At 40.8% G+C, this 144,179-nt stretch overlaps 1 protein-coding gene across 2 annotated transcripts; it reads left to right on the top strand.

Moving 5' to 3' along the window:
- Positions 1–34,052: 34,052 nt before the first annotated feature.
- Positions 34,053–120,615, top strand: XDH (xanthine dehydrogenase). Of its 2 annotated transcripts, none has more exons than XM_036748100.1 (36): positions 34,053–34,070; positions 45,090–45,147; positions 46,960–47,056; positions 48,148–48,256; positions 51,940–52,066; positions 54,238–54,299; positions 62,385–62,453; positions 63,319–63,405; positions 65,082–65,223; positions 66,898–66,990; positions 68,593–68,744; positions 70,296–70,389; positions 72,580–72,689; positions 78,513–78,697; positions 78,821–78,992; positions 81,620–81,703; positions 82,453–82,622; positions 83,889–84,012; positions 86,260–86,379; positions 86,775–86,871; positions 95,256–95,380; positions 97,676–97,809; positions 97,937–98,024; positions 99,591–99,677; positions 100,864–101,055; positions 101,197–101,342; positions 101,703–101,784; positions 103,186–103,281; positions 104,615–104,743; positions 105,649–105,723; positions 106,772–106,824; positions 109,079–109,193; positions 110,831–110,896; positions 113,256–113,444; positions 114,949–115,125; positions 116,980–120,615. In XM_036748100.1, the coding sequence occupies exons 3-36, from the start codon at positions 47,019–47,021 to the stop codon at positions 117,028–117,030; spliced, it is 3,840 nt and encodes a 1,279-aa protein (XP_036603995.1). In that variant the 5' UTR covers positions 34,053–34,070; positions 45,090–45,147; positions 46,960–47,018; the 3' UTR covers positions 117,031–120,615. The 2 variants fall into 2 exon arrangements, with proteins under 2 accessions (XP_036603995.1, XP_036603994.1); XM_036748099.1 differs by lacking the exon at positions 34,053–34,070 and adding an exon at positions 34,225–34,439.
- Positions 120,616–144,179: the final 23,564 nt, after the last annotated feature.

Below are 144,179 nucleotides of genomic sequence, written 5' to 3'. Positions count from 1 at the left end.
CATGTTACATCAGCGCATGTGAAGCCACAGGAGAGAGAAGAGATAGGGGCAGATCACATTCTTTCTACAACTATTCCCTTATAATTCCCTACTTCTTATGCTTCAAAATATTAATGGCATTGGAAAATCTCTAAGCAATGTTATTTTTGTTTTCCTTGCCTAAGGGATGGGAGTAAAGTGAAGAACTGAGAGAAATAAGAAGCAGGAACCAACGTCTGATGAATATTTTCTTTGTAAACCAGTTTGAAACGGTGGAGTAAATACTAGACTTGGAATCAGACAACATTGATTGCTTGTTGCTGTTGTTCAGTTGTCTTCATTCGCATCCAGCTCTTTGTGACCCCATTTGAGGTTTTCTTGGCAAAGAGACTGGAGCAGTTTGCCATTTCCTTCTCCAGCTCATTTCACACATGAGAAAACTGAGGTAAACAGGATTAAGTGACTTGCCCAGGGTCACCCAGCTAGTAAGTGTCTGAAGGCAGATTTGAACATGGGAAGGTGAGTCTTCTTGACTCCATGTCTGGAGCCTTATCCGCTGTACTACCCAGTGGCCCCTAGGTTGTTTTTACCAGGGAGAATTACAGAAAGCTCAAAACCTCTGAGAGCCCAAGTTTATTCATCTGTAAAATAAGGAAGTTGCACTAGATGACCTCTCACTTCTGAAGTGATGATTCAGTGACCCCATGATTTCCTCCTGTGGTGAGGCAAATGTTCCAGTAAGCAAAGAGGTTATGTTACATTTGTATTTCTCCCAGGGCCAACTGATAATCACATGGGTATTAAATGAAGGTTGGCCTTCATGCTCCAGGGAAAAGCAAAAGGGATGAAGGCATACTTCTCTAATGTATGTTTTGTTGTGGAGAAAATAAAGGGAAGAAATTATTTAAAAGGGAAAAATAATCCTAGGATTCAGAAGGGAATGTAAGTCTGTGTCAGAAGGTTAATAGGTAGAAAACTGCATCAAAGAGAAGAAAAAGAAGGACCACTGAATCACTGGGTTATGGGTTGGGACTGAGGCCCTTCTCATCAAGGGTAAAGTTTGCTGCTCTAAGAAGGATATGGCTTTCTCTGTGTTATAGACTGATAATGATGGCACCAGCTCGCCATGAAGATAGAACATTTAAGGCTGGCCACCAGAAGAAACAGAAAGTCGGAGGAGTTGGTAACTCACTGCTAAAGGGGTGGTGAGCTGACCATTTGTTGACCCGATGTGGATAACTGAGAAGTGTGCTCTCTTCCCTTGGTTATCTATCTTTGTCCTGACAGAGAAACTTCTAAGACTCATCTTATTTTATGATGAATACCTAGTTCTGGTGAGTCTTCTGTGGAAAAAATGTTCTTAACTAGAAGGTAGAAGGCATTAAGGATTATGAAACTAGAATTAGAATTTAGGAATTATAGTGTGTTGGGCAGAAAACTAGGTGACACAGTGGATAGATTTCTAGGCCCAGAGTCAGGAAGACTCAAGTCCAAATCCAGCTTCAGACGCTATTAGCTGTGTGACCCTGGGCAAGTTACTTAAACCCTGTTTGCCTCAGTTTCCTCATCTGTAAAATGAGATGGAGAAGAAAATGGCAAACCACTCCAGTATCTTTGCCAAGAAAACCCCAAATGGGGTCATAAAGATTCAGCTACGACTGAAAATGTCTAAACAATAGCATTATCTAGAAAGAAGGATTGTAATACTCTAATGGATTAGAAATGGTAGAGAATGGAAGAGAACAGATAATGAAACTTCTAGGTCCTAGATTCTAGGATGACTGATGTTACAAACCTCAGTAACTAGGAAAGTGGAGGTATTATTCACGATTCATGGGGTCACCAGGCATGGCATAATATATATATATATATAGGACATAGACATTGGGAGAACATATTCCTAAGGCTTCAGAGAAAGGTGGGTAGGTATGATACAGTAGTTTAAGATATTATAGGAAAATTTGGTTAGAGAGAGATAGTATGTCATCGGGAATGAAATTCTGACAATACAAACATTGTATGTCAATACACAAATGTGTCAAGTTTGGGCAACCTTCAAGATAAACTGGAGATACTAATGCAAAGAGTCCAATTTGAGCTTATAGGTAGTACTGAGACATGGTGGAATGAGGTAAGGAGTTTGAGGGCAGGAATAACATTGTATATTTAGATAACTAGGTGGTGAATTGGATAGAGTGCTAGGCCTGAAGTCAGGAAGACCTGAGTTCAAAATCTGGCACTAGACATTTACTAGCTGTGTGACCCTGGGGGAGTCACTTAACCTCTGTCTACCTCAGTTTCCCTATCTGTAACATAGGGATAATAATGGCTCTAACCTCCCAGGGCTGTTGTGACAATCATATCAGATAATGTTTGTAAAGCACTTAGCACAGTGCTTGGCACATAGTAGGGCTATATAAATGTTAAATTATTATTAGTGTATTCATGTAAAGGAACCTAGGAGCCAGAAAAAGAAAGCATGGTGAAAAGCATTTGTGTGAAAGTCAATTGTGGGAGAAATAGAAATAATTTTGTCACCAGAATATGCAACAGACCACTTGTACGGAAAGAAGAAATAGATGGATTCAGGGAATAGATTGAAAGCCTTACACATGATTTACTAGTGTAACCTATTTTTTAGGTGGGCTACAGTGGTAATAAAAGGGAATTTCAATTATTCAGATGCCCGCTAGACTTCTGTCTTTGCCAAAAGTGGAGCAGCTTGACTTGCCTTGATGATAATTTCATGCTTCAATAGAAAGAGAACCAAGGGGAAATTTTACTCTGTATCTATTTCTCACTGATTCGGGGAGAAATAATAGCAACCTTGAGTGGAAATGACCATTCCCTCTCAGGGTTTGTGACAGAGTAGGGGATGTCAGGCTTAGTTTGAAATGTACCCTAAATTTTTTGGAAGCATAGATTTCAAAGGATTCACAAAAAGGATAGGTAATATTATATGGACTAAATTCTACCAATGAAGTTAACCCAGGAAGGATGGAAAACTCTGAAGAGTGAAAAATCTGAAGACTAAGAGGGAAAAGATCCCTATAAGATGAAAAAATAGGAGTTGCTTGAAGAGCGATATGGATGCACAGAGAACCCTCCCATGAACTTCGATGTTTCAGAGATATGCACAGAAGATGGAAGCAAGGCAGAGAACAAGTTGAATACAAAAGCAAGGCTTAGTCCTTCAAGAATTGGGATTACTAAAACTCAGAATGAGCTTAGTCTGGTGAGAAAATCCAAGTTATAACAAGATTTTTAAAGCTTTATTGGGGAAAAGAAAATGATGAAATAAGGGATAGAAAAAAAGAGAGAGAGCTGTGTAAAAAAGACAGCATGCCTTCCAGCATGCTCTTCAGATTTTAAAAAGACGGACACACAACTTAGGAGCAAGGGGGAATATAAAAGAACAGCAGAGTCTTGTAAAAACATCAGGACTGCTGAGGCCATGAATGAATTAAGGCTTAGATCAAATATTAGCATTCCACAGGAAAAAGAGAAGGAATAAAATGACTTCTTTTGTTCCATAAAGCAATGATGATGGATGAGAGAAGGCAGAATGACTCAAGCAGAATCATCCTCAGATCATAAAATATAGAACAAAAATGGTTAACAGGAAATGACATTCAAGATAAGTGAGGAGACAGTAAGGGAACACTTAACTGTTCTCAATGAGTTTAAGTCACCAGGCCTGATTAAAAACCGTTTCAGGGTACCAATGAATTTACTAAATGATTGCAGCTGTTGGAAATCTTTGGAAAGTTGTGGAAAATGGGAAGGGTGTCATCTGGCTGCAAATGGCCATGTTTAGTTCCAAATTTCAAAAACAGGAAGAAATTGGATTCTTTCATACCCATCCTGGAAAGCTTGAATTTTGTTCCTGGCGGAATTCTAAAACCCCATTCTCAAAATGATGATTTGTGAGCAATTAGAAAGAGACACAGTGATTGCTGTGAGCACCATGGGGTCATCCAGAGTAGTTACGTCAGCTGAAGTGAATTTCCTTTTTGGGTCAGGATTACTGGACTGGCAGAACAGGGGAATGCTGGAGATGCAGTTTGCTTGAATTTCAGCCAAGCATTTTACAGGATCTTTCATGGCATCCTTTTGGATGATACAGAGAAATGTAGACTATATGATAATAGGGCTGAGTACTGATTGAACTAACTGGCTCAGTGTTAATTAAAAATTGATCAATACTAGCCTCGATAAATGTCAAGAAGAGAGCCATAGAGTGGTCTCCTTGTTCATCATAATAACAAAAGCTAGCGTTTGTATAGGTCCTGTCCTTGTTTTACAGATGAAAAAAACAAATAAAAAATTAATGAATTGCACAGGGTCACACATCTAGTAAATGAAGTCCGAAGCTGGATTATGAACTCATGTCTTCCTAACTCTAGGTCCAGTAATCTATCCGCTGCACCACCTGTTCAACATAGGCTCTAGAGAGGGATGTGATCTTTGAAATCAGGTCTGCCACATTTGCAGACAAGTAAAGTGAGGCTGGGACAGCTAGGTGGTGCAGTGGATAGAGTGCCAGCCTTGGAGTCAAGAAGACCAGCCTCAGACACTTATTGGTTGTGTGACCCTGGGCAAGCCACTTAGCCCTGTTTGCTTCAGTTTCCTCATCTGTAAAATAAGTTAGAGAAGGAAATGGCAAACCACTTCAGTATTTTTGCCAAGAAAACTCCAAATGGGGTCACAAAAAACTGAACATGACTGAAAACAACTGAACAACAACATGAAAAGTGAAGCTGAGGATGGAGAAACCATTTTTCTCCATGCAACTATTTGTTGCAGTAGCAGAATTAAAACCTAGATCATTCTAATTGAGTGATCATTTCACTACAACACACTGCCTTAGTGAAGATCTTTATCAACGATTTAGCTGAAGGTACAAATGTCATGCTGATTCAGTTCTGAGGAAGACACACACCTTAGAGCTTTAGTTAGATGTGTAAGATGTTAGAAGTGAGAGCCAAAGAGATCTCGACAGACTGGAAAATTGGGATGAATTTAATCAGAAGAAATTTGGCAGTGATAAACGCAAAGGCATACATTTGGATTAAAAAATAATTACTATCTGTACAAGTACAAAATAGGTGGCGTGCTGCTAGACAATGGCTTATGTGAAAATTACACCTCACACAGTTAGAGGACTCCAAACTCACTGAGTCCACGGTGAGGCAGCTGTATGGGGTAGCAGATAGAAGGATGGACGGGGAGCCAGGAAAACCTGAGTTCAAATCCTGCCACAAGCACTTAGGATCATAGATTTAAAGCTAGAAGGAACATTACAAGTTATATAATTCTGTCTCTCATTTTACAAAAGAGGACCTGAGACTGAAGTAGGTCAAGTGATTTATCCAAGGTCACATAGTTAATAAGGAAAAAAGGTGGAATTTGAAAACAAAAACAAGTGAACTATAGCATGCTTTAAGGTTTGCAAGGCACCTTTACAAATATTATTTCATTTGATCTTCACAATAACTCTGTGGGGTAGGAGCTATTATTAATCAGATTTTATAGACGAAAAAACAGAGGCTAAGGAACTCACACAGGGTCACGCTGAGACAGAGATTAAGTAACAATAGCTAGGAAGTATCTGAAACAGGCTTCCAATTCATGTCTTCATGATTCTAAGTCTAAATTTCTACTCATTGTAGGACCAAGTTACCTTGAATTTCATATTCATGCACACATATATACATATGTATATATGCAGATAGGTAGAAAGATAGACATATGATTACCCCTATTGATGCACAGTCCTGATATTAATGTTTTCATTTGGGTTTCTGTTCGTTTGAGGGATGGCTGCTGGCTGATATAGCTACCCTCAGTCCAAGGTCTTTTTTAATAATTTTTGGGATAAGCAAATAAGGGTTGCTGGAAGATCTGGGGGAATTTAGCCAAAAGAAGACTTGGCCTGTGCTGTATATGTATGGGGTGGGGCGAAGGGGGAGGCATAGCGGATAGTGTACTGGATTTGGAGTCAGGAGAGACCTGAGTTCAAATCCAGCTTCAGACATTTATTAGCTATTGTCATTTAATCTCTATCTGCAATTAGAACTTCCTCAATTATAAAATAGAGATGAGTAGCACCCACCTCACGTGACTAGTGTAAAGATTAAATGAGATCTTATTTTTAAAGCACTTAAGCCAGTGCCTGACACATAGTAGGTGCTTAGCAAATGCTGCTTCCTTTTCCTTCCTCTTCAACTATTTGAAGGGCCGTCCAGCGGGAGAGAGGTTCAACTTGTTCTGTTTGGTCCCACAGGCAGAACGAGTGGGAAGTTACTGAACTTCCTGACAATTAGAGCTATTCCTATTCTCCATTGTAGCTGTAGCCTTCCGGGCTTTAAGGGTAAGCCTTAGGGACAGTCAGAAAAGTCTGAAGAAGCAGAAACATTTTTCTCTTCTCTGGCTATAGAAACCTCTCTCTGTTTGCGATAAACAGTTCTGTCCCCAGTGAAAGAAGAATCAGACTTACTCAAACCTTTGCGATGCCACAAATATGTGGTGAAAAATTGTTTCTGAGAGTTACTCACAATAGAATTGCTTAAAAAGGGGTTTATTCAGAGAAAGCGTTGGCCAATTCAAGTTCACAGGCCCAACGTATAGAGAACGAATAGGGCACAGCTGAGAGAATCCCCTCCAAAGCACATGATGAATGATGCTAATAGGAAGCTATCTGTTTGGAGCACTTTTAGCTTTTCAAATTATCTCATTAATGATTTTATTTTTAAACTGATGCTTTTTGTTTTTACACCAGTTATTTTTCTGTTTGCCATACCTACCCTTATTCTAGAGGCCTTCCAACAACAAAACATAGTTGAGCAAATTTTGTTATTAATAATGTGCTACATTTAATTTAAGGATAGACTAGAGGGTGGACCTATGAGTTCATTAGTATGGAGAACTCCCAGATGAGGAAAGCCCTTCTATTGATACAGATTGGCACCTTCTCTGGAAGTTAGAGGCTTAGAGACTTGCTTACAGCCCTGATAGGTTAAGAGTCCAGGGTCACAGAGTCGGCATATGTCAGTGGTGTGACCTGAATGAAGGCTCTCCTGGCCCTGGGACTATCTCTCTAACCATTATGTTACATTGCCTCTGTGTAAATTTACTATAGACTTTTTTTTTAAAAAAGCAACTGTACCTAAAAGAAGTTCACAATTTCACATACGATCAATATTTTTGCTTTATACATTGAAATATTAATGTTTATTGATAAAAACTAATATTCCAAAAACAAACCAAGAAATGAAAACAATGGGCATATCAGCCATGCCTGTCAGTATAGACAATATTCTGTCCCAATAGTTCTTCCCTCTCTCCATCAATTGAGAGGAGGGAAGTGTGCTCCATCATCTGTTCTCTGAGAATGACTGGGGACTCAATTTAATGAGTTCAATTGCCTTTGAGCATTATTTTCACATACTTGTTTTAGTTATTGTGTATTTTGGTTTACTGGGTCTTTGCCATGCATCTGTGCGTTCAAGTCTTCTGTTGTTCTTTTGAACTCTTCATATTTATTATTTTTTAAAGAACTGTAATATTCCATTGGGCAGTTGGTGGAGCAGTGGATAGAGTGCTGGGCCTGGGTCAGGAAGACCCGGGTTCAAATTTGACCTCAGATACTTACTAGCTGTGTGACCCTGGGCAAATCACTTAATCCTGTTTGCCTCAGTTTCCTCATCTGTAAAATGAGCTGGAGGAGGAAATGGCAAACAACTCTAGTATCTTCGCCAAGAAAACCTCAAATGGGGTCATGAAGGGTCAGACATGACTGAAAAGAATGAACAACAAAATATTCCATTATATTCTTATACTGCATTTCGTACATTTCTTTGATCATATACAAGTATGTATAGAATGGTTTCACATATACATATATGTGTGTATATATATGTATACATATATGTGTATGTACATATGTATGTATATATTATATATATATGTATTTGTGTCTACTGGTAACCCTCTCTAGGGTAGTGGGGGAAGGAGGAGGGGAAAAAAGGAGAAAATAATTTACATGATAACTTTATTATATATTTAAAAGGAATAGCAAGTTGTACATAATAGATTTGTAGTTTCATGTACAATCACCTTTTTTACTATACTATATTACGGAAATGCTTATTTCATTCCATAAATTAAAAATAAAATAAATAATTTTTTTTTAAAAAGAGACAGGATTTTGTATTTTATCCTGCAGGCAATAGGAAACTACTTGAATTTATTGCGTAGGAAGATTACTTTGACAGCTGAGCAGAGGATGGGCTGGAGTGGGGAGACACTTGAGGTAAGACTCAACATCAGACTCCTACAGTAGTCTAGGTGTGAGGTGATGAAGGTGTGTAATTCCTCTGCATAATGCTTGTACTCACTACCCACCTCTGAGAGGTGTAGTGAAGATCAAATAAGAAACTGTATGTAAAGCCTTCCATAAACCCTGAGATGCTGAAGAATTGTAATCTATTATTATAATGATATTATAATTAATAACTTTAGAAGTTGCAGACAGCAATAAAATAATTAAAAATAAAATAAATAATAATGAAAGGCAGTGTTTTGTAGTGGATGAAAAGCTGGCTTCAAGGCCAGGACGATCTGGGTTCAAGTCCAGCCCATGATACATATTGGCTATGTGACCCTGGGCAAATCGCTTATACTCTCAGTGCCCCAGACTTCTCTCTAAGATAACGTCTTCTCATTCAGTGAGAACAACAATACTAGTATTGCTCCACATAGTAGTAAGCTTCTACAGGAAGCCTCTTTAGGGCCTGAAATGCTCGAAGTGCTCAGAAACGATGCTAGGGGTGTAACAGCAAGCACCCTAGCCTACCCAGGATGGCGTGCCAGCAGAGGTTCTTAGATCTGCTTTTCTAGGAAAGACTGCTCAAAAAGGGGTTAACAATCCTACTTTTAATTGCATTCACTAGTTCAGGGGAAAAGTCAGCACCCTGAACATCAGAGAAAATACAAGCAGAGAAATTAGACCAATGGACAGGGCTCTGACTGCCTGAACCAAAGCAATATAGCTATACATTTTACATACACCACTGGCTTGAGAGAGCCTCAGGGGGTCTGAACATACAGCTACTCAGCCTCTACCAGGGAATCACAAGGTCCTTCTCATAAGCAAACCACCAAAGCAAAATATCAACTCAGAGTATATATACACTTCTCAGAGCCAGAAGGCATCACAACCCCTGTAACTCAGTGCCTAATCAACTTAGTACCAAAAGGTGTGAAAGCCTTCCTACAGGCAAGCTTCCCTTAATGGGTTCCACATGAGGCCTATTAATACTCAGGGAAGATCTTTATATCCCATTAATATTACAGGAGAGCACAATCCCCAACACTCTACTGCTTTTCCAAACTGGAAAGATTTCTGTTGCTGGGATTCAGGGTGTCATGGAGAGATCTTTGGGCTAGGAGTCAAGAAACAAGGCAGTTATGTCCCTGCCTAGAAGTCACTTCATCACTCTGCCTCAATTTTATCACCTGTAAAATGGGGATCATAAATAGCACCTTCCTCCCAGGGTTGTTCTGGGAATCAAATGAGAAAATATTTGTAAAGTCCTTAGCAAATCTTAAAGCACCATAAATGCTAGCTATTATTATCATTAGTATATTATTATTATTAATTCAATTTAACAAGCATTTATTAAGCACCTATTATTTGCCAGGCACTATGCTGAGCTTCAGATAGAAAGACAAAAAAATAAAAAAAAAAACAACTGGCTTTGCCCTCAAGGAGGTAACATCTTATTTAAGGGAAACAGCATGCACACATTAAAAATAAATATAGCATATGTAAAATTATTTTGAAGTGGACTGCTCAGTTCAAATATTAATGGTATTTGCTTTGGAATAGGTCTAATAATAATGATCATACTTCAAGAATAATGCTTCAAGACTGCTTCTGAACTAATACAATATTATTTGACCTTAGCGATATATCATCACCGCCTTCAGTCGATCAATAAGTGCTGAGTAATTACTGCCCACATAGAAACTACTGTGCCAAGTACTATGGATGCAAATATGAAGAATGAAATAATCCAACTCTCAAGGACTTACATTTTAATGAAGGCGACCCCAGGTTCGTGTTTAAGTATACACGGAATGAATAGAAAGAGAATTAATGCAAATAAATGCAAACCAGTAAAATACAAGGTACTTTTGGAGGGCATCTCTAGCACTTGGCGAGGGGCGTTCAGGAAAGGCTTAGATGGGAAGGAAGGCTTGAGCTTGAAGGAAGAGAAGGCCTCTCTGAGGCAGAAGTGAGGGAGCACATAATAGGCATGGGGGACGACCGGTCCAAAGTTGCACAGCCCATAATGTCCTGGCATCAAGGGGACGACAGCCCTGCTGCAAGCATACGTCAGGGACATCTCTGCTATAAACTTAACTTTAACCAAAGGCTTTGGCTATTATTCTCTGTTCTACCCAGAGACTGACAAAGGTTCACACCATCTAGAGCCAAGACAAGAATTAGGATTTACAACAGCCTGGTCATGTTATTTCTCAGTGTTCTGACATGCTTGGAATGGTCCCTTGGGGACCTTGTCTGGTTTGAGAATGAAAAGAGAAACTAACAGGATCCATTCTATCCATTCCCAGCTGCCCCCGCAGGAGGGTGCAGGAGGAACAGGAAGCGAAGCTGTGACTGGACTTCCCAAAGGGGCTCGAGGTGCTGGACTAGAGTGGAGAAACTCCTCTGTGCCCAAAGTGACCTTCTGGGCCCCTGACTATAAAAACCTGTGCTTTCAAAAAGCAAAATAGTTGTGGGAGGGGTGGGGAGGGGAATTACTGGCCACAGGTGATATCAGACTAGGGACGCATCTTGTCCTTGATCCTCATTTTACAAATGAGGAGACTGAGGCAGAGGTTAAGCAACTTACCCAGAATCACACAGCCAATAAATATCTGAGGTCAAATTTGAACTCAGGTCTTCCTGATTCCAGGTCCAACAAGCTATTCTCTGTGCCACCTAGCTGCCCCTGGTCTTTTCCTTAGAAACTCTACCAGGTTACCAAAGGACAAGGCTGTGGGCAAGCTACCTGATCTGAAACTAAAAAGATTTCTTTTTCCTCCTTATACTTTTCTTCCTAGATCTATTATTGAAACACCCCTATTTAGCCACTGGGCAGAAGACACTGGAAAGGAAGACACTGGAGAAGCTGCCTTTTTGGAGCCCTGATGTGACCATTGGGCCATCTGACTCACCCACCTGAGGCTGCGCCCAGATCCTTGTCAGTCCTGTGTATCCTACTTCCATGGTGTTTTCTCAGAATGATAGCGATGATAAGCTAGAGACAATGAATACGGGCAGGTGACCATAGACTCTAGGAACGATAACGATCAAACCTAGAAAATTACAGACTCCCTGTTGTCAAGGATGACTATTATTCTAGTCTGGAAAATAATGACTTATGTCTCGATAGCATGCTGACATTTACAGAACCTCCTCTCAACAGCCCTCCTGTGTGCAAGTAGGTTGGGCATTAATAGTCCATTTTACAGGTGAGGAAATTGAGGCTCGCAGAGGTGGAGACTTGCTCAGGTCTTCTGCTTCTAGGGTCTTCACTTGATCATGGATGGGGAGCCCAAAGGTTCAGAGCCAGTAAAGGGTTCTCTTAAGATGCTGTTGTTGCTTTTTACCATTTGTATCTTTCTCTCCAGTTTTCCCATCTGTGAAATGGGTAATATAACACGTACCTCCAAGGGTTGTTGTGATCAAATGACAAGCAGGTTGTGTATGGACAGGAGGTGAGAGAGCAAGTAAACAGTGGAGGGATGTCTGCGAGAGTGAGCCTAGGTGACAGGGACAGGTGGTTCTTTTGATAGTAATAAGAAAGAAGGGAAGAAAGGAGAGGCTTTTGGAAAAGATAATGAGTTCAGTTTTGGACATATTGAGTATGAGATGCCTACAGGACATCCAATTTAAGATGCCAAAAAGGCAGTTCGTAATATGGAAATGCAGCTTAGAAGAGAGACCAGGACTGGATATGTAGATTTATAATTGTCTACATAGAACTAACTCATAATTCAACCTGTGGGACAGGGTGAGATCATTGAGCAAGATAATAGAGACAGAAAAAAGAAGAGAGCCTTGAAGGACACCCTCAGTTCAACAGGTATGACCTGGATGAAGATCCAGCAAAGGAGACAGAGAAGGGGTGGTCAGACAGGTAGAAGGAGGACCATGAGAGAACAGAGTCATGAAAACCTAGAGAGACGAGAGGATCAAGGAGACACGGGCAATTTACAGCTTCAGATGCCACGAGAAGGATGACTGAGAAAAGGCCATTGGATTTGGGAACTAAGTGATCACTGATAACTGGAAAAAATCATTTCTGTTGAATGATGAGGTCAGAAGCCAGATGGCAGAGAGTTTAGAAGCAAGAGTAAAGAGAGGAGATGGAAGCAAATCAACACGACACATCCATTGGCTGGGTCTGACGATGTATTCCTCATTCCACACCCGAAGTCCACCACCTGCCTTTTGAGAAGAAGGAGGAAGGCTTCACTGTCTGGTCTCTGAAGTCATGTTTGGTTTCTACATTCAAATATTATTTTCCTTGATATTATTGTGATCATCGTAAAAATTGTTCTTTTGGCCTGCATAAATGCCTGCAAGTTTTCCTAAGTTTCCCCAAATTCTTCATATTTGAAACTGCTTGAGATTCATATATAATCAGGTGAGAGGGGGTGTGTAATAACAGAGCGCTTCACTTGGGGTCAGAAAGACCCGAGCTTGAACCATTTAGTAACTATGTGACCCTAGACAAGTCACTTAACCTCTCTGTGCCTCAGTTTCCTCATCTGTAAAAGGAAAGATTTGGACTAGGTGGCCTTTTAAGATTCCTGCCAGCTCTAAATCTATGATCCAATGTATCCCAAATTATTCAGCAACCCCTTAATTGATGGGTACCCCCTTTGTTCTTAATAACCACAAAAAGAGAAGCTTAAAAACTTTTACTTATGTAGGATCTTTTCCTTTGTCTTTGACCTCCTCGGGGTATATACCTAACAGTGGTGGCCCTGGGTCAAAAGATATTTACAGTTTAGTGACTTTTGTACTGTAATTCCTAATTATTTTCCAGGATGGTTAGGCTACTTCTTCTAATAGCACATTAGTGAGCTTGTCTTGAAAGGCTATTAAGAGTGGAGACAAGGCTGGGCTTGGAGTCGGAAAATCTGGGTCAGAATCCAGCTTGCTGTGTGACCATGGGTAAAGACTTAACTTCGCTGAACTTCTGCATACTACCTGACACATAGTCGCCACTGCCTGACACCGTATTTTTGCTTCACTGCATGAAATAAAGAAACCCTCAAATTACCCTTCTCATTCATATACACACAGTAAACCTGACAGAAGGCAGTTCAGGTTTCATTTTTAGGAAAAATACATGAGGATTTTTTTTCAAAGACCACTACCCCCAAAGTGTATTTAATTTGCCTTGTGCACAATATACATATGAGCTGGTATGACAGGCATTTCTCCGTCTTCCTGTCCCAAGCCCTGCCCCTCAGTGTCCTCAGAAATGGTTGAGTTGTAGCCCACAAATTAGTAATGTGCATTTTTCTAGGACACTGCTCTTTACAAATGAATTTACTCCATGTGGTATGAAGTGCCTCCTCAGGCCCTTCTTTGACTTCAGTTCCCTTTGGGGGGAAAAAGTAAAAAATAAAGTAAGAAAAAAAGTTAAGAAAGTATTTTTTAAACTTTATGTACTATACTTTGTAAGTAAAGAGTGATTATACTTACTACGTGCATAATAACCATCTGTTGAATTCAATTACAATACAGGAATGTCATTAAATTAGATTTGCTTGGCCCTGTGAGGGTAGAATCAGAAGAACTATATATATATATATTAGCTGGAGAGGGGCAGATTTAGGCTTGGTAGAGATGACAGATCACAGACTTAGAGTCATCTGATCCAACCCACTCATTGCACAGATGAGAAAACTGAGTCCTAATCATATAGGTAGAAGTGGCAGAGATCCCTTCCAGTGTTTAACATTCTACGATCTTGTGACATTTTGGTCCTAATGTAGGCCAGAACACTTCACAAGTTGCCCTCTCATTACTTAAAAACAACATCAGGGACAAGTCCAGAATACCTAATTCTATTTTCAGGACCATAAATCTATTTGTGCTGAATAGTTTACTAGTTCCTTGACGCAGATGGACTGGATTTGAATAGAGAGATTGGGCAACTGGGCAAGATATTATATAATTCAAATTATAATAACCAAAACTTATATAATGTATTTTAAAACAATTTCCTAAATCTTCTTCTGATCTAGTTTTCTTATAAGTCCTTTTCTGGTTCTAAGGACTATACTTATGCAACAAAATGATCAAATATGTTATTAGGCCTCAGACCTGCCAGGATTTATTTTAAAAAATTAAATATACTTTAATAATAAAATATGCTTAATTTCAAAAAGTCTTCTATTGGTCTGCCTTCCCTCCCTCCTTCCTTCCTTCCTCTCTCTCTCTCTCTCTCTCTCTCTCTCTCTCTCTCTCTCTCTCTCTTTCTCCCCTCTCTCTCTTTTTCTTTCTTTGTTTCTTTGTTTGTTTCTTCTCTGTCATTTTCCAGTTACATCTTCCTAGTCCCTCTATGTTTGACAACATAACAACATAACTTTCTTTGTAACTTTAAAAGCAAGAGAAATGAATGTGTGGGTCATGTAGGAAAATGTATGCCCTGTTCATCACTAATAACCTACTCCTTTTTTGCCAAGGCCAGATTTCAATATCAAGCAGTCCTCTGAAGTTATGATTAGACATCAAATTGATAAGAATTAAAAAAAATCTTTCCTTTACATTATTGTGGTCATTATAGAAATTGTTCTGCCTGTGTTTCCTTCCCCAAAATGAAGATTCTGGTCACCTCCGGGTGCATTTCATCGTAGCCCACATGGATCTGAAGGGGAAGATGTTTGGGAAAGTAGCCTAAGGTAATTAGTACGACCCCACCTAGCTTCCCAGGGAGAAGAGGATTGTGATAATCAGGAAAATAATGAGTGTCCACCGCCATCACCACCTCCAAGAAGGGAATAGCAATGTAGGCAAAAGATATATCACCTGAGCCCTGGGTGGGAAAGGATATAACCCCGAGCCAACAGGAAATTGGCTAGAAAGTCATGTTTACATGGGCAAAGGAGAATGGTTCCTCTACCCTTGGGAGATAATTTTTTTTGTGTGTGTGATGCCTGGGGCACTGGTAATCACCTTATAATGAAGGCATCTGGAGAGGATTTTCTTTTTTTTAAGTTGTAAATGCATTTTGGCAAGTCAAAGATGTCTAGTGTCTTCTGCTTGAGGTTAAGAAGAATTATATTGGGAGAAGCTACAAGGGACTAGACTATAATGGAGAACAGTCTGACCATTACTTGCTAGAGGCTGGGTAAAACTGCACAGAGAGAGATGGAAAGTAGAGAAGAAGTTTAGTAACTGTGCTGAGAGAGTCTAGAGTTTTTCTGAATCTAATCAGAAAAAAAATTGTTAGGGATAAATATGAAGTCATATTCTTGGGTTCAAGAGATTAATTTCATAAGTTTTAAGATTAGGAAGATATGGTTAGAGTATAGCTTCTCTGAAAAATGTTTGGGGATTTTAGTGGACTTCAAGATAAAGATGAATCAAAAGTCAAAGGATGGAGGTTAAATTTCCATTTTGTCTGCTTACCATCTGTATGACCTTGGGCAAGCCACATAAATTCCCTGGGCCTCAGTTTCTTATCTGTAAAATAGATCGGACTTGATGACCTCAGAGGTCTTTTCTAGCTCTAAATATTTGAACCTAAGAACAATCGAGAAAAGCTAATGGGATCTTGGACTGTATCAAGATGGAGTATAGCTTCTATGAATAAAAAGGTGATACACTTAGTTTACTCTGGCCTCATTAGTCTCATCTGTGTGTCAGAAGACATGTTGTGTCCATTTATGGGAACCACATTTTAGAAGGTACATTGATAAGTTGGAAAATGTCCAGATGATGGCAATGAGGGTGGTGAAGGGTGTCCAGTCCATGCCATATGAACGTGGATAGAAAGAAGTAGAGATAGTCAGTGTGTCCTTTGCTAGGAGACAGGTAGAGGGTACAATGGATAGATCACTGAGCCTAGAGTCATAATAGACCTGAGTTCAAATCTAGCCTTAGATACATTCTAGCTGTATGACCCTGGGCAAGTCATTTAACTACTGTCTGACTCAGTTTTCTCAACCGTACAACAGAAATGATAACAGTACCTACTCAGAGTTGTTGTGAATATTAAATGACTTAGCACAATTACTGACTCATAATAGGCACTTAATAATTACTTGTTCCCTTTTTTCCTTCCTCTAGGTAACGCAATGGAGAACTTTAGGCTTGGGAGGACTTTATCGCCATGGCTCTGGGAGTGAGAGAGGGCTGAATCCTTTCAGACCACACCTATCTCGGTTTACTGTGCTTGGCTCAGTGTGGGGGCTTCCATTTGGCCACTTCCTGCTCCCCTGAGTCTTCCTCTCCCTTTGGGAACAGGTAGAGAATTTTTACTTCAGTGACCTACAGGCCACACTCTTCATTTCCCCCTCCCTCTCTGGCTAGAGTTAGGGTTGGAAATTTTTACTGAAGCTGTGACTAGATTCAATAATCAATGAAATTTCTTATGTCCACAGGCAATAGACTCAGATCCATATGGGATACTTTCTTTGGTTTTTTGAGGAGATTACAGATTTATTAATAAAAATGAAAAAAATACCAGTTTTGCTCATCAAGCCTCTGGTCAAAAATCCTTTAACAATTGATCGAGAACTCTGATCTTTTCTCTGAGCAAGGAAGGGGACTTCCTAGCCAATTATGTTCTGGGGCATCAAGCACCGTGGCCACAACTCTACTTACAATTCCTGACTGCAATTAAAGTTTACTTAGGGGAATGCTCATTTCTGGGTTAACCATAGATGCTTTTATATGAAGAGAAAGAGAATCAGTTGGGATATAACAAAGGGACAAATTGTAGCAGGTGCCTGTAAACCAATGAGCAAAGTGGAAGGAGAAGGGGAGGTGGAGAGGCTTCCTCACAGTTCTCAAACAGAGGTGGCTATGCCTCCCAACAGACGTGGTTGGCATTCTTTGTCATCAGGCTGGAGGCTGAGGCAGACTGCCACCACCTTCTACCTTTAGTCGGCAGTCCCAGCCGCCATTGCTTTCTCCTTTGCCCTCATGTCCAGCTGCCAGAGGGGATGATGAATCGGGTGCTACTACTCAAATGTGATGACATTGGTAAAAGCTCTTTGCAAAACTTAAAGCTATATAGCTTTAAGTATGTGCATATACATATATTTCTTTCTCTGTTTCTCTGTATGTATATGTGCATATGTGTATATATACATATATACATACATATGTGTGTGTATTACTTCTCAATGGAGGCCTTTCAGAAAAGGCTGGATGACCACTTGTTCAGACATGCTGTAGAGGTACTTCATTGCTTTCAATTCAAAGATCCCGTGAAAGGACAATGTTGCACGGGAGACTCTGAAAAAGGAGATGCAACTTTGGGAGGTCCTCAGAGGCCAGGGCCATAGTGAAAATGAAAATTTATCTTATGTTTATTTTCTATATACATGATGCCTCTAAAGTCTTATGTAGTTCGAAGCTTAAAATCGAATGAAGACTCTTGGGACACTGTATTTTATACATGCTTTTGATGTACATGTTGTCTCTCCTGAGAGAATATAAGCTCCTTGAGGGCAAGGACTGTTTCCTTTTTATCTTTGAGTCCCCAGAACCCAGCCCAGCAGCCGGCCCAAAGCAGAGCTTCATTAATGTTTGGCTGATGGATTTATTGTTTGAAACTGCACAGGGTAAGGACCACTTACTCAGAGATCTCCTTATTTTCTGCGTACTTTGATACAAATCCTTCTAAAGTCTTTCCCTTCACTTGTTATTAAAACAGCTTGTGATTTTGAACCTTGAGAGCCTGAGATGGAGATTGGAGAATTGGCCTCAGGTTCCTCGATAATTTACTTGGGGACAAAGAGCAGGAGGAGCGAGAGCTCTCCCAAAGTGACTGTTGGTCCTTCTGTCAGGAAGGGGCCTCTGACAAAAGGGTTACATAAAAGGTCCCGCCATTGGCTACAGACCTTGCAGATTGCATCAGCTTCTCTGGGCTACCGTTTCTTCTTGGAAATGATCTGGATAAAATTGCCGTTAGCCCACGGCTTTCAATTTTCACTACTTCCTATATATTTTGTCTTAAGGCATAAAACTCTTTTGAATTTATTTAAAAAACAAAACAAAACCAAACCAGTAACAACCTCATTTTACTTGTATATTGTATTTATATCACCTTCACTGTTAAATATTTCTGAATATACCCTCCCTTCCTCCCTTGTATCCAGAGATCTTTCTCACAGCAAAGATTTAAAAACAAAGAAAATTCAGAAAAACCAACTAATGCATTAATAAAGTCTTATGGCATATGCAATATCCCATGCCTGTACTCCCCACCCCTACCTTTTCCCAGGGCCAAGGATGGTCATTATAATTGCAATGTTGTTTCTTTCCATTGTTTTCCTGATTTTGCTTAACTTTACTCTGAGCCAATTTATAGAAAGCTTCTCATGCTTCTCTGAACTCTTCATTTTTATTGTTTCTTGTGGTTCAGTAATATTACTTTATCGTGCCACAATTTGTTTAGCCATTCTCCAAATCATCTGCTTTGTTTCCAGTTCTTTGCTATCACAAAAAGGGCTGCTAGGAATATTTTAGTGGATTTACTCCCTTAGGTTTCTTGGTCCCTGGACCTTGTGAAACAGGTGAAACCTGCTTCACTTCCTGGATTCATAAAAGTTATGTTCCTTATTCCTATATGCTTCTCTTCCTGTTTTTGGCCATCGCCACCATTATTTGGGTGCTTAATTCTAACACTCAATTTTTCTTTCTCTTCTTACTGCTTCTACCATGTACTCTAGTATAGACTACACTAGAATCTTTTCTAGGTTATATAGTCATCTGGAGAATTCCTCGACCAGGGTCTTGCTTCTATACCTCCAGGTAATGTTGACTTGACCCTGAATTTTTAGGGCCTGTGTTTATAGAACATAAATTCTGGTTGGCTCTTTCAGGCTAGAGAGGCTTTGAGTGTAGGCCTGGTGATGGGCTATATCATCTGAGACCCAGTATTCACTGTCTAATTAGAAGAGGTCCATCTCTAATTTGGCTCTAGCCAAAGCCAAGGTGGTGAATTTTTCAGGTGTAGCAGCTCACAAACACCATTTCCTAAAGTTGCTACAGAAACGAAATCTGCACTGGAGGTAACAGGATGCACACCAAAGAAATGAGGTTTTAGAAGTATTGAAATAATTCCAAAGGGAAAAGATAGGTGCAGAAACAGCAAGGATCGATTTGTATAACATCCAGAAATGTATACACAAGATTCCATGCAGACGAAGCACAATAACTCAGCTAACCTGTAACCAAAGTCCACTAACTGTAGATGTCAACCTGAAGGAACCCCCTCATTTTACAGATGAAGAAAAGGAGGCATGGGCAGGATAAGTGACTTGTTCGAGGTTATGGTTTTAATAAATCAGATTGCAAGCTCTTGGAGGGCAGGGACTGTCTTTTGCCTCTTTTGGCATCCTTAGTGCTTAGCATAGTGCCTGTCACATAATAGGCACTTGATCAATGCTTATTGGCTGACTAAATATCAGAGGAAGGATTCAAACCCAGATCTTCCTGACTCTAATTACAATGTTCTATATGTCGCATCATTCTGGCACTCAGAAAGTTTTCCAGGCCTAATCCATGCTTCACATGATTTTCCCTAGGCCATGGCAGCCGATTCCCTTCTGGCCCCCAAAAGACAGTGCCAATTAATTGCAAAGCACTTTATAAATCTTATCTCATTCGATTCTCAAAATAACCTGAGGTAGGTGTAATTATTATCCCCATTTTATAGTTGAGGAAACTGAGGCAAGCAGAGGTTAAATGATTTGTCCAAGGTCACACAGCTAGTAAATGTCTGAGGCAAGATTTGAACTCAGGTCATCCTGACTCCAAGCCCAAAGCTCAGTGCTCTGCACCACCTAGCTGCTGATGGTCTTTTTTCAGTCCTTATGCTTCTCTCTCTTTTTGCTATATTTAACACTGTTGATCACCCTCTCTTCCTGGATACTCTCTTTTCTGGGTTTTCATGATGTTCCTCTTTCCTGATTTTCTTACCTGTCTGACTGCACTTTCGCAGTCTCCTTTGCTGGCTCATCATCTAGTTCGTGTCCCTGAATTGTGGGTATTCTCAAAGGTTCTGTCCTGGGCCCTCTTCTTTCTTCTTTATACATACTCTTAAATAAGTGCCCATCACAGACAACACCATTCTTTCAAACTCTCAGATTCATAACCTTAGCATTGTCCTTTCTCCTCACTCTCACTCACCCCACATACCTAATTAGTTGCCAAGTCTTGTAATTTCTAACTGTACAACAACACTCACATTTGATCCCTTCTCTCTACATGTACAGCCACCATCTTAGCTTAGGCCCCTATCACCTCTGACCTCTGACCTCTCACCTGGATTATTGCAATGGTTTCCCAGTTGTTCTCCCTGCCTCTCCACTCTAATTTATACATTGCTGCCAAAATGATTTTATTATTTTTTTCATTTTCATTTTTATTATTTATTTATTTGATTTTTATTATTTTATACTATATTTCTTTTAAATTATATTTTATTTATTATCTAATTATTAATAATTATAAATTAATAAATAGATAATAAATAATATAATAATAAATAAAAGTAATAGAATAATTAATAACTAATAAATAAAATTAAATTTTTTATTTTTATTTATTATAGAATTGACCAACATTATCACTCAAAAAACTTTATAACTCAATAAACCATATCACTACTCAACAAACTTCAGTGGCTTCCTATTGCCTCTAAGAGAAAATTATTTTTTAAAACTCTTCACCCCCTTGCCCCAATCTATTTTTCTCTCTTTATTATATGTTACTCCCCTTAACACAAACTATGTTCTGGATAAACTGGCTGTCTCTTTGTTCCTCATATAACACTCTGTCACTTGTCTTCACGTATTTTCACTAGCCAAACCCCATGCTTAGAATGCACTCCCTCCTTAGCCATGCCTTATAGAAACTCTCTCATCCTTCAAGATGTAACTTTTACATTTGTGGTTAACTTTTTTTAATTAAATCTCTTTATATTTATTCTCTATCTACTTAGATATATACTTGTTGTCTCCCTTATTAGAATGTAAAGTCCTCAAGAATAGGAATTATTTCATTTTTTGTACTTGTGTCCCCAGTGTCTAGCACAACAGATAGAATGTGGTAAGTCCTGAATGAATGCTTGTTGTTTGATTGACTGATTGTAAAATCACAAACTAGTAAGTGACAGAGGCAAGATTTGAAACTGAGTCCTCTGATTCTAAATTCAGTGCCCATTCAACATTTTAAGGAGTTGAGTGAGATGCGAAGGAATGTTAAATTAGAGTTAGGTGTAGCGGATACAGCACCAGGCCTGGAGTCAGGAAGACTCATCTTCCTGAGTTCAAATCCAGCCTCAGACACTTACCAGCTGTGCGACCCCGGCCAAGTCACTTAACCCTATTTGCCTCAGTTCCTCATCTGTCAAATGAACTGAAGAAGGAAATGACAAACCAATCACTCCAGTATCTCTGCCAAGAATACCCCAAATGGGGTCACAAAGAGTGGGACACAACTGGACAACAGTAACAACAACCTCAAAGTAAGGAAAGAGGTGTATTTTCTTAATTCTTTTCTCGGGCTAAGCATCCTAGTCGTATTTACAAAACAGTCAGTTTTATGTTTTTGACTTTCCATTTACTTTGTTGCAATGCATGCAGGGATTGTGTACAGTGTTTTCTTAGTTTGGTTTACTTCCCTTTGGATCAGCTCAGAGAAGGCTTCCCATGCTTCTGTGAATCCATCATGTTTGTTGTCTCTAACAGTGTAGTCAAATTCAGATCCTTACATGTATTATAATTGGACCAGCCATTCTGCAATAGATGGGCATTTATGCTGTTTCTGGTTCTTTGGGAACCAGTATTATTATTGTTATTTTGAAATATTGAAGTAAGAAGATAGAATCATGTGCATATAAATAGATAAATCATTTATTAAGCACTTAGAACTATATGCAAGGTGCTGTGCTAAGATCTAGGGATACAAATATGGGTAAAACAGACCCCCACCCCCAAGGAGCTTACGTTCTAATGGGGGAAGACCACACATAAAGGGGAGTGGGAAGGGGGTGGGAGTTGGGTGACAGAAGGTACCTGTAGGGACTACGTGGTAAGTGAGAGGACTCTGGAGAGAAAGTCCAGGTATCAGACTTGACATATGGCTGGGGACCTTATTAAAATGGTGGTTCCAAAGAGACATAGTTATGAATCAGAATAGGAAGATCTTTATAGGTATAGTATATTTCAGTTATTAATATTTAGGCAATAATATTTTAATATTGGTAATTAATAATAACAGCAATAATATTAATAATCACATTAATTAAATTAATTTATTAATATTGTTTTATATATTATATAATACAATATATTTATTAAAATAATAATATTAGTAATAAGTAATAATAATAAATTAGGTACTAATATTTTAAATGTTAATATAGGCAGAATAATATAACGTAATAGGTAGAAGTTTTTCCAAGGTAGTAATGACAGAGGAGACATGTGGAAGGAGTCCGAAGAAAGAATCTGGGTTCAAGTGAGGTAAAGACTAGTGGGGTCCTTCTTAAAATGTCTATATATTGCACATGTATAAATATAGATACACAATGCATAGATGTGTGCCATGTGCATGCATATTTTGTGTATATTCATTTTTATATATCCATATATCCACACACATATATAAATATGCACACATAATATGAATATGTATATATACACAATACATATATTTACACAATACATTAATGATGTATGAATGATTATTTATATTCCCATATAAATAAGGAGTGCAGTTGGAAACTTTGGAAAAGAGAAATTTTAAGATTGGGAAGTGATGGGATACAAAGAGAGCATTGCCTTTTTCTTAACTGTTGCTCCTCTTGCTTCATGCTGTTATGTTCCTAGTTGAGGTACTGATGTGGGCCATGCATAGACAAGAGGCAAATGGTGAATGGTTTAGCTAACCTGGAAGGTGAGTGTCTCCCTTCAAGGCTCCTGCAACCTGTCAGTGGGGCATAAGGGAGCGGCACCTTTCTATCCAAGTGGTGACAGATATGAATGAGTCCAGGAAGATGCCTCTTTTCCTGCTGGGTGTGGAACCTGAATTTCTAGCTATTGCTTCTGTTGGTGTCTTTCAGCCCAAGAACATTAAGCTTGGGCTGCTGCTATAGCAGAGTCATACTGTGTCAACACTGCTGACTAGGCCGTCTTGCTATTTGTAGGTGTTAGTAAACTTGGATCTCTTTTCTCTTTCTGTGAATCATTTGGGGAAAGGACTTCAGAGCTTGGATCAACACCAAGCTTTATCTTTCATGAGAAGGGGAAAGGGGTCTGGTTATGGTGTGCAGATTTCTGAGAAACAAATGAATAATTCATTCGACAAACATTTTTAAGCACCTTCTATGATCTAGGCACTGCTCTATATTCTAGAGATAAAAGAAAAAAATGGAATGTTATCTGCTGTCTAAGAGCTTACACACTATTTGTAAATATATGTAAAAAGTTAAACATAAAATATATTCAAAATGGATACAAAGTATTTTTCATGGGAAGGGCAGTAACAACTTGGAAAATCATGATAGACTTCCTGTAGGAGGCAGAGCTTAAGCTGAGCTTTGCAGAAAGCTGGGGATTCTATAAACCAAAGGTGAGAAGAAAATTTACCCTAGATCTGGGGGATAGTCTGTACAAAGGCCTGGAGGCTGGACCTGGAGATAGAGGAAGGATCAAGAAGGTCAGCATGGAAGGACAGTCGGATGCAGTAAGCCTGGAAAGAGAGGCCAGAGTCAAATTGTGGACTTTAAAAGTCCAACTGAAGAGTTTTCCTTTTATCCCAGAGATGAGAGGGAGCCATTGCAGAAATTTTGAGTAGGGAAGTGACAGAGCCAGACCTCACAGTGAAGGTGGAAGACCTCTTGAATACTCTCTGCTAACGATCACAATCAATCACCAAGGATCCGATTGCACGTTGATACTGACTCCTACTGTTTTGGTGTGTTTGTTTTGTTTTTGAGTCCTTGGTTTTTTAAGGAAATGACAGCGCTTTCAGCCCTTGTGAATATACACTCAGATGTAAAGAAAATTGCTGGGTTAATACTGGGTTTCTGATCATATTGGTTCCTGAACCAGGGGAATGTCCCACCAACCTGGCAAAGTGTCTAATCCTAGAGGGTGCGGTGCTTTCAGTGTTCTGGCTGCTAGCAAAATGTAGTATCATGAAATCCAGGAATTTCCAGTAACCAAGTTATTACCGTAGACACTTCTCATGCTATCTGCTCTGTTATGTAAGACTTTTAATTGCCTTCCTGTTCAAATTATTCTGGCTTCTCTTCACTTGGGAATCCCTATCCAGGATATTGTGCTGTGGAGGGGAGGTAGGATATGGAGGAATAGGGAAAGAACCTGTCCTTCTTGTTCTCAGTCTTCAGAAGATATTTCTAAAATTTCCATTCTAAAACTTTCATTTGTCTTTGCAAATTCTGGAGATCTGGGAGCTTTCCTCATAGAACTTCAGATTCTCCCCAGAATTCTTATGATTTTTGTATTTCATTCACTTCCAGCATTTATAGAGCCAACAGTTTTTTTTTTTTTTTTTCTGGAGGCTTATTTACCTATGCCCATTTGGTAAATCCTGTAACTTTGGGATTACAGCTCTTGGTTCCTTTCTTGGACATTGTAAGGTATTTCTTAACTCATACATCTTCTTATTGCTGTCTTCATACATTCCTCAAACCATCTCAAATCGTTTTCCTAGTCTTCTCACCTGGGTTTCCTTGTCCTGGACATATCAAGCAGGTGAGAAGAGAGAGATCGAAAAGAACTTGGATTGAGTCAGAAGATCTGGGTTCTAGATCTGAGTGTGTTACTAATTAGTAGGGTGATCTTAGGCAAGGTATTTAACTTTTCTGGGTCTGTTCCCTTATTAATAAATTAAGAGGATATGATTAAATGATCCCTAAGGTCCATGATGACTCAATACATTTCCATGACTTCAATAAATATCATATTTAGGACTAGTAAAAATCTCATTCAGCTCAACATCTATATTTTTCCAAGTGACCTCTTTATCTTTGAAGTGGGATGATCTTTAATTTTTCTTAATTTGTCTATTAAAATGTAAGCTCTTTGTGGTCAGGGACTACTTCACTTGTATCTTTATATCCCTGGCACTTAGTACATTGCCCAGAATATAGTAGGTGCTTAATAAATACTTGGTGATTGAGTCACTGGACTCATATTACTCATTACTCACTGGCAGCTATATGGTACAGTAGATAGAGCACTGGTCCTGGAGTCAGGAAGGTGAGGTCAAATACACACTCAGACACTCATTAGCTGCCTCTGGGAGAGTCACTTAACCTCTGTTTCCCTCAGTTTCCTCATCTGTAAAATTGATATACTAATAGCACCTACTCCCTGGAGTGGTTTTAAGGATCAAATAATAATTGTAAAGCACTTAACACAGTGCAAGGCATATAGTAAGCAATATGTAAAGGTTAGCTATTATTATATTTAGTATAAAAGAGGGTGACTATGATTAGGGTTTATTCATTAAATTTTCACTGGAGGGAGAACAACAGAAGAGTCTTCAAAGAGCCTCTGTTTCCTTACCTGTAAAATAAGGATAATTAGACCAGTAATATACCCTGTACAGGTTGTTGTGAGGCTCAAATGAGACACTACGTGCAGACTACTTTGTATATGCTAAAGATATATATATATGTATATATATATATAGATACATATATACATATGAATATATGTATGCATATGTCAGTAACCATAACTACAACTATTTAAAAAATTTTAAAACATTTTATTTAAAGTTTTGAGTTTCAAATTCTACCCCTCCCTATCTCCCTTACCCCCTCCCAAAGATGGTAAGCAATCAGATATAGATTATGCATATGCAATTGTGTAAAACATTTCCATATTAGACATTTTGTAAAAGAAGACTCAAATAAAAGAAAAAAATAGCATGCTTCAGTCTGTATTCAGACAATATTAGTTCATTCTCTGGAGGTGGAGAGTATGCTTTATCATTAGTCCTTTGGGATTGTCTTGGATCATTGTATTGCTGAGAATAGCTAAGTCATTCATAGTTCTTCATCGAGCAATATTGTTGTTTCTGTGTATAATGTTCTCCTGGTTCTGTTCACTTCATTAGGTATCAGTTCATTAAGTCTTTCCAAGATTTTCTGAAATCATTCTGTTTATCATTTCTTACAACACAATAATGTTCCATTATAATCATATACCACAGCTTGTTTAGACATTCCTCAGTTGATGGATATCCCTTTGATTTCCAATTCTTAGTCACCACAAAAAGAGCTGCTATAAATATTTTTGTACAAATAGTTCCCTCTCCCTTTTTTGGATGTCTTCTGGATATAAACTTAGCAGTAGTATTGCTGAATCAAAGGTTTTATAGCTCTTTGGGCATAATTCTAATTTGTTCTCCGAAATGGCTAGATTAGTTCACAACTCCACCAACAGTGCATTAGTGTCCCAGTTTTCCCATATCCCCTGCAACACTTATTATTTTTCTTTTTTGTTATATTAGCCAATCTGATAGGTGTGAGGTGGTACCTCAGAGTTGTTTTAATGTGCATTTATCTATAAATAGTGATTAGTGATTTAGAACGTTTTTATGTGACTTATAGATAGCTTTGATTTTTTTTAAAAGCTGCCTGTTCATATCTTTTGACTGTTTATCAATTAGAAAATAACTTGCATTTTTATAAATTTGACTCAGTTCTCTGTGTATTTGAGAAATGAGGCCTTTACTAGAGATACTTGCTGTAAAGATTGTTTCCCCAGTTTTCTGCTTTCCGTATAGTTTTGGTTGCATTGGTTTTGTTTGTGCAAAACTTTTTAACTTTTATATAATCAAAATTACGTATTTTACATTTTATAATGTTCTCTATATCTTCTTTGGTCGTAAATTCTTCCTTTATTCATAAATCTGACAGATAAACTATTCCATGCTCTCTTAATTTGCTTATGGTATCACCCTTTATGTGTAAATTATGTACCCGTTTTGACCTTCTCTTGGTATATGGTGTGGGATGTTGGTCTATATACTCTATACCTAGTTTCTGCCATACTATTTTCCAGTTTTCCCAGCAGTTTTGTGAAATAATGAGTTTTTGTTCCGAAAGCTTGGATCCTTGGGTTTATCATATGCTAGATTACTATGGTCATTTACCATAATGTAATTTGTATCTAATCTATTCCATTGGTCCACGACTCTATTTCTTAGCCAGTACCAGATTGTCTTGATAATTACTGCTTCATAATAGAGTTTGAGATCTGGTACAGCTAGACCACCTTCTTTCACATTTTTTTACAACTATTAATGCTGAAGGATTCCATGGTCAAACCATGCACATCCCCAAGGTAACTTGCACTGGAGGTTGATCTGGCAGACAAAATGAAAAACATTTCCTCCTCTCCAGGAGCTTACATTCTCAAGCCATCCCTAGGACCAGTGGTGTGAAGCACACTTTCAATTGAGTGTGGAGGAGACAGAGAATGGGATATCATTGTGAAATGAGGGAGTGACGGAGATAGGGTGAAGTGCCTATAAAGGAACAGCATAGAGCAGTGGGGGAGCATATCACATAAAACCATCTGATAGTTTCCTATTTTAGTGAATTATTTTCACTAACTAGTTGCTAAACACTGTTGTTTCTACTGATGGTAAAGGAATATAAATAATGTCAGCACTTTCTCTTGATTCAGCACCCTGGAGAAAAGTCCTAGTTACCCCAGTGTAATTACAGCTCTCACAATATATTTTATTTTAATGTAACTTTCATTATCAATTTACTTTTTAAAAAATAAATAAGCATTAAATTTCTCATCCTCTCACCTCTCCACTTCCACATTGGGGAAAAAGGAGAAAAAAACCCAAAACCCTTGTAATAAATATGCATAGTCAAGCAAAACACATTCACTCATTGGCTTTGTCCAAAAGTGTCTATTTAACTGCATCATGAGTATATCACCTCTCTGTCAGGATGTGAGCATAATGCTGCATCTTCTGTCCTCTGGAATCATGGTTGGTTATTGCATTGATCAGAGATCTTAAGTCTTTCAAAACTGTTTGTCTTTAAAATGCTGTCGTTATCATCTAAAAATATACTTTACCAGAAGGTCCTTATGGGCTGTTTGGAAAACCAGAGCCCAGCCAAGTCATTGGTTGAGATACCTTGGAGTCAATGGACTTCAAGTTTATCTTCTCTTTGCTCATTTTGGCTTTCAGTGCCCTTCAAGGTCTGGACACCAGTGTACTTGAAGTATCCCATCTTTGTCTTGCAGATTTTGATGCTCTGTTCAGTGAAAAAACACACGTAGAAAGGAAGCACACCCGCATCTCTTAATCCTTGTTCACTATGAATTGGAATCACTAAGCGAAGTTGTTCTTGTGGAGAGATTAGCAAGGCAGAGAACACAGGCCTCGGAGAGAATACCAAATATTTACCAGATACTTTATTTATCTATCTTTCCCTGAGATGAAGGGTCAACAAAGTGGATCTAAAGATTTTTAAATGAAGAACACTTTTTTTTTTAAACTTGGATTTCATCCTCTCTACCTATCAGGTTTCTTAGACCAACCCTGTCCCCTGACCAAATACCTGTGAAACATTATACTGTTGACACTGTAGATAAATATACAAGATGTTAGAGGTGGGGAGAGGGTGAGATACTAAGGACCGTGCCAGATGTTGGAAGACAATAGAGGGTTAAAATTCCTTCCATTCAATCCACCAAATCAGTAAGCATTGATTAAGTGTCCACTATGCACCAAGCACTAGATATAGAAAGACAAAAGGAAACAAGTCCTGCCCTCTAGGATCATACATTCTAATAGATGAGATAATATGTATGTGTATGTATATGAATAATAATTTATTCATTTATTCAATAAACATTTATTAAGTGCTATTATAGGCCAAGGACTGCACTAAGCACTGAGGATACAAAAAAGGCAAAAGATAGTCCCTGTCCTCAAGGGGCTTATGATCTAATGGGAGAGCCAACATGCAAACAAATATGTACAAAGAAAGCTATATATAGGATAAATAGGAAATAATTAAAAGAGGAAAAGCATTGGAATTAAGGGGTTAGGGAAGGCCTCCTGTAGAAGGTAGAATTTTAGTTGGGACTTAAAGGAAGTCAGGGTGGTCAGTAGTCAGTGTGGGAGGGAGAGCATGAGGAAAAGCCAGAAACAATGCCTGGAGAGATGGAGTGTCTTGTTCATGGGACAGCCAGGAGGCCAGTGTCACTGGATTGAAGAGTACTAGTCCAGAAGTAAGGTGTAAGAAAACTGGAAAGGTAGGAAGGGGGCTGGATTATAAAGCTTTTTGAATGCCAAACAGAGGTGAGGTTGTATTTGCACCAGGAGGCAAGAGGGAACCACTACAATTCATTAAGTAGGGGGGTGATGTGATCATTTTATGAAATGCATTTTGGGACTCACTTTAGTGGTTGACTGGAGAATGGATTGGAGTTGGAAGAGATGTGCGTGTGCATGTGTGTATGCATATGTAATGTACATACATATATATCTGGAACATATACAAGAAAATACACAGTATCATTTGGAGTGAGGATGGGGTGGTAAGGGAAAACTTCAAGTAGAATTCAACAAATAATTACTAAAAACTCATTATGTAGTTTGTGCTAGGCTCTGTAGGTACAAAGACAAACCAAAAAACCATTCCTGCCTTCCAGGAGCTTACATTCTCATAGGGGAGGCAAGGAGGGTGAGACAATATTTACAAATATTTGCAAGTACTCCTGGTGGGCAGTGCTGGGAGTCAGAGATGAAAGCAGATGGGAATTCTAAGAGGCTGAAAGGGGAAGGGAAATAGCTGATACAGATGAGGGGAGGTGTGAGATGGGATGATGAATTGGGGGAGCATCAAATCAAGTAGGTCTGTTTGGCTAGAATAGAAAGTGTGTGAAGAAGACTGATGTGAAATTAATCTGGACAAAGTAGTTTGGCCAGACTATGAAAGGCTTTAACTGAGGAAAAAAGAAAAAATGATAATAAATATTCCTCTACTCTGTGTTGCAACAATTCAGCTAGCAGCAACTGTTGAGGTGTAAGACCCAACAAGACCAGCAACAAGAGCTGCCAGCACAGGTTCTTTTGATCTGCTTTACTAAGGAAAGCAACATTAAGGGGTTAGCTACTTTAATCCAACATACAAATGTAACTCACTTAGTTCAGGAGGAAAAACCAGCACCCTGAACTTCAGAACAAATACAAATAGAAATTACAAACATACATTATAAACAGACCAAATCATAATTCATAGTTACCAAGAAAGCATCAACATCTGGGTTGACCAGCTGGGAGGCTCCTAGAGGGACTGCCCAGAGTCTCCACACCAACACTCCACGAGTGAGAGCCCCAAGCAAACAACTCTGTTCTCTCTTTTTATACAGTCTTTAGCCATCATCAAACATCATCTGATGTACCAGAACTTAGGTGCATACTATTGGCTCTGGTCTTAGCAACTCCCCTTAGGGCCCTGGGGGCTTCCCACCTCTCTCAAACTAGCAAACTAGTTTGCTAACCAGCCTGGGGCTTCACACCTAATTAGTAAAAGGGTAGGGGCCTGAGGTTTAACACCTCGTTAGAATCAATCAAAGACAATTAATTTAGCATTCTAAAACAGTAAAAAAGTCCCATCTTGGTTACCAATACACTTTGCACATGCACTTACTACTTCCTGCTATGGACTTCACTTAAAAGCATACATGGACCCACAGTGTTGCAACATGCCTTTATTGATTGCAAAGCAGACACATGTGAAGAACTCTTTGGGCCAGCAATGTGTCCAAGGGCGAACTTATCAGAGACGAAAAATGGTCCGCAGTGTAAGAGGGGTGCGGAACCTGCGGCCTTGAGGTTACATGTGGCCTTCTAGGTCCTTGGGTGCAGCCTTTTGACTGAGTCCAAGTTTTATAGAAGAAATCCTTTTATTAAGGGGATTTGTTCTGTGAAGTTTGGATTCAGTCAAAGATTCCTCACGTGAGGACCTAGAGAGCCACATGTAGCCCTGAGGCCGCAGGTTCCTCACCTCTAGGGAACAGTCTACTTTGTACAGGGTGTTCCTACAGTCTGGACACATAGACAATTGACGGCAATGTGGTTATCGCATCAAGTTCACGTGAATCTTGCAAAGTGAATCAATCTTTGCATCACAAATGAAGATGTTATTTATTAATATTCCAATTAAATAAAATGTTGTTGAAAATTTCATTCATTTCATTTCTTGAAAATACGCATTTTTGCCTGTGTGTCCAGACTTTAGGAACACCCTGTAGAACATTCCCTTTCTCTTTTCTTAGCTATCTGCCTGGTATGGCTAACATCCAAGCAACTCCCAGAGTATAGAGGTTCTGGGCTCCAGGCCTGTGTGCAAATATATTCTGAGCTATTCACACGGATGAATTTCACTTCAATCAACATTTATTCAATTCAGTAAGTATTTGTTATATGAGAGTCTTCTATGCATGAGGCAGTGACGATGCAAACACAAAAACAAAACCATGCCTGTTCTCAAGGAGTTTATAGTCTGCCGGTCACACTGTTACACTGCTTTTCTCAATAAAAACTACATAGTTGTTGTCAGGACTATTGCAAGTTCCCAAGTGTGCCAATTTTTGTTTATATGTGAGTGAATATGAATGAGCCCTAATTGGAATTTAATTATCCCCAATAATAGAGGGGGCAACGAGTACCTGGTATCAAAAAAGGTCTTTCTCCTCTATTGCAGCAGTGGTGTGGTCCTTTAATTAGGGACAGGTTAAGTATCGGTAGAGACCTTAGGAAATTTGGATGAGCGTGACAACAGCCCAGAGAGCTACATCAGGTGAAGCGTCTTAGCCTTTGATTTCTCCATCTGTTAAAGGGAAAAAATAATAACAACGCTCTTCCCTCCCTCAAAAAGGGGTGTTGAGAGGATCACCTGAAATAAAACCTCAAAGCTCTATGCACACGAAAGGCCCTGACCTTTTTGTTATATAACGATGATGACGAAGATGATGATGGCAAAACCCCGTCTCTACTCATGTTCTGTTCTCATGCTTCGTCTTGGAGAGGATATGAGCTTAAATTCCTGAAAGCGAGGCCGATGGAATACATATTCGAGCAGGTTGTAAAAAATCGGAAAGGCTTCAAATATAGGCCATGTGATGGATGATCACCCATCTATCAAATGAGGTCAGGCCTAGCTAAGTTCAGAAAGGTTCATTATCAGGAGATTGGCCACCAATGAATTATTGATGAATTATTGGTCACAGCGACTTCGTGAGAACTTGTGGGGGCCCTTGATGGCTAATTTTTCTCTCCTTTCCTCCTTACACGATTCCTATCCATATCTATAATTTATGAGTATATGCATATGATAATAATTATGTTCTATGTAATATTAATAATTAATATGACAATGACAATAATAATACTAAATGGTATCAGTTCATGTATAGTGTCTATTGCCCAGGGGTATGATTCTTTCCTCTTTCCTCAGCTTGACGTTTATAGCTTTTCACAGTCTGGCTCCAGTCTACCTTGTCCGGATTGATTCCACATTAATCCTCTCCACATACCTTCTGTTCCAGTCAAACTGATCTATCTGACGTTCCCCAACAGCCGATGGAGAAGGCGCCAGTCTACACTGGAAGCTCCCTAAACAGATGAAATAATCAGTTTGGACCTAATAACAAAAATAAACAAGTTCAAACAATAGCAATAATGATTATGATAAATTATATAATGTGATTTTATCTGTGTAGGGAGAGCTCAGGAAGGAAACTCACCTGCCAATGCAGACTGGCACCTGCTCTGGGGCTAGTTCTCTATGCCCTGGAGGGTGTTCGTCTATACGTGTATGTATGTATGTTACCTGACTCTCGCCCAAGCAGGACAGAGGAAGGGGAGTCCTGTGCTGCATATGGAAGGGTATGTGATGCCTAACTGGGTGAACTTCTCCTTATAGGTGGTATAGGTAGCGGATATAGTGGATAATAAGCTTGTCTTAGAGTCTGGAAGAAACAGGTTCAAATTCTGCCTCTGCCTTGCTAGGCAAGATGCTCCAATCCTCCATGCCACATGATAAGTTACAGACAGTTGCCAATCTGTATTGGCAAAAAGAACTTCCACATATTTGTGGGTCCAGACGAGGGGAGGAAAAAAGATAGTGTGTCGACATTTGTAGTAGTTGAGGTTTGTTTTTGTTTTGTTTTCGGTTTTTTGCTGTTGTTTTTAAACTACTGTGAAAAAAGTCATCAAAACAATATTTCACATGTATAGGTTAAAAACACTTTTTATACATCTCATTTGATCTTCACATTTCTTTTTATGAGGTTTTTACCGGGAGTATTTTTGTTATCATCCTCATTTTATAGATGAGGCAACAATCCGAGAGCGATTAAGTGATTTACTCAAGGTCATGCGGTTGGTGAGTGGCAGAATTTATCTTTGAACCCAGGTCTGCAGACTCTGAGGCCTCTCTGTTTTCTATTCCCCTCACCATACCTTTCAAGTTTCAGGGGGAAAACTAGTTTAAAAATGCTTAGATTCCTCTGTGTCGTCGTTTTAATTTAACAAGGTCACAAGCATTTAGTAAGTACCTACTTTATGCCTGAGAATAAAAAAAAAACCAAGAAGAGCTCTGTCTGAACTTTGAGTGGAGTTTGTGTTTCTTCAGGCTAGAAGAAGTCACCAATTCCGGGCACTCACACAGCTGAATCAGCTTCATCCGTCGGGAGGCCTCCCTGGCCCCACCTTCAGTCCCGCCCTCCAATAGCAAGAGGTGAGGAAGGATAAAACAGGGTAGGTGTGGGCAGTAAATGAGAAGGTCTGCCCCTTCCCGAGGTTGCTCCGCAATCTCTGGATGTGGTCGGGTCGGAGCTCTTGTGACATACAAGGGTCAGGAATTGGCTGTGTAGGATTGGTGGAGATTATGCAAACAGTGCTCGTGCCAAGGACTTTCTGTGCCTGTTTGTTACTGGCTGATTTAGTTTCATTTTTGATTTAAATTGCATCTGGAGACGAGGTGTTTCTGCTGGTGCACAGTAGAGGCAGCTGTGAGGGGTGACCCGAGATGGGCAGCACAGCAGAGGGACGTCAACCCGTGGCCATGGCACCCGATGAGTTGGTTTTCTTTGTTAATGGCAAAAAGGTAAGGGTTTTCATCAGGAAAGTGGTGTGTGTAGACTGGATTTTTTTTTTCTCTCGTGCTCACAGAACTGGTGCTAAGTTTTTATAAGACGTTTAAGTTTTCTGGGCTAGGTTACAGGGAAAACATTCTGGGGACAAGGGAGACTTGGGGAGGGGAAAATAAGATAAAGACAGGAAGCTGGTTTGGGAGAAAGGGTAACATAGTAACCAAACCTGTCCTATAGACCAGGGTAGTGGAAAAGGCTGTTGAATAGAGACTCAGAGGGCTCTAGTTTGAATTCGGATTCTACCTCTTACTGCTGGTGTGACTTTGGGCGAGTCTCATCACCCCCTGATGCCTTTGTATCTTCACCTGTAAGATGAAAGATTTGAGCCAGATGATCTCTCAGGGTCCTTCTAGTTCTAAATTCTAAAAGTTCCTAAAGGTCCTGGACTTCCATGGTAGGTGGCTTAAGAGTTTCTTATGTGTGTATACATGTGAATGTATATACATGTGTGTATAGATATTTATGGATGTAAAAAATGAAGGTGAAGCAGAGAAGGATCTTAGTTTGGATTTGAGAACGTCCTTGCTTTCAAAAAATCAAAGAAAAGGGGGTAGGCAGCCTCATGACCACTTAGGGTGGAGTCCTAGCCAGCCATTAAAGGACGCTTCTTAGCTTATTGTAGGCCTGCTTGGCTAGGAACTTTTCCCTTTTGGAGAATCACCATCAACCACTAGTTTCTTGCCCAGTGCCCACTTACACAACCAATCAGAGAGTGGGTTACACCCATTTCTCTCCCCCCCCCCCAAGTCTTTTCTTTTTAATAAGAGGGAGAGAGAGGGAGAGGGAGAGATAGAGATAGAGAGAGGAGGAAGGATGGATGGACAAGTTTTCTCTCTGGGTCTTCTCTCCATCTCACTCCCTCTTGTTCCAAGGGGAGGGCTTTATACCAAAATGATTAATCTTACAAGAACTAGTAGCACATAACAACATCATTAGAGCCATCCTAATGGCATTATCAGCCCTACTAAACCTATTCTTTTACATATGAATCATTTATGCATCAACACTCACCATATTCCCTTTCACTAAGGCTTACCTGCCCACAAGTGGCTGCTGCCACCAAGCTCAAAGACTGATTTTTCAGCAGCTTTAGGGACCAAGAGCTTCTCAACTGGCAGGAAAAGTTGGATGGGCTCAAGGTCAGAGCTAGATAGTGACCCAGGAAAACTCAGAAAGATTGGGGCTAAACTGGGAGGTCATACAGTTGAAAGACTATGAACCATTTGCCCTAATCTAATCTGGTCTCTTTCAGGGGTGAGGGGGTGGAAAGAAAAGGATCATAGGATGTAGAACTAGGAAGTACCCTCATTTTACAAAAGTGACTTGCCCGAGGTCACCCAACTAATTAGTGCCAGAGGTGGGAAATGAAGCCAATTCCTCTGACTCCAAATCCTCTGTTCTTTCCATAACTCAACACTGCCTTTCATACAGGAGATATTCCTTATTTTGTTTCACTGAACAGATGGGAACACCTGCCAGAAAATGTCTGTGTTGTTGAAATATCTTCCTGTTTACGTCTGCTTACGTAGATGTAAATACGGGAGTGTTACACACATAAAACCTTTGGGAACAGCCTATGTTTTAGTGTTTATTTGAAAATATTCAAATCTTGGAAGGGATTGCAGATCACTATCTGTGTGACCCTGGACAAGTCACTTAACCTCTGTCTGCCTTAGTTTCCTCACCTGTAGAATAGGAATAATGATAGCACCTACCTCCCAGGGTTGTGAGTATTTTTTTATAGCAATCAAATATTTATTATAGTGCCTACTATGTGCTAGAAATACAAGGCAAAGAATGCGATAATCCTTTTACTTAAGGGCCTTATATCCCCATTAGAAGAGTTACCACATGCATAAGAAGAATATAAAGAATAATCACAAGTTAAATGCCAAGTTTTAGGTGGAAGGAGAAACTTTTGAGGGAAAAGACGATGCTTGTGCTGGATTGAGAAGGAAATGTAGGATTCAAAGAAGGAGGGTGGAATGGAGTGGGGGCATTCCAGGCACAGGAGACTTCTAATTACTTGGCTGCCTTTGCTGTTTCCAAGTAAAGAAATGCACTGTCTTGCTAATATATATGTGCGTGTGTGTGTGTGTGTGTACATATACATATATATGTACATAAATGCTAATATATAATGTAATAATTTATAATAAATACATTATAATTTTATATAGATTATTATAGATATATAGTATAAGTTATATAGATAGATGCTATAGATATATATCAAAAAAAGAAACACACTGTCTTGTTAAAATATGTGTACGTACATGTGTATATGTGTATAACACACATATGTATATTACCCACGTATACATGCTAATATATAATTTAACAACATATAATAAATACATCCTAATATATTATATATAAATATATATCAAGAAAAGAAATACATTGTCTTACATAATACATACATACACATTTTTATTTTATTATTATTTTTAAAATAGTAAAATGTCCATCGCAGCCTTGGTTCTAATCACACCTGCAAAGGTGAATAGTGAGTCCTGTCTCCTAGTTGTGAAGGTGTGCCGCCTGGCTATGGCAAATGAGGATGCTTCTCTCAGGGCACATAGCTCGCCGGTTCATTCTCAAATGAATAAAGATTGCAAGTGAGTCTAGACATCACAGAGGTGGAAGGGACCTCTCAGGTGGTCTAGTCAGACTCATCCTCAATCAGAAACTACCTCTACAACATTCTAGGCAAGTGATCCTCCTTTGTTTGATCAGGCCTCCAGTGAGGGGGAATATTCTGTAGCTTATTTTGATTTGGGGTAGTGCTTAATATTTTATTTAATTTTTTTTTCTTTGCATTGATCCCCAAATCTGTCTTTCTGGCACTTCCACCCCTTAGGTCCTCACCTGTGCTCTGAAATCCAAGTCAAAGAAGTCTAATCCTTGCTCATAGTGACTCTTAGGATAATAGATTTAGAGAAGGAAAATCCACAGAAATTCTCTGTTTTACAGATGGGGAAACTGAGGCTCAGGGAGGTTAAGTAACTTACTCAAGATTACATAAGTTGTAAATTGCAAAGCTGAGATTTGAACCCAAGTCCTCTGACTCCCAATCCAATATTCTTTCCATCCAACTATGATGCTGCTCAGATAGTAGGTGTGCAAAAGATAACAATTTGCTGAGTCTGGTGTTAGGAAGACCTCAGTTCAAATCCAGTGTTAGACACTTACTAGCTGTGTGACACTGAGCAAGTCAATTTAATCTCTGCCTACCTCAGTATCCTCAACTATCAAATGGGGATAATAATAACATCTACTTTCCTGGATTGTTGTGAGGATCAAATGAGATATTTGTAAAGCACTTAACACAGTCCCTGCAACAACTTAATAAAATGCTTGTTCCCTTCCCTTCCCTTCCCATACTGTCTTTTCCAGGATAGATTTTCAAATACTTGAAGACATCTATCATGTCTTCCCTTAAGTCTTCTCTTTTCTGGACTCTAAACATCCAAAGATTTCATTAATCCTTACATAGCACAGACTCCTTTCCTCTTAAATACCCTACTGTTCTCCTCTGAGCACCTTTTAGGTTGTCCTTATTAAAATAAGGCAAACAGAGACGAGGCAAACAGAGACGGACACAATATTCCAGGGGTGGTCTGACCAGGGCAATTCATTTACCATTTCTTTTTTTAACCTAAAATTTTTCAAAATTCTGAATGTAACAAGCACAAATGAACTGAACATTTCTATATGTGAAGTAGAATTACATACGGTTTAAGTATATAATGAGTCAATGCGTAACTTTCAAAGCTGTCCTATTTGTCTTTGTTTCCTTTCAGTCTCCCTTCAGTTCTCTTCTGCACATTTAAAAAAAAAGCTTAATTTTTAAAATTCTGTACTTAATGAACACCAAAGAGAACATTTCTATGTAGCAAGTAGAACAGAAAAGGAGGATATATAAAGCTGTGACTGTGTTGCACAGTTTACCTTTAAAAAGTGTATAATAATTTTAACAAGTTACTTTCAAAGCTGTCCAGCTTATCTGTCAACAGACATGTCTTAAGAGCTGTTTGTACTTTTATTCTTCATCTAAAGCCCTACTCTGACACCTCATGGTGGCCCTGCCCTAGGTTCTCAAGGTGTTTGTTTTTTTTTTTTTTTACACGGAGGCAAAGTCTGGTGAAGCCTATGGACCCTTTTCAGAAGGATGGCTTTCAGCATATAAAACAAAATGCATAGGATTACAAAGAAAGCCAATTATATTGAAATAATAATTATCAGCATATTAAAATAATTCCTGGAACCCAGGTAAAGAAGTCTTGCCAAGGTTCTCTGAGGCATATAATATGTCTGGTTCCCAGAAAACTGGAAATATTTTAAGTACATACTTGGTGATAGGCAATCACTTATCATGTTGCCTAGTTAAGTTCACAGAAGTAGCATCATGGGATTTGCTGCAAGGGAATGAGATTTTTGGCTATAGAGACTTTCAATGACTGCTGAGTCAGAGTAAGGTTGTGATCTGCCTCCATGGAGGGGGTACCCACAGTGAAAAAATCTCCAGGGTCAGATGGTTTTACATGCGAATTCTACCAAACATTTAAAGAACAATTAATTCCTATACTTTGTAGACTATTTGGGAAAATAGGTGAAGAAGGAGTCCTACCAAACTCGTTTTATGACACAAATATGATACTAATACCCAAACCAGGTAGAGTCAAAACAGAGAAAGAAAATTATAGACCAATTTCCCTAATGAATCTTGATGCAAAAATTTTAAATAAAATTTTAGCAAAAAGATTGCAGCAACTTATCATGAGAATAATACACTATGACCAGGTAGGATTTATTCCAGGAATGCAAGGCTAGTTCAATATTAGGAAAACTGTTAGCATAATTGACCATATCAACAACAAAACTAGCAGAAACCATATGATCATCTCAATAGATGCAGAAAAAGCCTTTGACAAAATACAACACCTGTTCCTATTAAAAACACTAGAAAGCATAGGAATAAATGGAGCCTTCCTTAAAATTATAAATAGCATCTACCTAAAAACATCAACAAGCATTATTTGTAATGTGGATAAGCTAGATGCATTCCCACTAAGATCAGGGGTGAAACAAGGATGTCCATTATCATCCCTATTATTCAATTTGGTACAAGAAAGGTTAGCTGTAGCAATAAGAGAAGAAAAAGAAATTGAAGGAATTAGAATAGGCAAGGAAGAAGCTAAATTATCACTTTTTGCAGATGATATGATGATTTACTTAATCGTAGAGAATCAAGTAAAAAACTACATTGAAATAATAAAAAACTTTAGCAAAGTTGCAGGATATAAAATAAACCCACATAAATCCTCAGCATTCCTATACATTACTAACAAAGCCTAACAGCAAGAGATAGAAAGGGAGAGTCCATTCAAAGTTACTGAAGGCACTATAAAATATTTGGGAGTTTATCTGTCAAGACAAACCCAGGGCCTATATGAACATAATTGTGAAACGCTTTTCACGCGAATAAAGTCAGATCTAAATAAATGGAAAAATATCAGTTGCTCATGGTTAGGCCGAGCTAATATAATAAAAATGACAATTTTACCTAAATTAGTCTATCTATTCAGTGCCATACCAATTGAACTACCAAAAAAATTATTTTACAGAGCTGGATAAAATAATAACAAAATTCATCTGAAAGAACAAGAGGTCTAGAATATCTAGGGTATTAATGAAAAGAAATGCTAGAGAAGGTGGCCTAGCCATACCAGATATTAAACTGTACTATAGAACAGCAGTCATCAAAACTACCTGGTACTGGCTAAGAAACAGAGTTGTGGATCTGTGGAATAGGATAGGAACACAAGATGGAATATAGCAATCTACTCTTTGATAAATGCAAAGAGGCCAGCTTCTGGGCTAATAATTCACTATTTCACAAAAACTTTTGGGAAAATTGGAAAATGGTAGGGCAGACACTGGGCATAGACCAATATCTTACACCGTATACCAAAATAAAGTCAAAATGGGTTCATGATTTAGGAATAAAGGCTGATACTATAAGTAATTTGGGAGAGCAAGGAATAGTTTACTTATCAGATTTATGGAAAAGAAAAGAATTCATGACCCAACAAGAGATAGAGAGCGTTACAAAATGCAAAATGGATAATTTTGATTATGTTAAATTGAAATGTTTTTGTACAAAAAAGCCAATTCAATAAAGATTAGGAGGGAAGCAGAAAATTGGGAGAAAATCTTTACAACTAGTATCTCTGATAGAGGCCTCATTTCTAAAATATACAGGGAACTGAGCCAAATATATAGGAATACCAGTCATTCCCCAATTGAGAAATGGTCAAAGGATATGAACAGGCAGTTTTCAGAGGAAGAAATTAAAGCTATCTATACGCATATGAAAAAATGCTTGAAATCACTACTGATTAGAGAAATGCAAATCAAAACAACTCTTAGATACTACATCTGTCTTGTCGGATTGACTAAAATAACAAAACAGGAAAATGATAAATGCTGGAGAGGATGTGGGAAAATTGGAACATTGTTACATTGCTGGTGGAGTTGCAAACTGATCTAGCCATTTTGGAGAGCAATTTGGAACTATGCCCAAAGGGCTATAAAAATGTTCATACCCTTTGACCCAGCAATACCACTTCTAGGGTTGTATCCCAAAGAGATCACACAAGTGGGAAAAGGACCCATATGTACAAAAATATCTATAGTGGCTCTTTTTGTCGTAGCTAAGAATTGGATCAAATCAAATCAAAGGGATGCCCACCAATTGGGGAATGGCTGAACAAGCTGTGGTATATGAAGTTAATGGAATACTATTGTGCTATAAGAAATGGGGATGATACGGACTTCATAACAACCTGGAAAAACCTACATGACATAATGCTGAGTGAGCGGAGCAGAGCCAGGAGAACATTATACACAACCACAGATATATGGATTCTGTGAGGACTACCCTGACAGACTTTGCTCTTCTCAGCAACACAAGGTGCAAAGACAACTCCAAAGGACTCATGATGGAGAATGCTATCTACATCCAGAGAAAGAATTATGAAGTATGAATGCAGATTGAGGCACACTTCATGCTAACTTTTTTTCCCACCTTTTTTTTTCTTTTTCTGTCTTTTGTTTTTGTTTTTGGGTTGTTTTTTTTTGGTCCTGTTTCTTCTTTCTCATGATTCATTTCATTTGTCATAATTCTTCTCCATAACTTGACTAGTGTGTAAATTAATTTAATGCGAAGTTATACGTGGAAGTTATTTGGGATTCCATGCTGTCTTGGGGAGGGAGGGAAGAAAATCTGGAACTCAAAATTATGTAGAACTGAGTGTTGTAAACTAAAAATAAAAAAAACAAAAAAAAATTACAAATCCTACAATTTCAGGATAAATATTCTTCTAAATAGCCAGTATTTCTCCTTAATGGAGTTTTAGATCCCTGGGCAGACGGGTGCGGGGGGACTCATGGAGCTAGGAATCTTTTCTATCGCTTATAGTACAGTGGGGTCAGATTGGCTGAGGCTCCGAAAAAAAGAAGACACAATGACTTGCCCAGGGTCACGTGGCTAGTGTCTGACGCAGGATTTCAACTTGGGTTCATCCTTTATTAATTCAGTATCTGAGTCTTTAGTCTGTGTGCAGCACTATGCTAATTATTGTAGAACCTAGAGAGGTATAAAAGATATGAACAGTGTCCAGTCTAGTTGACTATGATATAGATGCACAGATCTCTGCAGTAAAAATAGTGTGTGATGAATGCTACAGAGTGGTATAGATAACAGAGTTTCCTTCAGAGGAGGGAGAGAATATTTCTAGCTGGATAAATTATTCAAGAAATGTATAAAAGAAGAGGGATACTTTGAATTGGGCTTTGAACAATGAATAGGAATTCATTAGGTGGAGAAGGTGTCTCTTGTGGGGAAACCACATGAATAAAGGCATGGAGGTGGGAAACAATGAATTGTGCTTAGGGAATGGTGGACCAGTTGGTTTGGAGTATGAATTTCATGTAGGCAAGTCATTAATGGGAAATGAGGTTGGAAGAAGTAGACTGGGGATATATTGTAGAGGGCCTTGAATGTCAGACTAAGGAATTTGGATTTTAATAGAGTAAAATGGGGATAGATTAAAGGTTTTTAGCAGGGCATGATGATCAAAAAGGTACTTTAGGAAAATTAGTGTGAAAGTGGTGAGAAGGCTGGATAAGAGTAGGTAGAGACTAGATCACTCTTCAGGAGGGTATTAATGTAGGCCCAGAGTCAGCTGGTAAGGTACTATGCATTGTGCTTCCTGAATTCTAGCCTAGGACAAACCAAATTGTTCCCTCAGACTGAGCTTATTAAACATCTTTACCATGTGTTTTCCACAAAAAACCTAGACTTGAAATTCTTTCCCTAAAATCTAGTAAATTTTGGTGCCTGACTGTAACACCTAATCATCAGTAAAGCTGTAGTTCCTCTGTAGGCCAGAAGCCTGGCTGTCTCCTACAGAGAAAGATTATTAAACTCATATTATGAAGGCATTGTTCTAGCTGACCTCTGAGGTCCCTTTCAGCCCTAAATCCATGGTCTTATAATTGTGGTAGGCTGGCTTCCTTCCAGATATTGCTATCTGACATCCCTGTAATTTATAGGTGTGGCCTAGCAGGGACTTTGACTTTAAGTGAAATAACAGGTCTAGGGCAGAATATCGTAATTTTAAATGCTGCAGAAGCTTCAGCACCATGAGCCAATTTGGCATTAAGAGTTTAAGGCCGAGAATGTTTCCTTATATTTATTTAACATGTTAATTATTTCATAACCTTTAGAGACATCCTCCTAGCTTTAGCTTGGCTTCTTGTGCCCCAACAATCCTTGCAAACTCTTGTGAGGGACACCTCGAGTCTTTCCCTTGCCACCCCCCCCGTATCCAGGCAAATGCCAAGTCTTATCGATGTCAGCTGCACATCTCTCACATCAGTCCTTCTCCCTCTCCTCATGGACCTCTCACCGTAATTCATCCCTTACGATCTCTCACCTAGACTATTGCAATTGAAATGGTCTTTCTACATCCAGCCTCTCACCTCTGTAATCTACCACATAACTGCCCTAGTGGTGTGATCATAAATATTTAACAACAGGCTCTCTGATACACTTTTAAATTTAATCTGGATTATTAACATTTTATTCATCCCTTTCTTAAGTCTAGGCAATCAAGAAAACAATAAATTAAGCCATGAATGGTAGCTGACGTTCTCACACTGAAAATTTAATAATCAGCATGAGCTAGTCTGGTTGGCTCCTTCATACCCCTGACTGCTACCACTTTAATTTTCCTAAAGGCACGGGTCTAACTAGGTCATTGCCTTAACTAAAAACTTTTCAGATGCTTCCCATATTCTATAGTCTTAAAATATAGTTTCAGTTTGACATTTAGGATCCCCCACATTCTGACTCCCACCTACATTTCCAGCCTAAATTCACACTAATGCATTTTACAAACTTGACTTTATGACCAAACTAGATTACTAGCTGCTCTCCCAAATCAGTGTCTTATCTTGTGCCTCCATGAGTCAAAATAAGATGGGCCCCATGGTCTGGAATGCTCTCCTCATTCTGCCCCTCAAAGTCCTTGTCTTCTTTTAAGGTTTTGTTCTGTTTCTACCTCCTCCTTGAAGCCTTCCCTGATTCTCTCTGTCCTCCCTCTCTCACTAGCGTTGCTAGTACACTCACTCACTTTCATTCTCCCCTTAGTTATACATGCATGTTGTGTCCTGCCATTTGGATTTAAGGCATGGTCTTTAAGAAATAAACTAGCCAGAAAACCTTAAGATATCTAGGTAGGTTTCAGCCTTCAAAATTAACATTCCTTTGGATAGATCACCCTCAGGTAAGGTCATGATACTCCATGTGGAGAGAGGAGAGCAGAGAGGAGCTGAGTTGCCCAACTGGAACTGGCCAGTTGGGTCCCCAGTGGGCAGCTCAGACTACTCACAAGGTGTTGCTTGTGCTTCATTCTTGGAGAGGACCGTGCCATCAGCAAGATGATGCCATGACCTGAAAACGAATTGGATTTAAGTAAAGGAGGGCTGTGCAAAGTCACCAACCTCACTTTGTCCTCTGGAGCCATTCTGGGTCCAGTGGCCAGATATAATTCAGGACAACTGGAGATGGCCCACAATGCAGTGGGAGATCTTGGCTTTTTTAAGCTAAGGTCTTTCCAAGTTCTCACTTTGACTGAGGCAATGCCCATTCAGTGATTAGGGTTGCTTAAGAAGTGAGTCAGGGGATGGCCCCTTTAATCAAATAATAATAATAATAGTCAAACTGGGAGGGGAAGACCTTCAGGGTATCTGGCCAAAAGAGAAACAATTACTATTTACATTCGCTCTGAGCCATCATCTTCCTGATGTCATGGTCCTCTTCAAGAACGAAGGACAAAGCACAATCCTGCCAATAGAAAATGGGCTTCTTGGAGGCAAGAGATATTTTATTTTGGCCATTCTATCCTAGTGGCTAGCACAGTTCCTTACATATGGTAGGAGATTAATAAATATTGAATTGCAGACGAATTCAAACAAAACATTCCAAGCTGCCTGAGTGATCACTGTGATGTATTTTTCTTTTCCTCTTATAGGTGGTGGAGAAGAATGCAGATCCAGAGACAACACTCTTGGCCTATCTGAGAAGAAAATGTATCCTTGAAGCTTGAGGAGGAAAAGACTTAGCCTTCAGACTTTTGAGAGGAGGCAAGATGGGGGAGGGGTGACGTCTGAACTGTAGTCCCAGCTGTATTATTGACTAGCCCTGTGACTTGAGCAAGTCATAACCATTCTGTTATTGTTCTGTGGAAAATGGCCAGTATGGGGTGGAGGAGGCTGGGGCCTGAGTGGTGTTAGTTTGGTCTGGAGATCTCTAAAATCCTTCTTAGCTCTAGTTATCCATGATTCTATGGGTGTAAAAGTTTAAATTTTGGGCCTCCAAGCTAATAGATCAGAAAGGGTACTCCCTTTAACCTTTGTCCACTTCAGAAAGAATACATCTCTAGGGAAGAGAAGGGCCTTTTTGTGAACCTTGGTCTAGCCATATGCACATATCCCACCCTATGCTAGTTCAGAATGATGAAAGTGCATTGCTGACTGAAATGGGGGAGGGAGGCAATGGTGGGCCTGTTAGCTGTCTAGATGGGCAGATCCTGGGAGGACATGGAATCCTGTTGCAGCTCTGGGTTACCCCAGGGGACAGCCCAAGTGGGGATATGGAATTATTTGTGTCCTTTGCTCTATTAGAAATGGAAACAGAGAAGGAAAGAATAGCAGTTCCAATGTCTATAAACATGTTGCCACCTGCAATCCTGGGGGCTTCCTCTGCCCATTTTATAGACTTCCTCTGATTGCCACTGATGTGCCCCCCCACCTCACCCCACCACATAGCATGCCCAGAGGAAATTAAGAGTTGTTGTGAAGATCAAATGAAATGCTAATTGTAATGCATTTAGCATAGTACATGACACATTTTTGTTCAGTCATTTTAGTCATGTCTAATTTTTTCATGGCTCTATTTGGGCTTTTCTTCTCAAAGATACTGGAATGGTTTGCCATTTCCTTCTCCAGCTCATTTTACAAATGAGGAAACTGAGGCAAACAAGGTTAAGTGACTTGCCCAGGGTCACACAAATAACTAAGTGTCTGAGGCCAGCTTTGAACTCAGGAAGAGTAATCTTCCTAACTCCAGGCCCAGCACTCTATCCACTCTCTCGCTGCCCCTGGCACATGGTAAAATTCTGTATAAAAGTTTGCTATGAATATTATGTAAATACAAAATATATCTTTTTTTTAACCAGACCTAGGATTACATTAGTGTGGGGATCTCTACACGAAGAACTCCATTCATCCATCCATATCAGTGCCTCCTCTTGGAGAAAGGACATTGGCAACTGGATAAGGAGGTGATTGGGCTAGGCCTTTTGTAGGCTACAACTCAGGGCCTACAGCTATAGCTCAAACAGCCTTCTTATCAGCCTGTGCCTGGTAGATGCATTACCTTGGGTTTTCACTTGAGGTGGGCACAGCTCAAATAGTTCAATGATTACTAAAGCCCCTTCTCGCTCTAAATCTATGATCTCATGAGGATTGTTATTGGGACCATCCAAGCTTCACGTCGAGAGGAGCTATCTTAGAAGCCCCCACATCTGGTAATGGGTTTGGAGAGATTGTATCAGTGTCCCACAGACCTGGCTGGGGACGTTTTCTTTTTTGGTTTCCTTCCTTATGAAGTGGGGTTGGCCCTTTCCCTGCTGCATTCCAGAAATAGTGAGTCATCCCTGGTTAATAATGGGAATACTAATGAGGAGCTTTGGATCTCTCCCTTGCCTATATGAGGAAAGATCAGGCACTTGTATATGGAGTGTCCCAGCCCTGTTACCAGGGTAGATGACTCCTCAAGGGCTATTCTGTTCAAACATGTCCAGGCATTGGACCCCTTTTCCTTAACTCTTGTACTCCCAGTGGGGTTAAGTGGGACCAAGCTTGGCTGTGGAGAAGGTGGCTGTGGGGCCTGCACGGTGATGCTGTCCAAGTTTGATCGGCTCCAGAACAAAATTGTGTATCCTTTGCCTATTGATGTGACAGCCAGGACTCAAGTATCATCTCATCTATGTGTGTGTCAATGACAAAAAAGGACAAGGTTGATGAAGGGTCTCAAGATTGGGATATTGCACATGCATAAGGACTGATTGAAGGAACTTGGGATGTTTTGCCTGGAATTGAGAATATGGTGTGTGTGTGTGGGGGGGGTGGGGGGGGGCGAGTGGGGGCAGATATGAGAGCTATCTTCAAATATTGGAAGGATAGTCATAAGAAAGAGGGATTAAGATTATTCTGGTTGGCCTTGAGGATAGAACTAGGAGCAATGGGCGGAAGTTACAAATAAGCCGATTTGTTGTTGTCTCGTTGTTTCAGTCATGTCTGACTCTTCGTGACCCCATCTGGGGTTTTCTTGGCAAAGACACTGGAGTGGTTTTCCATTTCCTTCTCCAGCTCATTTTACAGATGAGGAAATGGAGGCAAACAGGGTTAAGTGACTTGCCCAGGGTCACACAGCTAGTAAGTGTCTGAGGCACTTAAGAAGTATCCCAAAGTGAAAGGAGTTGTCTCTGGAGACACTGCGTGCCCCCTTACTAAATGGCTGCTGAGGCGCTTTCCAACTCTGTGACTGTGATAGGCTATTTCTGGGTTACTTCTGATCTTTGGAAGAAAGGGAGGATGGAAGGAAGGGAGGGAGGGAGGAAGGAAGAAAAAGGAGGGGGAAGGAAGAAGGCAAAAGCTGGAGGGGCAAGTAAGAGAAATATGGAGAGAGACATGGAGAGATAGAGGAGAGATTGAGAGAGAAAGACGGGGGGGGGGAAGAAGAGAGAAAGGAGAGAGACATTTAGAGAGGGAAAGGAGGAGGAGTAAGAAGAGGAGAGAGAGAGAGAGAGAGAGAGAGAGAATGAATGTGATATAATACCATGAAAAGAAGAGGACCTATGTACTGTGTTCAAAGCCTACCTCAGACTCTTTATTAATCTGTATGATCTTGGGCAAGTCATATAATGTCCCTGGTCTCGGTTTCCTCATCTGTACAATGAGGGAGTTGGAACATGCAGGCTTTGAGGTCCAAGGTCTAGAGCTACCATCCTTTACTTGGATTTCCAGCCACTTTTCTGCCAATGCCTGTCTGGCCCCCATCTGTTCCCTACATCACATTGCTGTGACCACTGTGGAAGGAATAGGAAGCACCAAGACCAGGCTTCATCCCGTACAGGTGAGTTGGGCTGGTTCTGAGGCTGATGAACCAGAGAAGAGAAAGCAGGCTCTTTGGCACCAGCAGGTCTTCAGAGTCACACATTAGACTTATGACTTGACAGATTCTCAGAGTTGGAAGACAACTCCTAGGTCCTTTAGCCCATCCCATGTCTCTGTGAGGACAGTGTTCCTTACTGACATCAGGCCTAAGTGCTTTACAAATATTGGATTTTGTATTTAATTCTGCTTCCTGATGTTTATATTACTGAGTTGTGTTTATAAAATAGAGAAAGTACTCCCTATCCGTTTCTTGTGGGTATTAGGAGGCTGAAGGAAGTCCTGCTTGAGTACAGTTTTCCAAATGGAACAGATTATTGCAAAATCTTGAATGCCCTTCATTTTGGTAGGGGGAAGGGGCTAGAAAGTAAAGAAAAGAAAGGAAATCAATTAATCAATATTTATTAAGTGCCTACTGTGTGCTGGGTACTGTGCAAAGGGCTGGAAATGACACCTTTTCTCTCTTCTGCTCATAATAGTTATGGGAGGTGAGGCTTCTCGTTATAGTGACCTTATTTTCTGAACCAAAAATGGGGACACATGGTCTGGCAAAGGATATTACTTTTGCAAAATTGTGTTCATTCATTCAGTCAACAAACATCTTAAACACTGAGCTAGGCAATGGGGTGAGCTACAAAGTTTAGAGAAGCTATAGGACTTGTTCTAATGGACTATTAGACAAACACAAATAAATGTGGTACACAGTGTGGTGTCATGTTGTGGAAAGCTCAATGCATCTGGAGAGAGAGGATGTGAGCTTAGTCCCTGATTCTGCCACTGACTAATCTGTGTGACCTTGGACAAGTCCCTTAATCTCTCTGGGTCTCAGTTTCCATATTTGTGAAATTGAGAGATTTGGACAAATTAGATGAATTCTAGTGTCATTTCCATCTCCAGATCCTAAGTCAGTCAGAAAGCATTTATTGAGTGTTTACTGTGTGTCAGACACTGTGCAAAGCGCTAGAAATATAAAGAAAGGCCAGAACAGTACCTGCCCTCAAGGAATATACATTCTGATGGAGGATACAGCATGTAGATAGTTAAGTACACTATCTATATGTGTATATATATGTATCCATCTATCTATATGTACATTATCTGTCTCTCTGTCTCTATGAAAGGTAATATGGGGAGGGAAGGTGGTAGCAGCGGAGGAGGGGGGGACCAGGACGGCTTCCTGCAGAAAATGAGATTTGAGCTAACTCTTGAAGGAATCCAGGGGAACTAAAAGGGAGAGATGATGGAACAGGGAAAATGGAAGCAAACAAAAGTTAAGTGAATTTTCCAGTGTCACACAGCTAGTATCTGAAGCCAGATATATCTGTCTCTCTATGTCCGTCTGTCTCTCTGTCTATCATCTAATCAAGCTAGTATGCATCTAGTTATTTACATGTTATTTTCTTGGTTAGAACTCTAGCTCTTTGAGCTCAGGGACCCATTTTGCCTTTTTTATATCCCTGGTATCCCTACTAATTATGTGATCTGATACACAGTAAACAATAAATGCTAGTTGACTGACTATTGGCAGCTAATCTGAGCCTTTCCCTCTAACAGAAAAGTAGAAATGAACACTACTAATGGAGGGGTGTGCAAAGTGTGTGATGGGGTATCTTGTGTGGAAAGGCCTCTCTTTAACCAAAAGAAAACAGCAAGTAAGGTGACAAAAATAAATTCATCTTTGAAGTAAGGAGGTGCCAAACATTGTTCTCACTATTTCTCATTTGGGGAAACTGAGGCACAGAGTAGTTAAGTGACTTTTTCAATAGTCACAGGAAAATGTCAGGCCTACATCTAGGATTTAGATGTTATGATTCCCTCAACCCCCACCCTTTACCCCCAGACTTTCATAACTAATGATACAGGACATTAATGCAACTCATTTTACCTCTAACCCTCCATCTTCCCATTAAAAGTCCTTAAATCCCTTGTTTTGTGGCCAGCATCCTTCCAGGAGGCTTTGTTCCTTGGGTCTGCCTCTGACTCACAGAATACCCGTGAAGATACTGTTTCATTTCTAGGAATACTGGTTTCTTTAGGAGTAAAAACAGGATACTAGTTATTTGCTTAACTTGTAGGAATGATGTAAGGACTAATGAATACTTCTGCTTGCTTTGAAACAATAGATGAAAGGTAGAATGAAAAGCTTTATCCTGATAATCTGCCTAACATCTGTTCTCACACAGGGAAACGGGTCCTTATTCCTAGAAGACTGGCAATCTCAGCTACTTACATGAGCCCAAATAATGTGTTTGGCTAAATTCCTCCTTTACTCACCCTTATCAAGAATGTTGCCTCTGTTGGTTATAGGGGATCAACTGGGATTTCTAAACAATGAGGTTTCAAAAAAGTTGCAACTGTCTGGTTCAGGCCCCATCCCTTTACAACCCTACTCCCCTCCAGTTTCTTCCATCTAGGAGCTTTAAGGGACCACTAAAACCATCTCTTTCTTAGCTATTCCTAATATGAGATCATAGAATCATAGTTTGAGAACTAGAAGGAGAGTGAATTGAATTCAGCCCCTGCATTTTACAAATAAGCAAACTGAGGCAAGAGATGTTGAGCATTGTATCTAAGTTCCCATGGTTATCAGTAGCCAAACGGGGATTCAAACTTAGATCCTAATCCCAGGTTCTCTGACTACAAACCTGGTGGTTTTTCTACCTTGGATTGAAAATATATATATATTGGAGAGCTCCCCCAAGGAAGGAAAAGTTCATAACTTGGATCAAAAGACAGGGTAGTCTAGTTACATCACAACTCTTATGGACAAAAATTCCCATTCCTCACCTTCCTTCTAGACTTTCTAGACTTTTTGGGATCACTGCATTAGAATTTGGGTTAAACAATTTAATACTGTAGCTCTTTAGAACCTACTGGCTGGGTATAGCCTGAGTTTCCTCATCTGTAAGATGAGATGGAGAAGGAAATAGCAAACCGCTCCCGTATCTCTGCCAAGAAAACCCCAGATGAGGTCACAGAGAGTGTGACACTATTGAAAAACAACTGAACAGCTACAAGAACAACTGGGTGTAGTTACCATATTTTTTTGGGAAAAAATAAATTAGGAAATGTGTTCTGACTAAGGGAATTTCTCTTGCAAAGTTTTATTAAAAGTGTATTTTTTCTTGAAATCAGGATTGTCCCAAGTAGTATGTGGTCACTTTATGTAGAGGGACCCTCCTAAAGTTCACTGACACCTTTTCCTCTTGCCTCAATCAGCGATCACTTCCCATTTTGACAAAATCAAACTTGAAAGAGATCTAAGTGGCCAACTAGTCCAACCATGCTTGAAAAAAGTCTCCATTTCATCATACCTGACTAGTGGCCATTCAGCCTTCACATGAAGACCTGCAAAGATGGAATCCAGTTGTCCTGAGACAGTCGATCAAACTTTTGGACTTTACATAGCATTTTGCTCTGAATCTCTCATGCATTTATGACATAGCTTTTGCTTTCATAGTTGTCTGTATTTGTGTCTCATTCTCCTAATGACTCCATCTTATCTAAACTCTGTACCTCCTCCAGTTTTCTGTATGTGGCCTGTACCCAATAAATTCTAATGGCTGAATGAATGACTTTGCTTGAGCCCTGGTCCAAGCCTTGTGATGGGGCAGCTGGTTCAACAATGTATACCTTCTGTTTTAGGAGAGAATAGCCAAAAGTCATGGCTCCCAGTGTGGCTTCTGCACCCCTGGCATTGTCATGAGCATGTATACTCTGCTCCGGAACAACCCTGAGCCCACAGTGGAGGAAATTGAGAACGCTTTCCAAGGTTTGTTGCCGATCCCTACCCTGACCCCCACAGCAGTCCAGGGAGGTACCATAGAGGATTACTTGAAACTGGGGATCCCGAAGGAAATGTCTGTGTTCCTGAAGGAAAAGACTATAGGCTGAAGTTAAGACTTAGGTTGGTCTCTTAAAATGAGGAGTGCTGGGAGAAGTAAAACAGGAGATGCCACCATTTTAAAGAGAGATTTAGGCAAGATGCAGAGCTGTCTTGAAGAATTTGAAAGTCTACCATGATGAAGAGGGGTTAGCCTTGCTCTTGGCCTCACAGGGCAGAATTAGGAGCAGTGCACCCACTGAAGCTGCAAAAGAAGAAAATTGAGGCTTGATGTAGTAGAGTCAGGGGGACCTTAGTAAGAATTAGAGTTATCCCAAAGTGAAATGGACAGCCTTAGGAAGTGGTAGGTTCCCCCCGACTTGGAGATCCTCAGACAAAGCCTGAAGGGCCATTTATTGGTCTCAATGACCTCTGTGGCCCCTTTCGACTCTGAATCCTATGATACTAGGAGAATTTGTCAGAGTTGTCCAAGTAGGCATTTTTGTTCAGGTGTGGATTGGACTAGTTGGCCTCTGAGGTCCCTTCCATTTCTGAGATTCTGCGATCCCAGTAACAGAGAGAATTTCCAAAGTCCATAGGATCAGGATTAAGATTTGGCAGAGGGTAAACCCTTTCCTGTTGGGATGACTTTTCATGCTGCCGAGGATAGGTAGTTAGGAAGCACGGGGGTTAGAGTACTGGACAGTTTGCCAAGCTAAAATCCTAGCTCGGACACTTATTAGCCATGTGACACTGGGCAAGTCACTTAACCTCTGCTTGCCTCAGTTTCCTAATGTATAAAATATGAATAATAGTGGCGCCTATTTCCCAGGGTGGTTGTGAGGATAAAATGAGATTCTATTTGAAAAGCGTTTTAAAGTGTTACATAAATGTTAGCTGTTATTATTATTAATTATCATTATTCCATCTTATCCTTAGATTCACCCCAGTCAATAAAAACTTACTGAACGCATACTATGTGCCAGACATTGTGCTGAGTCCTGGGGATACACAGAAAGGTGAAAGCACGGTGCCTGACCTCAAGAGCTTACGTTCTAAGGGGGGTAGGGACAGCAGGGAAAAGATGATACGGTGTGCGAGGTGCATTGAGTGTTAGAGGAAGGTCATCCCCTAGGGCAGGCTCTGGCAGCTGGGGCTCCTCTTTGAGTTGGCCCTGGTCTGTTACTGGCTGCGTCACATCACAGCTGGTGAGGGGCTGGAGTGGGTCTGGCTCACACGACGGGAGATGGAGGGAGCACGTCGCACAGGAGGCGCCGGTTTGAGAAACTCCGTGGCAGCCAGTCCATGAACGTTCAAACGTCTACTCTTTTCTTCCACTATAAGTATGTATATTGTGTATGTGGGTGGGTGGGGGGAGGCTTGCTACTTCAGGGCAGTAATAAAGACAGGTCAATGTTAAGTTGTGAGGAAGAGTTTTTTGTTTCTTAGCAGACCGAAGCAGCAGGCATTTTGGATTGCCTTCATAAAAGGGGACAGGTACCTGAATGATAATAACAGCTAACATTTATGTTGTGTTTACTATGTGCCAGGCACTGTGCTAAGTGCTTCACAAATATTATCTAATTTGATTCTCATAACAACCCTGGTAGGTTGGTGCTATTATTATCCCCATTTTACAGATAAAGAAACAGAGGCAAATAAGGGTTTAAGTGACTTGATCAGGGTTGCTTAGCTACTAAGTGTCTGAGGCTGGATTTGAACTCGGGTCTTTCCATCTCTAGGCCCAGTGCTCTATCTACTGGGATACCTAGCTGCCCCAATACAGTAGCCATCCTGCTGGGGAGGGAGTGTGAACAGGCTGTCCCTGTGAACTTACCAAATGGTGGCTCCTAGACTGCTAGGCAGTACAGTAGATAGATGCATCCTGATTCAGATACTTATCTCTGGGACACAGCTTAACCTCGTTTAGCCTCAGTTTTCTCACCTATAAATGAGAGGTTGGACTTGATGCCTTCTAAGTTCTCTTTTAGCTACAAATCCGTGATCCCACGACACTCTGGATATGCCAACCTAACCTTCAAATCCACTCTTTATAATTCTTTGCTCTGCTGGGCATCACCACTGACAAGAATCTCTGCTTTTTTGCTTTGACCCCACAGGGAACCTGTGCCGTTGTACGGGCTACAGACCCATCATTCAGGGCTTTAGGACATTTGCCAGGGTAAGTGCCATTGATCAACTGCTACCCTACCTCTTGGCAAGGGGAGGGGAGGGCTGCCATAGATTCAAAGCAGCAACAGGATTGTCTGGTTCAAGTAAGTGGCTGTCCCCCAGGCCTGCCTGGAATGTTCTTAATTCACTTCTGCTTCTTGGAAACCTTTAGTTTCCTTCTAGACTCAGCTCAAGGGCTACCTTGGACAAGAAACCTTTTTCCTGATACTATCTGTTGTGAGTCTTCCTCCTCCCCCTCAAATTCCTTTTTATTTATTTTTTATATACACACATTTTATTTACTTACCTGTTTTCATATTTTCCCTTCCCCTTTTGTCCCTCCCTCCATGAGGGCAGGGACTGTTTAATTTGTGTTTGTCTATCCCTAGTGCTTACCATAGTATGTAGTACTTGGTAGGTGCTTGAAAATGCTTGTGGTATTGAATCAAGTTGAATTGTTGACCAGGGGAAAGTTATTTAACTTCTCACCTGTGAAACTGAGATTAACAATACTTATACTGTTTATGTCTTAGAGTTGTTGTGAGGAAAGTGCTTTGTAAAATTTACATCCCAGCAGAAAGGAAGTATTATTGCTGATTACGATATGATTATTATGATTATGATGAATCCAGTGCCATAACTAAGAATCCTGGCGCTTGGGGCCAGTCCAGTTGAGTGAGGTAGAAGGGTAGAGGAGGCTTTGTAAACACTTCTTTAGATGGCTTAGATAGACTAGAGAAGGAGGCAGGGTCATGCTGGAGCCGAGTTGTACTAACTCACAGAAGCCAATTGTTAAATTTTTAGTGTGAGCATTTGCACCTCAGAAATCTGCAAACCCTAAACATAAGGGCCTGATTCATTATTTTATTGACTGTCTAGACTTAAGTAATGGTGAAGATGTTAATAATGAAGATTAAACTTAAAAGTGAACTTACTTTTCAGAGAAGTGGTTGTTAAACATTTACCAGCAGTCATCATGGGAGTTAAGGAGGTTGAGAAACAGAAGGGTCAAAATGTGATGGAGAAGACTTAAGCTAGTGAATTTATTGGAGAGGAGAGAGAGTGAGTGATCTAGAGGTCCACAAAGGAAAGGAACAAAGAGCTGGATAGGATGGCAGGAACTTTATCTATCTACCTATCTACCTATTTTTTCATGGGCCTTGATGGTCATTGTTTTTAGTTTTTTTAAATAACATTTTGTTTTTGCCTCAATTACATGTTAAAACAATTTTTAATATTTTAAAAAAGTTTTGAGTTCCAAATTCTACCTCTCCCTCTCCTCCCCCTTCCCTGAGACTGTAAGCAACCTGATAGAGATTATACACGTGCAATCATGCAAAGCATTTCCACAATATTCAAATTGTACAAGAAGACAAAGAAAGAAAGGAAGGAAGAAAGGAAGAGAAAGTCAAAAATAGTATGCTTCAGTCTATAGTCAGATAATATCAGTTCTTGCATATGAATTTAAGGAAGAAGTGGTTGCCGAGTAATGGTGGCAGAGTCTGAAAGGGCTATGAGGAATAAGGAGTATGCCAGCTTCTTCCCTTCCTCCTCCTGGACCAGTAGTTTAAAGAGTACTACAAGAGAAAGAGCAACGAGCCTTGGGGAGGGTGCTAAGAGATGTGGCATCTTCAGGAATTTGTGGGACAAAAACTAAAATCAAAATTAAACTCAGAGGCTACTCAAGTAGAAAGTAGAAAGTAATTTTATGACGGTCCTGCAGGAAAGGGTGGTCATTGAACTGATAGGAGATGGGTAGGGAGAGGTGGAGCCCAGAGGGCAGAACTTAGCTTTTATACCCTAACACAAACAACCCCCCAGCACTGACCTTTTACTCTCATTGGTGGAGTTCAGGCTCCCAGTCTCGCGAGAAATCTAACCCAGATACAAGGGACAAGGAAACGCTAATTGAGCCAATAACAGTTCTTAAGGACACTTTTATCCTTATTTGGTGAGGCTCCTGCTGGGGTGGTAGTGGGGAGGAAGTGGGTCCGGCTTCTCTATGCTCCAGATTCCTATAGGTCAGGTGATTTCTTAGTATCTGGAGACTTAGGCCTAGCTGTCAATCGGAAGCCCTGAGTCCCCATCTCCGTTTATCCCACTCAATTCACAGAAAGGCTGAGATCCAGATTCCATGAGAGGGCTTCACCATCCCACTCAGGAAGAAGCTAGTCTTCAGTGGGACGTAGGGGAGAGAGAGAAGGAATGTGCAAGGAAGAAGTAGGTGATCTAGGTTGGAGGGAAGTTTGTTCACTAGAGAGGAAGTTTACCAAGGGATCATTGAAAAAGTGTCATAGATCTAGAGTTTAAAAGGGGCCTCAGAGGCCACTAGTTCAAACCCCTCATTATACTTTTGAGGAAACTGAGGCACAGAGAGGTTAAGTGAGTTGTCCACAAGTGGTGAGTCACAGAGCCAGGTATTTAACTGCTGGCATCCAAATGAGGAGCTTTTCCCATCACACCATAATGCCAGACAGAGAAGGATAGGGGCCAGGGAGAGTTAGGCCTATTTACTATGGGGGGGTGACTTTTGCTTTTGTGGCTGATCCTCCCTGCTCCTCCCATCCACATCTCCCTTATTAAATTTAGAAATCCTCTGGGGCCATAAGTCCCCAGGTCAGATACCATACAAAGGCTAATCAATCCCTGACAAAACAGCCTATGCAAGGAATTAGGGAGCCTGGCCATGGGGAGCACAGGATACATACTCTTGGGTCAGGATAAGCAATAGCCCCCAAATCTACGCAAGTTAGCTCCTACTTTGTCTAGTCACTACGAGGAGAAACATCAGATTTTGTACCCCTCAGGAAGTGTTTTCTTATTTTTCATAAATAAATTATTTATTTATTGCTTTTACATGCATGTATAATCTCTCCCTCCCACTGCTCCACCCCTTCCCTGAACAACATTATGAACAACAGAATGAAAAATAAAACCCTCATCATAAACATGCATCATCTAGTAAGACAAATTCATACACTGACCAGGCCTCCATAATCTGTATCTCATTCTCCCTTTTAAGTCCATCACCTCTGTGGTAGGAGATGAGTAGAATGTTTCATCCTTGGTCCTCTGTAATATTGGTTTATCATTACTTCGATCTGTCTTTCTGAGTTGTTTTTCTCTGTAATGTCGCATATAAATTGTTCTCCTGGTTCTACCTGAGATTTTAGTGAGTCCAGGATCTCAGAATTTGGGCTGGAAGGAACCTTAGAGATCATCTAATCCATCCTCTTCAGATTGCAGATGAGGAAGTTAAGACTCAGTGTTGGCACAGCTTCTCCTAGTCACAGATGTGGCAAGTAACAGAGATGAGATTCAAACCAGGCTCTTGGGACTCCAAAAGCCCAGGGCTGTTTTCATTTCATCATACTGGACTGATCTGTTGTCAACCCAATTCAAGGAAGTGTTCCTGTTGGAGAACAGTGGGATTTTTTCCACTCCCATGTGCCAATTATGGCATGTCCTGATCTGGTTCCTAGAAGAGGCAGGATGTCTAAGAAGTTAATTCTTTAAAGAAATGCAGGATCTAGCTTTCCTTAGAACTCAGCGAGACCAGCCAATCTTGCAGGTGCTGCAAATGACACTGACTACCAATTCAGCTGAACTCAGCATGTGTGAGTGATTGGCCCCATGTGGGATTTATAAGACTGGTTATTAAGATACCCACCACCACTCCCTCTCTAAGGCAGTGGCTCTTGTATATACTCCTACAAGAAACACAGAGAATATGAATTAAATTCATATAACTCCCCCCCCCCAAACCTCCCCAAACAAAATCTATAGGGTGTAACAAAGATGGGAATTCTAGCAGCCAGGACCAATTGGAGGTGGGGTGGGGGAGAGGGACAGCACATAGAGTTTGCCCTGGTTTGGTACAATAGCACTGGTAAAGAGGTTTTTCCTTCAGAAAATCCAGCAGCAACAGAACCACTGGCCCAACAGAGGAAGCTAGTAGTGACAGGCAGGTGTATGTGGACAGTGGAAAAAGGTGGGCCCTGAGCATGGGGCACGACCATGGGAGTGGCCCTAAATAGTGGTTGGGGCAGCGAACTGGGTGTTCTCTCTCCACATGCCAGTATCCTGGGGGAAAGCCCCCAGTTACTCTTCCTAGTTAAAGCTCTAGGAGTGGGACTAAAAAGGATTTTCTTGTCTTAATTTCCCAGAGAGTTCACCCATTTTCCATAATTTTTGTGTGCCTGAGTTGATTTTGATTCTAAATCAAAGTCCAATATCAATCTCAGGAGTGGATAAAAAGTTGGAAATCATGAAAGGTCAGAGCTAGAAAGGATAGGCTAACCTCTACCCCTGCTCCCACCCCACAACCTTTAAAACAAAATATAGAGCAGGCCCAGAGAGGTGAAGGGATTGGGGAGAAAAGTCACAAGATAGATTTTAGACTGGAGTCCTGGTCTTCCTGCTCTGAGGCCAGATGATACCATGCTGCCTCTCCCTCCCCTCTACCCTGTTGGCCACTGTTGAGATGTTTCAGTCCCAGGTCAGGTGCCTTGTTTAGTCCCTGATGAAGAGCAAATTTTAACCATTGCTGCTCCTCAGCATAAACCCATCGCTACTTGTCACAATCTTGAACCCTTCAATTGCCGTCCTTCTGGGAAGAGCAGTCTTACCGCGCTAGGGCAGTGAGTGCCCTCGTTTTTCCTTCCTGTAGCTTGCCCCTGTGCTACAGGATACAGCCAGTGTGGTGGACATGGAGTCAAATCCTGCTTCTGACACATACTGGCTCTGTGACCAGCATCGAGCTGCTTGACCCCTCAGAGCCTGTTTGCTCCTCCATAAAACAGGGATGAGAATACCCTTCCGCCATCCTTATAGCATGATTGTTGTACCACTCAAATGTGAGATAATGTATATAAAGAGCTTTGCAAATAAAGTGTTATATAAATGCTTTATTTATAACCTAGTTGGTACAGTGGATGGAGTGCCGGAGTCAGAGTGAGGAAGCTGAGGTCAAATCTTGCCTGAGACATTTGCTAACTGTGTGACCCTTTGAAAGTCATTTAACTTCAGTTTCCTCAACTGTAAAGTGGGGACAATAATAGCACCTATTGCCCATGGTTATTGTGAGAATCCAATGAGATAATACTGATGAAGTGCTCTGGAAACTTTCAAAGTCTTATATCAATGTTATATTATTATAAGCCGTCTGACCCGGTAGTCAGAGTCTCTGGGTTCTATTCCTAGAGTTAGTCACAATGAGTGATCTTGACAGACAGGACTTGTTAATATCAGGCAATAAGCACTTATTAAACCCTTGTTATGTGCCAGGCATTGTGCTAAGAGCTGGAAATAAAAATTAAATGAACAAAAAAGTTTCTGCCATCAAGGAGCTTAGATTCCAATGGGGAAAGATAACACACATCACTTTTCTAGAAGATGCAAATAAAAACACAGTGCCTTGACACCATACACAGCACCCACCGGTATCCAGAAGCAGGAGAGTAAAAGGGAAATCCGATCCCACCTAGAATCTCTGGGGAGGGATCTCTGAGGTCATCTACTCTATTGACCTCCGTTTACAAATGTGGAAACTGAGGCTCAATTAACTTGCTCTAGATCATTCAAGTAGTAGGTATGAGAGGTGGGATTTGAACCCACATCCTATGATTCCAGAAACAGGACTCTTTCTACCATACAGAGGCACCTTGGTTCTGCTCCTTACCAGCTGTGTAATAATGGGCTATTCACTTCACCTTTCTAAATCTCGGTCTCCTCATCTGCAAAATGCATACAGTCTACCTTATGAGGCTATTGCAAGGAAAGCTGTTTATGAACCTTTATAAAAACATTTTTTAGAATTGTGAGCCTTCACAATGTTGTGATTGGTTCATCTCATTTAGGGTTTTCCAGAGGAAATTGTTCAAGAACTCAGTGGTCAGCTGTCAGCATTTTATCTAGAGAGCACAGGGCAGGGCTCTGGGTGAGTATCATCCTGATGTTCTTGGCAAGAAACCTACAGGAAGTTTGGCAACAGGGCCCTGTGCCAACTCTGCGCAATGCTGGCCTTCTAATTGGGGAAGTGCTTGGCTGCTTTAACAACTGGCAGAATTGTTACTCAGGCCATCCAAGAGCCAGGCACCCAAGAAAGAAAATGGGACTATAGTAGGAAAGATAGAATTTTGTAGAAGAGGGGCTTGCTTCTTCCCAGAAAAGCTATCCAGACATGAGACCCTCCCTAACTCTTAATAGAAAGGAGCAGTAGCTCATGAAAAAATAGATGAAATTTCCTTTAAACCTCACAGTCCAGCACAGCTCTGATCATGTCACTTCTGTACTCAGAATCCTTCAGTGACTCTGGTCTCCTGACAAATAGAATAGAAACTCCTGATTCCTGACTTCAAGGCCCTATAGAATCTTGCTCCGACCTATCTACCGAAATTTATCTCATGCTACTTGGCCCCTCCATCCATACTATACTCTAGTGAGTCAAACTGGACTCCTATCTATCTTTCCATTCTTCTCTCCTCATCCTATTTTTTCATCTTTATGACTTTGTTCACAACAGGCCCCAGTGCTGGGAATGGACCAGTATCTCTTCTCCTCCTCCTCCTCCTCAGTCTCTGACTGTTAGAATCCCTCCTTCCTACAAGGCCCAGCTGAGGTGCCACCTCTTCCTTGAAGCCTTTCTTGTTCCACTCCCCCAGCTAACGATGATCTCTTCCTCCCTCCTCAAATTACCCATAACACTTTTCTCTTCCCTTTATTCTTATTTTCCTTCCTCTTGGATCATAGCCGTTTAGGTAACTATCTTTCCTCCATCAGATTGATGTTGCTTGAGAGCAGGTCAGTGACATCCATTTTTGTACCCTCTCTCCATGTACCTTGTCCTTAACAAGCAGTCACTAAATGTTTGAGGATGTCTTGATTTCTTTAGACTAGACCAGACCAAGAGGCAGCTAGGTGGTACAGTGAATAGAAGCCTAGGTCTGTATCCGGAAGGCTCGAATTAAAATCTGGCATCAGATACTTACTAGCTGTGTGATCCTGGGTAAGTCACTTAAATCTGTCTGCCTCAGTTTCCACAACTATAAAATGAGAATGATAATAGCACCTGCCTCCTAGGATTGCTGTACAGATCAAATGAGATAACAATTGTAAAACACTTAGCCCAGAGCCTGGTGCATAGTAGGTGCTACATATGTGATAACTATTATTATTTGTGTTATTAAACTCAAATATCAGTCAATCAACTGAGAAGCCCCTGCTGTGGGTTAGGCATGCTATGGGAATACAAAGACAGAAATGAAATAGTCCCTGCCCTCAAGGAGGTTACATTCTTTTGGTGGAGAGAACATATACATACATAAGGACATACAAAATACGTATGTAAAAAAGGCAGTTTGTTGGAGGAGGGGCTGTACTAGCAGCTGAGGGGATTAGGAGAGGCTCCATGTAAAAGGTGCATTTGAACTGAGCTTTGAAGGGAACGAAGGATTCCAAGAAGTGTTGGTGAGAAGGAAATGCAATATAGGCATGAGATTGGAGATGAGATATCGTGTCTGAGGAACAGCATAGTCAGGTTGGCTGTACCATGGCACAGGTGAGGGGGAGAGGTGCATGATGAGCTGGGAAAGGTAGGTTGGAACCAGGTTATGAAGGGTTTTAAATTCCCAAAAGAAGAGTTTTTATTTGAGGCAAGAGGTAAAAGAGAGTCTTGGGGAATTTCTTGAGTAAGGGAGCAGCATAGTCCAGTCTTTGCTTTAGGGAAACCACTGTGGCAGCCATGTGGAGAAGAGAATGGAGTGGGGAGAGATGCAAGTCAGGAGGATCAACCTGGAGGCTCTTTGAGTCTTCCAGGCAAGAGGTCTTTGTATCACTTCTACCTAGCAATTTACTGTGCCTGTTACAAGTGCCTTATACACGTTGATTGAGGAATGGCTTATGATTAGAGTAGACCAAGCAACGGAAAATCTAATAGACACCACCTTTTGTTTGGGGAGGCAGATGAGATGGGAGGTTTCCTTGAAACTCATTTACTCCAGGGAGAGGAAACAAGGCCTTCATTTTTTTGAAAGGGAATCCATTTTCTTTAGCCCTGAAGTTTCTGAGTAAATGTGAATGTTCTTTGTTCTCTTAGGATGGGGGATGCTGTGGAGGAAAGGGAGAGAATCCAAACTGCTGCATGAATCAAAAGGAAAGTAGCACGGTAAGCTTCACCCTCAGCCCCAGCCCCTGGTCAGAGCCTGTGCAATTGAATGCTGACAAGGGGCTGCCAGCTGGGAAGGGAGGGAGAGGACACTGAAAAGTTTGGAGGCATCTTCTCGGTGCTTCTCATGGGCCACTGCCCTGTATATCCCTGGGATTACTTCAAAGCTGACTGCAAAGTCAATATCTCATCTCAACTCCTCTACTCCTCCTTCACTAGGTGAGGGAAGGGAACCTCACAAGAACGTTCTTATTATTAGATATTTTAAAGGGAGGAAGAGAATGCAAGTTCCATTTCTTCTCCTTCTCTCACTCCTCTTTCTTCCTTCTTCTTGTCTTCCTTCTCTTTCTTCCAAATATTCCTATCTTCCTCGTCTTCTTTTTCCTCCTTTTTCTCCTCTTTCTCTATCCTCCTCCTCCCTCCTCGACATCCTTTTTTCCCTCCTCCCCCTTGTCTTTTTGCTCCTCCTCCTCCTTCTTCCTCTTTTTCTTCTTCCTCTTCTTCCTTTTCTTCTTCTTCCTCCTCTTCCTCCTCCTCCTCCCCCTTCTTCTTCTTCCTCTTCTTCCTTTTCTTCTTCTTCCTCTTCTTCTTCCTCATCTTCCTCTTCCTCCTCCTTCTTCTTCCTTTTCTTCCTCTTCTTCTTCCTTTTCTTCTTCTTCCTCCTCTTCTTCTTCCTTTTCTTCTTCCTCCTCTTCTTCTTCCTCCTCTTTTTCTTCTTCCTCTTGCTCTTCTTCTTCCTCTACTTCCTCTTATGTCTCTTCTTCTCCTTCCTCTTTTTCTTCCTCTTTTTTCTGTTCTTCCTCTTCTTTTTCTTCTTCTTCTTCTTCATCCTCCTCCTCTTCCACTTGGTTGTTTTGTTTTGCAGTTAAATCTCTCACCATCTTTGTTCAATCCAGAGGAATTCCTGCCATTAGATCCCACCCAGGAGCCTATCTTCCCACCAGAATTAATGGTAGGTGATGCCCAAGCGGGAACTGAACCTTTTTACCTTGAATGTATGAGACACACTGCTGTCGTTTCATACCCCCCTGGATGCTTGGGTAAAGTGACTCTATGACCACATAACCCATGTCATTGTTTCTTCCAACTGCACAGCATCACCTTGGAAGAGAGGCTTTCTTATTAAAAGAAAAAAGTTACCTGACTATTCAGCCCAGTTTTATGGTATCACATAAATCTGTTCTCTCAGTTTTATCACCAAAGCAGGCAAGTGTAATAGCAGGCACTGATTAAGGTCAGAACTAAGTTACTGTCAGAAAAAAAGAACCAAATACAGATTTTTCTACGGTCTCTACCAGAGCCAGCTCTCAGTTAATTGGCAGAGACCCAGTAGTCCTGGGTTTGCATGCCATTCTTGGTATTTATTAAGTGTGCAATAGCCAGACGTATTGCACTGAACTTAGGGCTCTTCTGGGATAATGTATGCAAAGCACTTCACAAATGTTAGCTCTTAGTAGTTAAGAAACAGCGGGATGTAGTACATCTAAAGTCAGGAAGCTCTGAGTCTGAATCCTGGATTCGTTGCTTCGTTTTTTTTAAAGTGTGCTTCTTTTAAAACTGAATTCACCTAGTCCAACAAAAGTACTTTGACTTTCAACATTTGATTCACTCCTAACTTTTCAGGAATATAATTATAGAATAAAGAAAAGTTTGCCTACATGTGATTTGAGGGTCACCTTTTAGTCTTTAACTTCTTGTCTCCTCACATAAAACATAGTGTATTTCCCTCTATCTGTAGCATCTCTGGGGTCTCTCTATTTTGCTACCCAACCTCAAATCAAACTAATTTATCCATGGATTGTTGATCTCACTTGAATTCATAGAGTCACAGAATGCCAGAGTTGGAAGGGAGCTGAGAACAGAGAGCATAAAATACCAGGGATCTTAGAATATAGAACTGTAGAATGCCAGAGCTAAGATGGGCCTTAAACATAGAACAATATAATATTAAATTTGGGATGGACTTTGTTGACCTATAGAATGTCAGAGCTGAAAGGGACCCCAGAGGTGCCATCATAGCTAGAAGGGACCTTAGAACATATAATGACCCAGGGAAAGTGAGATCTAAGAGGGATAAGAATATAGAACCATAGATTTCATAGGTGGAACCACAGAATGCCAGAGCTAGAAGGGATTTCAGAATATAGAAACACAATATCATAGCTGTAAGATACCAGTTTAAAACACAGACTTGTGGAATGACCTGGAAGTTGGAAGGGGCCTTAGAACATTGAGCCATAGTTTCATAAATGGAAGGGAAACAGCATGGAATTGTGGGTAGAGAGCTTGCCTCAAGTCCAGAAACAGCTGATGCATAGTGGCTGTGTGACCCCTGGCTACGTTTTTTAGCTCTTGGTGCTCTGGGTAGGCTACTCTAAAACAGCTGCACAGAAGGTGCATTGTTACCTGCATTGGTGGAGGTTTCCTTACCCCCTGGGTGAGGATGGTTCTCCACACCAGGGAAATTATGGGTCTAGTCCCCATCCCTAAGAGACCATAGAACAATCAGCTAGTTCTCCCAGTGCATTCAAGAATGAATTTTGTCAGGAAAATGGGAATAGGGAAGAGGTGACGGGGTAGTATGTTTTCTCCAATCCAGGGAGAAACAATTGAAACTTATGTTCTTAGAGGCTGAAAGATGAGCCCCAGAAGCAGCTGTGTTTCCAAGGGGAGCGTGTAAAATGGATCCAGACTGCAACCCTGAAGGAACTGTTGGAGCTCAAGGCCCAGCACCCGGATGCCAAGCTGGTGGTGGGGAACACTGAGATTGGTAAAAGGGGATGCCATGGAAGGGTGGCCACAGAGTTGGGTACGCGTTGTACTGCTTTTGGCAAAGTCCAGAGCTGCTGTTTTTTCCCTTTGGTCCTTCTACAAGGCCTGTTGGATGCCTCAGAGGAATCTCTGCACCCTGCAGTCTGTCAGATCATTTCCTGACTGTGTCAAGGAGAACCATAGGTTGAGAGGGACAGGTGCTCTCTAGTGTCCCATACCTGGGGAGATGCTTTGATGGGAAGGAAAGGAGGTACCCGAGTGAGACTCTAGTTTGCCTCCCTTTGTGCTGCTTCCCAGAACTTTGTGACCCTAGAAATAGGCTGCATAAGAACTTGGGAGTCAGTGCTTAGATTTGGGGTCAGAGGAACTGGGTTCAACTCCCCCCACCTACCCCCAGTACTTAGAGCCTATGTGAGTGAGACAGTGCCTGTAGGATACCAGTTACCTCATCTGTAAAATGAAGAATTTTGACTAGATGAACTCTAAGGACCCTTCTCACTCATCCCCCATGATCCCTTAGGTCCCCTGAGATCTCAGGCTCTTCACGTGGCCTTGACAATGTCTGTTCAGATGCTCACACAAAGCTTGAAGATAGGCCTTGCATGGCCAGTACTCTCACAGATTTTTTCAGTTTTTAAAAATGGTTTGGAGAAATAGGTGACAACTGACTTCAGTCAGTGACAGTCTAGGGAGAGAAATTGTACCTGCTGTTCCTTTTCACCAAAAACATCACTATTGATGAAATGGCACATTGGAGAACAACTAGAGAGGTTTGCTGCCCTGGAAAAACTGCATTTCAGGTCTGGGAGATCTTGATTGGTCAGTAGTAATTGATACCTTTTCCTGATGTATAGATGCTGGAGAGGATCCCTGTTTGTGACCACCTCTTTCAACGCCACCCAGCCTTCCAGTGGAAATTGTTTTAAATTTAGTGAATTCATGCTTGCCAAGAGGAGTAATGTCCTACCTTCACGAATAGAGCGTAAACTCCCTGAGGACAGGAACAGCATCATTTTTATAATTGTGTCCCTAGCCCTTTGTTCAGGACTTGGCACATAGCAGGTGCTATTGAATTGCAGTGAATTATTATCGAGAGGCGGCATTTTGTGGTGAACAGAGAGTCGGCCTTAGTACCAGAGCCTGGCATCAAGTCTCACCTCTGAAACAGACTGGCAAATCTCAGCTTCTTTGTCCTCTAGTCAATGTTGCAATATTATAAATGGCAGCTGCATCGATAGAGGGAGTTTCGTCACCTGGAATTCCCTAGACCAGTGAGAGCACGGGTCCGGGACTTATCCTTGTCATTATGGTAGATGCTTAGTAAGTGTCTGTTGTGAAGAGTCAGTCTGGGTTCTGGCTGTTAGATCATGTCAGTGCTGAATGAAACTTGTATTAAGTACCTACTACGTGCCAAGCACTTTCCTAGGCATTGGGAAAACAGAGACAGAAGTGAAACAGTATCTGTCCTCAAGGAGTTCACATTCTAAAAGAAGGATCCAAAACCTATCAAAGAATAGTAGCCAGGAAAGGGCATTTTAGTATAGCTGGCCAAAGAAGTTGTCAGTGAAATGGTAGGGTGGTTGTGGTTGTTTTCCTGACTTTTCTAGTAGTGGTGATGATGATTATGAGGACAATGATAACTGGATTTCTAACTCTAACTTTTTTTAAAAAGGTATTGAGATGAAATTTAAGAACAAGCTATTCCCTCTAATAGTCTGCCCATCTTGGATCCCTGAGCTGAATTTTGTGGAGCGTGGCCTAGAGGGTAAGTCGGAGAGCCTTACTGAGTATGGAGTACTTATTATGGACCAAACACTGCTAAGCATTGGAAATACAGAGCAAAACATGAGTCCAGACCTAATGTAGCTCATGTTTGAATGGGGGAGACAACATGCAGAAAACATGTAAAGTGTGAATGGAAGGAAAGGAAGAGGGAAGGAAGCAGCAACACGGGAGAGTGGGAGAGGTCTCATGCAAAAGGTATGAGTTTATCTGAGTCTTGAAGGAAGGCAGGGCAGCTAGGAGGGGGTCAGAGGTGGAGAGGGAGGCATGTGGATCGCCACTAAAATGCAGAGAGTCAAGAGGCTGAGTGTTGTGTATATGAGGAAAAGTGAGTAGAGTGCTATTGCTGGAGCAAAATAAAGTGTAAGAAGACTAGATAGGTAAGAAAGGATCACCTTGCAAAGGTCTTTAAACGCTCAACAGAGGATTATGCATTTGGTTCTAAAGGCGATAGAGAACTATTGGAATTTATTGAGTTGGGGGACGGGGATGGCTGACATGATCAGAACTGTGCTTTAAGCAAATCACTTTGGCAGCTGAGCAGAGGCTGGACTGGAGTGGGAAGAGATTTGAAGCAGGGAGACCAATTAGGAGGCTATCACAATAGTCTAGCACTGGGTGGCGGGGTGAAGGGGTGTAGGCGGGGTGGCAGTGTGAGTAGAGATATAGAGATAGAAGAGTCAATTTCCTGACTACTAGTACTGTCCAAAAATGGAAGGAAGTGACTTGAGAGCTAATGAGTCCCCTCTCCCAGGTCTTCAGGCAAAGATGGGTGGCCCCTGTTGGGTATGCATGTTGTTGGGGTGGGATTTCCTGTCCAGTATTGTCTATGGATCTGACTAGGAGTCTCTGAGGTCTTGTTCCATTATTTAAAATAACTAAAAACTGGGCAGAATATAAGTGCTATTAAGATACAGATTAGATTAATTTTTCAACATAAAAGGTAGAAAGCACATTTAATTGAAACAGAAAATATTTTGTGAAGTAGCATTTCAGCCAGGCCTTGAAGGATAGGCAAGCTTTTGACAAAGAAGAGGGAGGGGAAGTAAGGGAAGAAGGAGCAAGAAGAGAGGTATAGAGGTTGGAAAGAGTAGGATTTATGCATTTAAAAATAGTCCAGTTTGGCTACAGGGAAGTAGTAGAAGATCAGATTGGAAGAGTAGGCTCAAGAAAAATCACGGCAGACCTTGAATGCTAGCATAAGGAATTCAACAGCTGGTTTGGAACTGTTTGTTGAGTTTTTTGAGTTTTGAGTAGGGATATGACAGGATCATTGCTGTGCTTTCTATCAGTAGTTTGGAAAGAGGAGAAGTTAGAGGTGGACAGACCATTTAGGAGGCTGTTGACTGAGAGAAAGAACCAGATTTATAGCAGTGGGAATGGAAAGGAGGGGCATTATACATGGTAGATACCTAACATTCTGAGTGAATGGCTGAATAGAATGGGGGACACTGCAGAGGGAGAATTCACAGGGCTTGACCATTGTCTATGGCAAATGAATGAAAGTGTATTGTGTGAGCACTGGGGAGGAATGGGGTGAGGTTGTCAAAGTGGATAGGAAGGATGATGGTAGCTTCCTTCCTAGGCATCTCCTTCGGGGCAGCCTGCCCTCTGAATGATGTGGAGAAAGCCTTAGTGGCTGCCGTAGCTGAGCTCCCGGCCTACCAGACTGAAGTGTTCAAAGGGGTCTTGGAGCAGCTGCGCTGGTTTGCTGGAAAGCAGGTCAAATCTGTGGCGGTGAGTCCCTGTGTCAGAGATTCAATCACAAAGCAGAAAGGGCTGGTTGGGTTGGAGAGGTTACTCCATGAGGTGCTAGAATAACTGTATTTTAGTCTCTGTTGCTGATTTGCTCTGCACCCTCCAGCCAAGTGCATCTCCCTCTCCCTGTGCCTCGGTTTTCTTGTGGTTGGAAAAAAAAATACTGGATCTCAGAGTCAGAGGATAAGTCCAGCTCTGCCTCTTGCTACCTGTGTAATTTTGGTGGAATTACTTATCCTCTCTGGGCCTCAGTTTCCTTTTCTGTAAAATGGGGGAGTTGAATTAGTTGACCCACAAGGTCCTTTCTAGCTCTAAATCTATGATTCTGTGGTCTTGAATAAGACAAATAATTCTTTCCCACTCCTTCCTTGACGTGGGTATAGAAAGGATAAAGAAGCAAGCTAAGGATCCCACAAGCAGACCTATAAAGAACCTTGATGGGATGGAACACTGGGATGAATCTAGTAAGATTAAATATAACAGAGATAAATGTGAAGTCTTAGATTTAAAAAAAACAACTTCACAATTGTGGGACTGGGAAGGCATGATTAGAGAGCAGTTTGAAAAAGGGCTAGGAATCACCAGAGTCCTACAGAGTTTTGAATTTTGAAGATTAAATTTTGAATTTTGAAGATTAAAAAATTTTGAATTTTGAAGATTGAGAGAAACAGAAAATTTGAATTTTGAAGATTAAAAAAAAAAAGCTTAACAACATCTTAGACTGTATTAAGAAAGGCATTGCTTCCAGGAATAAGGAAGTGGCATTTCCCCTAAGCTCTGCCCTGGTCAGACCACATCTGGAATTTTGAGTCCAGTTCTGGGTGCCATGTTTTTGGAAAAGCATTAATAGGCTGGAGAGTGTTCAGAGGAGGGCCATTAACATGGCAAAAGGCCTTGAGTCTGTGCTATATGAAGATGGTTGAAGGAATTGGGAATGTATAGACTGGAGAAGAGAAGATTCACGGGGAATAAGATACCTGTGCTCAGAGGTATATGGAAAAGAGAGGAGGCTTGTTTTATTCAGCCATAGAGGACAGAATTAGGAGCAGTGGGTAGAGGTCATAAAGAGGTCATTTTAGGCTTGATATCCAGAAAAACTTCCTGAAAAATTAATTAGAATTATCCATAAGTGAAAAGGCCTATTTCAGGGTCCCCTCCCTATCCCCCACTGGAGTTCTTCGGGCAGATAATTTGTCAGATGTGTTGTAGTGGGAATTCTTTTGGGGATATGAGTTGGACCAGATGACCATTAATCCAGCTTCCAAATTTGGTCATTCAGAGTAGCCAGCCATTGGTGACTCAAATAAAGCTGATTGTCCTATCTACCTTGCCCATTTTTGAAGTTATGGTGATATTCAATGGAAGACAGACCAAGAAATGGATAAAGTATATCTATTATAGACAGACATGGGGTGAGTCATGACAACTCCCCGACTCTACCAGCTCTGTTTTCAAAGATCAAGAATTAACGAGCAAAGGATTCTGGGACTGGGCTAAGTCTAACCATATGTTCCACATCTCTGTTTTTAGTCCATTGGGGGAAACATCATCAATGCTAGCCCAATTTCTGACCTCAACCCTGTCTTCATGGCCAGCGGAGCCAAACTGACTCTGGTATCCAAAGGTAAGTTTCCACAAAGTGGATAGAGGAATGGACCCATGTCAGAAAGACCCAGATTCAAATCCTGCCTCTGACAATCATTAGCTGTCTGACATGGGCAATCCCGTCACTTCTCTAACCTCAATTTCTTTACTGGTTAGATGATTTACATCTGTAGCACTTATCTCCACAGCTAGGTGGTGCAGTGGTAGAGTGCTAGGCCTGGAGTCAGGAAGACTCATTCAGATCCATACTAGCTGTGAGACCCTGGGCAAGTCACTTAACCCTATGTGCCCCAGTTTCCTCATCTGTAAAATGAATTGGAGAAGAAAATGGCAAACTGCTCCAGATGGGGTCACAGAGAGTCAGACATGACTAAAATGACTAAACAAGAGGAAGTACTATCTCATAGGGTTGTTTTGTGGTTCAAAGGTATGTTAAGGACCATGCGAATCTTAAAGCACAATTCAAATATAAGCTGGCATTACTATTAATATGAGAAAGAGGTTACTTGAAAGGGATGTTTCATCAGAATGTCTGTTTTTTTCTTTTTTTAAAAACTTATTTAGTATTTTATTTTCCCCCAGTAAATGTAAAAATATGAAAAAATCTAAAAACGATTTTTAACATTCATTTTTGAAACTTTGAGTTCCAAATTTTCTCCCTTCCTTCCTCTTCCTCCCCCCTCCCTCACCGTTGAGAGCAGTCCGATATAGCTTATACATGGGTAGTCAAGGAAAACATTTTCATAACAGTCATGTTGTGAAAGAAAATACAGACCAAAAAAGAAAAAAAAAAAGCGTAAGAAAAATAAAGTAAAAAAAAAGTGTGCTTCAATATTTATTCAGATCCTAACAGTTCTTTCTCTGGGGATGGACAGCATTTTTCATCATAAGTCCTTCAGAGTTGTCTTGGATCATTGTGTTGCTGGGAATAGCCAAGCCATTCACAGTTCGTCATCTTAATACTGCTGTTACTTTGTATGCAGTATATTTCACTTTGCATCGGCTCATGTTAAGTCCTTCCAGATTTTTCTGAGAGAATCCTGCTTATCATTTCTTGTAGCACAATAGTATTCCATCATAATCACATACCACAATTTGTTCAGCCATTCCCCAATTGATAAATGATCAAAAGATCTGAACAGTTTTTAGATGAAGCAATCAAAGCTGTCTATAGCTATATGAAAAAGAATGTTCTAACTCACTATTGATTGGAGAAATGCACATTAAAACAATTCTGAGGTACTACCTCATACCTATTAGATTGGCTAATAGGACAGAAAATTAAAATGACAAATAGTGGAGGGAGTGGAGGAAAAATGAGACATTAATGCACTGTGGTGGAATTGTGAACCGATTCAACCATCCTACAGAGCAATTTAGAACTAGGCCCAAAGGGCTGTAAAACCAGGCCTACCCTTTGACGTAGCAATACCATTACTAGGTATGTATCCCAAAAGAGGTAAAAAACCTGAAAGGAAAAGGATCGATATGTACAGCAATATTTATAGCAGCTCTTTTCTGGGGGCAAAAAATTGGAAATTAAAGGGATGCTCAGAAAAATATTTTCTAGGAAAACAGAACAGAGGATAAATTGGGAATGGGTGGGGGGAGAAGCTCAGAAACCCTGATAATCCAGCCTAGCTAATGTTTGAGGTCAAGGGGATTACTGTGGTAAGAGAAAATATTGGAATGATGGTCAAGGGAACTACATTCTTCTCATTATGAAATAGGCATAATAAATAAAATTAAAAATTAATTGAATGAATGAGTGAATTTTTAAAAAGGTGGCATTATACAGTAGAAAGAATGCTAGGTCTAAAATCACAGGACCTTGGTTTCAAATACCAATTCTACCACTTATCAGCTGTATGACTTCAGATGAATCACTTAACCTCTATGGTCTTCATCTATAAAATGGGGTTGGACTAACTACATAGTCTCTAAGGCCTCTTCTGCCCCTAAGTCCACAATCCTATCTATGATTTTTTTTTACCAAATTAATAAGATATTTTGAGATAGAGGATACACAACCAAATTCTTTCTGAGCTTTACTCCGTTTTCCATGCCAACTCTTTCCTTTGGATTCAAGGTCTCATGAGAATTTGGAACTGATGAAGAAGAGATCCAATGCCCAGGTGTTTCTGTGCTGTGATGGGCCCTTACATGGCCCTCTGACCTTACTCCTGAGTGTCTTCTTCTCTCCATACAGGGACCAAGAGGACTGTTCGGATGGACCACATGTTTTTTCCTGGCTACAGAAAGACACTCCTAAGTCCTGAGGAGATACTGCTTTCCATTGAGATTCCCTACAGCAGGAAGGTGAGGTGTTGTCTGGAGCTAACCTTGGAGTCTGGTCTAGGTCTGACTCCCATGCTTAGAGATACATACTTCAGGGAAAAGAGCTCTAACTCTGGAAGCAGAGGACCTGGGTTCAAACACTAACTCGGTGACTACCTCTGTGACCTCGTGCAAGTGACTTTACCTCCCTGGACATGTTTCTTCAGTGGTAAAGTGAGGGGGTTGGACCACAGATGGTCTCTGGTGTTCTTTCTCCCCTCTAAATCTAAGATACTATGATCTTCAGAGAAGCAGGGTATACAGCCTACTTCATAACCTATGACATCTGGAATTTTCTTTCTTCCTTCCTTCCTTCCTTCCTTCCTTCCTTCCTTCCTTCCTTCTTTCTTTTGTTTCTTATTCTCTCTTTTTTCTTCCTTTCTCTCTTTTTTTCCTTTTCTTTCTACCAAACCAACCCCAAATCACTTCTGCAAATTAATTCCAAGAACATATTGCTATATTGAAAAGCACGTTCAGTGTTCTTGTTCCAAATTGATCACATACTTGTCCCAGCTCTGCCATTCACTCGCTACCTTTCTGCAGGATCATAGACTCATAAAATATCTGAGGGTTGGAAGGGACATCAGTAGCCATCTAGTGAGATGTAATCAGGAAAGGAACCCTTACTACAATATACCCAACAAGTGGTCATCCAACCCCTGCTTGAAGACCTGCAATATGGGTTCTCATCCCCTCCCACAAGACATCCCATTCCTCATTTGTACAGCTCTAATTGTTAGAAAATTTTTTTTCTTGATATTTAACCTAAAGTAGCTTCTTTGTAAACTTACATACACACTGGTTCTGCTTCTGACCTCTGGAGCCAGACCAAACAAGACTGGTCCCTCTTTGACAAGAGTAGTCTTCATATACTTGAAGACAGCTGGTCCAGAATCTTACCTTCTCCACACTAAACAGTCCTTCACCATTCTGGATGTCCTCTGGACGTTCTTTAGCTTGTCAATGTGCTTCTGAAATCATGATACCCAGAAATGTACATAATTCTCCAGATACAGTCTGATGAATGCACAATACTATGGAATTATCACCTCTCTATTCCTGGAAGCTGTGCTTCTCTTAATGACCAAGGTTTCATTATCTATTTTGGCTGCCACATCACATGACCGTCTAATAATGAGTTTGCCATCCACTAAGACCTCCAGATCTTTTTCTCCCCCAGAATAACTGATGTCTAACCATGCCTCCCCCATGTTGCCCTTGGAAGAGTTTATCTTTGGAATTCCTGGGAGATACTAAAGTCTTATTTATAAACTCCCATTGGACTTCACCTTAGATTCAGTCAAGCCCTCTAACCAGTCAGGATTCTTTTAGATCCTGATTCTATCATCTGTTGTGTCAACTATACGTTTTTGGTCTTCAGTTTTATCTGTAACGTTAAGGAGAGATGGATGAAATGGACCACTGAAGTTTCTTCCACATCTAAGTCTATGCTCCTATGGTCCTATGACTACATGGTAGAGTTTTGGTTCCAAGGAGGATGGGGGAGTAGATAGAGAGCTGGTGTTACAGTCAGAAAGACCTAGGTTTAAATCCTACCTCTGAACATATTTGCTATGGCAACACCCTGGGCAAGCACTTACCCTCTCAGTGCTCTAGACCAGGGGTGTCAAACTTGTGGCTGCAAGGCTGGCAAGACTTGTAGTGAACCAGAAAATGTAATTAGGAAATGTTTAACAAAATAAATAAAACTATAATACAATGTAGATGATACTAATTTGTGGTTTTCTATGTCAATATGCAGCTGTCGTGGATCAATTTCTGTTTGAGTTAGATACCACTAGACAACTTTCTAAGACTATAAAGGTGCCAGCTTGCATTAGTGCAGGCAGTTTCCTTATCTAGGAATTATTCCCTATAGCAATGAAATCATAAGTACAATCCTTATTCCTGTCTTATTTGGGAAAATGCCATCCGGTCCATTGCCACACAAGCGTTCACTCATCTCTATGCCTTGATTTGACAATTCTCCATCCCCCATTTAAATTCCTTCTTCCCACAGTTGGCTCATTTCCTGGAATGTTTCTAAAGTCCAAAGAGCTTTGTGTGGTTTCTTGTTGTTTTTATGACAGTCACTGAGCTTAGGAGTGCTCCAGGTAGTGTGACACCCTTTCTTTCCATTTGTCACCTATTCAAGAGATAGTACTGAACTTCCGTGTCTTAAGGGACATTTGAAGGCAAATTTCCTGGATGGAGCCTAAGGAGCTGGTGGCTGTGAGGGAAAGGAGACAGTATGGTGGAGGGGATAGACTGCTAGATTTGGAGTCAGGAAGACCTGGCTTTGAATACCACCTCAGGTTGATTAGCTACGTGACCCTGAACAAGTCACTTAACTCTCTAAGCCTCAGTTTCTTCATCTTTAAAATGGAGACTTGATGACTTGTAAGTTCCCTCCCAGCTCTAAATTTGTGATCCTATGGAATTATAAAGAAGAATTCCCGCCTTTAGAAATATTAGCACTTAAACAGTGTTTAGAGGAACCATTGTTCCTTCCTCCCCCTTTACTTTTGGCCTAATTATTGAGTACTATGGTTAAGAGGTGCAAGTGGGTGGTGAAGTGGACAGAGCACCAGGCCTGAAGTCAGGAAGATTTGAGTTCAAATCCAGCTTCAGACACTAGTTGTGTGACCCTGGGCAAGTCACTTAACCCTGTTTGCCTCAGTTTCCTCATTTATAAAATGAGCTGGGGGAAGGAAATGGTAAATCACTCCAGTATCAATGCTAAGAAAGCCCCAAATGGAGTCACAAAGAGTCAGTCATGACTGAAATGACTGAACAGCAACACAGTTAAGAGAGTTTATCTCCATAAGGTATTTAAATTAATCTGTCTATCTATCTGTCTATCTATCTCTGTATCTATACACACATATGTATGTATATACAATACATATTTTTTTCTAACTGGCACCTTTAGACTCTAAAAAAGAATTAAATTAGACAATTAGACCTATTGTTTCCATGTAGTTTTAACACTTGGTGATCTAAATGTGTATCTCAGCAGCAGAAGTCTATCAGTCTTTCCAAGAAGAGACTGATGTCATCTCTGAGTTGGAAGGAGAGCCATCAGTAGAAGACCTCGTTGTGCTGCATTTCAGTGGCTGTTAGTTCTGGCTTCTATCATCCTCCTGGGGTTTGGTTGTTTTTGCTCACAATCTGGCCTTCATTAGGGGCCAGCACCAGTCCAAGCCCACAACAGCCCTGTAGCATAGCAGGAGGTTGAAGTAAGGAGGCTTCTACCTAGAAAGCAGCCGACCTTGTGGTCTTGTGTGATGGCCTCTGGGCTTGGCTGCCTAAAAGAACGTCGTTTTCAATTCACAAAAGCAGCTACTGTTTCCAAAAGGGACCAACTTTCTTTATGAAAGCTGGCACTAAAGTAGACGTAGCAGATGCATTTTCACTTTGACTTGGGAACTCATCTCCCCGTCACGCCTGGAGCAATCTGTTCTGTTCCCACGTAGAGCAGAGAACAGGATGGGTGTCTCTGAAAGGATGGGCAGCTTTTCCTTTTTGGCTTTTTTAAAATGTGTTATTGTTTTTGTTGTTTGTTTAGTTATTTCAATTATTTCTGACTCTTCATGACCCTGTTTGAGGTTATCTTGGCAAAGATACTGGAGTAGTTCACCATTTCCTTCTTCAAGGAATTAATTTTTAAATTAATTTTAATCTATAAATTTTAAATTAATTGAGTAATTTTTACATTACCTTTATTTCTGAATACAACCCTCCCTGCCTCTCCTTCCTAGGAAGTCATCCCTTGTAATAAAGATTTAAAAGGGAAAAGGGGAAAAAAGCAGATTAACAAAAGTATCCAACACTGAATCTGACCATATATGCAAGACTCCATATCCAGGGTCCCTCACCTCTGAAAGGAAGGAAGGGAGGATGATGCCTTTTGATGCATTCCTTTAACTGGAAGGAACCCGCATCTCATGACTTAGTACTGGATGCCAGTAATATACTCCCTTTCTCCCTCTGCATCTCCCACCACTTAGCTTGTTTCAAGGTCCAACTCAGGTGGCACCTCCTACAGGAAGCCTTTCCTGATGGTCCTAGTTGTTACCATTCTCTCCCGTTTCCGGTCATCCCCTCCACCCCAATTTTTGTCCTTTCCTTCTTTAGTTTGGCATGTCAGTCTCTATGGCAGGGAGATATTTGAATTTGTATACCCACTGAGGAACAGTAAATTTTAACCATTGACTAATATTACAGCAGGGAAGAAATGCCATTACAAACTTTTTTTAAAAAGAAATTATTTCTCCCATAATCAAAGTTTATTTGTTCGGTGAGGATCCTATAAGCTTATTCTGGTTCTACGCTCCAGTTTTCCTGTTTATAGATTAATAGATAACTCTTTATAGCTGTCAATGAGTCAGTCACCAAGCATTTATTAAGCACCTACTGTGTACCTGGCACTGCAAAGACAAATATGAACCAATACCTGCCTTCAAGGAAGTTACATGGTGGGGAGAGAGGGGTTCTCTGATGGATTGTTGATGCCCCTATCCTTACTCCCCTATTTGTCAGGACCATTTTAATGCAACTCTCATTGTAGTTTTATTTAATTCAGTTCAACAAGCATTTATCCAGTGCCTACTATGGTGCAAAAGTACAGGGCTAAACACAGGAACAAAAATGAAGTGTCTCCTATCCTCGGAAAGCTATATGCTAGTGGTGTAGGGGTGGGAGGGAAACATATACACATAGAAGAATATATAAGGTATAGTAAAATAATATTAAAATGTATTGTATGTTGTTCAGTCATTTTCAGTCATGTCTGACTCTTTGTGACCCCATTTGGAGTTTTCTTGGCAAACATACTGGAGTGGTTTGCCATTTCCTTCTCTAGCTCATTTTACAGATGAGGAAACTGAGGCAAACAGGGTTAAATAACCTGCCCAGGATTACCCAGCTAGTAAGTGTCTGAGGTAAGATTTGAACTTAGGAAGGTGAGTCCTCCTGGAATTCTATCCACTGTACCACCCAGCTGCCCAGATGTTATATATTAAATATATTAAAAAATAAATACCCTGTAATTTGGGTGGAGAGTTACTAGCATCTGGGAAGGGAGTTAGACTAGACCTTGTGTTTGAGGAGGTGACACTTGAGCTGAGCTTTAATGGCTTTGGCTCAGGACCTGGCATTTAATAAGTCCTGGTGGACTTGGCAAGTTAGCAGTTGTAAAAAGCTTTGCAAACCTTAAATCGCCGTATAAATAATAGCTATTATGAACATTATGGACAGATAAATGGTGTGGTGGATAGAATGTCAGACCTGGAGTCAGGAAGACTTGAATACAAATCCAGCCTCAGAAACTTACTAGCTGTGTGACCCTGGGCAAGTCACTTAACCCTGTTTGCCACAGTTCCTGGAGAAGGAAATGGCAAACCATTCCAGCGTCTTTGTCAAGAAAACCCCAAATGGGGCCATGAAGAGTTGGACGTGACTGAACAGCAACAATGAATTTCTAGAAAGTGAAAGTAAAGGAGACTATTCCAGGCATAAAGGGTAATCCATGAATAGCCCTAGGGGCAGGAGTTGTGATGTCTTATGGGTGTGATAGCAAGAAGACTTTCAGATCTTCCAACGAAAGGGGATAGGAATTCTGTACTAGCCCACTGAGTTCTAATGTCACCTCTTCCCCTGATTCCCTGCAGTTTCCCCTCTGGGCCCTCCCTGTGACTCAGTTGCTCCCTCTATAAAGTAGGGACAATAATCCTCATGTAGCCAACTCCAGTTCTGGGGTTGTAAAGTATGGTGATAAATAGAAGACCACTATGCTTCTTTCAGGGGGAATATTTCTCAGCCTTCAAACAAGCCTCCAGAAGGGAGGACGACATTGCTAAAGTGACCTGTGGAATGAGGGTTTTATTTGAACCAGAAAGCCACCAGGTCCAGGAGCTGGATATCAGTTTTGGAGGCATGGCCGACAGGACTATCCCAGCCCTGAAGACCACCAGGAAGCAGCAGGGGAGGTGAGAGAATGTGGACTGGATGGGCCAGGGGTGGGCAAGGTGTGAGGTGGAGGTGGAAGAAGGGGCAGGGGCAGGGGCCACTTTCTTCCTAGGGTTTCATTTTTGTACTTCCTCTCTGGCCAGATACTGGAATGAGGAGCTTCTTCAAGAGGTCTGTGCCAGCCTAGCCGAGGAACTGAGCTTGGAGCCAGATGCCCCCGGTGGGATGATTGACTTCCGACGTACGCTCACTCTCAGCTTCTTCTTTAAGTTCTACTTGACGGTGCTTCAGAAACTGAACAAAGAGAGTACATATGTGAGTGCTGGAGGGCTGGCTTGGGTGGGGCTCTCACAGGGAGGTTTCATGACCCGCCTTGGTTGATGTGCCCAAGGAATAGTCGTCTGGGGCAGTGGCATCAAACAAATAGAATAGGGGGCCACTAAACTGTACATAAGGATCCCTGCTGGCTGCATATTGACTTAGAAAACCATATGTTAACATTATCTATGTCCTATTGTGTTTTTATTTATTTTGTTAAATATTTCCCAATTACATTTTAATCTGGTTTTATACCTGGGAGTGTTGTGGAGGCTTTGTGTTTGATACTTCTGGTTGAGGAGACAGTCGTATGTCTTCAGTCCTCTGTCCTGTGTGCTCCCAGCAGGGCAAATACACGTTCCCTTTGGAAACGCAAGGACCAGTGGGAAAGAGAACATTAGCACAGCATTTTGAAACTGTGTGAGGGGCTGCATTGGATAATAGATAGAGGGCTGGCCTCAGAGTCAGGGAGACCTGGTTCAAATGTCATCTCTGATATATGTGTGACCCTGGGCAAGTCACAACCTTTCAGTGCCTCAGCCAACTGTCCAAGATCCCAAGATGCAGAATAATTGCTAATCTGTGTTGGCAGAAGGAATTAATCACAAAATTGGGAGTGGGGGTGAGGGGTGGGGGATGACCTGTAGAGACCTGTAGAGTTTTAGATTACATGCCACAATCTAAAACTAAACAGACATGTGGTACAGTGAATAGAGTGCTGTGCCTGGAGTCAGGAAGACCTGAGCTTAAATCTGACCTCAGACACTTCCTAGCTGTGTGACTCTGGCAAGTCACTTAACCTGGTTTGCCTCAGTTTCCTCATCTGTAAAATGAGCCTGAGAAGGAATTGGCAAACTACTACAGTATCTTTACCAAGGAAACCCCAAATGGAGTCCTCCAGAGTCAGATACAACTGAACAGCAACAACACAGAGACATGTATAGACAGACCTGGGTAATTTTAGACTATCTTGTCCTTCCAAATGGACCACTGGGGGTAGCATGGCATAGTTTCTAGAGTGCTGAGTTTCAAGTCAGAGAGATCTGAACTCAAATTCTGCCTAACTGTGCAGCCTTGGGCAAATCACATCATCTGTCTGAGTCTTATTTTTCAATCAACAGTCATTTATTATGTTAGGCTAGTGCTAGGCTTTGTGTCTTGGTTTTCTCATCTGTAAAATGTAGATCATCATAACAATTATCTCATAGGGCTGCTACGAAAATCCAAAGAGATAACGGGTCAAGAGCTTGGCTCTTGGGGCAGCTAGGTGGCACACCGAGTAGAGTACTGGCCCTGGAGTCAGGTGGACCTGAGTTCAAATGTGACCTCAGACACTTGACACACTTAGTAACTGTGTGACCTTGGCAAGTCATTTAACCTCAATTGCCCAGCCTTCCCCACTCCAAAAACAAAACAAAAAACAAACAAACAGAAAAAGAGCTTGGCTCTTAGAGTGCTGTCTAAATGTATTGGAGGGGAAGAGCCGTGGAATGTAGAGCTGGTGTAGACCATAGGAAACACTGATCCTTCAGAGTAGGCGATAACTAGGTATAGAATATAGATCATCAATTTGGAGGTAGGGGTGGGGAGGGACAGGATCTGTGATTTTAGGAGGGTAGAAAGCACTTGGTGAGTAATTTCTTCTCCCAAGGCAGATCGACATCTTCCCTAACTTAGACTATTATGGAGTTGCTTGGGGGGGGGCGGGGAGGAGGGGGTCCCTGAGAAATTAAATGGCTTGCCCAGGGTCATATAGCCAATATTTGTCATTTGTTGTTGTTCAGTTGTTTCAGTCATGTCCTACTCTTCATGACCCCGTTTGGAGTTTTCTTGGCAAAGATACTGGAGTGGTTTGCCATTTCCTTCTCTAGCTCAATTTACAGATGAGGAAAGTGAGGCAAACAGGGTCGAGTGACTTGCCCGGGGTCACACAGCTTGGAAGTATCTGAGGCCAGATTTGAACTAAGGAAGATGAATCCCTGACTCCAGGCCTGGCACTCTATCCACTGTGCCACCTAGCTGCCCTAATATGTGTCGTAGGCAAGGCTTGAATCTAGCACTTCCTGGCACCTGGGCCAGGTCTCTCTCCACTATACTGCTTAGGCTGCAGAGAGAATTAATACATGTATCAAAAATATCCCTGTGTGGATTCCCCTAAGATCCCTCATCACTCTGTCTCTTTCTGTACATGATCCTATGGAAAGATGCTGTTAAATAATCTGTTTTCCGAAGGTCATCGTTGTTCAAGGATAGAATGGCTATTCCTGTATAGCATATGGGGGATATAAAATGAAATAACCCCTCCCCTAGTTGAAAAGTCTTCGTCTGGGTAAAAGTTAAGACCGATGATGAATATCCACCTGTTGGACATTCCCAATAAGTCCCGACTAAAATCCTATCCTACAGGAAGCCTTTCTCAACCCCTCTTATTTGTCCTGTATATACCTTGTTTGTACATGTTTGTATATTTCTTGTCTCCCCCACTAGATTTTAAGCTCCTTGAGGGCAAGGACAGTCTTTTGCCTCTTTCTGTATCCACAATGCTTACTTAGCATGTCATCTGACTGACTGGAATATTGTGAACATGTACAGCCAGGCTCATTTTTGTCTTCTTTCTTTCATAGAAATGTGATAAACTGGATCCAACCTATGTCAGCGCCACTGACCTCTTTCAAAAAGAGGCCCCCGCCAATGTCCAGCTCTTCCAGGTAAGTGGAAAGGCACCTGGCATTACCTGGAGGACCTGTCCTGACTTAACCTTTCTGAACTGGCATGGGCTATAAGTAGGAAGACTACTGAATGCATTTAGGACAGTGATCCTTAGACACTTTGGAATAAAAAGTCAGAGAATAATTCCAGAATTTTTCTTCAGGTAAAGAAACCTAAAATCATATTCAGATCAATATGGCATTTTTTTTTCTTTTTGGAGCTTCAGTTTCTATTTTTTATCTATTCCTTAAATAATGATCAACCCCTCCCCCCGTCTCTTGTCTCTTCTGTCCCTCTCCAGGGCTGCTGGACAGAACGGGATTAATCATGCTCACCTTTGCTTTCCCTTCTCATCAAAAACTGCTTCTTCCACCTCCTTCTGTATTGCACTCAATCTTGAAGCCATACTGTCTTCTCCAATCTTACTAGCAGGCAGTATTATAAAGTGGAAAAAAAAACCTGCGTTCAAAGCCTTCCTCTGCTGCCTCCTACCTGAGTGACTGTGGGTGAGTTTTGTAAACTCCTCAGGCCTCAGTTTTCTCATGTACAATGAGCGGTTTGGATTACTGGCCTCAGAGGTTCCCTTTATTTCTGTGATCCTATGCCTTCTAACCTTTTTTGTCTCCTTGTATCTCTCAGTCTTATTTCTCCAGCCTCCTTAGCTCAGAGTTTTTTCCTCTTTCCTTGAGTAGTTGGAGAGACACCTCCTTCAGAGGCTTAGGCTGACTGGACACTCCTCTTGTTCTAGGAAGTTCCCAAGGGACAGGATGAAGATGACATGGTGGGCCGGCCCATACCCCACCTTTCTGCCGCCATGCAGGCCTCAGGGGAGGCCGTGTACTGTGATGACATCCCTGTCTTTTCTAATGAACTCTACCTTCGACTAGTCACCAGCACCAAGGCTCATGCCAAAATCAAGTGAGTTGTAGCTATGGATGCGATGGAATAAAGTGACCCTTGGACCTAAAAATTAGGAATTAGGTGGTATCTTCCTAGGATTGATTATAGAAGGTTTTATCGTATTCAGAATTCTCCAGGAATCTTGCATCTAAAAACTTATTTTTTTCAGATTGTAAGATTCCTGGAGAATTCTAACTAATCAATTGAGGTCTCAGCTCACTTTTGTGTGTTCACACCAGAGCACCGTATTCTCCCTCAAAATCTAAAGGGCATCAGATATTTATTAATTGATTGATTTGATCTCCATTTTAACCATTCAGTTCTCTAGCTAAACATAGGGAAAACTTAAAAGACTTGGCAAGTACTTTCAGGGAAGTGATATGAAGTGTTATGACGTATTATTTCTGTTGGAACCTAAAAACCTAGACTAATTGACTGAAATTACTTAAACAACATAGGAGACTAGGGTGGTACTTTGTCAATGCCATCTCAAGCATTCTTCCTTTTAGCTAAATAACATCTGGATGGAGGGGAGGATGTTCAAAGAACAGACACGCCTTATCCGTATTCTCATTTTTCCGTGGAGGAGATGATCAGAGAATTTCTGCAGCTTGGTTACGTCAGGCTCCCCTCTCATAGTACCCTGGACCATTTGAGATCCAAACACTGTAACTTTCCCTCTGGGATCATGATATTGGATAGTAGCACATGGGCTGTGGAAAATGGGTGAGCGAATTTTCTCCCTAGCTTTTGCATCAGGGTTGTATCAGAAAATTCAGTGTCTAGCACAGTCTTCTGCATATTAGGGGGAACAATAATAATAACTCACTTTTATATAACACCTTTTAAAACATTTCACAAAGATTAGCAATTAATGATGGTGCTGGAAGAAAGGCGGTGTTAGTATTGTTCTCTTGGTTTTATGGATGATCTGAGTGAGCCTCAGAGAGGCGATGGGACAGGTCATGTAGCTGGTAAGTGACAGAGCCATAGCTTCAAATTCCAAGTCCAGGGACTTTTTCTTACCCTGTGCTATGTCTCTGTGATTTTTCTATTCCCTTGGCATCAGGGTAGGGGCAAGGGGCAGAACTGGACCAGTAATCACAATCCAAAGTGTAGAGTGGAGGACTGCAGACAAAAACAAGTCTCGAAATGGGAGAAAACAGTGACTAAATTAACTAGATAATTATTTCTCTTTTTCATTTTGCCTGTGGAGACCCAGCCTGAGTAATAGAGCTTGCTGCAACTTCCTTGCCTTCTCACACGTGATGCTCATTCTTTTAGGTCCATAGATGCTTCAGAAGCTCAGAAAGTCCCTGGGTTTGTTTGTTTCATCTCAGCTGATGATATTCCCGGGAGTAATGAAACTGGAATATATAATGATGAAACTGTCTTTGCTAAACATAAGGTATGACTTGTTGAAGTAAATGGAGACTTTTATGTCTTTAATCTTGGCCATGTCTTCTCAAATGTCCAGTTTCTATATTTTCCATGCCTGCGTGGGTAGCCAACATCCATTTGACTGATATGCCACCAGAAAGCAGCAGTTAATCACGTGTAGGGCTGCCTTAATTATACCTTTACTCTCATGCTTCTGTTGGTTTATGGTCAGTTCATGAATGACTAATGTCCTCATTAGGTGAAAATCCTGCATCAAAATGATGTCTATTGAATTCGGCAAACTGATTGTGCTTCTAGTTACACTTTAGTTCCTAGAGATAGTAGCAATAGTTTAAAGAGTGCCTTAATTATACCTTTACTCTCATGCTTCTGTTGGTTTATGGTCAGTTCATGAATGACTAATGTCCTCATTAGGTGAAAATCCTGCATCAAAATGATGTCTATTGAATTCGGCAAACTGATTGTGCTTCTAGTTACACTTTAGTTCCTAGAGATAGTAGCAATAGTTTAAAGAGTGCCCCCTTTGCTGTTCTGAGTTTCTCTATTTAGAACAGGAACCATCATTTAAGTGATAATAATCATGATGATGATGCTAATAAGAGCTAGCATTTATCTAGTGTTTTAAGATTAGCAAAGTGCTTTATAAATATCATCTCATTTTATCTTATTCTTACAACAATCTTAGGAGGTAGGTGCTATTATTATCCGCATTTTACAGATGAAGAAAATGAGGCCAAGAGAACTTAAATGACTTGCCAGTGTCATGTAGTAATTGTCTGAAGCTGGATTTGAACTCAAGTCTTCCTGACTCTAGGTCTAATGCTTTATCCACTATGCCACCTAGATGCCTCCGTGTTAAATAAATAGACTAACTGCTTGGATAAAAATAGAATTGTAAGTCAACGTTAACACAATTTATAGTAATATCTTATACATTCTAGTCACTTCAACTATGCAGAGTTTCAGCTTTGCAGAAAGTAAAAAAGCTATCTGAATAGCCAAAAATAGAGGTCGCTCAGTCTGCTTTCTAAGAGAAATATATATGGATATACATACATACATACACACACATATATATATATATTCTATGTGTGTATATATATGTTACCAATTTAACATTCAAGAAACATTAATTATTTACTGCATGCAAAATATAGTATTAACAGAAAATAGATTTTGGGAGGAAGAGAAGAAGCAAGCATTTATTAAGCTGGGCTATTATATGCCAGACACTGTTAAATGCTTTGCAGTATTATCTTACTTGATCCTCACAACAACCCTGGGATGTGGGTGCCCATTTTACAGACAAGGAAAGAGGCAGACAGCAATTAAATGACTTGCTTGGGGTCAGACAGGAAGTGTCTGAGATGAGATTTGAACTCAGGTTTTCCCTGACTCCAGGTCCAGTGCTCTATTAATGGAGCCATCTAACTGCCTCTGGCCTCAGGGATACAAAGATAACTCTAAAAATGCTCTCTGGCATGTATACAGTGCTTTAAAAGTTAACATTAAGTTCAATTATCTGGAAATTTTCGTTCTGCAGAATACCTTTTTCCCCAGTGATACTCACTAAATGAAATGTCACTATACTGTGATGGAACTGCATAGTAATATTAATGCTGAGTAAGATAATGATAATGAGATTAGAAAGACAAGCTCACTGTAAATACGTCTTTTATCTAATGAGATAATATTTAGAGAGGCCAACGTCATCTGCTGCATCCCAGGCCATCACTGGTTGGCTTGACTTTTGTCTTGCCAATGGACTTTGATGACTGCGTGAGGGAGTGAGGTTGACAGCTTAGTGCCTCCCTCCAATCCAGTTCATGTGCAAGTCAAGACATCACCCTCGAGAGCCTAGAGTAGGCACTATGTATGTTCATTCCCTTCTCTTCTCCTTTCCTTTGAGACAGCAGGACAAGAGACTTGTTATTTCATTGGCATAGGGATCTCCCAGATGAGAAAACTCGTAAGAATGCATGTCAGGACTTTCTCTGCTACTTATAGTCTCAGAGAGCTGTCTAGAGCACTGAGAGCATAGATAATTTGCCTAGGGCCACATGACCTCAGGACTTAGACTCAGGTCTTCCTCGCTCCAGGGCAAGTTCTCTATGTTGCTTAGCCCCTCTGGCATTGATAGGGACACATGACTTAGGGAAGGCAGCCAGAGCACAGAAGGCTAAAGGAATGACTGAGTGGGCTTGTCTATTCACTGAGACCATCTTGGTTCAATAGCTATGTTCCTTGCTCCTAGGTCACTTGTGTGGGACACATCATTGGGGCTGTGGTCACAGATACCCCAGAACATGCACAGAGGGCAGCTCAAGCTGTGAAAATCACCTATGAGGAACTTCCAGCCATTATCTCAATTGAGGTGACTGATGCTAGACCTTGGTCTTCTCACCTTTACCCTGACACTCTCCCCTCCCCTGCCTAAACCTCCATTCATCACAGCCATCCTCAGCTTTGACTGCGTTCTTGTAGAGTTATTTGTTGTCCTTGATATGCGGTGTTTAAACACAGTCCCTTTGCAATGCTGTGTAGCTTGTTTTGGAGAAATATAGTCCCTGAGCCCTCTTCTGATTTTTATGGTCCTATATCTCCCCACCCCCACCCATCTCCTGAGTGTATCCAAATGAACCTGGAAAAGAAAACCAACTATCAAAAGAGTTTACCCCTCCTCAAGTCAGAAATACCCTTCTTCTCTCTTCTTCTCCTGTTAACTCCCTGAAGATTTGGATACCCATGCCTTATTTTTTTATCATTCAGGATGCAATAAAAAACAATTCCTTCTATGATTCAGAGCTCAAGATTGAGAAAGGAGACCTCAAAAAAGGGTTTGCTGAAGCTGATAATGTTGTTTCAGGTACAGTCTTGTAATTTTTCCCTTCACGGTGTTTGGGGAGGGTCGGGTGGCAGCTCTCATTTGGGAAGATACCAAATGACAGTTTTGCATAAAGGATGCTAGTCTTTTCTGTTATTTCTAAATATCATAGAAGTTAATAGCTGGAATGGAGCTTGTCAACTATTCCTGTCCCCTCATTATAAAACTCAATATAGAAATGAAGAAACCAAAGGGGATATTGGGGAGGGAAGGGAATAAGCACTTATTAAGTGCCTCCTGTGTCCTAGGCACTTTATATTATGTCTTTGGATCCTCAAAACAACTCTGTGAGGTAGCTGCTGCTATTACCCCATTTTACAGTTGAGGAAGCTGAGGCAGACAGATGTTAAGCGACTTGCTCAGGGTCACACAGATATTAAGTGCTTGAGGCTGGATTTGGACTCAGGTATTCCTGGCTTCAGGACCAGCACTCTATCCATCCGATCATCTAGTTGTCTCTAGATTTAGTCAATATTAGATTTCTGTTTAATTCAAACAGGGTGATCTGTAATGTCCAGAGTCTTGGGTAGTCTGATTCCATGGTAACATTAAATCGCTTTAGTCTTTACCCATAACCAAAAAGGATCCCTTTTTTTAAACCTTGAGACTTAATAATAATTAATAATAATAGTTAGAATTTATGAAGTACTTCACAAGTATTAACTATTTTATTTTTATGACAACTCTGGGAGGTAGGTGCTATTATTATCCTCATTTTACAGGTGAGGAAACAGCCAGAAGTTAACTGACTTGTGTTTGAGGCTGAATTTGAACTCTGGTCTTCCTCACTCCATAGCTAGTGGTCTTATCTACTCTGCCACTTAGCTGTCTCTGGCAGAACCCAAGCCAGATTGACCCTAAGTAATCATCAAGAAAGCTAACATTATCTTGAGCTTCACTAAGAAACACATGGTGTCCCCCAAGTAAGGCAATGATAATCCTGCTGATCAGCCACGTTTGGAGTACTTCGTTCATTTCTGGATGTCAGCTTTTAGTACAGGCATTGATAAATGTGAGAGTTTCTGGAGTAAAGCGACCAGGATGGTGAAGATTCTTATGTCCATACCGTATGAGTATGGATTGAAGGTACTGGGGAGTGCTTAACCTGGAGAAAGGAATATGCTGGGAATACATGCTAACTGTGTTCAAATATTAGAAGAGCTATCATGCGGAAGAGGGATTGGATTTTTTCTGCTTTTGAAAGTTTCAGTGTGAGTTTATTATATTCTTTAAAAGGTGACCAAGTGACATATAATAGAGATCTGAGGTTTCATGTATATAGCCCTTTCATGTATATGAAAATATATAATATGTATATATTGAAATACTCATTTTATTTGATGTTGGTTAAAGTCAGAATAAAAATAAAAAACTTTTTCAAAAAAGATACATTTTTCTTGGTCTTAGAGGACAAAGCTAGGAGTAATGGGTGAAAGTTGCAGAATAGAGTTTAGGCTTGATTTCTGGAAAACTTCCTATTAATTATTGTTGTTCAGTCATTTCTGACTCTCTGTGACTCACTTTGGGATGTTTTTTTGGCAATAATACCAGAGAGGTTTGCCATTTCCTTCTCCAATTCATTTTACAGATAGGTGAAGTGACTTTCCCAGGGCCACACAGTTAGTATGTGTCTGAGGCCAGATTTGAACTCATGAAGATGCATCTTCCTGACTCCAGGCTTAGCATGCTGCCTCCTCTCTCTTTTCTACAAGGTCCCAATCTCACCACATCTCTCCTTAATTTTAACATTTCTATTCCTTCTACTACACTGAAAAAGTCTGAGATTGTTAGGAGTGAGCTCGCTCATTTTCCCTCCTGTCCATCTGAAATTATCTGCCTCCAATTCCAATCCTTTCTCCTTTCTCTCCTATATCAGAATAGATTTCTCTCTTCTTTTACACCTGTTCCCTTTGTTCCAATTTATCCCACCTTATCTCTGATTTTGTTTCTTCAAACAAACCTCTCTCTAATATTTTCATTCTCTCCTCAACAGAATCCTTCTCTCCTGCCTTTAAACATGTACTGCATCAGTTGCTTGGCATTCAATACCCTCCAGCCTGACCTCAATTTACCATTACAGTTTTCTCTCTTACAGCCCTCCTTTATGAAACATTCACATCAAATTGGTCTATTCACTATATCCCACATATAACTTGTGTGCTCCCACTTTGTACCTCCATTTACCCTATTGCCTGTCTGAAATACCCTTTCTTCACCTATTCAATCATCTATCCTCTCTTAACACACCCTAGGATTGCGTGTCCTATTTCACCACTGATTCACATTTAGTTTGGAATCCACTAAGACCCCCAGATCATTTTTTAAAAGACAAACTGTTATCTAGCCATGTTTCACCTATTATTTACTTTTGAAGTATTGTTTTTGAAGCCAAGCCAGCAAGCCAAAGCAACTAGATGGCATAAAAGGAATATTGGATTTGGAGTCAGGAAGACCTGAATTCAAAGCCAGCCTTAGATACTTACTACCTGTGTGACCCTGGGCAGGTAATTTAACCTGTTTGCCTCAGTTTCCTCAACAATAAAAGGGAGATGATAATAGCACCTACCTCCCAGGCTTGTTGAGAGGATCATATGGAGTAATATTTGTTAAGTGCTTAGCGTTTAACAAGGCACATAGTAACCAGGTCATTACTAAATGCTTGGTCTCTATTCCCCTTATTTCTGTTATATTTTTTCACATGTGATCCAGCCTGTTCTACCCTGTTAAGAGCTCTTTGAATCTGGATTCTTTGATTCATTACCTTAGTTACTTGTAATGACTGCGTCATTGGCAGATTTAATAAGCTGACTCCTTATGCCCTTCTCCTGGTTATTGCTATAAAGCATTAAACGACACAGGTTCCCAAACAGATCCCTTGGGATCTTCATCTGAGTTTAAACAAGACCATTGAAGCCTCCTCTTTGGGTCTGGCTACTCAACCAGTTCTGTCTCCATCAAGTTGTGCCATGATCAGTCTTGTATTTCTCTATCCTTCACGAGAATAGCAGGAGAGAACGTCAAATGCTTTGTTAAAATCTAAGCAAATCTATCCATAGCATTTCCCCCATTCTGTTCTATGACATAGTGGATATATTGCTGGGCTTTGGAAAGAAAGATGCTGATTTCAATCTTGCCCCAAATACTTTCTAGTTAAGTATGAACGATTTCTCTTTGAACTTCAGGTTCCTCATCTATAAATTGAAAAATTGATTGAATATTAAAAGGCTAACATCTATCTCATGGGGCATTATGGAAATTGCCCGACAAACCTCAAGGAGATACATTAATATGAGCTGTTGTTAGTGCCAGTTTAGTAAGCCTTCCTAAAAGTAAATGTGATTACTCTGGCTTCAACTGCTACTGAGGTATGGATGAGGGAACAGGAGGACCTGGGTTCAATCCCACCTCGTGTACTTGCTAGTTGTGTGATCCTGGGCAAGACATTGAAGATCTCTCAGTCAGTTTCTGTATCTATAAAATGGGAATATTCGTGGCATCTTTTCCACAAGGGTTTTGTGACTCAAATGAGATAATATCTGTTAAGTGGTCTGGAAGCTTTAAAGCACTATAGAAATCGGAGCTACTGTTAATGCTGAAGATGTGCCAGCACTTTGATCATTGCCTGCTTTCTTATGTGTTCGCTAACCATGTGTTTAGTGACGAGTCCTAGAATTTCCCTCCCTCTTTTAGGTGGCTTAAAGCCTCGTACATGCTGTGGGTTAATTTGATGTTCATTATCCTACCTTGGGCATATATTACAATGATTTCCTGTTCTTATAATGAGGAAGATTTTCACTGTGTTTAACCTAAATTTCTCCTAATGCAATTGGAGCCCGTTTCTTCTAACTAATGGCCAATAAATTTTTATAGCATTTATAACTTCTCCGAAGAGCAGTTCACACAATCTTGTTGGATCCTCCCTACAGACATGTAGCATAAGTGGGAGACTATATCCTCATTCCACAGATTTGCTTAACGTCACACACTGGGTTTGTAGTGGACCTGGGGATAGAGTGCAAGAGTTGCTTACTTTTCATTTTCTCTTAGTGTCATGGTGTGCAGTGGGAAGAACAGGACTCTAGGACACAAGATCCTGGGTTCAAATTCTACTTATTTTTTTTTGGAGGGGCTCCTTATGATAGCCATTCTCTCAATATAGCCTTATTCAAATCACTTCACCTCCCTGGGCCTCAGTTTCTTTTTTTTTTTTTTTTTATTTCTGAGAGAAAAATTTAATGTTATTTTATACTCATGGAAGTCATTTAATTTCAATTTAATGTGAGGCACTTGTTTCTCATCTAGACATTTGCTAAGATATGGTATGGTTCCTATACTTTAAACATTCACACATGAACTTTTGGTACCTTTGAGGTCTGAATAAATAAATATTTTTTTTTATTTTTATTTTTAATGCAATTTATTTATTTAACATATTTGGTTTTCAGCATTGATTTTCACAACAGTTTGAATTACAAATTTTCTCCCCATTTCTGCCCTCCCCCCCCACTCCAAGATGGCGTATATTCTGGTTGCCCTGTTCCCCAGTCAGCCCTCCCCTCTATCACCCCCCTCCCCTCTCATCCCCTTTTCCCTTCCTTTCTTGTAGGTCAAGATAAATTTCTACGCCCCATTGCCTGTGTATCTTATTTTTTAGTTGCATACAAAAAGTTTTTTTGTTTTTGAACATCTGATTTTAAAACTTTGAGTTCCAAATTCCCTTCCCTCTTCCCTTCCCACCCACCCTCCCTAAGAAGTTGAGCAATTCAACCTAGGCCACACATGTATTATTATGTATAACCCTTCCACAATATTCATGTTGTGAAAGGCTAACTACATTTTGCTCCTTCCCAACCCATCCCGCTTTATTGAATTTTCTTCCTTGACCCTGTCCCCTTTCCAAAGTGTTTGTTTTGATTACCTCCACCCCCATCTGCCCTCCACTCCATCATCCCCCTGCCTTTTATTTTTTTTTTTATCTTCCTCCCTCTTCTTTCCTGTGGGGTAAGATACCCAACTGAGTATGTATGGTAATCCCCCTCAGGCCAAATCTGATGAGAGCAAGGTTCACTCATTCCCCCCTCACCTGCCCACTCCCCTCCTCTCCTAGAACTGCTTCCTCTTGCCACCTTTATGGGAGATAATCCACCCCATTCTATCTCTCCCTATCTCCCTCTCTCAGTAAGTTACTCTCTCATCCCTTAATTTCATTTTATTTCTTTTAGCTATCTTCCCTTCATCCTCAACTCACCCTGTGTCTGCTCTCTTTCTTTTACATATATATATATATACACATACATACACATACATACATATACACATAGATACATGCATACATACACATTCACTTATATATATACATAAACATATATATATGCATATATATATATGCATATTCCCTTCAACTACCCTAATACTGAGGTCTCATGAATCATACTCATCATCTTTCCATGTAGGAATGTAAACAAAACAGTTCAACTTTAGTAAGTCCCTTGCAATTTCCGTTTCTTGATTACCTTTTCATGCTTCTCTTGATTCTTGTGTTTGAAAGTCAAATTTTCTATTCAGTTCTGGTCTTTTCACTGAGAAAGCTTGAAAGTCCTCCATTTTATTGAAAGTCCATATTTTGCCTTGGAACATGATACTCAGTTTTGCTGGGTAGGTGATTCTAGGTTTTAATCCTAGCTCCATTGACCTCCGGAATATCGCATTCCACGCCCTTCGATCTCTTAATGTAGAAGCTGCCAGGTCTTGGGTTATTCTGATTGGGTTTCCACAATATTCAAATTGTTTCTTTCTGGCTGCTTGCAGTATTTTCTCCTTGATCTGGGAGCTCTGGAATTTGGCAACAATATTCCTAGGAGATTTCTTTTTGGGATCTATTTGCGGAGGCGATCGATGGATTCTTTCAATTTCTATTTTGCCCTGTGGCTCTAGAATATCAGGGCAGTTCTCCTTGATAATTTCCTGAAAGATGGTATCTAGGCTCTTTTTTTGATCATGGCTTTCAGGTAGTCCAATAATTTTTAAATTATCTCTCCTGGATCTATTTTCCAGGTCAGTGGTTTTTCCAAGGAGATATTTCACATTGTCTTCCATTTTTTCATTCCTCTGGTTCTGTTTTATAATATCCTGATTTCTCATAAAGTCACTAGCTTCCACTTGCTCCAATCTAATTTTTAAAGTAGTATTTTCTTCAGTGGTCTTTTGGACCTCCTTTTCCATTTGGCTATTTCTGCCTTTCAAGGAATTCTTCTCCTCATTGGCTTTTTGGAGCTCTTTTGCCATTTGAGTTAGTCTATTTTTTAAGGTGTTGTTTTCTTCAGTGTATTTTTCAGTATTTTTTTGGGTCTCCTTTAGCAAGTCATTGACTTGTTTTTCATGGTTTTCTCGCATCCTTCTTATTTCTCTTCCCAATTTTTCCTCTACTTCTCTAACTTGCTTTTCCAAATCCTTTTTGAGTTCTTCTATGGTCTGGGGCCAGTTCATGTTTTTCTTGGAGGCTTTGGTTGTAGGCTCTATGACTTTGCTGTCTTCTTTAGGCTGTATGTTTTGGTCTTCTTTGTCACCAAAGAAAGAATCCAAAGTCTGAGACTGAATCTGGGCGCGTTTTCGCGTCCTGGCCATATTCCCAACCAACTAACTTGACCCTTGAGCTTTTCAGTGGGGTATGACTGCTTGTAGATTACAGAGTTCTATGTTCTACGTTTGGGGGGGAGGTGCCAGCTCTGTCAGAGCCGCACTCCTCCTTCCCCAAAGACCCCCAGTCCAGACTGGGCTCAGATCTTCGGCAGGCTGTGCACCCCTGCTGTGATCCGCCACTCAATTCCCCCCACCAGGTGGGCCTGGAGCCGGAAGTAACAACAGCTGTAGCTGCCCCACCTCCGCTGCCCCCGGGGCTGGAAGCCGAACCGAGAACTCCTTCCACTCCCGCAGCTTTTCCCACTAACCTTCTCCGCAGTCTTTGGTGTTTGTGGGTCGAGGGGTCTGGTAACTGCTCACGTATTCAGGGTGCTAGGGCCCCCTCCGCCCGGCTTCCGGTCTGGATCGTCCACGCCGCTCAGGCTGGGCTCTGCTCCACTCCGTTCCCAGCTCCGTGTGGAATAGAGCTCACCCAGAGACCATCCGGGCTGTCCTGGGCTGGAGCCCTGCTTCCCTCTGCTGTTCTGTGGGTTCTGCCGTTCTAGAATTGGTTCAGAGCCATTTTTATAGGTTTTTGGAGGGACTCGGGTACGGAGCTCACTCTAGTCCGTGCTTACCAGCTGCCATCTTGGCTCCGCCCCCCGGGCCTCAGTTTCTTATCTGTAAAACAAAAGGATTGGATTAGATGGACGCTGAGGTCCCTTCCTACACTAGATTTATGTTCCTACTGTTTTCTATATTTTTTTACACTAATATACATTACTAAGTATGCATTAGCTTTCTCTTTTTTTCAAGTTCTGTAACCTCCTGATTGAAAAAAAAGAAGAGCCACTTTCTCCATCTGTGATAGAATTGCCAAATGTTACAGCTAAAGAGAATTTCCCTTCTTTTGATAGGGATAAAGAAAAAAAAAGAGCCAAGAAGGGGAAGTGTTTGGGCCAAGGTTACACAGCTATGTCAGAATAAGGAGTAGAATTCAAGTCATTTGGCAAATTGCCTTTAATAAATCTTGTTGATTTCCTTTTGTCTTTTTCCAGAATTGTACAATAATCTTTAGCAAAGACCTCATCATTGCTGACTGTAGTAGCAGTATACATATTCCTCTTAATTTTTTAAAATGTCATTTAAATGTGCGTGTCTTCCATCTTCCTATCAAACTGATTTTCCTAACCGTGCTGACCCTGTTACCTACCTATTCAGTCACCTCCAGTGCCTTAAGCAGTGTGCTGGTAAATATTTAACAACCATGTCTTCATTGGAAAAGATGTATGCACCAACATACTTCTAAGTTTAATCTGCCCTTTTAATATTTTCTCCATCAGTTTTTTAAGTCTTTACAAGAAACAAAATAATCAAGTTCTCATTCGTAGCATTTGATGATTTCTGAGGTGTAAATGTCCACAGTGAAGATTTACCATTTGCCTCCTCATTTAGACTGTGAGCTCCTTGAAACAAGGGACTGCTTTTTGTCTTCCCTTTGTATCTCTTAACACAGTGCCCGGCCCGTAGTAGATACTTAATAATTTTGGTTGATTTGCCTTGAATTGACATTATCACCGCTTCATTTTCAATTCGTGGTCTGCTATGAACCTGAAATCTTTTTCTGATTTCCTGGTTTATACATTGTCATCCTCCAGTAGGAGTCTGTGAACCACACTTTTTCCTCCTTATATAGGATTCTATTCTCCCCTGTACTACTGACATTTAATTTTCTGTGGCCTTTCCAGGAGAGCTGTATATTGGTGGGCAGGAACACTTCTACTTAGAGACTCACTGCACCATTGCCGTCCCGAAGGGCGAAGCAGGAGAAATGGAGCTCTTTGTGTCCACCCAGAATACAATGAAGACTCAGGTAACCAACTAATCAATTAATGGACTAGAGAAGGGGACTTGACAGAAATATGCAAAGCGCTGAGATTCCTGTTTGCAGAGAAACTCTGGAGAGTCAGCACTGAAATAAAAATCAGAGGCCCATCAGTTTAGAGCTGAAAAGGACCGTGGAGGCCATCACATCCTCTCCCCTTCATTTTACAGAAGAGGAAAAGAAAGCAGAGACAAGTAGGGAAATGACTTGTCTTAGGTCACACGGCTCAGAAGTGTCTGCTGTGGGATTTGAATCCAGGACTGAGAGTCAGCAGCGCCTATGCACTATACCTGGGTTGGGTCTGCCTCTTACTCTCTGTGTGACTGTGAGGCAAGGGATTTAGAGAAGGGATTATTGTTCAAGTACTGGTCAGACCAAATGGCCTCTAAGATCCCTCTAGACTCTGATAGTTTGTGATTTGCCTCTTTTTGGTTAATAGTAACTGTAGTAGGGCTAGATGCAGTGGTGAATGTCCAGGGGTGTGCTGGTAAATGTTCAGAACTGTCCCTCCAGGAAAAAAAATATATATATACAACCCACTTTAAGGTTTAATCTGCATTATTACTGTTTTCTCCATCACTTTCTTAAGTCTTGACAATCAACACAACAATAAATCAAGCCATGATTTTTGTAGCTTTTAGGGATTTCTAAGGTTCAGTGTTCACACTGAAAATCTTATTAGCTGCTAGGTATAGGAGTGGGGAACCTGCAGGCTACATGTGACCTTCTAGGTCCTTGGGTGAAGCCTTTTGACTGAGTACAAGTTTTGCAGAACAAATCTTTTTATTAAGGGAATTTGTTCTGTGAAGTTTAGATAGAGTTAAAGAGCTGCATTTGAGGACCTAGAAGGGCCCTATGTGGCCCCAAGGCCGCAGGTTCTCCACCCCTGTAGGAGCTGGTTCCAACATACCCTTGTCTTGCCTGTAGTCTCCGCCTATAGTCCTTGCCAACCAGGGAGGCTAAGGCTGGTGGATCATTTGAGTTAGAGAGTTCTGAGATGCAGTAGGGTTAAAGCTGATTGATTAGGTGTTGACTCAGAGTTCAGCACCAATAGGGGAGTGAGCAGTGGGGAACCAGGCTGCCTAGGGAGGAGTGAACAGTGTAGGTTATAAACAGAATAGTTCAAAATGTCCATGCTGGTCAGCGATGGGGTTGGGCGCATAAATGACTGCTGCACTTTCATCCTGGGCAAGATCAGGATATCCAGTGAGGGGAGGGGGGAAGGAAGAAGAAAGGAAAGAAGAAAGCTATTATGCTGGATATAAAATGAGGACAGTGTCAATTTAGAGATAGTGGGGACCACCATGGCAGTGGAAACCATGATGTAGTAGCAAAAGCAATCTTATTAAAGTCATAGAAAAGATAAATGAGGTATAAAATTTTATGCTTCTAACAGCAAGGGGAGGTCCTTCCCTCCTCCATAATATTTCTGAGGAGTAGGCAGGCTCTGTGACGTAGAAGTCTCACTGTGCTAGGTCAGAGCAATACTTATACAAAATTGTATTCTTTTTCTGGCAATGAGCTCAACAATTGGGTTTTATACAACAGATGCCACCCGATGGTTTAGTCCTGGCTATTATGCAGCGATCATGTTCAGTTGTTTTTCAGTTGTGTTCAACTCTTCATGATCTCATATGGGGTTTTCTTGACAAAGGTACTGGAGTGGTTTGCCATTTCCTTCTCCAGCTCATTTTACAGATGAAGAAACTGAGGCAAACAGGGTTAAGTGACTTGCCCAGGGTTACATAGCTAGGAAGTGTGTGAAGCTGGATTTGAACTCAGGAAGAGAGGCTTCCAAACTCCAGGCTCAGCATTCTATCCACTGCACCACCTAACTGCCCAGTGTGTTTTATAGTATGTAAGGGGAAATAAAGGGATTCTAGAGTCAGTCAGAGGTCACTGTTTGTCTGAAACCATGATACACCTTTTGTTTGACTTGTTTTTACATAAATAAACTCTTCTGCAGAATTCCTATTTGCTCTGGTGGGATTAGTATGTGTCATATTAATCTGGAGCGAGTACTCACCTGCACCTTGTTGAGATCTGCAGGCAGCCCATTAGGCACAAAACAGCCCTGGAGCGGGGTCCCAGTACAAGGTGTGATCTAGCTGAATTAGACCTCAGCTGTAGATATTTCTGGCCTTTCTCCTTGCAGATAAACAGGCAGTTGTCACCAGAACTAACTACATGTAGGGACTGAGTCTATTAGAACTGACACAAAACTGAACCTAGCTCTAGATGGGATGTTAATTCTGAATCAGCACACCCTTATTTTCTTTCTAGAGTTTTGTCGCCAAAGTCTTGGGAGTCCCAGCAAATCGTATTGCGGTTCGAGTGAAGAGAATGGGAGGAGGTTTTGGAGGGAAGGAGACGCGGAGCACGGTAGTGTCCACGGCAGTGGCTTTGGCTGCATACAAGTAAGGTCTAAAGCCAAGGGGCTGAAGGTGGGGGTGTAGCGGGGAAGGAGCTTCCCTTCTACTGTTTGGGAAGCTGGTTTTCTGGGAAAGCCTGGCATGTTTGTAAAGGTGATGGTTTCTTTCCCAGGACTGGCTGCCCTGTGCGTTGCATGCTGGATCGAGATGAAGACATGTTGATAACTGGTGGGAGACACCCATTTATGGCCAGATATAAGGTATCTGATTTAAAGAAACAAAGTCAGGTTCATCCACACTGTCTAGTGATGTAATTGGAAGACAGAAGTCCAGGGATGTGGGCCACATTGTGTGAATGGGGAAGGATTTCTTTACTTAAGTTTTACCCACATCTGAGGAAGCATGGTATACCAAGAATTGGAACTGTAACTAGCAATCTTGGAGTCTAAAGCAAATGTCACAAAACACATCCATGGTGAGCCACAAAAATATGCCCTCACTTTAACTTTTTAAGAAAAATTCAGTTGATTGGAAGAGACCCCTGGAAAGTGTTGTGTGGTTATAGATGACAGAGATGTAGCCCACTTGATATAGTGGTGGTGATGGGGAATTAGTAAGGATGTGTATAGAGAGGACAACATACCCCTTGGTAGTGTACTATTTTAATTTATTATTATTGCCCATTAACTGCTTAGCTAAGTCGTTTCTATGCTGCTAAATTAAGTGCTGTTAGCACCCTCCAAATTTTAGTGCCTTGGGGATAAGCCTAGATCGCCCTGTCCTGGTTACAGGTCTAGCAGATATAGCACTGGGTTAGGAATCAGTGATCTGATTTTCAGTCTTACCTCTTTCACTGTCTACTTTAATTGACTTCAGTAAACATTTGATAGGACCCCATTATATATCAAACACCATGCCAGGTTCTGAGGATACGAAGGCAGCTATCAAGGTGCTTACATGCTAGCTGTGTGACCTTAGGCACATACCATACCTTAGTTTCCTCATTTGCAAAATGGGGACGCCGTTGTCAGGATGAAGTGCTGAGATGGGTGTGGAATGTGTTTGAAAAGGATGGAGCGCTGTGGGAGCAAGAGGTTTAGTTGTGATGGCTTGGTGGCTGAATACCATGAAGAAAGTTCGTGGTATTACATCAGCTCCAGTGTACCAGATCTGCCTTTGCCATCCCTCTTTCATCCATGTTTGTATGCTTAGAAGAGTGTTTGCCCTTAGACTGAGACCTTTTTCTGGATGCCTCACACTGACAGAATTGGGTTAGCAGAGTATGTTTTTCTCTTTTTAGTGGATTGAATTTGACCCTCTCAGTTCTCATCTATTATGAAGCACTAAGTCGTACCTTGCCCTTCTTCTCTTCTCCTCCCTTCTCTCTTCTTTCCTCATCTTTCTTCTTCATTTCACCATCTTTCTGCTCCCCCACTTCTTTACTGTCCCTTCCATGAAAGCCAGAAAACAATTCAATTCCATTCAATAAGCATTTTAAAGCACCTGCTGTATAGGATTCACTATGTTATGTACCAAAGATAAAACAAAAAACTAAAACTAAAACAGTCTTGGAATGGTGAATGGGTTGAGGATGTTCAGGGTTGTGAAGTCAAAGTTAGTCTCCTCTAGAACCCTGGTTGTCCTTAAAAAAGTTATTTTTTTTCTTCTTGAAAGAAGCACCTGCTATTAGGTTCTTTCTATTATATCCTTGGTATATTGTTCCGTCTGGTTTTTTTTTTTTTTTAAAGAGAGGGGAGGGAAAGGGATGGATGGAGAGAAGGATTATGGGAAAGTTCCCTGGCTGAAGAGGTCTGCTTTGTGATTAGGTTGGCTTCATGAAGACGGGGAAGATTGTGGCCCTTGAAGTTGAACACTACAGCAACGCAGGAAATACTTTAGACCTCTCTGGGAGTGTAAGTAAGGCCCGGCTTTGGGCCACCATCCTCTCCCCTCTCCGTCTCCCCTCTACCTGCAGGTTTAATGGTGAACATTGCTTAGAGGAATGTTCCTGAGCATCAGAAGTATGGGGTGGACATCCCATGCTGCACAGCTTGGATTGTAGAACTATCCTCGGCCTGATTCAAGGGACCTAGGATATGACTTAGTTTTTGAGACATCCTAAGAACCCCAGCAAATCAATATTGGTAATATAGTGGCTGGTTAACAATAGTTAAGCAAACTGAGCTTCTCTGAGGGGATATCGTCTATTTTTATTGATTTGACTTAATTTGGGGACTTATTTGATCCTTTTCTGACTGCAACCTGAACTAGTCTGTGAATGGACCATGAGTAAGCATAGAAACCATAGGACTGCCAGGAGAATTCAAGGATTAGTCAAGAGCCCTTAGGTCAGTGGGTGGGTGGATAATGGAGGAGTGGCAGGGAAGAGTAGTTAAATGAGCTTTATTGTTAAATGTTTGCTTTGGACTAGTTGAGACCAAAAATATTGGGCAATTTTTTTAGAGGTGTTATGGGCATAGATGGGATGATGTAACTCTCTGCTCATGTCCTCCTACCATGCCTCATCTTAAAATGCAGGTCATTTTTAGGTCCCTTAAAGCTATCCCAGGAGAACACAAGCTCCGACAAGTCTTAATGAGCTGAAAAGGCTTTAAATGTGAACGTGGTGACAGACTGCACGTCTGTTGTCTGAAGACCAGCCTAGTTAAATTTAGGTCACTGGGTTGCCACTGGGGTGATTTTTTTTAAGCTACACCAACTCTCATATGTCATCTACTAAGTTAGGTGGCAAAGTAGGTAGAATGCTGGACCTGCAGCAGGAAATACAAAGTTCAGATCCTGCCTCGGACACTTACTAGCTGTGTAACCTGGGGCAAGTCACTCAGCTTTCGTCAACCTCAGTTTTCTCATCTGTAAAATGAGGGGGTTTGATTTGATGGCCTCTAAGATTGCTTTGAGCTCTGAATCTATGATTCTATAGTCTCATGACCAGTACACTCGAGATCCTTGAAGAAGTTAGGACCCCTCATACTTAAAGCCTGGGACATTTGACGGTTTAAATTGGACAGAATAAATCTTTGGAGACAGCCAGTGGAAGCGATGGATTATTTATTCCTTTTTGCACCTCCTTTTCCTCAGATCATGGAACGGGCTTTATTCCATATGGACAACTGCTATAAGATCCCCAACATCCGGGGTACGGGCCGACTCTGCAAGACCAACCTGCCTTCCAACACAGCCTTCAGGGGTTTTGGGGGGCCCCAGGGGATGTTAATCGCTGAGTACTGGATGAGTGAAGTTGCCCTGACCTGTAATCGTCCAGCAGAGGAAGTAAGAACCAAGATTAGCATCACTGGCTAAAATATTGGGTTGCCCTGCTCAGGATACATTAACTTGTCTCCAGGAGCAGTGTTACGGTTGGAGCCTGCCGAGTACCTCACCACCCACAAGTTCTCTCTCTCTTTTGAGTAGGTTCGAAAGCTCAACATGTACAAGGAAGGAGACCTGACTCACTTTAACCAGAAGCTGGAGGGGTTCACTTTGCCCAGGTGCTGGGATGAATGCCTGGAAAGCTCACAGTACCATACCAGGAAGAGTGAGATCGAGAAGTTTAACAAGTAAGACCAGGGAAGGAAAGGACTGGAAACCAAGAACTTGCTACATAGAGAAGCTGGGGTGGGGGAAAAGGTAGTGATTGATATCCTTCCATTTTGATCATGGTCATCTTTGAAATTTTCTGTAATAATTTGAATTTAACAGATATTTATTAAGCACGTTCTAAGTAGGTAGCAGTATACCAAAAATTGGGGAGATAAAGTGACTAAATAAAGCCACGAGGTGGCCCAGAAACCCATGAGGTGTCCCTGCCCTCGAAGAGTTTACAGTCTAATGAGGGAGATAAGACATATATACAAAGAGGTTCAATACTCACACAAGTGAATAAGGTCTTTGGAAAAATTTCCACTCTCTTTTTCCAGGGAGAATTGTTGGAAGAAGAGAGGTTTGAGTATAATTCCTACCAAATTTGGAATCAGCTTCACAGTTCCCTTTCTGAATCAGGTAATTAAATACCTTGTCTCTTCTCTTTCATTTCTACTTTACTGGGACTCCTGCATTTTTATTGTTCTAGAAGCTGCATCAGGAGGGAATCTATTTTTGTTGGTGGTAGAGTTCACTGGAGAGAGCAGCCTTCGGTTGCTTAGACTTTTGTTATTTGATTGATTATCTGGATTTAGCACCTCCTTCTCAGCTGGGGAATGCCACCAACATTTATCAAGTGTCTGTCATGCCTACGGCATTGTGTGAGATGCTGAAGATGCCATGATGAAAATTGTAAATGAGGTACAAGGCAAAATGTAATAAGGGCACATGAAGGATTCAGACTGAGGACTCTAAAAAAATATGAGGAAGCAGGGTCCTGGTTTATCTGAGGGGAAAAGTGGTGGCTTCTCAGATGATAGAGCCCCTGAACTGAGCTTTGAAGACATAGAAGGTTTTCAACAGGTAGAAATGTTGAGGGAGTAGTAAGATGGGATGACGAAATAGGCGACACAAATGTACAAAGGGCAGAACTAAACTGGGGAATGCCTAGTAGTCTAGTCTGGCTGAAAGTTAGATGATATGAAAGGGAGAAGGGTGAAATAAGACTGAAAAGGTATGTTGGAAGCCCGATTTTCAAACAGCCTTAAATGTCAGGGTGAGGAGTTTATCATGTACACTAAGGGGAGCTAGTAAAGATTTTTGAGATGGAGAGTGGCTTGATCAGTCCTGTGCATTAGGAAGATTATTTTGGTGGCTGTGTGAAGGATTTGAATGGTAAAAAACTGGAGGCAGGAAGATGAGGTAGGAGCTTACCACATAGTCCATGAGAAAGGTGATGAGAGCCCCAGCTAGGATGATGCCAGTGTAAGTGGAAAGGAAAGGGCAAATGTGAGATGTTGGGGGGATAGATTGTCAACACTTGGAAACTTATTGGATGTAGAGGATGATGGAGAGGGAAGAATCAAAGATAAACCTAAGATTTTGCACCCAAGGGACTTGGAGAATATTGGCAATTGCTGGGAAATTTGAAGGCAGGGAAGCTTTGGAGGATGGGGGCCACGGAGAGTAGATGAATTCAGTCTGGGATATTCTGAGTTTGAGGTTCCAGCAGGATTTCACGGTAGAGACGTTCAGTAGGATGTTGGAGATGCTGAAATGAAATGGAGATGCTAGGCTTGGATATGTGGTCATCTGCAGGAGTAACTGAAGCCATGAGGAAGAATGAGATTACTAAGGGAGAGAATGTAAGCAGAGAAGAAAAGAAGGTCCAGGACATAGCATTTCACCATCTGGTGCTTGTGGTACTCTCCAGAAAGTGTTTTGTTGGACACTACCATCTTCAGTCTAAGACTGAAGAAAACTTGAAGCTGAATAGGTCCCATGTAATGGTCCTGATATGGTCTCATCTTCTCCCCACAGGCTGGAGCTCTGATACATGTGTACACAGATGGTTCAGTTCTTCTTACCCATGGTGGTACTGAGATGGGCCAAGGCCTTCACACCAAGATGATCCAAGTAAGCGGTCTAAGTGGTCTGTGGGGGAAATCCTGTCAACACGAAGAGTTTCCTGTAGAAGGGCAACAATGGTGTGATGGATAGACTGCCTGAACCCAAAAAACCTGGGTCCAAAACCCTCCTCTGAGGTTAACTAGCTGTATGGCCCTGGAAAAGTCATTTCAAATCTTGGAATCTCAGTTTTCTCATCTGTAAAATGGGGAATCATATCAGTATTGAGAGATGGCATGGCAGAGTGGCATACTAGAGGGTCAGAAGACCTACATTCAAACCCCATCCTCTGACATACTATAATTGCTGTGTGACCCCTGGTTACCTCTCACTGCATCCAAGTAGTTCTTTAACTCTGTATGTTGCAGAGAAATTTCAGATTTTCATAGAGAGTGTATCTTCTCTGGTAGTTTCCTACACTGATAAAAATCCCAAGTCCAGACATGCTCCCCAATCTTTCCCCCTCCATACACAAAAATATGCAGTACCTACCTCACACAGGGTTGTTAGGAGGTTCAAATGGGAGGAAAAGTACTTTGTAACACCTTATTGTGCTATGTAAACATCAGTTGTTATTACAATTATTAGCATTCCCTGGGTGAGAATGAGGCTATCCAATGGATGTACAAGGGATGTACTTCATCATATTTGATCATAGGGTTAAGAACTGGAAAAGACGTCAGGCATCATTTAATCCAACTCCTTAATTTTACAGATGAGTAAATGGAGGTTCAGTGACCTTAAATAAAACATTTTACTTTTCTGGGTCCCGATTTCGTCATCTTAATAAATAAAGGGGTTGGATTAAATAATTTCTAAGGACTTCTGAGACTCACCAAGTTTAAATGGATAGAGAGCCATCCTCAGTGTCAGGAAGACTTGGGTTCAAGTCTAGACTCTCACACCTATGACCATCACACCTATTGTCTGTGTGATCCTAGCCAAGTCACTTAAACTATCAGTGCCCCAAGGTGCTTCTGTAAAACTTTGAAATGTAGAGGAAGCAGGTTCCTCTTAGTATTTGTAAAAAGTGCTTCCTCATCTGATATTTTCTGTATCAGTGAGATCATGGATCCAGTCTTAAAAAGGTCCTTTCCAGCTCTAACTTCTAATGACCTTTCCACAAGAGCTGGTGATGTTGAACAGACGTACAGGGAGGCATGAGTTCCAAGGAGGTAGCATAGGTGAAATGAACCTCAGAGGTATTATCAAAGGTTCCTGCATAGGATAGGAGATTGGACTAATTCTAAATTCTTTCCCAATGCTAATAAGATTCAATGATTCTAAGGATTGGTAACAATGGTTTCTAATACCCTGTAACCATGGACTCCTCACTTTACAGGTGGCCAGCAAAGCTTTGAAGATCCCCACTTCCAAGATTTACATCAGTGAAACAAGCACCACAACAGTGCCCAACACCTCTCCTACAGCTGCCTCCGTCAGCACTGACATCAATGGACAGGCTGTCTATGTAAGGTTCTTATAGGACCCTGAAGGTCTGTGGTATGGCCTATTGTTCAGGTCTGAAGCAGTCTGTTTGGGATGTCTGTGGCAGTGTTCCACTAAGGCTATATGGTCATGAACTGTTCTTGTTTCTCTGGTGCTATGATTAAGGAGGACCCTTTTCCTCCAGACTCAAGGGCATGGGAAAAGACACAAGGCTCATAACTGCTTCCATGAATATCTTTGCATTTCGAGGCTGAAGACACGTAAGTGGACAGGGCAGGATAGCGGAGAGTAAGATGGTCAAGCCAAGAGATGTGATCTCTGTTCTGGGATCCTTAATGTAAGAGACCTGACTGAAATGAGGGGCTAATGATCTCAGACATAGCCTTAACAATCCCCTTAAATATGTAGCAATGAAATCAGCATTGTTTAAACCATGCAAAAGACTTGCCCTGGCAGTGAATGAGGAATCAAAATGGCATCTTTCTGAGTAATACCTACTTTCTCAGCCTCTGTTCTGTGCAGTGCCCACTTCAGCTAGGATCCTTGGATTCTAGGTACCCTCCACAGAGAAGGTCAGTGATTGCCTCTGTTCTTCAGGCAACCCTGGCCTGCATCCCAGGATTCTGGGGCATTTCTGTAGCTTCCAAGAAATGCTGAGTGAGGAGGGGCAAAATAATAAAATTTATATACCGATATAGGGACTTTGGGCTTAGGTGAGGAGGAGCTGAACTTGGAGTCAGTGAGACCTGAGTTCAAATTTGGCCTTATACTCTTACTAGCTGGGCAAATTGTTTTACCTCTGTTTGTCTCAGTTTCCTTACTATAAAAGGAAAGATTTGAAGTTGGTGATCTTTAGGGTCCTTTCTAGCTGTGAATCTATGACCAATATGTTTGAGGGGCATGGTTTGTGTATGCTTTTTCCTTTAGGAAGCATGTAAAACCATCTTACAAAGGCTGGAACCCTTCAAAAAGAAAAATCCCAATGGTTCCTGGACAGACTGGGTAAGTGTGCATTTATCAAAGGTAAACATAGTGAAACTTAGGACCTGTCTATATTTCTGATACAAAACGCTCAGGATCTGTGATTGCCCGGATTTGGGAGCTCCATCCACTGGTGTAATTTGTAGCCTCCTCTATGTCTTTGTAAATAGGTTTGTGAGTTTCATTGGTCCCTCAAAATGCATCACCTGGACCAATTCTCTAGTGAAGAGCTTTGATGCTCTCACCAAGGCTAGCTGTGTATCAATGCAGATACACATAGTTCATCATTGGGACTATACTCAGTGCCTTTCCAGATTGGTAGGACCTGCCAGAGCTTTTGCTGTTGGTCCTCAGAGTTAGGAAGATGTGGGTTCAAATCCTACATCTGACCAACACTGGCTGTGTGACCCTGGGCAAGGCACTTCACCTTCAGTGTCCTGGACAACTTTCTAAGACTAAACATGTCAGTATAGTTTCTGATCTGCCTTGGTAGAAAGAGTTTCCTGACCAGGAGTTCCCTATCGCGGTGGGCTGTATCCCAGTCCCACCCCAACAACAACAATAAAAACAACCAAAATTGGTGACCACAGTCTTGTGAGGGGATTTTGCCACATTGTGCCACATTAAGGGAACTGGGGGTTTTAGTTTGGAAAAGAAAAGTCTTGGAGGTAGGGTGAGGAGAGGGGAGACATGATGAATTTTTTCAAGTATTTGAAAGACTGTTGCGTGGAAGAAAAATTTGTCTTGTTCTGCCTGGGCTTAGAGGACAGAATTGGGAGCAATGGATGGCACTTATAAGGAGGCAGATTTAGGTTTGAGGTGATGATATCCTGAAATAGAGTGGCAGCAAGGCTGGAAAGAATACTTGTGGAAACATTATAAAAGAAAACTCAGCAAGACTTAGTGACAGGGAGAGAGAAGAGGCAGTGATGGATGGTTGAGGTTTGAAGCTCGGGCGCCTGGGAAAATGGCCACGTTACAGCCTAGAACAGCAGATGTAGCTATCTCTTAATGATTCTCTCCAGGTAACCTCCCCATATCTCTCTCATAATCATTTTCTCTCCCTCAGGTCAATGCTGCCTACCTGGCAGCAGTGAGTTTGTCTGCCACAGGATTTTACAGGTAACCGTTCATTCTTTTCTAATTTGTCATATTTGGTAACTAAGGCACTGTTGGAAAAACTTTGCCATTATGAATTCTGATTATGTGGTGAGGCATAGAGAGAGTGCCAACCTTTCTCTCCATGTGGGTTTTCCATTACATCATAGATGAAAATGTGGTATAATGGTGGAAGCAGAGTTCTCACCAAGTATTTTCCATTTCGGGGCATCCCTTTAGATAGAACCAGCATATCTCTCAGGAAACATTGGGCCTTCTTACAAAGTGATAATCTTAATAGAGATGTTGAATTGAGATTTACAAGAGGAACAAATTCCTTCTCCAGCTTTGATGAGGATGAGGATGATGATGATGGTAACTGACTTTTTTTAGGCCAGACCTGTGATTCCACTGGTATAGAAAACTCCTTGTGGGGAATTTCCCTCTTCTAATTCAGATAATAATAATTACGATCACAATGATGATGATAACAATTAGCATTTGTTAAGTGCCAGCCACTGTGCTAAATGCTTGACAAATATTATCTCATTCGATTCTCACAGCAACCCAGCTAAGTAGGCATTATCATTATCCCTTTCTCACAACTAAGGAAATTGAGGCAAACAGAAGTTAAGCTGGCTTTGCAATTTATAGCCTTAGAGAGTTACCTGGGGCCATTAAAAAAGGTTAAGCCATTTTCTTAGTCTTATACTCTGACATTTTTATAGACTTTAAACTTTGCAAAGTATAATACAGTATCTTACTTGTGCCTTCCAACCACTCTGTGAAGTAGGTACGATAAGCTGTGTTATTCCCATTTTACAGATGAGGAAACTGAGGCTCAGAGCTATGTCCACATAGCCAGAAGCGTCAGAAACTGTATTTGAACCCAGACTTTCTTGACCTTTATGTCCAGAACACTATTCATTGTACCACCTTGCCTCTTTGAAATATATTAACAACTGAAGACCCCTATGGACTGAAGGCCTGCCCGTTAGATTTAGAAGCTCAGAAATTGATGAACACACAATTACCATGGGTTTCATTTTGATAATGCCTCTCCCTGTGCAGTTTTAACTAGCAAAACTTTAGTTTCTCATTCACAGAAATTTAAATTCAGGTAATACGGTTTTATTTACTTTTAATTGTCTTTTTAGGGTATGAAATCTGTGGGTGTATATGTATAGACTTTTTTAAAAAATATTTTTGCTAAGGTCAAAAGAATGTCAGCAGAAGAGATAGAAGAACAAAATAATTTAAACAATAAGCTGAGGCTATCTAGACCAGGGGTGGGGAACCTGTGGCCTCAAGTCCACATGTGGCCCTCTGGGTCTTCAAGTGTGGCCCTTTGACTGAATCTAAACTTCACAGAACAAATCCCCTTAATAAATGGATTTACTCTCAAATAGCTTACATTCTGCTGTTGTTTTAATAGTAAGGCAGATTCCGCAGCAGCGTGGCCCCAAAACTCCTTGCAGGCAGACCTTTCTAATCGAGAAGACCATGGATTTAAATGTAACCACGGTTTTGTTTTCGTGATGTGAGCCTATGCATGTCTGTGACCCTTCTGAGACTCTCATTGCCTATCTAGAAAATAGGGATGGAACTCTGATTTACAAAAAGGCTTGATTCATTAACATCCATTGATTAATAGTAGCATACTCATAAAAATACATGATTACAATAGACAAGGAGGAGTGATCATATGTTAAGAAATACCTAGGTTTCCTTGCCAGGCTAAAATGTTCTATCTTGACTGTGTTGGTGAAGAGTTGGAAAATGAAAATGAAAACCTCTGTGAGCTCAAGGAGAAAGGTGAGGTTCCTTTGAAACGCAGTGTGGGGCAACTGGGAGGTGACTGGATTTGATGCCAGAGAACTTCAGTTTCCATACCAGCTTTACTAATTACTACCTGAGTGACTTTGGGAAAGACTCTTCACCTCCTTGGGGTTGAGTATCATCTCTGTAACTTCTGTAAGTTTCCTTCTCTGTAAAATGAGATTGGGCCAATTCACAGATTCCTTCTGGTTCTCTATCTATGGTCTTATGATCGCTCCTAAACTCAGTTTTCTCACCTATAAAGTGGGAACAATAATAATCCTTGTCCTAACTATCTCATGAGGTTATTGAGAAGGAAGTGTTTTGTGAAACTTAGTTTAGTTTCACTTAAACTTAGTACACTTAGTTTCAGTGTACTATAGACACTGATTCCTATTATAGGGAAAGCCGAATTTTTCCTACTGTTCATCTTGAAATGTTTGATGTCTTTTCTTCTCAGAACACCCAACCTCGGCTATAGCTTTGAAACCAATTCTGGAAATCCCTTCCACTACTTCTCCTATGGTGTGGCTTGCTCTGAGGTTGAGATAGACTGTTTAACAGGTGACCATAAGGTAAGAAGCTTGGAACCCTCTTATTCCAGAGTCAAGTTAACCAGGAACGCTATGGGCTATTAGAAGGAAAATTCTTGGTTTAAGAAAAGTATAGGGTTCTAGGATTGAAAGCTTTGAAGGGACATGGACATGATAAATCACAGAATCATATACCTAGAAGTGGAAGGGAACTTAGAGAGAATCTAGTTCAACCATTCTCTCCTTCCCTCTAGTTTTATAGATGAAGAAACTGAGATCTGGAGAGGATAAATGATTTGCCTGAGGTCACAGAGGAGTAACAGATTCAAATCCAGATCTTCTGACTGAAAATCTGATAGTTTTAATGATCTTAGCACACTCAAAAATGTTGAGCTGTACCACTGGACACTAGGAACTTTCAATCAATACTGATGGATGAATGAATGTGATTGGCGAACCTTAAGCACATAGGATAATGGAAATGACACTTGATCTGGAGTCAGAAGATCTTGATCTGAAACTGGGCTCCACTGCTTCCTACCTATTGGCCTTGAACAAATTACTTTTATGGGTTTAATTTTTGTCATTTGTAAAACGAAGAGGTTGGACTAGTTAATCTTTAAGACTTCTTTCAGATGACCTCAAAAATGCAACTTAACAACCACGAATGTACTATTTATTTCTTAATACTAAGTTTCCTGCCTTATCAACTAATTAATAACTTAATTCAGCAATTATTGAACACCTACCGTGGGCCAGCTAGGCATCATGTAACTCATCAGAGATCCAAAGATAGGGTGAATAGAAAGGTAGATTTGGAGTAACAACCCTTCTGTAAATTTCCTTCCCTGTAAAATGAGATTGGCCTGGACGGCTGATTCTGAGATTCCAATCTGGGTTCAAATCCTGACTCTGAGTAGCCATGTGACAATTCAAGAAGGCAGATCAGATTAGGCTGCTGTGATTCTGACTTTTCAGTCACACTTTTCTCGCCCCCTCTGTTCATTGTGCTTTTCAGTGAACACGTGCATTTGTCTATATATCATGCCTGAAGGTTTAAACTGTCCAGGAAACCCTTTTGAGCTTGTTGGTTTCAGCTACAGTGTACCAACTGGTAGGAAAATTGTGGTGGTGTCCAAAACCTCATCTCATAGATCTTAATGGTGATGCCACATACATTATTTGCACATCAATTTGGTAGGTTCAGAGGACAGAAAACCAATTCTTTCATGTTTTTTGTAATCAACTACCTTGGTTCCCTATTACATTCTTTGATGGTATCATTCTGTAAGATCATATGTACTTATTTTGGGGGAATTCTTTTTGACTGCTTCTGTAGTTTCATTGAGAAAGTGGTGTTGGTGTGCTACTGATACTGTAGATTGTAAATACAGCTAAACTTCCTGAAGAGGATGGTGTGGGTCAGGAAGTCATCTCTGATTCCTATGGTCTGGATGATGGTTGTAACAGTAAGACTTGATCTAGGACAGAATAATCCTGAGATCAATCAGCCTTGTGGGCCGGGTGGGGCTGGGACACCACACTTACAACAGTGGAACTGTGTGTGGCAAGGCGGTATTCACTGTGGTACTCCCAGAGCCCAACCTAGCCAAGATCCTGATTGTTATTTTTGATATTTATCTGTCTTCAAACTACTCCAACTTTTCCTTCCATTGTAGAACATCCGCACAGACATTGTCATGGATGTTGGCTCCAGCCTGAATCCAGCTATAGATATTGGACAGGTAAGCATCTCATGGAAAACTAAGGTTGAAATAAATTTGGGTACTGGTTTCTCCATTTTAATTTTCTGGTTCAATTGCCGTAGACTGTCATTACTTTCGAAACCCCCAACTAGACAGATAGTTGATGGATGGATTCAGAGTATAGAATGAGAGAGATATTTTGGGGATATGGCTGATGCAGGGACTTGTTTTATTTGACTACTATGCATACTTGTTACAAAGGTTTTGTTTTCTTTTTTCTTTGGAGAGGTAGGTGGGAGGGAAAGAAAAAATGTTTTGTCAATTGAAAAAAAATAAAAACTCTACTTATTAATAAGCACATTTATCCATAGCATAGTTTGAAGCATTGTACAGTGGTTTTAGGTCAACATGGTCCCTGCTGAGTGGGCGTTTATAATTTAAGACAAACAACACTAACATGAGGTCCTTCTAAAAGGTAGCACAAACAACCAAATAAATTCAGGATAGTAAAAGTATTAGGCGAAAGTAGCATGGCCTAGTGAATAGAGAGCTGGCCTCAGAGTCAGGAAGACATAGGTTTAAATACTGCCTCTGGCATATATTGACTGTGTGATTCTGGACAAGTTCCTTAAAGTGCCCCAGACAATTCTTTAAGACTAAGTTGGAGAGGAATTGTTGATCTGCATTGATAGAAGGAGTATTCGCTCAAGTTTCCTACATTAATGGAGTCACAGGTCTGGACCAACATCCATCTCTCTGCCACCAATAAAACATATTGTATACACCCAGACATATCAAGAGCAAAGCCTTCTTGGAGTAGACAGTATAGACAGTGGGGAGAAGTCATCAGATATATTTCCAGAGAGAGTGGGACGTTAGAAATTATCATAGTTTCCTTTCTCCTTCAGTAAGTGCTAAAAGATTTTATGGTAGAGATTAGATTTGAAGAATTGGAAGTTGTACCAGAGATCATTGGGAGGGCTAGGGGTGGAGGATGGGAGGAGGTTATGGAGGGGAAAGTTTTCAGACTAATGACAAAACTTAGGAGATGCCTATTCAGAATTAAAAGGACAAACAAATATGTGCATGCCCAACATATATAGAAGGGAAAACTTGAGATTTAGGGAAAGACAAAAAGAAGTGACTGGATGGAAATATTGAGCCAGGCAAGTCTAGAAACAAAATCATGTTTCTTAGAACAGGAGCAATTGATAATACAACATACAGAAATCCAATATTTTAAGAAGTGGGTCATTTCTCCTTAAGATGTTGTGGATTTATTGAATCCATAGGGACTCTGTCCCCATAGGGACTAGTGCTAAAGGGGCCTTGGAGGACTTCTATATTATCTTCTGTCTGGGATGTCAGAGCTGGGGAACAGAAATTCCACATGTGGGAGAGAACTTGCTTTTTTTCACCATGTGGCATCATTGGCAACTGCAAGCTGAGAGATCTGTTTCTTCCTTTACATCTCCACTTTCTCAGAGATAAAAGGGAAGTCCCTTTTCTTCTTCCTATCAAGGTTTTTTGTGAAGACTAACATAGATGCAATATGGTTCAGTGGTGTCAAACTCAAATAGAAACACAGGCCACTAAACCATACAAAAGTATATCTGCAGGCCGTGTATCTATTTAGAAAACCACATATTACCATTATCTATTTGTATTTGGATTTTTGCTTATTTTGTTAAATATTTCCCAGTTATATTTTAATCTGGTTGTGCAGCAATCAGTAGCATTTTGGGCCCATACAACCTGAGAGCTACATATATGATATCTCTGGTGTAGATGATAGAAAGCTGGCCTCAGAGGCAGCAAGACCTAGGTTCAAGTCTTACCTCTGATGAGGAGAGCTCACCCACTGGCTGCATGAACCCTGGAGAAATCATTTAAACTTGAGTTCCCCAAGCAACTCTCTAAGACTAAAAGATAGAGAAGTTTCAGATCTATAGTGGTAGAGTTTTCTCATAGCATTTCCTATACCGATTGAAAGCAAAAGTCTGATTCCCATAAAAAGTGTTGATCAATGTATGAAGCTCCTCCCCTATCAAAGCTTTTATGAGTATCACATGACTGTAATAACTAGGGATCTTCTATACCCTTTCTCTGGGGTATAGTGCCAACAACTATTAGTCACCATAAGGACTGGATGTGGGAGGTAAATGAGGAGTAATGGGATGACATAGATCTGCCATTGTTTAATTAGGCTCTGAATACTTTAGATATGCTAGAGAAATAATACAACGATCTTCTCACCCCTTCATTCATCTTTTAGGCTGTTTCTCAGGTCTCATTAAATTTGGGTCCTCTGTTTGTGGGAAGAAGAGCTCCTTTGAGAAAAGTCCAATACTTGGTGTTGAGAGCCAGGGTAGCAAGTGGATCTTTGTTTGTCTTGCAGGTAGAAGGGGCATTTGTCCAAGGCCTTGGACTCTTTACTCTGGAAGAGCTGCATTACTCTCCTGAAGGGAGCCTGCTTACTCGAGGACCCAGCACCTACAAGATCCCTGCCTTTGGCAACATTCCTATTGAGTTTAGGGTGTCTCTTCTCCGGGATTCTCCCAACAAAAAAGCCATCTATCACTCTAAGGTATCACTATGGGATCTGGATATTTGGGTTTAATAAATGTATCTTTCAGAGTCAGTGTAAAAGGCATTGGTCTTTTCAGCTGTCCATTGCCTACGTCTAGAATTGTCCTGTTGTCTTGGAAACAAGTGGTGCTGGCTGCTGGTCCTGCCCAAAGATTTGGGTTGAGTTGGGGTTTGAAGAGTTATCTTGAAAGAACATGAACCCACTTCATCTAGAATCAGTTTAGAAAGGTTTCCAGATTAGTCTGGTTAAGTTGGTCTGGCTCCATAAGTATCAAACAGAGGCAGACATCTTTGTCAGGGATTAGCTTTAGTCTTAGGCAAGCCTCAACCTACTCATATGTTAAATGATATGGCTAATAACTTGTGGCAACTTCCTCTAGTGGTGGTGTAAGGATTGGCTAAGATATGAGAGGAGAGCCAACCTAGTGTAATGGATAGAGTGCTGATCTTGGAGTCAGGAAGGTATGGGCTCCAGTACAGCCTCAAATGCCTGCTATGACCATGGCCAAGTCCCTTAATCTCTTTGAGTTTTGCTTTCCACATCTGTAAATCTGCAACGAGAGAAAGAGAGAGAGAGAGAGAGAGAGAGAGAGAGAGAGAGAGAGAGAGAGATAGAGAGACAGAGAAGCAAAAAAGAAATCTGTAAAATTTAATAGCATCTTTCTCGCAGGATTGGTGTGAGGATGAAATGAAATGATGTATGTAAAGCGATACATAAGTGGGAGCTATTATTATTTTAAATAGATATCCTTTGTTATCATATAACTCCAATTTACCCTATATCCTTTCTTCACTTCCCCCTTAGAGAACCATCTTTTATGACAAACATTTTTAAAAAGAAAAATAGGAAGCAAAGAAATTCAGCAAAACCAATCAGTGCATTGAAAAAAAATCTGACAACATATTTAATGTTTCACGCCTGTGGGCCCTGCCCCCACCCCTGCAAAGAAGTGGAGAAAGTTGTCTTCTCATATCTTATCTTTGGGGTCAAGCTTTGTAATTTGCAGGAGTCATTTTCTATTGCTTTGTGGTGGTTGTTTTTTCCTATTTCTGTTGTAGTCATTGTGTATATTTTTTCCTGTTTCTGCCAACTTCATTCTACATCAGTTCATATCTTTCTCTCTTCACTCTTCTAATCATATCCACTGTTACTTTCAGCATAGTAATATTCCATTACAATTTTGTAGCATAATTTATTTAGCCATTCCCCAAACTCTTTTATCCTTAATACAGTTTGACATTCACCTATGTTTCTCCACCTCCTTTATTTGCCTCCAAAGGCAAATAAAGATTCTACTTTGTTCTTTGCCCATTCTTCTTATGATGGTCGAGTGATGAGATCCAAGTTCCAGGTCTGGTTCTCACTTTTTTACTCATTGAGTAAGGTCCCCATTTGCAGCTCATACTCTATTCCTATATACTCATAGGACCCAGGCTCCTGCACAATAAATTGAGTATGGGACTCAGTTTGACTCCTTTTCCCCTGCTTTCTATTTGCACAGGCTGTTGGAGAGCCCCCCCTCTTCCTGGCCTCCTCCATCTTCTTTGCCATCAAGGATGCTATCTCTGCAGCCCGTGTTGAGCATGCAGATTGTAAGATGACGGAGCTTTTCCAGCTGGATAGCCCTGCCACCCCAGAGAAGATCCGCAATGCCTGTGTGGACAAGTTCACCACTCTGGTAGGATTCCCACAGCCTTAATGATAATCCTTCTAGAATGGAAGGGGTTTGTTAAGAAGTCTTGTCTGTGAATTATTGTGAAAACCAAGATTGAGGAACCAAGGAGAGGGCCTTATGAGGCTCCTTCTCTGTTGAACAACATAGATTCAGTGATTAACCATTAGCAATATAATGAACTCCAACCGATGCGGAAACCACAGGGAGTCAGAAATCAGCTTGACCTAAGGAAGAAATTGATACTAATGAGAGTTGTCCTACAGTAGAATGGACTAGCTTGTTGAATGGGAGATCCCCTACCACTGGAAATGTTTAAGAGATTAGATGACCCTGGGGGTGGCAATAGAAGAGATTCTCCCATTGTGCTAAGATCCCATATAACTCTAAAATTTTGTACTTATAGAGTACCAAAAAGAGCCATAACTGGCAGTATTTTCAACTGGGCCAAAGTTAGGGGTGTCAAGAAAGCTTACCAGGGTTGTAGTCTTGAGGGAGGAAGCCTTGGGAATTCTTGTGGTTTGAAAAGAGTATGCTGACTTTAGAGTTCAAATCTTGCCTTTGATGTATGATATTTATGTGACTTTGGGCAAGTCACTTGATTTTCCTAGGCTTTATTTCCCTCCTTTCCAAGATAAGGAGGTTAAAACAGAGGCCCCTTCCAACTTTAGAACTATAGCTACTCTGGGGAAAAAACCTGGCATATCACTATTGGAAGTAGAGCCTTTCAGAGGAGGAAGCACTCTCCCACAGGGTCTGTTGGCACTCTCCCTGTTGCCTACCCTGAAGCAAAGCCCCACATTCCCCACCCTAGTTATACCTCTCATGGCTCAGACTCTCTGAAAGAGCAATAAAATGATGAAAAAACTCTCCAAATAGCAGTTTTGTCGCAGGGCCACATGTTAGATGGCCTCCTTGGAACTAAAAAAAATATAAAAGTCCAAATGCATGTATGTTATCTGTGTTTTTCATAGATATGAATAAAGGAGGTATATAATAGATCCACAGAAAAGCCATGTCTTCAAAGTTGGTCACTAACATTTATAGAAGCCCTAATATGCCATGGCTCTGTGAGCAGAGACAAATGATACATAGAGGATTTTTTAATTGGCATCCCTTTGGGATATGCTGATTTGATTCTATTTGTGTGCTGATTCATTTGAAAGAGAACCTGCAAAAACTGGTTGAGGAGGGCTTCTTCCTTGGTCTCAGCTTCAGAACTAGTGTTTTACCTCAGGGTTTGTCTGGAGTTGCACATATGCAGAACCCTCTGATTGCCATCTTAAGTATATTTCATCAGTAATAATAGTAATTAGAAAATAGGCTTATAGCTCGATACTTTTATTCAATTACAAAACACAATCATTTTGTCCACCTGTACAATAGTCCTTAAATGTTACACATCAAAGAATAATAGGAATATATTGACAAGCGCCAGAACCATTTCTATTTGTAATTCATCAAAAAAGATAAGGAAATGATGATGATGATGATTATGATTCGGACAATAATCCCTCCACTGATAAAGATTGTAAGACGTCCCTACTTTCTCTAATTATGTGACTTTCATCTGTGGCCTCCCATAAATTCTCTATGAAGGATCCATTTTCATCTAGTTATTTTAATATGTCAAGGGAGAAAGCAATACAATACAATGTTCTGATTCAAATGAATAGCTGGTGGTATTAGTTGAATTCTATGATGGACACGCTGTTCTAGAAGCAATGGGCTGTGGCCTGTGTGAATGCCATGTTCCAAAGGACAGGACTGAGGAGATATGTTTAATTGTGGAGAGAATGAGAAGTGGAAGGAGATACAACAAGGAGTTTGCTATCAACAACTGTTTTCTTTCCTCTGTAGTGTGTTACAAAAGTGCCAGCAAATTGCAAGCCATGGTCTAAGAGAGTCTGAGAAGAAAGTCCACAGAACAAGTTCCGTGTTGAGGAGAAGGTGCCTCCAAGAGAAATAGAAGACACCTATCATGGGACACAAGATTCTAAATGTACAACATAAAAAAAAATGCCTGGGTCATCACACCTTTTCTGGATTAAGGAAACCAAACACTTAGAAAGATTTTAATCTACAATGTGATTTGCAACAGATGTGATGAGAAAAATCAGAATTTTAAGGTCTCAGTAGTAATTGAATAGTTTACTCCATAGTAATCCATAGCTTCCTTTACACACACACACACACGCCAAAACCTAGCTACAAATCTAGTGCTATTGCTTAGAATATCATCAGAGCCAAAATCAAAATATCTCTAGAGAACCTCACAAGCTGGGGTCTGCCTCCTTGGGATTCTTCCAGCCAAGACTTAAAACCTCCAGAAGCTTAGACCAAAGTTCTTTGGAATCCATTTACCTTCCTTTAAGGGATTCTTGTTAGAGCACCAGAGCTTGAAATTCTGAGTTGTCCCCTTTGTTTAAGGGTAATTAAAAATAGATGTTCTAAATTCTTCAAGAGTAAAAAAGACACTCCAGCCTTCTGTTTGCTGATAAAAAATAAAAAAAACTTTACGTTGATTTGACTTCATTTTGTATAGCTTACATGGATCAAGAAAGGAAGCATGGTATAGTTGATAAAGTGCTAGGCTTGGAGGTAGGAAAACAATTTTAAATTCTGCCTATATCATTTACAGGCTGTGGGTCCCTGGCCAGATCAATTAATGTCTGAGTACCTCAGGTAACTCCTTAGGCCTTGTCTACTAAGTTATAGACGCGTTAGTAGAGAAAATTCTAACCTAGAAAATCACAGGTGCTTTGCATAAAGCAGACTAGACTCATACCACCCAACTAACCAACCAGCAAATCTTTATTGAGTCCCTGTTAGGTCCTATTAGCTGAAAAGGCAATGGAGTAGGAGCCCTACAGGGAGGGACTGTATGTTATCTGAGGAATAGTCTGGCTATGTTCTAAGAGGTTCCTCCTAAGACTGGCCAAAGGGTGATGCATTTCTCAGCTATGGCATCTCCCAAAAACCTGCCACTAAGTTGTAGAGGGTATGTGACTTATTTTGGTAGAGTAACTACACAGATCTTTTAATATCCTCAAAGTAATCTGAGTATCAATGATGACCTTACTAATTAGCTGTTAATTTTCAGCATGACTCTTCAAAATAGGAAGTGTTCAGTGGATTTTGAAGCCTCTGGGTATATTTATTAGTGTTGAGAAAATTACAAATTAGCCATTGTGGTGACCGAGGGCCAAAAGCAAGGTTTATAGCTCTCAGTTCAATGGTCAAGAATGAGATCTAGGAAGGATATCTTGGCCAAGGTTTTCCCAGAAATGATGACAGAGGACAAAGTCATGCCCTGGATTTTGAACATGAAACTTTTACTGCCTTGGTTTGCTTAGGCATAAAGGAAAAAGGAAGTAGCAGGGTTCCTTGTGGAATAGTGGTCAGTGACAATATTGGCTGTAAGATTTGGTCTTCATAGTGGGAGTGAGCTCGTGGGTGTAAACTTTGGCCTTCGTGTAAATGCTTTTAAAAATATCACCTTCTATATGAATGTAAGACATTATCATTATTATAGAAATAATTTCAGGCAGGTTTTTCAAATGAATTCATATTAGGTCACCCCAAACTGACTTCATGTAGAATGTGAGTTCCTTGGGGGCAGAGACTGTTTCACTTTAATTTTGTGTCCCTAGCTCTTAGCACAGTTCCTGGCACACAGTATATACTATTTTAATAAATGCTTCTTGGTTCATAGGGAACAGGAAGATTCAACAGGGAAAAGAAAGCTGCAGAATCCCATAGTTGGAAGGAACATCAAAGACCATACAGTCCAACTTATACTTGAATAGGAATACTCTCTCTACAACATTCCTAAGTAATCATCTAAGTGTTTCCACTCAAGTATCTTCAGTGAAGGGGAACCTCCCACCTCCCAGAGCAGCCTATCCCACTTTTGGACGGCAGTAATTGTAGAAAGTTTTTCTTTACATTGAGTTTAAACCTGTCTCTATGAAGCTTTCATTCAATGCTTCTAGCTCTGCTCTGGGGAAGTCAAGCAGAATGCGTCCAGTCCCTCTTCCATGTTAGGTTCTTATCTTGCCTTTTGGACTAGCTACTTGCCTAGCTTCAGGCAATCCACTTCATCACCTCTCCTTGGACCTCAGTTTTGTCATCTGTAAGGTGAGGTGGTTGGAGGATGAGCTCTAAAGTCCTTTTCTGGATATAAGAATTCTGTCATTCTGTTACTTCCAAATGCAGCAATATCGGAGATTTGCTACACTTACAGAAATGGATCACTTATTATTCTGGGTTAATAGGGTGTGAAGACATCTCTCTGCTTCATGTTTCCTAATATTCTCCACATCCATGGGGCAGATAAAGAGAGTGAGGGAGGAGAACACATTCTCAACTCTGGCAGCTGTGAGATAAAGAATGCCATTTCCTCCAACTCCTAGTTTCAATAAAAGGTTTTTCCCCTCTGACTGGCCAGTCATTATTAAGCATGCTCTCACGCAGCCTGCTTGTGGGGAGAGAAGTTCCTGAGAAGCAGCTTGGTTGATTAGAATGTTTAATGTGAGAAAGAAATGAAACTGTCAGCTGTTCCACAGGAGTGTCAGAAGGGTCAGACAGACCTACCTCTGGCACATGATAACTGCTAATAAATAATCATACTCACCCTTAATGATAGGGAAGGGGCTGATAGGGCTATAATCTGCTTTCTTTTCTGCAACACGGAAAAAAATGCTTACAGTTTGCACAGCACTAGTATACAAATAGAAACGTAACATAGACCTTGGCTCTTAAGGAGCTCACATTCTCATTGTGAAGACAATACATATAGAAGGTTTTAGTTGCAGTCAGATGGAAAGGTCCTATTGTCCTTAAGGTGCAGCAGCAAATCAATGATTTTTTTGGTGATAAAATCCCAGTACTTCTCATAAAATTTTCTTTTTTTAGGGTACTGGAAAGTTTCTGGCTTATCTACAGTGTGTTTAAGGCTGCAGATCATCAAAACTTGTATTCAATTTTACCAGGAAATCCACATGGAAAAGTTACAGCCTTGGGGGCAATTTTCTTGAAAGATTGTAAGTTAAAATTCTTGACCCCCAAACAAGCAATGGCTTAGACTTCCCCTTATTTATGTTTTAGGATCATGACTGAACAGATCCTTCATTGTAAGGGTGAAACAAAGATAGAAAGAATATTTTTCCATTGGAGTTTAAAGGGCGTTTAAAAGGCTAGGGAGTCTGCTTACCCCAGGGAAGGGACAATGTGATGTTGCAATAGGAAATGAAAAGGACATGCCTTCAAAAAGGGCTTTTGTTTTGTTTTATTTTGTTTGCTTAAATTAAATTTAATCATGCTTTTCATTATCATTTCAAATAGGCTGGGTAAATAAGTCCAGAGTGAGGTATATAACATCTTAGCCTCTGAGATAATTGCCTATAATAGTAAGATGTATGATCTTATAAGGTTTTGAGGCAGAAATATTTCAGAAATAAACTTCAGTTTGACTTCCCCACTTTTGTGCTCAGACCTGTTTCACTCCTTTCATTTCTCAACCTAATCAGAGCTGAACATGATTTTTACTCATACTGACAAGGAAAGACAATATGTACCCAACTTGTTGGTTGATTTGGTTAATTCAGGTAAAATTTATGTGTTTTTTTTTCCTTTTAGTAGGAAAGATGATTTAATATAAAGGTTTCTAATCATTTCATATTGTTTCCACCAAGAAAAATTCTTGATCTTTAGGCACATTAATCAAAATTATAATGCTCATTTATTAATCTTGTGTTTTTACTTAAAAAAACCCAACCACTTCTTGCAAAAGCAGACAATTCTGCCACCTGTTTCTCCCCTCACCTGACCTTCCCTTCCCTGTTTTAATAAGGCAGTAGGAGTGATTGTGTAACCTACTGGCCCTTTGTTCAAAATAGGGTTTATATGTTGATGATGGAGGAGTGTCCCACGTGCAGTAGGCAGAATCAGACATCACAGTTTATGCTAGCTCTACTAAAGGAAGAATTGTGTTGAATATTCAATAACTAAACCTGTTCGCTAGAGCTTAAAGTGAGAGTTCTATGAATGTGTCCAGTATAATTTTTGTCTGCGAAGGCCTAAAGAATGGCCCTGTGCTGATTTTGCAATGGAGGACAAGAGAAACTTGAAAAGATGTATGTTGGGGAGGACACAGAATGGGGGAAGGAGTAAGGGCAGAAACAATTATGAGGTACCCGTTAACTAATGTTGAAGTCCACTGTGGAAATATATGAGCACTGGGTGTTTCACGGGAGCTTTCACAACGGAATTTCATTGCCTCGGGTAGGCTGAGAAGGGACAGTTACTAATGCAGTTGGATTATAAAACGGACCCCTACTTTGTTGAGTGCAGGGAAGATTGGCTTTTCAGCAGGGAAAAACCGAGCCAGAATGGGTGGCCAATATAGATATTCCAGGCAGTCTCCTTTCACAAGGTCATTTACTGTAGGGTCCTCCAGGACACTAACCCAGAGAGTCAGAAAACCACATGTTTGTCTCTACATCCCTAGTGGTGGTGTGGTGGCCTGACCTTGAGTCAGAAGACCTGAGTTCAAATCTGGCCTCAGATGCTTATTAGTTGTGTGACCCTGGCCGAGTCACTTAAACTCTGTTTACCTCAGCTTCCTCATCTGTAAGATGGGGATCATAATAGTACCCACCTCCCAGGGAGGAGCAAAAGAGACAAGATTTATAAAGCGCTTAGCACATAGCAGGTTCTATATAAATATTATTTATTATTCTTTTGTGATGTATTGTATCGGGTATTTTGAGGGCCCAAGATTTAATATAGATAAAAAAGATAACGTATATGGCAGACAGCAGGCAGAAAGAAAGCCAACCCATACATATAGGAAAGAGGAAGATCTCTGGAAGGGTGACCTGGGGTTTAGCTCTGAGTGTTGTCCCATAAGTGCCTGGGCTAATTTATTTATAGAAACAAGAAAATCTTTAACCCTGCCGGACAAATGGTTGGATTCACAAATCTTCAGCATGAGGCCTCTTTTCCCTTCCCTTATTGGAATATAAGCTTCTTCGAGGCAACTATAATTTTATTTCTTTCATAACATACTCCTTGCCTAGCATGATGGCTGGCAGATAGCTGGTGTTCGATAAATGCTTTTTGACTGATGGGTTGTTTGTCGAAACAAGGACTAGCCTCCCCTATTACCTGAACCCACCATTCTCATTGCTGCCGTGGAGCTTGCAGTTCATGCTGCTCATCCTGTCTGGGATTCCCTTTTCCGTCCTCTTCATCTGTCTAGGGCATACTTAGCATTTCGGAAGCATTGCCTGGCTTCTGCAGTGTGGCCAGATCTCAGCTCTGTGCTTACTATCTGTGGCACTTTCAACAATGCTTTAACTCCTCGGGGCCTCAGTTTTCTCCTTTCGGGGACAAGATGATGGGACTGGATGACCTCCAAGATCCCATCCACTTCTAAATCTATGACCCCGCATGTCTTTTGGCCATCATGAAGATGCTCCATTCCTACATCTCTTGTGAGTCAGTGTGGACAGTAAAGAGATTGTGTACTTGGAGTCAAAAAAGATCTGGGTTCATGTCTTGTCTCCGCCATTTACTAGTTATGTGGCCATGGGTAACCCACTTAATCTCTGAGTCTCAATTTCTTTGTTTATAAAATTGGGATCCTAATATACCACTTTATTCACAGGTCTGAGGAGATGCTCAAATTAGAAAATATTTGTAAGGCATGATATAACCATGAAGCATGGCCAATCTTCTTTCTTTACTTAAGTTGAATGTCCTAATGTGGGTGACTTTAAATAGTAGGGTAAGAAGTTTGTATTTTCATCCTAAATTTTATCCTAAAGGCAATAAAGAACCACTGAATATTTTTGAGCAAGGGATTAAGATAGTGTGTTAAGAATATTAACTTGGTAATTGTATGGAAGAAAGAGTAGGAGAAAAATGGGACTAGAAGTAAGGAAACCAATATGGAGGCTGTTGTAATGGTCCAGTTGAGGGGTAATGAGGGCCTGAACTAGGATAGTATATGGAGAGAAAGGAAAATATTTGATAGAGATGGTAGAGGTAGGAATAATAAGAATTGCCAATGGTGGCAATTTAAAATTGTGAACCAGAGTGATTTGAAGGATGGTGGTGCCCCCTAGAAAGCAAGAAGTTTGGAGAAGGGGTAGATTGGAGGTCGGGGGGAGGAGGATAATGACTTCCATTTTAGATGAGTTAAAGTTAGGGTGCCAATATCCAGTTGGGATTTTCTTTTTGAGACTTGTTTCCTTATTTGTAAAATGGATATGGAACTTTGTTTCCATGGGCAACTTGAGGTAATTAAGGAAACTTTGCAATTTGCTAAAAGCAATCCCGCTCATTCCTTCCTGTTTAATTTCAGTCCTAAATTATTGTCCATCTGTCCTGTCCTATATGCATCTACTTAGGAATGTGCTCTAACTAATGTTTTTTCAGATGTGTGCCATAATCTGGTCAATAGGAATTCTCCATTCACTTGGTCTTTCTTGTGTAGATGATCAGGCTTTCATACTCTTTTGAATATATGCCTCTTCTGTAGGCTCTGCAATACACAGAGGCTTAATATAAATAATACAATATCATAATGCAGATTGGAACATAAGGAAGATCTCACCATCTACAGAGAAACCCTCTTCAACTTGGACATTTTGGTAGACCTCCTCTATCACAATGTGTAATATCATTCATAAATATATATATGTATACATATCTCCCTGTTTTGTGATTTGTCAAATGTTTATGAACTTAGGGATTTTAAAGAGGGTTGTTTCTGTTGTTTTTTTTTGAATGTATGGATGGGAAACATTTTATAGGATCATCATTTTAGATTCGAGAGGAACCTGAGAGTTCATCAAGTCCAGCCATCTCAAGCTACATCTGAGGAAACTGTGGCCAGAACAGGTTAAATGACTTGACCAGGGTCTCATAGCTAGTAAGTATCTGGGATGGGATTCAAACTTAGGTCTTCTGAACTTCAAATGCAGAGTATCTACTACACCATGTTTCCTCTGCTTAGGAGATAAGAAACATGGAACAGTTATTAGAAAAGGACCTATAAGGTGCATTTTTTTATGCCAACATTCTACTAAAATCTCTATATGGCAGCAAGATGTGTAATACAACAGACATCAAAAAATAGACTTGAGTATCACATAGAGGTTGATAGAGAGGTGCATTGTGAGTGGGAGAAGCAGGCTGCAACATAAAACCAATGAGGAACTTGGAAGAACAGGAGTAAAAAGGGTCATTGAGGTTATTTATATTAGGAAGAAAATGTGGGTAGGTCACGTGATAAGGTTGGTGGATGACAGGTAGACTTCTAGAGTGGTGTTCTGTTACCCACTTGATTTCAGGAGAAATTGAGGAAAATTTCCACTATGTTGGGTGGACCCTCTATGGTGAGGTTATAGGAAGACATGGGTAAGAGTCACACGGGATGCACAAAGACATGGATGGATTATGATCTACAAGAATGGAGGGAAGTATATGATCCATCGGATCACAAATACATTTGTATATTGGGTAGTAACACCTATGCTACTTACCTCATAGGACTGATTTGAATTAAGCCCATTGAACATCTCACAGTGTTAGATGAATGTGTGCTCATAGGCAAGGGATTAGCTCTGGAATCCAAATGGGTAAGGAGAGGTCAGAGGTGACTTTGAGGTCTAAGATCCCAGGGAAAGGGGAAATAAGGGGGATGAGTAGCTGCTGTATAGGGGAAATGAGGAGGTCAGTTTGGGACAGGTTAAGCTTAAGATGACAGTGAGACACACAGGTGAGGCTATCCAATAATAGACGGTTGATATTCTGGCAACAGAGCTCAGCAAAGAATAATAGAGAGGGCTCTGGCAAAGTGGATAGAATACTGGAACTGCAGTACGATTCTTTCTCAGGTACTTATTAGCTGTGTGACCCTGGGCAAGTCACTTAACCTCTGGAAACCTCAGTTTCTTCACCTGTAAAAAGAGGATAATAATAGCACCTGCCTCACAAGGTTGTTATGAAGATCAAATGATTTTTAAAGTGCTTTGCAAACTTTAAAGTGTGATATAAATATGAGATATTATTATCATGGAAGACAGACGGATGGACAGACAGACAGATCTGGCCTCAGACACTTACTAGCTGTAGGACTCTGGGCAGGTCACTTACCCACGTCCGTTTCCTCATCTGAAAATGGGAATGATAATAATAACACCTAACTCAAAGGGTTGTGGTGAGGATCAAATAAAATAATATATTTAAATTGTTTTTTATAAACCTAAAAGTTCAGGATGCGTGAGTCACATCATCATTATTATTAGGATTCTACGCTGGGGATCAAGAGATCCAGATTCTCCTTTCTGTTCTGCCACTAACTAACCATATGACCTCCAGAAAGTCACCCTGACCCTCAGTTTTCAGATCTATAAATTAAAGAGATTGGACTAAATAATTTATGAAGTTCCTTCTACCTCTGAAAATCTATGAATACATGAAAGATATCAATTTTAGAGGGTATGAATTTGAGAGTGATAGTTAAAGCCATGGGAATGGATGAGGTTAATTGGGAAGAAAGGATAGAAAGGAAAATGCCAAGGACAAAATATTAGGAAGGGTGATCCACGCAGGGATGTGCTCGAGCCAGCTCCAACTGGCTCTGGAGCCAATTGTTAAAATTTTCAATGGGAGCATTTACACCTTGGAAATCAGCAAATGCTACAAACCAAGACTTGATTTATTGTACTGTTTTGTTGATTGAATCCGATTCAGTCAAAGGGCCGCATTTGAGGACCTAGAGGGCCACATGTGGCCTCCAGGCCTCAGGTTCCCCACCCCAGCTAGACTTAAAATGATGGAGAAAATAATGCAGATTAAACTTAAAAGTGTGCTGTGGGTCCATTCCCCTCCACCTTCCTCCAGAGCTGGTTGTTAAATATGTATCATCACACTATCCCTAGATACACAAGAAGTTGTTCCAGATGCAAATGACACAAATATTAAATAAACAATAAACCAGGGCTATTCTTTGATGCGGCTGGATTCCAATGCACTTGATATTACCTGCAGTTTTGCATTTTAGACGTTAGATGGCGCCAGAATATTGAATTTAAAACATCTGGGTGCCTAAACTGAAACTCTCAAGAGTGGTTTGTCCTCAGTGACAAGAACATTATGTCTGGATTGAAACCGACAAACCGGGAATGACTAAAGTAATGGAAAAGTGTCCTGGGAAGTCATTGATCAACAGATCCGAAGAGGACACCGACCTGAGAATCAAGTCCAGGACCCACTACTTGGTGCGTGTGGGTGACCTTGAGAAAAGCATTTAACTTGCCCAAGCCTCATCTTCCTTGTCCGTAAAATAAAGGGTCTGGACTAGATCATCTCTAACACCATTTCCCTCCCCCCACCACTTAATAGTCTATGAGTCTACGAGCTCTGAGAGAGGAGGGAACTGGTAGAGGTTACCTCAGGATCTCTCTCTTTTTTTTTTTTTTGATATGTTAATAAAAATATAGGGCAGCTAGGTGGCGCAGTGGATAAGAGTGCCAGACCTGGAGTCAGGAAGATTCATCTTCCTGAGCTCAAAGCTGGCCTCGGGCACTAACTAGCTGTGTGACCCTTGACCCTGTTTGCCTCAGCTTCCTCATCTGTAAAATGAGTTGGAGAAAGAAATGGCAAAGCACTCTAGTATCTCTGCCAAAATAAAAACCCAAATGGGGTCATGAAGAGTCAGACATGACTGTAAAATGAACAACAAAAATATTTCATGAGGGGCAACAGGGCAGGGTGGATAGACAGGGCTGGCCTTCGAATCCAGAAGATCTGCTTCTGACACAGACTAACTGTGATGTTGGGCAAATCACTTTGACTTTGAATGCCCAGGCTAAGACTGTAAATTGCAGAAGAGTGTTCATCTGCAACAGAAGAAGGAATCTCCATGCTGGGAGTTCCCAACATCTACATCAGTGGAAAGGCTATCCATTCTGGGAATTCCCATAACCTCTCTCCATATATATTTGCTGCTTATCTTTCCATGTTGATTACACATTATACAATTTAAACAAACGAGTAAGCACTGGTTAAGCATCTATTACCTACCACTCAGTCAATAGTCAGTAAGCATTTATTAAGTACCTGCTATATGTCAGACACTGTGCTAAGTGCTGGGAATATTAAAAAGAAAAGGCAAAAAAAGCCTCTACTCTCAAGGGGCTCAATCTAACGGAGGTGACAACATACAAATGACTTTGTACAGATAAAATATACACAGGTTAAATCAGAGCTAATCAACAGAAGAAAGCACTAGCATTAAGGGAGATTGGGAAAGACCCTAGGCACTGTTCTAGGGACAAGGGGCAGGTACAAAGACAAAAACTAATGAGTCCCTGTGCTTAAGGAGCTGACATTCTAATGGATGGAGACAATGTATAGATATATACAGACAAAATGAAAAGTGGATACAAGATAATGCTTTAGTGGTGGTGAAGACTAGGAAAGGTTTCATGCAGAAGGAGGTGCTTGAGATGAACATGAGAGAAACCAGGGATTCCAAAATGTGAAGGAGAGGAGGGAGGGTATTCAAGGCATGGAGGACAATCCCTCTTGCAGTCTATGTTGGAGCCAAATGGATATTCTTGCCATTCCTTCTCTCTGTCATTCCATTTCCAGCTTTCAAACTTTTATACACAGACTGTCCCCTATGCCTGAAGGCCATTCCTTCCTTCCTTCTGCCTTTTGAATGTCCTAATAACCTTCGTTCAACTCAAGTATTGCCTCCTTGGACAAGGACTTTTCTGATTCCCTCCCATCATTTTTTTTAGGGAAAACTTATATGAACTGATGCAGAACAAATTGAGCAGAACCAAGAGAATACAATAATGATGCTGCAAAATACACAACTTTGAAACCTTAAGAACTCCTATTAACACAATGACCAACTGTGATTTCAGAGGGCTAATGATGAGAAACACTCCCCCCTGCTTGACATAGAGGTAGTAATGTACTCATTATGCAGAAAGAGACATATATTTTTTTGGACATGGCTAATGTAGGAATTTGGCTTGATTCTGCATATTTGTTAGAATGTTTTTATTTTTCTCATTTTCTTTCTCAATTGGAAGTGGGGGAGAGAGAGAAAAGAAATGCTTACTAAATTTTAAAAAAATAATAAAAGCATTTTTTCAAGAACCTAGGATCTACCCGATATTATATTAGGTGCTAGAGATACAAAAATGAAAATGAACCAAGGAACTTTTATTGGAATGAAACAGCATGTACCTAGATATGAAAACAGAGACAAAGTTAAATACAAAAGAAATACCCCCCATAAATTCCAAGAAGAAATTCTAGCAACTGGTATGGGGAGGAGGCAATATCAGGGTAGGTTTCCTTAAGGGCATGGCAACAGAGCTGAGCTTGGAAGGAAAATAGGTATCCCACCTGGCAGAGGTGAGGAAAAAGGGCATTCTAAACATAGGAAATAGCCTTTGAAAAAACACGGAGAGGGGAGATGAGTGTGTGTGTACAAAAGAGAGTTTTTGTATACAAAAGAGAGTTACCACGCAGGCTAGTTTGGCTGGAATGTAGAACTGAGGGGAAGGGAGTAATCTGTAATGAGTTTGGAAAAGTAGTCTGGGTGGTGAAAGGCTCTAAAAGCCAAACAGACTAGGTGTAGGTAAGAGGGAGCCACTGCATTTTCTTGAATGGAAGAATACCATGGTCTAACCTATGCTTTAGGAATATCATTATGGTGGCTGTATGAAGGATAGCCTGGGGACTACTTTGTTGCATAGTTTGGGGGCAGCTGGATGGTCCAATGGATAGAGCGTCAGGCCTGGACTCAGGAATACAAGAGTTCAAATCTGGGTTCAGACGTTTACTAGCTGTGTGACCCTGGCCAATTTATTTAACCCTGTTTACCTCAATTCCTCATCTGTAAAATGAGCTGTAGAAGGAAATAGCAAACCATTCCAATATCTTTGCCAAGAAACCCCCAAATGGGGTCACAAAGACTTGGACATGACTAAAGTGACTGAACAACACCACCACCAACAGTACGTTGTTTGAGATCTGGTACCACTAAGCCCCCTTCCTTCACATTTTTCTTTCCATTGATTCCTTTGATAATCTTGACCTTTTGTTCCTCCAGATGAATTTTAGTGTAATTTTCTAACTCTATAAAGTAATTCTTTGGTAGTTTTATTGGCATGGCACCGGATAAGTAAATCAACTTAGGTAGCACTGTCATTTTTACCGTCTTGACTCAACCTATTCATGAGCAATTTGTATATCTCCAATGATTTAGATCTGTCTTTATTCGTATGAAAAGTGTTTTGTAATTGTGTTCATATAGTTCCTGTGTCCTGTGTCTTGGCAGGTAGATTCCAAGTACTTTATATTGTCTGCATTTATTTTAAATGGAATTTCTTTTTCTATCTTTTTCTTCCTTCTGGGTTTTGTTAGTAATATTATAGAAATGCTGGTGATTTGTATGGGTTTATTTTATATCCTGTATTAAACGGATGGGGGGAGAGACTGAGGCAGAGAGATCAATTAGGAGACTATTAACATTATCCAGGAAAGAGGTGATGAGGGCTTAAACTAAGACGGTGGTGTGAGTGGAGAAAAGAGGATAGAGACAAGATATATTGTGGAGGTGGATTCCGTTAGAATTGGCAGCTGTTTAGGTGGGAGGGGCGGGAGAGAGGCAAGAGTCAAGAATGACTCCTAGCTTATGAACCTGGATGACGAGAAGGATGGTGATATCCTCAATAGAAATGGTGAAGTCAGGAAGATGGGAGGACATGGTGGGAAGGGTAATGAGTTCTGCTTCGGCCGTGTTGACTTTTTGGCACCTATGTGGCATTGACGGGGCGATGGGACCTGGACTCTTCAGTTTATATATGCCTGTGAATGTAAATTATTTATCTATATACCTGTCCTGTTCCTCCCATCCCAGGAGAATATAAGCTTTTTGAGGACAGGGATTTTTTTTCCTTTGTCTTTGTATCCCTAGTACCTAGCCCAGTGCATAAGAAATACTTGTTGACATCAATTCAATTCAGTAAATATTTATTAAGTACTTACTAAGTGCCAGGCAATGTGCTGAGTGTAGGAGATGCAAATAAGAAAGAGTCTTTGTGGGGCAGCTGGGTGGTGCAGTGAGTAGTGAGTAGTGAGTAGAGCACCTGGCCCTGGAGTCAGGAGTACCTGAGCTCAAATCCGGCCTCAAACACTTGACACATGTACTAGCTGTGTGACCTTGGGCAAGTCACTTAACCCCAATTGCCCTACCAAAAAAAAAACAAAAAAAAAAAAAAGAAAGAAAGAGTCCTTGCCCTCAAGGAGCTTATATCCTAATGGGGGAAGACAAACACGTAAAAAGAAGCTGGAAAGAGGTGGAGTGGGGTGGGGTAGTGTCGAATCATGAGCTTTATGAAAGGGGGAAATGCAGTTTTTGAAAATGTAGGGTTGGAGATGGCACCATTCCTAAATATAGCAAACACTGCTGCTCCATTTTCAGCCAAGCCGAGGAGCTGAAGGGGTCACTATGGAGTCTACAGCATCACAGAAGGTACTGGGGACATTTGCGGGGCCTTCCATTATAGTTTCTGGACATGTCCCAGGTTCTGCCCCAGATTAGGCTGTGGGCTCTTTGCCAATAGCCCTGCTAAGGACCAGAGAAGTCACCAAACGTCCAGCCTATTCTTTCACCTCTAGCGAGAGAGATGGCGTGGCTTCAGAAGCTGGGTGTGGGAGGGAGAGGAAGGGGAAGAAAGAAGGCTGTGGGAGGGAGCCAGAGTTTAGGAAGAGAACCAAAATAATCTAACATAATGGATGGCAAACAACACCCCCTCCCCTTATCTCTTGATATTTTTATCCCCATCTTGGGGGGAGCCCGGAAATAGCCTGATCACTGTTTGGTTAGATCCCTCTGTGAGCCTATTCAGAACAATTGACTTCCTTCTGAACCAGGAGATGACCTTGAAGCCCACAGGTCCTGTGACCTGCCCTTTTGTTCAGTCCCTTTCCCAAGTGGGGGAGTAATGGCTGCCTGGTGAGAGATAGGGTTCTGTGACACCACTATCTCCTGGAACAAAATGAACTGATATCAGGAAGGAGATTGCCAGCTCATAACTTGGAGGATATTGGGAGTGTCCCCATTCCCTCAATCTACCCGCTCAGGTTTCCCACGCTGAAGTCTGATCACCAACTCCACTAGTAAGAGAAAGTCTGGGCCATAGAACTCTAATGTCATTGGAGAATGGGGTGTACAGGCGAATTTCCTCCTTGGTTTTTATTTCCAAATGGAAATGAAATAGCCTAATAAATTGACAAGAATTTCTCTGCCTAAAAGAGTATTGGTTACAGTATAGGGGAAAGAAATTTCATCTTTTCGAGTTGACGAACGGAAAAAAACAGTAGGTTGGGAGTGAGGAGACTTTGGCTCTAGTCCAGGGCCTGCCACAGCTAACTAGCCATCTGAACTTGCGCAAATTACTTCATTTCTTGGTTTAGTTTCTTCCTCTATAAAATAAAGGGATGGGACTAGGTGGCTTCTAACATTCTATGCAGCACCTTTTCTACTCTGTTTTATTCAAAGTCAAGGCATCATGCCAACCGGTAATTTACAGTAGGTCCAAAGGCTATAGTGTTTCATGGAGGAGCTGACCAAACAGCTTTGAAGGGAGCTGGGCCATTCTAACAGACAGAAGGGGAGGGTATGGAATGCATTCCTGGCCAGAGGCAAAGGCAAAGCATGAAGATGGGAGAGGCCAACATGAGTAGAATGTAGAGCTTGTCAAGGGGAGTCATGAGAAATACAAAGGAATAGTCCCATACATCTCAGGAAACAAAGCTGCCCTTCCTCTGACACTCCCTCTACTGTCCTGAGTCTGATCAGCACTCTAACTCTTTAACAGTCATATGTGCTGACATTTATATGGCGAGTTAATGTTCGTAAAACATTTTTATGCAGTGTATCATTTGTTACTTTTGACATCTCCACAGGGCGGGTATGGTAGATATTGCCGTCTTGATTCTATAGGTGAAGAAACTGAGACTGAGAGAGGTCATGGCGTATACAATCCCATAACTAACAATCACTTAAATATTATAGTTAGGGTTTGAACCCAAGTCTTTCTGACAGGCTCAATGCTCTCTCTAGTACATCAGGCTAGAGCATGGTAAGGTAACTACTATTCCACTCTAGCCCTGAAATTTCAAGAATTGGGTTTGAAGTTTTCTTTCCCCATGAGACTATTTCCTTGTTTTTGTTGTTCAGTTGTGTCCAATTCTGTGACCCCATTGGGGGTTTTCTTGGCAAAGACCCTAGAAAGGTTTGCCATTTTCTTCTCCACCTCACTTGACAGATAAGGAAACTGAGGCAAACAGGGTGACTTCACTTGAAGTCACTTGACTTACCCGGAGTCACAGAGCTAGTGTCTGAGGCCAGGTTTGAACTCAGGAAGATGAGTCTTCCTGATTCCAAGCCCCGTGCTCTATCCACTGTGCCACCTAGCTGCTCCCTGGACTATAACCTACTTGCCCCTAAGTTGATAACACACCCTATTAGCCCTCTAACTCAGGTCATTAAGCCCCAAGAGTCCATTTGAAATATTATCTGAAACCCTGGATCGCATGCAGCTAAAGTCTAATGTAGTCTCTTCCAGTCTGTTTATTCTAAACATATATCCTCAGAATGTGTGCCCTGAAAGGCCCTGCTTTGAGTTTCCTAACAAGCTGGGATACCACTTGTCCCTGTCTGTTTTCTTGTGATTTCATAACATTTGGAGAGTATTTTACAGTTTCCAAATAACTGTTATGTCTGTGATCTCATGTGATCCTCATAGTAACTCTATCAGGTTGGCAAGGGAAGTCTTGTTACCCTCACTTTGTAGATGCAGAGATGGTAGGAGATTTGTCCAGCTGTCCACCTAATAAATGGCAGAGCCCAAAAGAGGATCCTTTATTAGCTACCCCATTTCACTACTCATTCTCTGACTAACATATTCACTACATGGAAGATTCAAGCCATTTTTTTAACTGGCAATGCAATGACAGAGCAGCTTTATTCATTCACTCATTGTTCAACAACCATCTATTAGGCATCGCTGTGTGCCAGGCACTCTGGCAGGTGCTGGGTATACAAAAGACTAACACAAAATGGCCCTTCCCTCAAGGAGATTACAGTTTACTGGAGCTCAGTTTATGGTCTTGTTCTGCTCTGTCTTCTCCCGCCTCTTGCCAACCTTTTCCTCTTAGCCCTGTGATCACCTGGCTGGGAATTCCCAATGAGGACACTCCCTCTACCAATGCCAATTGGTAACTGTCTTGCAATTTATAGTGTTAAGAGAGTTGCCTGGAGTTACACAGTTGGTATGAGTATCAGAGGCTACACTTAAACCCACTGGTCCAGGATCATAGACAGGAGTTCTATCGCTCATCTCTCACTATCTCTGTATCTTTGTCTCTGTGCCTCCTCCATCTTTCCCTTTCTGATTCGGTTTCTCTGTCTCTTCCTCTTTCCATCTTTCTCTCCCTCTCCATCTGTTTCTGTCTCTGTCTCTCTCACACTCTTTCTCTCCTTCTGTCCCTTCCTGCCTCTCCTCCTTCAGAAGACAGTATCTTTATTTCTCTGCCAATGTAAATTTAAGGTATGACTTTTCACATAAATGGGATTATCATGCTATAGTAGAGAAGTACGAGTGCCAGCCCATCAGTGAGGGATGTTTCAATTAAATGGTAGCAATAAAATTGTGAGAGTGATCATAACTGATCAGCTCAAGCCAGCCACTTTAATGAGCCTTTGTCAAGAATTCAAACAGGAAAAAGTCATTCAATTCTGTAGCTGACACATAGGATTTAACACTGGGACTTGGAGATAATCAAGTCGAGTGATTCTGAATGGGCTGCTAATACAGAATTTCTGCTGGGGTGCCAGGATTTCATGGGACTTAGCCTTGCAATCCTAGGTATATAGAAGTCTGTACTCTCCAGGAATGCCCCCTCCCCTGCCCTTACCCCACTTCCCATTCCTCATGGCAAGGATTATACCATTCTGTGAGACCTCGTTTTTCTAGGTAGGACACGTAGATTGGTCGCAGGATTTGGCTGACCTCAAGCTGCTATTAAGTTGCAAAGTCAGGATTTGAAGTCATTTGCTTACCACAGTACACTGCCTCCTCCCTGAGATACTATTTCTTTTCTATCAGAATCTGACCCATTTGATCCATTTTCTTCTCCAGCTATTTTGTCTTGTATGTTCAGGGCCAGAGGATGCTCACCGGCTCCATGGGGACTAACCATGCTGACCTAAGTGTACCAGCCTCGTTGGCCAGTCATTCTGAGGACAGAAAAGACTCTGTACCTGAAAGCAGTATTAAAAGCAGTACATGGGACACTGTGGCTGCCTTCCCAAAAGCTAATTTATTACTAGGCTGCACTATTACGATGGAGGATTTAAGAACATGGGAGGGCATTAACCTGCTGCACTTGGCATTGGTCAGACCACACCCAGAGTACTGCATTCCTTTCTAAGCCTCAGTTTAGAAAGAATATCAACACCCTAGGATATGTATAGAGGAGGATGACTACTTCCATGCCATAGGAAGATAAATTGAAGAAAACCAGGAGGTCCTGGTTTAGAGAAGAAAAGGCTTCAGGAAGGTCCTGGTCAAACACCTGAAGACCCATCATCTGAAAAGGATTAGACATTTCATGTGGCTCCTAAGAAAATTACCAAGGCAAACAGAGACAGATTTTTAGCTCAACACAGTCTTCCTTCACTTACCAGGGTGATTCATTGTTGAAAAAAATTCATCCTCACAGGGTAAATTCTCCTAAGTAAAAAATGAAATTATAATTCATTTAAATAGGATAAATTTTATGCATTCATAAGTCTCAAAATTCATAATCATTTAACACTCACTTAAGACATTCAATGTCTATGTAGCTAAACTTTTAATAAAAAGGGTAGCATTAGTTAGCTCTTTAAAGTTTGCAAAACACTTTATATACATTTGATTTTCATAATCCTACAGAGTTGGTATGGTCATTATCCCCATTTTATAATTGAGGAAACAGACAAATAAAAATCAAATGACTTGCCCAGGATCACACAGCATGTGTCTGAGGCCACATTTGAACTCAGGTCTTCCTGACCCCAACTCACACCCAACCAGCTGCCTTTTGGTTGGCTGGTAAGCCAGAACTGTGATTTAAAATAAAAGGCCTTTTCTTCATTACAAAGAAATGGTCACAGAATATGCGTGCATGCTCTAAAAGTGGAGCACAGCTCCACCCCCCACCTCCATTCCATGTTATCATGGATTTTTGGAGCTGGACTTGTCGAATATCCACGCGAGTCCCTTGTGCATGTTCCTGGGACTGGACCTTCATTGGTCAAAGTAGGGTGTTATCAATGGACTCAGCATGTGACTTCAGTTTCTACATCAGCTTCTTCCCCTCCAAGAGGAATGTAAGGCAAACCCCTCCAACTCCCAAAGGTTCAGACTCTATCATGTCCAGCCTGGATGTGACCAGCGGTTAAAAAATATCACCCAGAGCTTTTTTACTTACAAAATTCTTGGCAGAATAGCAATTTCACAGAGACGCCTAAAAGCTTTCTGTTGGTCTTTCCCCAAAGTCAGCATTTGACCTTGGCCTTGTACCCTTTTACTTTCTACTTCCTGATCTCCAGTTCTCCTTTCCCACCTGACTCCCAGGTGCATAGATTTGATTTTGTCTCTGTCTCTTACTAGTCCTAGGAAATTTCAGCCCATTTCTAGACATAAGGTGCCTCCAAGTTATCATCCTGTCTAGTTGATCAGAGAGAAGAAAGTCACCAGTTCCTTTCAGCTGGGGAATTTCCCCCCAATTATTCCCTCCACATTCAAGGTCAGTCTGGCTAATTTAAATTTCACATATTCAGATGAATTTTGCAAACATTTTAATTTTAGTTTTTAATAAATATTATTGAATAATTATGAATTATTAAAATTAAAATTTTAAAATCAATTAAAAATCTAAATTTATTTTTATTTAGTTAGTTTTATCTTATTTATGAGAAATTATTTGTTCCAAAGAAATGGCCCCCAAATCTCCTTACATTTCCCTCCCCCCACATTGGTACCTTTTCTTGCCTGAATCCAACAGTCTTTCCTTCTATCCCACACTAATACTAAGTCTTGGGCCAAAGCCTGCATTCTTGTAGGTCTCATAGAGAGCTAAGTATATGCCTGTACTTAGCACACAGTAATTTATAATAATGATCATCATAAACTCATGCAGTGCCTGTCCTAACATATTCATTTGCTCACATAAAATGGCCCACTACCTGCCTGGAAGCTCTCTGTAAAATCAGTCCCAGAATATTAGAACTGGAAGCAATGGTTTTTAGAATATTGCCTCCTATATGTTTCTACTGGTCCTCTCATCCTCTGACTTTGTGATTTAACTTGGTAGATGTTTGTGTGCAGCTCTTATGTCTAGATTTACTATCCCTATTGGTATGTATTCCATTCCTACCCAAGAGCCCATTGTTCCTGTACTTAATTCATGGTCCTGAAATTTAAATTCTATTCTTAAACACTATCTTTTTTCTTTAAATAGATTGCTATAGATATATTTTGCTTCTATTGTCTAAATATCTCCCTCTATTGTTTTCGAAAGCCCCTCCAGAATGCCATCTTTCATAATAAAGTATTTAAAAAAAAAAAGAAAAAGGAGAGAAAAAATTAGCTACCTTAATCAACACATTGAAAAAAATCTGATGTTATATGTAATGTCCCACTCCCATCATGAACCTTGACCTCTACAAAGGAAGGGTAGTAAGGGGTGGGGGAGTGGAACTTTTCATATGTCTTTTTTGGGACCAGGCTTGTTCATTATCATTTCACAGTGGTTATCAATTGTTTTACTGCTGATTCCTTCCCCTTTTACTCTCCTCCTCTGAAATCCATCTGCTGGGTTGCTTGACTGCACCCAGAGTTCAGGTGAAATGGGAATCAAACACTCCATTTCTTTACGTAAGCTAGAAGACCATCAGAATTTGCCATCTGCCCTGCCACTGGCTCCCAAAGTCCTCTAGGGCTCACCATCTTCCCTGCTTCTCTTCTCTGCAGTCCCCGGATATTGCTACCTGGCTTTTGGACCTTGCCATCTGCCCTCCTGCAACACTCTTAGGACTTCTGGGGTTTTCCATCTGCACTGCAGCTGACCTTTCTTTTCTGTGTTGTCTAACTTAATTATAGTATGTGCTCCTTGGGAACAAAAGCTATCTTTCTTTCTTCTTCTATCCCCAGCATTTAGCACATTGCTAAAACTGTAATAAATACTATTAATTAACAAATGCATTTATATCCATCCACTCGTTCTTTCCATTTACATGGTAGTCATTATGTATATTGTTTTTCTAGCTCCACTTCACTTTGTATCAGTTCATGCAATTCTTTCCATGATTTCCTGTATTCGTCATTTTGGTCATTTCTTAAAGGACGATTATATTCTGTTACTTGCATGTATTACAATTTGTCTAGCTATTCCACAATTGATGAGCATTTTGTTTCCAAGTCTTGTTATCACAGAAAGTTCTGTTATAAATATTTTGGTGTGCAAAGAGTCATTTTTATCAATGGCCTTCTTGGAGTATATGCCTGACTCTCTAGGTCAACTTTCTTTGCATAATTCTAAATTGCTTTCCAGAATTTTTGTATCAGTGTAATACTCCACCAATAATGCAAGTCTCTCCACAACATCTCCCAACATGAACTATTACTGTCTTTTGTAATCATTGCTAATTTGCTGGGTGCAAGGTAAAACCAAAGGGTTGTTTTAATTTGCATTTCTCCTATCATTAGTGAATCTGAACTTTTTTCATATGGTTGTTAATCTTTTGATAATTGTTTATATTGTTTGGCTACTTCTTTACTGAGGAATGGCTTTCTTAAATACTTCTGTTAATTGTTTATATATCTTGTATATCAAACCCTTATTAGACATATTTGATACAAAGATCTGTCTCGCCCTTGACCATTTCTCTTCTTATTAGATATGGTCATTTTGTTTGTGCAAAAGCTTTTCAAATTCATGTAATCAAAATTATCTGTATCTTTTGTAATTACTTCTATCCCTTACTTGGTTAAGAATTTCTCTCCTTCCTATGATTACTAAATGTATGTAATAGGATTCTTTTCTAATTTTTATAGTGTTATATTTAAGTCAAGTCACATATCTATTCTGATTTTATTGTGGAATATCGTGTAAGATGTTGGTCTAAGCCTAATATCTGCCAGATTGCTTTCTAGCTTTCCAAGTAGTTTTTATCAAATGGGAATTCTTTTCTAGGTAATTTATGTTTGGGAGTTTATCAAACATTGGGTTATTTAATTCAATTATTTCTGTTTCTTCATTGTTTAGTCTGTTCCATAGATCTACTTTTCTACTTTTTGCTATTCACTCATTTCAGTCATGTCTGACTCTTTGTGACCCAATTTGGGATTTTCTCAGCAAAGATACTAGAGTGTTTTGCCATTTCCTTCTCCAGATCATTTTACAAATGAGGAAACTGAAACAAATAGGATTAAGTGACTTGTCCAGGGTCACACAGCTAGTACATGTCTAAGGCCAGATTTAACTGAGGTCTTTCTGACTCCAGGCCCAGCATTCTATCCACTATGCCACCTAGCTGCCAAATGGCTTTGACCAGTGATTCTTAAAGTATGGTTCAGGGATCACTTGATCCTAGAGACTCTTTCAGTGGTTCCATAAGTTCAAAACTATTTTCATCATAATACTCAGATGTTTTCATTTTTAATATAATAAATATTGTCAGATATACCCACAAAAACCAAAGCTCTTTCAGAGGGGTCTTTGATAATTTTAAAAAGTGTAAAAGGGTCCAAAGGCCAAAATTTTGAGAACCACTGATATAAATTGATCAAACACTATTTTCTTGCCAGCTATTCATTTCCCAAATCTGCCTTCTCTTCTGAAGTCCCTTTCCAGTACTGGCAACTGTAATGAAAACAGTACCGGTACCCTTGAGAACTTTCATTTCTTGCCCAGGGCTTTGAAATCCTTGGCAATAATACTATCTTTCTCTGTATGAATCAATAAACTTAGGTTCATGGTCTGGTTCTCACACTCAGAAGCTGTATGACACTGGAGAAATCATACAGTAGGAAGTAGTTAGAAGTCAGAGAGGAGCTGCGTTCAAATCCTAGCCTTGCTATTTAATGCCTATTTTTAAAAGTCATGAAATAATTCTCTGGGCCTCAGTTTCTTTATTCACAAGAGAGTCAAAGCAGGTGATCTCTAAGGTTCCTTTCAGTTTTAGACCTTATTAATCAATCAAACAATGAACAAGCATTTACTAAGAGTCTACCAATGCCAGGCACTATATTAGTTGCTATTTTTAAAGAAAGGAAAAATCCTCAGTTGCAAGGAATTATGTTCAATAGCCTACCTTTTCACTGACCTCTTAGTCTCCATTTTCCCAAATCAGAAGAACAATATCTACCTCAGAGAGACTAGTTTTTCTTCAACAGGTATTGAAACCATCCTTAAGACTTAAGATCTAGGGGACTAATACTTAAACCATTGACACATGGTCACCTAAGTGTGAAAACCATTATAAAAGGAGTTCAGTGGTTCCACACTCTCAGGTTTGAGACCAGCTCATGCCAGCATTGCCAGTGAAGACATAGGGAAGCTGCACCCATCTGAATCAATGCTATGTCCTTGATGAATATCTTTTCTATGCCATTGCTAAGTAAATTTCCTTTTGTTAGTTATTAGCTGGTTTCCAAATGTCTTATTACATTCCAGTCCTGAACTGGAACCACTAGACTGGTCTGAGTTGGGCTTGGACTAGAACAATGGAGATGTAGATGCTTGTACTGTCTATCTTAAGGGTGTTGTGAGAAAAGCACTTTGTAATCCTTAATAGATCAGATAAATATGTTCTATTACTAGTTGTAATAAACTAGCATAATCAAAACAATAAACGAGTTATTATGTTTTTCCCAAAACTCAAATAGTTGCCAAATAGGAGAGGCAGACAGCAGCAGACCAGCAGTTCTGGTCACCCATTCGTTGGTTCCAGGAATCCATAAGGTCAAAACTGTAGTGAAGTATTGAGGGCATTGTCTCCTGGGATGCCTTGTTCCTCATAGAGGAGCCATCTCCCAAGCAGCTTACCTCTGTACACCCCCCATAATTATTTTCAAGGCATTGCAGATCCTGGAGCAAGTAATAATGGCTAGTTGTTGAGAATTGCTAGAGAACTAAAGCATATCCAAGACTAATAAGATGGAACAGGTCGATCCATTATAACGAATGGGGAATAAGGGAATTATAATCCATTATAACGAATAAGGGAATGTTGCAAATGGAGTGGAAGTGCCCTTTCATGCAGTAGATGTGCTGGAATGTAATGTGCTATTATTTCAAAACCACTTAATTAAAAATGGACATAACATCAACCAATAGACCAATAATGCATCTGCATTTGCTCACTAAGTGTCCTAAGAAGTCAGCAAGACTGAGGTCTCTGTCTCACATTCCTGATGGACTGATTGCAGCTCAACAGGTAATATACTATGACTGAGTGGTGGCCATAGTACTAATTGAAACTTCGTGGGGTAGGTAATCAAGACAGAGGGAGAATATAAGATCTTGTCTCTAATCCAGCATGGCATCCCTTTCATTGGCTTCCTTGTATCCTCCCCTTTTGTTCCTTCATAATTTTGCTTATGCTGGTTTATTCTTTCTTCTTCCCATAAACCCTTTTCAACTCCAAGTTCAGGGCAGAGCTCCTCAGGCTTGGAGAGTGCTGAGTAAAATTCAATCCCACCAAGAGGGCAAATATTTGAGAAACAAGTCTCTCAAGTTACCTTCCCCCAGTGGGTGGGGGCTAAGACTGAACAACTACATACAAAATTAAGAATATAATAAATTCTTTTTAATTTATTCAATAAATACTTTTTGGATTAGATTAGATTGGACCAGACTGGATTAAGTTAGATTCAGAGAACCATAAGACCTCCAACTTGGTTATGAAGTGAAAACCACAGAGCCCACCTAGCCCTCTCTCCCATCACAGGTGCAGTGAATTATGGCATCTTCAAGACACTCCCAGCCAGAATGACTTGACCGACTCCTTGGTGAGGACCTGACTCAGAACAGTAGGAAATTGTTAGTACCCCAGAGAGAATTCAGAAACCTTTCAGAGGCACCATATATTTGTTGCTCTTTCTCCTCCCAAAGGAACCAGGAAAAAAGCACCTTGACTCATTCTTTACTAGAGACATCCTGCTGCCTTGGTCCAACCCAATATCACCTTCCTCACCGGATGAGAAGCAATCACAATATGGCTATCACAGCCCTGGTGGAGGCTCAGCGGAAGCAGCTGAGTGCCAGGACACTGCTTACAACCTCCGCCTCGCTTGCCTTCTCAAATGAACTGCAAACTTCCTTCCTTTTCTTGAGTGGCTATTCCCACTGTGGAAATTGACTTCAAATAAGATTGCTCCCCTGGCTGCTGCAACAGGTTCATTCCTCTAGGCAGTAGGCCAAGTCACCAGCCTTCTCACCCAGGGTGAGAGGTTCTTAACCTAGAGCAATTGAATTTGTTTCATATCCTATATTTTGCAAATGATATTAACTATATATTAACTTGATTCAACAAATTTACAACATTTATTAAGCACCTACTATGCGCAAAGCATCTTCTCATCATCCTTGGGGATAAAAAGACAAAAACGAAGAAGGCCTAAGTCCTAGGAATATGTGCTGGCACTCTGATGCTCGGTGAGCCTGCTTCTTGAAATCTGTGATGATACGGCGTGAAGAGGTCCCACTTGGCACTTCAGCATAGTCACAGATATTTTGCGGCTGTTTCCAGTCTGATAACTGTATAGTAAAGAAAAGAATATTTTTTGGTATTTAGTCCCAATACCAAAAGGCTTTTTTTTGCCACCTAGTGATTGGACTAGAAACTCTCACAGTATACTTGTGTTTCCTCCGAGTTGAAGCTCAGCATCTCCCTTCCTGCCCCCCCCCATTTTATATCATCTGTACATGCTGTCAATACTTGATCCTCATTTGTAGTAAAAAAAAATTACAAAAATTACGTTATAAAAATATTGCATAATGTCTTGTCAGTGACATTGAATGAAACACAGCAGTTATAAGGTGAAAGGGAAGGGTTTCTAAGTAGGGTGGGGACCTGTGGCCATGAGATTTGACTGAATGACACAGGCCCAACCTCAATTAGGAATCTAGCCACAGAGGAGTGGAGATAAGGAGGTAAACTGCAGTCAGATGCTCTAAGAGCAGGATAAAGAGCTTAACAGTTCCCCAGGAATACCAGGAAGGTGTACTTGAATGACAGCCACATGTCCAGGGTCCTGACTTCTGATGAGGATCAGACACTGGTCACATTATTCCTTACCCAATAGATGTGGGTCATTGCTAAATGCTCAGAGGTCAAGAATACAGAGAGCTCATACATTCTCCTTCCTCCATAAGAAATGCATTGCCTTCTGAAACACCTGAAAAACAACACAAACTCTTTTGTTTTCTTACTGGGCAAGGATGATCTCTTAACTTAGCCTCTCATTTGTTCTCAAGAGAAATATTCCCAATTCACAACTTATATGCAGGCTCCCTGGCCCTCGGTGACCTTCTTGATAGGGAAATACAAATAATAAACTGCTTTGACATAGTAATTCTGAAAAGAATATTGTGAATAGAGCACAAACAGCAATCTCAGAGGAAGTAGGCAAAGCAAGAAAGAAAAGATATATACCCATCCTCTCCCAGTTCATGGTTAGAGTAGAGGTGTAACTAGGGATTGGCCGATGGAACTTCCTGCCTTGAGCATAGCCTGGTTAGGAAAAGAGATACAGGAGGGAGATTTGGGATCAGAGACCAGGAATGTGCTGGAATGACATTTCCTGAAGAACCAGGAAATAGCTATGGGTGGATACTGATATCATGAAGCTGACTCAGCCAGCCTAGACCCAATGTCCAAATGTCTCAGTTCTGCTCTTCTGATTCTCCTTATCCAGCTCTGCATGACTGGACCAAGGATCTTGAAATCCTGAGCACAATACCTGCATCTTCTCTCCAAATTTGCCTTTTGCACTTTACTCCCATTGCATATAGTTCTGCTCTCTGGGAACAAAAAGAAAAAAATTAACAGTCCTTCAAGTAGTTGAAGACAGCTGGCATCTCCCATTCCCCTCCCATACCCATCCAATCCCTAGATCTGGTCTTCTTAAGGAATGAATTCAATGTCCTTTACCATCCTGGTTTCTCTACTCTAGAGAGTCTCTGGTCCTTCCTAAATGATGGTGTTCAGAATTGTACACGATACGCCAGATAAGGTGTGACTAGGGCAGAGTACAGTGGGACCCACACCATTTTTGTCCTAGAGGCTATACCTTTCAGTGAGACCCATGGTACATTAGCTTTTTTGACTGCTATGTAATGCTGTTATCTCATATTCAGCTTTCAAACCATGAAAATGCTCAAACCTTTTTCAGACAAACTGTTTTCTAAACATGCTTTCCTGATCTTATACTGTGTAGAACTGATTATTTGAATCTCAATTTTTTTTTATATTTTTCCTTTTTTAGATTTTATAGATTTAGATTCCTATTTTAGATTTTATATTTTTCCTTTTTAAAGTTCATGTTGTTAGATTTGACGCTGTGTTCTAGCCCATTGAGACCTTTTGGATGCTGACTCTAGTATACAGTGTGCTAACTATCCTTTTCCACTTTGTGTCCATTGTAAATTTGATAAGGATGCCAGTAGGCCTTTATCTAAGTCATTGATAAGAATGTTAAATAGCACAATCACTGGGGCACTCCACTACAGACTGCCTGCCAAGGTGACTTGTTAATGATTATTCTTTGAGAAAGCCATTCAATTACTTCTGGGTATATATAATTATATTATTTTCCAGCCCACATTGCTCCATCTTCCCCATGTATGAGATACAGCACTTCAAGGTTTGCAAAGCACTTCACAAATGTTGTCTCATTTTATCC

The sequence above is a fragment of the Trichosurus vulpecula genome, chromosome 3, assembly GCF_011100635.1.
Source record: "Trichosurus vulpecula isolate mTriVul1 chromosome 3, mTriVul1.pri, whole genome shotgun sequence".
In the NCBI taxonomy this organism is placed as follows: domain Eukaryota; kingdom Metazoa; phylum Chordata; class Mammalia; order Diprotodontia; family Phalangeridae; genus Trichosurus; species Trichosurus vulpecula.
Note: the sequence above shows the minus strand (reverse complement) of the source record. Positions and strands in the feature narration are given on the sequence as shown.

What these genes read in the sequence shown, in the direction of transcription:
- XDH (XM_036748099.1), top strand. Translation starts at nt 34,362, where the DNA reads ATGGGCAGCACAGCAGAGGGACGTCAACCCGTGGCCATGGCACCCGAT. An exon ending in AGCTGATAATGTTGTTTCAG is followed by an intron (nt 86,872 to 95,255) that starts GTACAGTCTTGT and finishes TGGCCTTTCCAG; the next exon opens with GAGAGCTGTATATTGGTGGG. An exon ending in TTCACACCAAGATGATCCAA is followed by an intron (nt 103,282 to 104,614) that starts GTAAGCGGTCTA and finishes CTCACTTTACAG; the next exon opens with GTGGCCAGCAAAGCTTTGAA.